The sequence below is a fragment of the Amphibalanus amphitrite genome, unplaced genomic scaffold (assembly GCF_019059575.1).
Source record: "Amphibalanus amphitrite isolate SeventyFive unplaced genomic scaffold, NRLGWU_Aamphi_draft 000791F_arrow, whole genome shotgun sequence".
In the NCBI taxonomy this organism is placed as follows: Eukaryota; Metazoa; Arthropoda; class Thecostraca; order Balanomorpha; family Balanidae; genus Amphibalanus; species Amphibalanus amphitrite.
In genome coordinates this window covers 138910-278594 of record NW_024882285.1, presented here as the reverse complement: position 1 = coordinate 278594, position 139685 = coordinate 138910, and the positions used below count along the sequence as shown (strand labels likewise).

The 139685-nt window shown below is 51.0% G+C and overlaps 10 protein-coding genes, 1 long non-coding RNA gene and 1 other non-coding gene across 17 annotated transcripts; 5 read left to right on the top strand and 7 right to left on the bottom strand.

Moving 5' to 3' along the window:
• The first annotated feature begins 9055 nt into the window (after window positions 1-9055).
• On the top strand, window positions 9056-9711 carry LOC122366224. The gene is made up of 2 exons (XR_006253855.1): window positions 9056-9203; window positions 9531-9711. It is a non-coding gene; the product is annotated as an uncharacterized LOC122366224 (long non-coding RNA).
• A 7616-nt stretch (window positions 9712-17327) lies between these two features.
• LOC122366223 (apolipoprotein D-like) lies at window positions 17328-30760 on the top strand. Its single transcript, XM_043338207.1, has 6 exons — window positions 17328-17482; window positions 19983-20116; window positions 21583-21674; window positions 24594-24689; window positions 28894-29024; window positions 29397-30760. The coding sequence occupies exons 1-6, from the start codon at window positions 17381-17383 to the stop codon at window positions 29523-29525; spliced, it is 684 nt and encodes a 227-aa protein (XP_043194142.1). The 5' UTR covers window positions 17328-17380; the 3' UTR covers window positions 29526-30760.
• Window positions 30761-31310: 550 nt separating this feature from the next.
• Window positions 31311-35082, bottom strand: LOC122366221 (C-factor-like). Its single transcript, XM_043338204.1, has 5 exons — window positions 34879-35082; window positions 34493-34544; window positions 32714-32901; window positions 32275-32433; window positions 31311-31942 (listed from the first exon to the last, which is right to left on the bottom strand). The coding sequence occupies exons 1-5, from the start codon at window positions 35011-35013 to the stop codon at window positions 31718-31720; spliced, it is 759 nt and encodes a 252-aa protein (XP_043194139.1). The 5' UTR covers window positions 35014-35082; the 3' UTR covers window positions 31311-31717.
• On the top strand, window positions 35071-39442 carry LOC122366222 (autophagy-related protein 101-like). Of its 2 annotated transcripts, none has more exons than XM_043338205.1 (6): window positions 35071-35228; window positions 35923-35987; window positions 36328-36489; window positions 36795-37008; window positions 38062-38228; window positions 39000-39442. In XM_043338205.1, the coding sequence occupies exons 2-6, from the start codon at window positions 35958-35960 to the stop codon at window positions 39081-39083; spliced, it is 657 nt and encodes a 218-aa protein (XP_043194140.1). In that variant the 5' UTR covers window positions 35071-35228; window positions 35923-35957; the 3' UTR covers window positions 39084-39442. The 2 variants fall into 2 exon arrangements, with proteins under 2 accessions (XP_043194140.1, XP_043194141.1); XM_043338206.1 differs by lacking the exon at window positions 35071-35228 and adding an exon at window positions 35255-35432.
• A 583-nt stretch (window positions 39443-40025) lies between these two features.
• On the top strand, window positions 40026-46419 carry LOC122366217 (large subunit GTPase 1 homolog). The gene is made up of 10 exons (XM_043338198.1): window positions 40026-40074; window positions 40561-40748; window positions 42497-42619; window positions 42861-42985; window positions 43229-43402; window positions 43728-44406; window positions 44646-44913; window positions 45181-45383; window positions 45558-45682; window positions 45938-46419. The coding sequence occupies exons 2-10, from the start codon at window positions 40656-40658 to the stop codon at window positions 46059-46061; spliced, it is 1914 nt and encodes a 637-aa protein (XP_043194133.1). The 5' UTR covers window positions 40026-40074; window positions 40561-40655; the 3' UTR covers window positions 46062-46419.
• A 76-nt stretch (window positions 46420-46495) lies between these two features.
• LOC122366218 (zinc metalloproteinase nas-14-like) lies at window positions 46496-52038 on the bottom strand. 2 transcript variants are annotated; one of them, XM_043338199.1, is made up of 9 exons: window positions 51367-52038; window positions 51021-51099; window positions 50767-50798; window positions 50432-50540; window positions 49898-50143; window positions 49611-49710; window positions 49267-49394; window positions 48507-48998; window positions 46496-47771 (listed from the first exon to the last, which is right to left on the bottom strand). In XM_043338199.1, the coding sequence occupies exons 1-9, from the start codon at window positions 51682-51684 to the stop codon at window positions 47557-47559; spliced, it is 1719 nt and encodes a 572-aa protein (XP_043194134.1). In that variant the 5' UTR covers window positions 51685-52038; the 3' UTR covers window positions 46496-47556. The 2 variants fall into 2 exon arrangements, with proteins under 2 accessions (XP_043194134.1, XP_043194135.1); XM_043338200.1 differs by having other exon boundaries at window positions 51021-51189; window positions 51367-51987.
• A 733-nt stretch (window positions 52039-52771) lies between these two features.
• LOC122366216 (coiled-coil domain-containing protein 146-like) lies at window positions 52772-56623 on the bottom strand. The gene has a single exon (XM_043338197.1). The coding sequence runs from the start codon at window positions 56398-56400 to the stop codon at window positions 53104-53106; it is 3297 nt and encodes a 1098-aa protein (XP_043194132.1). The 5' UTR covers window positions 56401-56623; the 3' UTR covers window positions 52772-53103.
• A 338-nt stretch (window positions 56624-56961) lies between these two features.
• LOC122366220 (NAD-dependent protein deacylase-like) lies at window positions 56962-65519 on the bottom strand. 3 transcript variants are annotated; one of them, XM_043338202.1, is made up of 7 exons: window positions 65321-65519; window positions 60440-62770; window positions 59834-60009; window positions 58880-59094; window positions 58444-58586; window positions 57887-58037; window positions 56962-57343 (listed from the first exon to the last, which is right to left on the bottom strand). In XM_043338202.1, the coding sequence occupies exons 2-7, from the start codon at window positions 60576-60578 to the stop codon at window positions 57289-57291; spliced, it is 879 nt and encodes a 292-aa protein (XP_043194137.1). In that variant the 5' UTR covers window positions 60579-62770; window positions 65321-65519; the 3' UTR covers window positions 56962-57288. The 3 variants fall into 3 exon arrangements, with proteins under 3 accessions (XP_043194137.1, XP_043194138.1, XP_043194136.1); XM_043338203.1 differs by having other exon boundaries at window positions 59834-60046; window positions 60440-60600; XM_043338201.1 differs by having other exon boundaries at window positions 60440-60600.
• Window positions 62074-62682, bottom strand: LOC122366212 (pleckstrin homology domain-containing family J member 1-like). Its single transcript, XM_043338191.1, has one exon. The coding sequence runs from the start codon at window positions 62680-62682 to the stop codon at window positions 62074-62076; it is 609 nt and encodes a 202-aa protein (XP_043194126.1).
• Window positions 65520-65978: 459 nt separating the features above from the next.
• LOC122366207 (tudor domain-containing 6-like) lies at window positions 65979-85467 on the bottom strand. Of its 2 annotated transcripts, none has more exons than XM_043338184.1 (25): window positions 85442-85467; window positions 82686-82860; window positions 82051-82230; window positions 81645-81773; window positions 81191-81361; window positions 80670-80888; window positions 79818-79952; window positions 79116-79328; window positions 78279-78668; window positions 77832-77975; window positions 77299-77568; window positions 76493-76714; window positions 75794-75914; window positions 75285-75485; window positions 74715-75031; window positions 74223-74381; window positions 73702-73905; window positions 72446-73446; window positions 72141-72231; window positions 71717-71855; window positions 71192-71361; window positions 70861-71010; window positions 70469-70585; window positions 69821-70219; window positions 65979-69398 (listed from the first exon to the last, which is right to left on the bottom strand). In XM_043338184.1, exons 2-25 carry the CDS (start codon window positions 82821-82823, stop codon window positions 66294-66296), a joined length of 8385 nt encoding a protein of 2794 aa, XP_043194119.1. In that variant the 5' UTR covers window positions 82824-82860; window positions 85442-85467; the 3' UTR covers window positions 65979-66293. The 2 variants fall into 2 exon arrangements, with proteins under 2 accessions (XP_043194119.1, XP_043194118.1); XM_043338183.1 differs by having other exon boundaries at window positions 85419-85461.
• Window positions 85468-106252: 20785 nt separating this feature from the next.
• On the top strand, window positions 106253-128539 carry LOC122366230 (protein gooseberry-like). Its single transcript, XM_043338225.1, has 7 exons — window positions 106253-106397; window positions 110686-110999; window positions 113693-113801; window positions 122602-122770; window positions 124189-124385; window positions 127334-127508; window positions 127805-128539. Exons 1-7 carry the CDS (start codon window positions 106358-106360, stop codon window positions 127908-127910), a joined length of 1110 nt encoding a protein of 369 aa, XP_043194160.1. The 5' UTR covers window positions 106253-106357; the 3' UTR covers window positions 127911-128539.
• Window positions 128540-132299: 3760 nt separating this feature from the next.
• On the bottom strand, window positions 132300-132371 carry Trnam-cau. Its single transcript has one exon. It is a non-coding gene; the product is annotated as a tRNA-Met (tRNA).
• Window positions 132372-139685: the final 7314 nt, after the last annotated feature.

The following is a 139685-nucleotide window of genomic DNA, read 5'->3' as shown; positions in this document are numbered from 1 at the left end:
AGCCGTTTCGAGCAGCTAGGTAGGTATAGGCGGTGCAAGCATTAGCGGATTCAGAGAGCCGAACGGTAGAAGGCACTGATGACAGTCCGATAAAATATGTAAATGTTCTGTTACTGTTAATTTTTAGGTGAATCTAGGGCTGCTATTTTTCTGTGAGGAAAACGGCATAGGTACTGCAGGAAGCCGGACGCCCAGAGGACGTTTGCATGAAAATCCTTGCTGGATCCATCAGTGCCGTGCAGTTTAAAGGAAAAGGGCCACCTTCGTGAAATATGAAGATATCGTTATTTTTCATTTTGACATTATTATTTTTCATTTTCTTTTTAAAACTGGTGCCAGAAGTGCACAATTCGCTAAAAAGTATTTAAAACTATTTAACATATTGGTACTATGTTGATACTCTCTACGGCACCTACTGTATGATGGCATAGCGATGACGTCACACTCAAGCCAATCAGCGTTCAGAAGACAGACTCGTCGGATTGTGTCAGATAAGCTGATTGGTTAAAGCTGTGCTGGTTGGAGCTGATTGGTAAAAAACCAAAGCCTCGCCGCGGGTGGCTGTATTGTCGGATAAGAACGCATTCCTGGGATAAGGACGCATTCCTGGCGTATTTTCTTTTAAAATTGCCGATAACTACGAATGGAGGCCGAAATCGGCCGTAAGGAGGTAAACAGAAAGGTTTTCGGACACGGGCTACAAGATGGCTATCTCAGTTTCAATCCCCATGTTAAAGGTGGCCCTTTTCCTTTAACTATTCGGGACGGATCCAGAGAGTGCACCTCTTTTGCTCAGCAAGCGACGGCAGGCAGGGCATGTCTACTTTGCCGGCGACCCCTCCATTACCTATGGGGCATGGGTGCAAGGCCCTATTGGTAAGTCAATGGGAGCAAAGCTGCGCCTTTTCTGACGGACTTTATGCTCAAGCTCAATACTCCAAACACCCCACAACAGGGTAACTACCAGGGCATATTTTAAGGATTTTTTACTGCGTCCCAAAGGTGGCATAGGGCACATGCTTCGATCGGAAAGGGCACATACCTTATCCACCTGCATCTCTGTATCTGCTTACTACCTATATCGACCAGTTACTGCAGCCGTTTTGGAGCGGCTCACGGCCGATAACACACCGGGCGTGCGCTAGCCGCCGGTGCTAAGCGCTAACCACTGAGTGCGCGTGGCCGACTGCCGCCCCGATGGCGCTGGCCCCCGACACCGGCGCGGCGCTGCTGACCCATGGAGGGGGGAGGGGGGCTGATAATTAGTTGAGCCGGAATTGGGATAGAAGCCGGTATGGGATTGGGATAGAAGCTCAGCGAGACTAAGGGATTGTGTGGTGCCTTCGGTACGCCCCTCAAAATCACCCGCGTAGGGCCCTCAGGGCCGCCGGTTATGAAGCCTTTGGAGGCACTGGTGTGGGCCCTCACAGGTACCGGTCTGATGCTCTCAGAGGCATTGGTGCGGGCCCCCAGAGGTGCCGCTGTGGGCCCTCAGAGGCGCCGGTGAGGGTCCTGGACCACAGTTGCCGTTGTGGGCCCTCAGAGACACTGCAGTGTTGGGTTGTCACAGTCCGGTGTGGGACCCTTAGAGCTGCTGGCTCGAGCCCTTTACAGGCCGACAGGGGCTCTCAGAGACCGACAAGGGGCTCTCAAGAGGTCTGCGGTGCCTTCGGGAGCCCTGTGGAGTCCTTAGAGACCAGCAAGGTACACTCAGACGCCAGTGGGGCCCTCAGAGTCGTCGGTGTGGGGCCCTCAAAAGTCGACGGTGAGTGGCCATCCGATGCGGCTCCGGCGTTGAGCCCCCAGAGCCGCCGATATATGGCCTTAAGAAGTACTGGTTTCGGGACCTCATTCAGGGGTGCCGGTTGCACTCAGAGGTGGCAGTGTTGGGCCCTCAGCTAGGCACCGGTGTGGGGCATTCACAGCCGCCGGTGAGGGCCCTCGCAGGCGCCGTTGTGGGGGCCTTCAACCACTGGTTTAGGGGGTCATCGCAGGCTTATGTGGAACCCTTAGAGCTGCTGGTCCCTGTAGGCCGGTAAGGGCCCTCAGAGGCCGGCAAGTAGCCCTCAGAGGTCGCCAATAGGCCCTGAGAAGCCGGCACAGGGCACTCAAAGGCTGACAAGGGACACTAAAAAGCCGGTGTGGGGCTCTTATGGAGTCTGTTGCGTAGTAAAAGACCGAGGCATGCTTATTGTTATTGCTTGCACTTTTCCGCTGAAACCGTGACATTTCAGTGTGGGACGCAGTGGTCCAAATTTCGCGAGTGCTACGTCCCAAAGGCAGGGGGCTGCGTCCCAAAATGGGACGCAGTCAGTATGTTAAAATATGCCCTGGTAACTACTACTGAATGCCCTATAATTACGAAAATTGCACCCGTGACCTTTGAATCTTTGATCCTTGAAGTCCTCTGCGGTGATTAGGTTCAGGTCACCAGCATTTTTTTTCGACAATAACTTTCGATACACATGCTGTATATATGTAGTCACGTGACATTATCCAAACAGAAAAAGTCACTTTTTACAAATCAATATGCGGTACGACCGTCGACCGATCAATTCGCGCAAGTGTGACGCGTCACATCGAGTGAAGCACGCAACGGCAAGCGAGTGAGCAGGCAGCCAGGTGAAACTGAACCCAACTATTTTATTACTTTCCCCATCAGCCTCATGAAGAGGTTGGTGGGTTCTTTTATGTCGAAGGCTGACATTATCTGCTCTCTTAAACGCCTGAAGGCCCGCCAGGACAATAGGAGCCAGGACTCGCTTTTCCCGGCGGCGGGGCGCCGAGGGTTCAGAGGCCGAGCCCACTGGAGGGAGGCCGTTCTGCCTGGCTACCTCTGTAAGTACAAACGCTGCATTGGGCTCCCCGCCAGCGAAAATCACGGGCGCTGTGGGAGCACCTAAACCTATGGCAATAACTACCTATCATCAACGGCATCAAATCATTCTTTTGCATAAACATGGCAATAAGTAGGTACCTATCTCTTCATTTTCCTTCATACAGTAAGCTACCGACCTTTGTGAGCACGACTTGGACCTGTTTTCTTTTGCTGATTTTCCGCTAAATAGGTAGGTATGAATTGTAGGCATTAGGTATTATCTGATATTTATCCCGTAACGGAGAAAGAGACTGAGAAAAGCGCTAGCAGGTAAAGGTAGGTACCCCAGCCCTCCCTCTCTCTCTCTCTCTCTCTCTCTCTCTCTCTCTCTCTCTCTCTCTCTCTCTCTCTCTCTCTCTTTCTCACCGGCCGTAACCACGCTTGGAAAGCCTGCATTCCTCTATCGAATGAAAAAGTTGCCATCCTCATGAAGCGTGTGAGACGCGGGAGAGAAACTCTCGACGAGCGGCGTGTTTTATGCGGTAGCCGGAACTTGATGGACGAGCCGATGGATCAGGCGTCCCAACAGTCTCGTGCGAGACACGACAGCGGGACAGGCACCCGCCGCACGCTAGCCGTGGAGACGGATGACCGGCAGTTTCGGGCGGCCATGTGAGGTCACAGAGCCACCAGAGACGATCCGCCTCCCCGTGTGGCCCACATTCTCCTCAGAATGTTTGAGCAGTCCAGAGGAATGGAGGAATGTGGACGGATGAGCCAGCTACCGCCGTGCCTTGATGGAAATAGTAAGCACTTTTGTTATCAAATGGCATAGCATTTGCTTTCCTTTTCAGCGTCATAGTCATTCTGGCTAGGCTGCTCCCGTACCTTATCGAAACGATTGTCTCGCACGACAGCTGACCTGGCTCTGATCTGCCGGGGAGCGTCTCGGTTAGATCCGACGCGCCCGTTTTGATCGCGAGGCACCCGGACCCCCGCGTCGGGCGTCGCCGCGCCCCTCCCTCCGCGCCAGTCCGGTGAAGATTCGCCGTGCACCTCGGTCCCGTTAGATATTAGCAGCTAGCGGCGGGCGGAGCTGCGTGGCGCCGGCAGGACGCGCCGTCCTGGTGCCCTCCATAGCCGCCGGCCGGGCTCGGCACCAGCCGCTCACCAGTGGGTCAGTGGTGACCGGCGCGCAGCTCGGCCGCCGCCGGAGCCGACGTTTTTGTTGGTGTTTACACGGTCTTCTCACTGAACCGCTCTGCAGGCTGCGTTTAGACCGGACCGCGCGCCGGCGTGCTGCCCCGAATGGCCCGAGAGCCGGGTCGGCGTAATGGCTTTCCGACAGGTCATCTGTCATATTTACAGAGGAAAATGAACAGTGATTATGGCGTGCTGTGGCGCCCGGCAAACGAGCCACCTTAAACGACAGAATTGTAATTGGAAAGCTTTGCGGCGACATGGCAAGACATTCGTTTTTGAGACATCTGTTTGGGACGACACAAATAATTACTACAAGAAAGCTCTCGGCGAAGGTGCGCGCTCATAAATGAACGCCTGAGGGTGACCCTTGAAAGGAATGTGTACCGGCAAGCAACGAACATTCCAACGTGAGACTGGGGCAAGTAGGTCATCTCTTGAACGGTGGCGCCGAAGGCACTTCTAATCCATATAGGTTGACAATGGCCAAAATGCCGCATACATATGATAGGTATGCCGTATGAGTTCATTATTTATCGCATACCTACGTTAGACAGCACATGCTTTCCACGGTGTGCATTTATTTCTTTTTTATGTTAGATGATATAGCTATTTACTCCCACATATTCTACAATTCAACAATGCATTTTGCACATAAACGGCCTGAGAATGAGCCATCACCACCGATGAAGCAGTCTGTCTGTGAGTAATGGTACGAAGGAGGGGGGGGGGGGGGGGGGGGGGTAACAGGACACCTCCTATGAAACGTTTATATTCATTCGAATATACTTTTGGGAAGCTTTATGCACATGCTCGTATAACAGCTTCATTCTGATTTCCCGGAGCAAATAAATCGAACTACGCATTACGCAATAGTAGCGTATAAAACCGCTCGCTCGACCTCAAGTCTCTGCATTCTGCCAGTGCGCTCCTTATCGAATGCATTCACCCCACTGTGAGTGTGTCCTCCTTTACGGCTGTTTTCCACTGGCAGTTTCTTGGGGCGTTTTTCTTACGGATGTCTCTCGCACGGTTTCACACATCCCACGCCGTATCGGCGGCGCTGCGCTCGGCCTCGGAGACGGTCTGCCGGGGTCGGGGCCCTGGTGGGGATGGGAGTCGTCTTCCATCGGGTCAGTGCAGCTATCACTAATAACTAAGAAGATCGCATGGAATCTTGGAACGTAGAGTCACAGCGACAGTACCGCACTTAGCCCAAAATGCTAATTTTGACTTAGGTCCGTCGTTTTATGACTGCTAAGAGACCAAATTTATCTGCTCGGCGGAGATGGTTTACAGGGCTTGTAAGTTGTAACTGAGAAGTGAGAAATGACTTCACACATTCCACATTGCTCAGTGCTCATTGTCCTTTTGCCTAGGCTTCTGGATCTTTGCCCATTTGCTCCGTGCTCCCAATAATTCTTCTTTAGTTCCCATGTCGGGCTTTCTCAGAAATGCAACGCTGATCTAATGTTATAACAAACCGACAGGCAAAACAGTACCTACACCAGTTTCGTCGGAGTGGGAAACTAGCAAAATATCTCATGTGTTGCGTTACAAAGTTGTCCCACGGGAGCCAACAGGGCCACCCGATGCTGTCTGTCTAGCCGGTAAAAACTTCCCTGGGTTCCCACTCGGTGTGATATGAAAATGCCTATTCTATCCGTCCACCAAACAGTCCGGGACTCCCCAGTTCACCAGTTCCGTGTCCGTATTAAAGTCGCCGCACGGCCGCGACGAATCCGGCGCCGGGCCAGAGAGGTATAAATCACATGGCGTTTTAGAGCCACAATGGCCGGGATGACGGATCGACGTGTTGGCATGTGGCCGAATTCCCCAGCTGCGACTCACTGGCCGACTGCAGGCCGCGGTCCGAGCTCCCATAGCACGGCCAGCTGTTTACAAACCCGGCTCGGTAAATCAGCTCGCCTTGCGGCTAAGTTCAGCTCAACTTATTTTTCGATGTTTGTATGAACCTCCCTCCTTGCTCACTTGGCTCACAGTTTGACATAAGTAAGTTCGGCTAGCTCCGTAAGCTCGTTAGTCGCTAGCTCGGCCAGCGCGGTTCGGTCGGCTCGGTTCGATTGCCACTCGGTTCGGTCAGCTCGGTTCGGTCTAGCTCGGTTCGACTCGGTTCGATCAGTTCGGTTCAGTCGGCTCGGTTCAGCCAGCCCGTTTCGGTCGGCTCGATGCGTCTCGGCGGTGCTCTGAGGCCGCGGCTGGCCGGCTCGGCGGCGACCAAAGGCCGTCACAATCGGCCGGCGCGTGTCTCAATTACGTCCCATTGTCCACCGGTGGGAAAGTCATCGTGTGGCACACTTATATACTGCGCTGGTATGGAGCGGCTCTATGGGCGAGTAAAACGGCGGCAACGAATATAGGACAACGGGGGATCTGTGATGTTCTGAATGACATGGAAAACGGCTGTCGGCTGGTGAGGTTATCTAACATATCCACACCTAAGCATAAATACAAGCACTCGCATATCGACTCACTTTGTTAGCCATGCATGTCCAAAGAAGCCATAACCATATATATACGGCTACTTACGCATCAGTAGGTATCGGTTGAATAGATTTACATCTACCCTAAGAATGGGTTCGTTATGTAGGAAGATGAGAATCAATGTTGCTGATATAGGTAAAACATGCAATGCATGAAGCCTTATAACAATGGGTTTTTTACTTCAAAGCAATGAACCAATCAACCCTGGCCGTTTCACTTTCAGTTAGCTGTCGTTTTAATGAGGGCCCAAATAAGCACCGATAATTCCATTAAGCTTTACTCTTAACCCGCGCGGGGCTGGGGTCTCCAGCCGAACGCGCGGGGCTGGGGGGGGGGGGTAAATTTTACCCCCCCTGTTATCTCCCGAACTAATGGTCCGATTTGGAAAATTCAAACGCCAATCGAAAGCTCTCATCACGAACTACTAAAAACATGTACTTAATTTAAAGTTTGAGGTCAAGGTCAAGGTCAGGTCAAGGGTACAAATTGCAAGTTTCTACAGTATCGGCCTTGCACCGTAGTTGCCGAAGAATGGAGTCATGGACTGAGACTGATCGCCCAAAACGTGTTCTTAGGCTACCAAGACAATATTCGTTGCATACAATATCATTCAGAGGTCAAGGTCAAGGTCAGGTCAGGTCAGGTCAGGTCACCAAAAAACAAAATATAGAAAAGGGCATGTGCGACACATGTTTTATGGGTAATTTTACTCATAGAATTCAATAAGCACACTCAATAAGTGATATGGACCACCTCTGGATGAATTTCAGGTCGAGGTCAGGTCAAGGTCAGGTCAAGTGAGGTCAAATTTTGAAGTTGGTTGTTAAGGCCTAAAAAGGTGTCTATCTGATGCAGTTTTTCACGGCGAATCGAATGGTGTTATTTTTGTTTCCGTACGAGGTCTAGAACTTCCAAAAAAGTCATTTTTCAAAAAATTTGTGTGTCGTGACGTCATAAAATTTTGAATAACTCCCACATTTTTGAACCGATTCTTCTAAAATTTGGTATGTAGGTGTACATAGACCACTTCTCTGACATATATTCCGGTTTTTTTCGATAGACTCAAAATTTTGGATTTTATAATGATTTTTCCAAAAAAGTCAGTTTTTTGGAAAAATTTAGGCCAAAATCCAAAATTTTCAAAAAACCGAGATAGCCATTTGATAGACAAAGTAAAATTACGTATAACCTTTTTTGTTACGTCTTGATTCCTTTAAAAATGAAGATGTTAGCGGCGTTTGAACTTTTGCCGTTTTTGAGGCGAAAATGGCGAACATGACGTCACTAAAACGTCAATTTCTCAAAAATTTTCCGACGGATTTCGCTCAAATTTTCAGGGAACGTGTCAAATTGATGTAAGAAAAGGTACTGAAAGTTTGGCGGCGCTGCGCGCCGCCGTTTTTGAGATATCGCAAAAATTCGCGAGGGGGGGTAAAATTTACCCCCCCCCAGCCCCGCGCGGGTTAACAGCAAAATATGATGACTTTCGAAATTCGTCAATACATCCAGCAAGTCAAGACGGTTGCGTCATTTTACTGTGTATGTAACATCTCAGCACAAAGTCTTCTCAAAGAGGGTGTATTAATAGTTCAATGGCGTATTAGAGACGGGGACACCTTTCACCTCACATTGTATGTAGTTAGGCTACTCGTTTTTACTGCCTCAGCCGAGAGACAGGAATCTGAGGGGTTCGGGGGTCTAATGTGATTGTAGGTATACCTACGTGTGTCTAGTGACGAGACGGTTTCTCATTTACAACGTCATTGTCCCACCGTTTCGTCATGGGAAAGCGGAGGATGGTAAATCAGTTGAGTGCCATGAGTTCACTGGACGAACTGAGCTTGTTGATTAGGTACCAATTAACCAATGAAAGCCGCCGCGAATCAAAAGCGAATGCACTATGTATAGAAAAGACGAAAACAGGAGATGAACCAAATACATTAAAATTCGTAGGTAAAATTTATTGACAACACGTTATGATCATCTTTAGGCGCTATTTATTCGTAGGGAAAATAGTAATCACTGGCAAAAAAGTTTCCCTGAATTTATTTGCCAACTGTGCTGTGATGTTCGTACACACTACACAGCTAATGCGATCGAGTTAAGTATACCATTTGTCATATTGAAACTAACATTTATGTACCTTTCTATCAAATTCTTCACCGCGCCAGTTCGGGAGATTCAGAGACGGGGGAAGGGACCGATGGTATCGATCGCTGATCACCGGCATCCACCAACGCTACCGCCAGGAGCTGGGGCGGACCGCCACCCAGTCTCCAAACTGTTTACCAACGGAAACCTGCTTAGTGCCGAAAGCGAGCTATGCTGACGATGCAAGGCATGCAAACGGACTGTGTGTTGTAAAAATCAAAGAGGCACCTTAGGCACGTATCTCAGCTGACGAGATCAGCCGGCATTCAAATTCACCGCAAAAACGCGCTTGTTTGTCTTAGCTGCGCCATAGTTGCGTTCGATGCTCGTAACAGGGCGTTGGCTGCTTTCGTGTTCCTGCCCCCAGGCCTGATATTCGGCCTTGGCCGCTTCAAACGAAGTGTGTGGTGTGGGGGTCTGCTTTCACTCGGCGTCCAGTGTGCTTTGGGGACGCCCGCCACGTGGGTTCAGTGAGGTGAGGCACTAACTACGAGTGGGCTGATAATGCAAACAAGCTCATCACTCGTTGGTAAGTATAATGTTATGCATGGCGTCAGGAATTGTTTTGTGATTTTTTAAATCAACATCAGTTAGACGGACCAACTTTGATCATTTATGAAGCAAAACAAAAACGGCACAGCTCCTCATACAACGAAATACTATATCAAAACTGTATTGGCATTATGGCAGGAGAGACAAAAACAATGCTACATATGTAATGTGATGTCGCTGTAGCACGAGGGTGAAGCTTAAAACATGTGTTATTTGCCCTCGGCTTTGTCATTTCCATGTGTCACGCTTGAAGCAGTACATGGAATGATGGGAAAACGTCTCATTTCTCGTTGATTTTTTTCAGATAAGGCCACCGCCAAGGCAGCCAAAGCCCTCTGGCCAAAGCAGCACCCTTCCAGAGATGGAGAGTGGTGAGGATCAGACGACAGGAGACATTTCTCCCGATGCTCAAGAAGAAAATCTCGCAGAAAGTCTTGGCCGCCGAGACATGGGACAGCGCCCTCGCTCTACCATGGCGCACAGAAGACGTGGCGGAGGATTCAAAAAGCACTGCGCCGTACACACAGGAGGCAGGGAGGATGAGGCTACAGACAAGAAAACACACCATCCTGACGGTGAAATGCCTTCAGTAGAGGCTGTTGGCGAACAAAAGAAGGCCCCCGCCACAAACCCGTGACACGCTCATAACACTCGACCGATGTTTAAATATACGCACGAACGGATATGTCGCAGTGTGCATTTGCTGTCTCGCTGCTTACCAAGATCTCGTCGTGTCTGAGTCATTGAAATGACCTGCTCATCGTGTACAGCTGCCTCATTTGATCCGAAATAAACGTATTCTTGGTGTGTTTGGATAGGCTTCACAATACAGCCATGATACAGCTAACAACATGTGTGTACTGCAATGTGCGTAGCGTGTCGTACCGCACTAAAAATGTCATTAGCGCGCAATATAACTGGCTTCCTTTAATGAATACAAAACTAAAAAGTGTCTTTTGATGTATCACGCTGCTTTTATAAGGGACTTTACTTTTAGGTATAGCCAAACGAAAAACTACTGCAAACACAGTTTTATTTAACTGTGGATAAGTGGTGTTCGTATATTTTTTCGCTGACAACTGTAGCTCATCCCTAAGAAAGCCCGACACTGCAACCGTCTTAAACGCAGTTCACACATGACCGTCAGTCTGTCGGTGTCGGGCCCGTCACCGTCGACCTGACGGCCTGCAGCCCGTCAAACGAAAGTTGAGATTTGGTAGCTCCCATTGGCTGCCATATGTTGTGACAGAAATGGCGCACCATTTTCGAGATGGACGCAGATGGGGGAAGGGGATGGGGGAGGGTAGAGGCCAAGGGTAGAGGCCGAGAAGTTAAAAATATTCTTTGAATTACAGAAATAAAATGCCACGCTTTTACATTTTTATGTCAAACAATGCTGCAATTTTATTTTGATGAAAGACACATCGGTTCGCTGACTCAAATTAGGGAGCGAATCTCAAGATATCGTGCCGTACCTAATAAACACTTTCATCTCAACAAATGGATGGATTCATGGAAAATGATATAAATTATCTTAGAAATGCATTTAAGCTTCATGCTGCATGATAACGTTCCTTTTCCTCTTCCTCCAACACGCAGACATTCAAACCGACGGGCCCGTCACCGTCAAAAGTTGAACATTGCTGAACTTTCCAAAGCGACGGCCGTCAGGTCCGGCGCCGGCACAGTCAGCTGTTGCCGGCCGTCAAACGCTGCCGGTTCACACATGCCCGTCGACCTGACGGCCGTCGCTCCGTCGGTTTCGGCCGTTTTGACGGTGTCGGGCCCGTCACCGGCAGACCTTACGGGCAAGTGTGAACTGCGTTTTAGAAATAAAAATTATTGCAGCTGCCAGCTCACAATTTACTTGTGCTATCCGCGTCATGATACTGAGTATCATCAGATCCCTCGATTGATCACATCTGGAATCGTTGGCGCTGTGCGTTGTGTGACGCACCGCGATTTCACCGTCACGCTTCAGCGCCACCCGAACCCCAGTTCCATCTCCGTGCGTCACCACAGCGGCACAGCAGAAGATTGTCACAGGACGGCGTGACCCGGTATCACCCATTCTCAGGAGCACGGCCTCAGAAGGCAGATCTATAAATGAATTCCAACATATTAATCCAACATATGGTTACTTGTAGTCAAATGCTGAGAGATATTCAACTCCATGGTAACCGATACCATAAGCCAGCTTGGCTGAGCTTTGCCCGGTCTTATGCCTGTCGTGGGTGCGTGCTGGAAAGGCCGGGGATTCCACACTCACAGCTCTGGACGCCCACCACGGACCGCGGAGGAGGGCAGGAGTCGCAGCTCGCCCAGCGCAAGTCACGGAGAAACGAGCACGGGGGAGGCTCGGCCGAGGGCGTCTTCTCGACGACTGAGGAAGCTGGAACACTCGGTCGTTTAGGGAGAGCTACTGACCGTCACAGCTTATTGATTTGGGCTGGTGCGAGCGAGCCAATGCTGCAAAAGTCATAAATCTCATTGAGCTTGGGCTAATCATTAGAAATTGCCACGTTTTTCGCCGACACCCTGCATTTTATGTATCAGCATCAGCAGCTTCGTCACTTTCTCATCACTCATCACTTTCAAGGTAAATTATAAGGGAACTCGTTTACAGTTTATTCCACGACTGTGATACACGGACACAGTCCGACTGCCGACACTCCGCCGTTCTTGGAGCGTCTCTCGGTGCCGCGGCGGTGAAACCCCGCCGGCCCGGACGCGGCGCAATGCTCTGATTGTGGCGCAGCGTCGCGCCGCCACCGCCGCACTCGGTCCTCCGACGCCGTCACGCCGAGTCGCGCGCGGCCGTGACGCCAGCCGATGGTGTCGTCTTTCACCGCTGTCTAACTAATTACGTTTTCTTCCGTAAACGTAATTGGACGAGTTAATTTTCGATCGTTATCATTGTATGACAAAATAGCTAGTGACGTATTTGATTTCATTCTCACTTTCCAGTTCAAGTTTGATACATTCTCTTTATCAGGAGCTAGCTGTGTGTAAAAAACGGTGGCGGTCCAAACATTGGATGAAACCTGGAACGTTAACATATTTTAGGAACGAATACACTACGCACGAATGTAACTGAGGTTAATCACTTTCTCGGAAAACTTACCCTAGCAATGACATTGCCGTCACGAACTGACAATGTACGCAAACAAATGGCCTCAGCAGGTCGCCGCGTGCCACTTCGGAGATGTGGCACACTCAACCCTACCCTGTACAACTAATTAGCTGAGGTCCGGCTAGTCACGTGCAACCTGGTCACGTGCAAAACAATTGAAACCATCAATGCCCATGAAAAGGACTCAGCGTGCGTGCAATCTGCCCGTAAGTCACACACGTGTGTTATTTTCAGCAATTACGCGACAATTACCTGCCAATGGAACATGTTGAACCCACCACCCGCTACGTTTCTTATTATAGGTACCAGTCCCGTGAATAAAACACATTAAAGCTACAGCACACTGACAGCTGATGCCCGGCTCTGTTGATGAACGAAACATATTAGGTATATTTTACTGCATTTTACATAGTAAGGGAATTTGCATTCATAGTTGTTTCAGTTCGCAAGTAACATCCGACATCGGGAAGCATGCATGCACGCAATCACCGTTCTAATCGTCAAAATTATAAACGCATGTACCTCATTACCATTTTCAATTATAGCGCCTACGTCACAGCAATCAACAGCACAATGCAATGACTAATGAGCAGCGCATCATGCACCGTTGGCCTCACTGACCTACGGCCCACCTTCTACAGTCAATCCTCTGCACGCTATTTAACCGGCCGCAGTCCATCCCGCCGGAATCACCTACTGACCTGGCGGGGCGGAGGGCGGGGGGGGGGAAGGTCATCTGATCACCGGCATCCCTCTGCATCGGTCGCCGCCCGGCGCCATCCACGACCCTGCAGAGTAGCATGGATGCGGTCATGCAGACAGCATGCGTAATGAGATGCCGCCCGAGTGTCAAGCTTTTCTCCTGCCAGACTCATCTCCAGAAGGTGAGCGATCGGATCGGAATACTCGTAGAGAGCTGGCCAATCGCGAAAAGTGACATCCCGTCGGCGTGGATGTTGACGCATACGATCGCCTCACTGAGTTTGCTGAAAGCTGCCGCGATACGCACGCAACTTTCTGTTGACAGAGCGGCGGGGATGGATCGAAACGAGCGGACGCTTGGAGATGGAGGAGCCGATGACGTGGCAACTCAGCTGAGGTGTAGCCAGGTGAGCAGTTGCCGCTTACTTTTGGCCTCTCGTGATGTTGTTAGAAAATTTATCCTTGTTTATTCGTCTGTCTGAGGTCGGAAATGTTATCCACTGACAACTATGTTGTTTACGAATTATGTTAATGGCGCTAAAACAAAACTCCGCAGATGTTTCAGTTGCTTGATTACTTAGCGACCTCGCCAACATTTTACCTACCTAGTACCTACCTACGTGCCACGGTAAAATATCGAAATGCTCTCGCATCGAATCAGTGAAACTATGTCAGATTTTCCTTTACAGCAGAGATCAGGGTCTGGCCCTTGTATGTTGTCTGGTATTAGCACTAAGAACAAAAGGTTTTGATAAATAGTCCAGATGTCCATCATTACGCACCGAACTGATGAACCAAATTCGCCACTAATACACCGGCGAAGTAGGCGGGCACTTCGAGTCACACAATAGACGGAGCCATTCGTCTGACACAAATGTTCTCCAGCATCACCATATCAATGCCGTTCTCACAAAGATAACAGATGATGCGGAGTGAAAGATTACTCTGACAAGAAGTTGGCCGAGTAGTAAGAATGAAACTGGAGCAGCCATGTTTTTCGTCGATATGCCTGAACGGGCGTGTTTTCACCGATTCGATGTGACAGTCTTGGAAAGGGGGGGATAGGGCGTGACTTATTACTGGTACCGGACCAGCCTCTAGAACAATGGTAAGGCCACGCGTTTGTTTGGGATATTGTCTTGTCAGTTTTCTACTTTCGTTAAGCAGGCAATGAACATTAGACCCTGTGGACTGTGTATACGAGTATGCTCCAGCAGTTATAAGCCTATACAGCCAATTATCTAACTTTACCAATACGGATGTGAGTGTAACCTAGCACTCATTGATGAATTATCCACGAGGCTAGAGCCAAAGCTGAACTAAAAGCAATTCACATGTTTCTAAAAGGCCCGACCTCATAAATAATGCCATTATAAGGTCTGACCTCATTAAGTTGTCAGCTGCCCTTGCATTCCTTCACCAATCCAAGACATGACCTAATCTCCCTCCTAGCAATTAGCACTAATCGAACCGAAGCACTCGCAGGCTCCAACCGGCGTCGTATCGGCGCATCAGTCCTCTGTAAGCCGACACCGCTGTCGTGGCACCGTTGGACGCGGTCGGCGGTCATGACACGGCAGATATCGGTGCGGTACGGGCTAGGTCAAACGGTCGCGCGCGCCGCCGGCCGACGACGGCGCAGCTCTGCCGAGAGGCCCCGTGCAGAGGACGGTCCAGCCGGGTCACTGACCCGACCGGACGCAGCACGGCTGTGCAAATAATTACCGAGAAGGCCGTGGCGTTGTAAGCCGTGGAGCTACCAACGGTTGGACGGCTTCTTTATTTCTTAAGGCCGAGTAAAACAAGAACGTTCTTGCTCATTGGTTTACTGTTAGTGAACCAGTCAGTGCATCAGGCTCAAGGACTAAGCTGATGCTTTTTTTAGCCAAATGACCTGAGGCTGCAGCCCATCTAACCGACCGCCAGTCAAAGAGGTCACACACTTTCTGCGCCTGCCGCTACTCCAGCGTGCCGACTGCGGTCCGTGAGCCTGCAATCTGCCGTGATCGGGCGGGCGTGCGACTCCGCCGGGGGGCCTCAAACCACCCCAGCCCGCCGAGCTGCGGCGGCACGTTTGAACACGGCGGCGGCACGTGCAGCTGGCTCGATGGGACCGCAGAGGCGGCTCCGACACGACCGCACGTGCTCGTGGCGGTCGGAACGGCGGCCACAACACCACCGCACGGCACGCTTTTCGAGCAGTATGCATCAAACCCGACACGGCTACACACTTTCCCGCGACGGGCGGCCGCTCGGGGCGGGAAGGCGGACGCGCCGGCGGAAGTCGAAGGGACGCCGTTGCGCCGGCGCTGGGAGCTCCTGCAGCGGGGCGAGGAGGGACGCGGCCCAGCCCGCTAATTTCCGCGGCCGACGGACGGTGGTGTCATTAGCGGCCCGTGCCGGCACTGGTGTCAGCCATCGCGCCGGCGTGACCATGGCCTAATGATCGCCTTCCGAGCGGTGTAGGGAGCACCGGCCGGCCGACAACGAAAGTCGGACACGACGCCACCAAAAAACGGCCAAAGTGGAGACGCCGGGCTCGCAACCGACCGGCAGACACGGTTAGGGCCTTCAATAAACCACCTCGGCCGCCCGTGGCTGGTTTCTAGGCGCCTAATAGCTGGTGCGAGGCACTTTGGGCTCGTCAAGAGATGACCCGATGACTTACAGCGATGCAGCGCCGGAGAGGAAGGCTGACATGATGCCTATTCGTGTTAGGGAAAGAAGGTAGGAACCTTACTTACAAGCATACCACAGCAGCAGAATTGTGCCAACAGGAGAGAAGCAAGATAGGTGAGTGCAGGGGCGGATCCAGAAAATCTCCAAGGGAGGGGCCATTAGAAACCAGGAGGCCCCCCCCCCCCATAATCCCACCTGTTGGAGGCCCCATCTTCCCACTTGTTGGGCCCCCCCCCAAAAAAACTGCGTCTATTGAGCTTATCTAGCTGTTCAGGCAACATCTCAACATCTGTGCAGGCTTGGAGGCCCTCTGTGCAGGTTAGGAGGCCCTGTAAAAGTGGTCATCTCTGTGAGTATAAGAGACCTCCAAGTTATGAAAAGCTTTACCAATCTTCTAACAAAGAAGTCTTCTCAGCTAGTCTTCTAAGAAATAACTAAGTGGGTAGGTTAAAAAAAAAAACTCATCGGATTTCGGCCACTTTATTTTCAGGAGGCCCCCTTTTCAGCTTTTTAACTATTTAACTTTTTATTTTATTTTTGAAAAAAATCGGCCAAGGGGGGGGCCATGGCCCCCATGGCCCCCCCTTGTATCCGCGCCTGGGTGAGTGTAGGGGTTAGCTGGAGATGTCACCGATGCCTGAATGATATAGGAGCCTGACATACGAATACCGTTACTGAGTCCTTGGCCATCAATTTGAGCTTAGTGTAAGTAAATGTTTATTAATCAATATGTATAGGTGCTTAGCGTTTCTGTCGCAGAAATAACTCGATATCAGATGGGTCACATGCAGTTAGCTATAACAATAATGGGAAACTACTGTACCTATACCTATTATTAAAGGCGCAATAAATATTGAGCGAAAGAATGAGATACTTGATAGTCGAATATGACGAAAATAACCCTGAATAGCCACGCCTGCCTAAATACCGTCGTCTGATGCTGAAGGCTAACGGACTTGCTTTACACAACGGCAGAGCTTTAGACTCAAGGGAGGGGCATCTAGGGAAATGTCCTCACTCCTCAGCTGTTAAGTTGTCCATCTTCACCCATTCCGTCACCTCCATCACCCCGAAATGATATTTAGCAATGCTGTCGATTACCTATATGGCTTGATCATTATAACGCTAACGGCAACATGTAATTGAATAGCATTACCATTCTCTACAATACGAAAATGTCATGATAAAATGTGAACGCGTAGGATGCCAACCAATCTTCAACGAACTGCCAGTGTTATAAACAGATAACGAGGAATGGTTATCTGGAAAAAAGCTTGAGTGTCATTATTCCATCGAATGAAGCATACCAAAGCGCACATAAACAAATATCTGAAATAGCTGCGACATACTGACCCCGGCAGAGACAGACGACAGTAGCCTCCCCTGACCAATCGGAATTCCTCGGAATTCCACTCCGTCCAACTCACTGTCTCCTTCGGGGGGGAAGCGGGCTCTCTCTCTCTCCCTCTCTCTCCTCCCTGCGTGGCGGCGCTATCCTCCCCCGGCGGTCGCCGGGCCGTCGGTGGTTCACTCAATATACCCTGGTCGGTGGCGGCCGTCGACGGCGCGCGGGGCGGCACCAGTCGTCGGCCGGCAGTCCTCCGGAGCACACGTGCCATCTCCTCCGCCACACCGCCGCCATGCGTGCCGTCTGTCTACTGGGAGTGCTGCTGGTGATGGCGGCAGGAGCGTCGGGCCGCTGCCGCCGCTTCCCCGCCATCGAGACATTCGATATCGACTCGGTGAGTACCGACATTTGGTGAATAGGTACAGAACAGATGGGACCGATATTGGGTGTGGATGCATGGCTGGCATTGGATGCAGAGGTAGGCCTACGACTGACAGCGAGTGCAGAAGGCAGAAGCAGGACTGCGTCGTTTCGATTACGCAAAAATATTAGGCACATTATTTGTTTACGACGTTCCAAACATTGGTTCTCGTAGGTTTACCTCCACATGACGCCGAAACCGAGACAGGAAAGGCCGATAAGGGCTGACAACTCTGAACTCCTATTATTGAACTGATGAAGCCTGAGCCAGTGTTGATACAGGTTGAATAACAACCTAAGGCCGCTTCATTGTCTATGATTTTCGAAATTTTAATAAAAAACACCAAATGTACAAACTCGTTTGTTAGGAAACTTGTAACAAAGCACGGCCCAAATCTGCAAAGGCGAACTTGCAGCACTTGTTAGAATATGCAAATTCATTCTGGGAACTCACGGCTATCAACGATTTCGTTCTTTTCCCCTATATCACAATTTTGACTTTTCAAACGCGACTAACCGCTGCCGATGAGACCAGTCTGATGGAGGACTTCCCATCAATCAGTTGTGCGGCTCTCGAGATCGCCATGCAAGTAAACCACCGTTTATGATCACTGATCTATGTATATGTTTATGTTTATGAAGTAATCATTTCTTTATAAGTACAAAAACGTTCCTTGTTCAAAACTGCGTAGACCAGAAATTTCAAGCAAACTCACTTAGTTTTTCTTGTGCGTATAATAGCAGGCTTTTCTTCCCTATCTCTCAACGAGCAGATAACAGCGGAAACACATGGGCTTTCATCCGAAATGCTGCTCTGCTGGACAGCGCTTATTTGATTAATTTGAAAGCCAAAATGCTGCTGTGGTGGACAGTCCATACTTGAAAACAATGCAGCTCAGTCGCGCATTTAGTTGTGCGATTATCGCTCCTCGATCCTCGAGCCTCGAACCTCGTTCCTCAAAACTCACAAGTTTTGAGACTGTTCTAGTTACTTCTACCTACACTTTACAGTCTTGTTTGACTGATACTACGAATCAGTTGGCGATGACCCTAAGCTTCGGTGTTCCTGTTGTGTGCGCTGATGCAGTCACTTGGACGGACCGGTGCTAGCTTATTGTGTTTTATTGCAGTCGCCTGGCGTGAGTTACACTTGTGTGCGCTATTGTAGCTACCGAAAGGATTGGTACTATAATAGTGCTGTGCTTTGTTATAGTCACCAGTATGAGCATCTGCAATCACACTATCAGGTGTAAGTGGCATGTGTTTTGTTGCAGTTACTATGCAACACCTACCGTTGTGTCGCTGCTGCAGTTACCAGGGCCAGTGCTAGTGCTAGGTGTTATGTTGTAGTCACCAACAAGAAGCAGTTTGGACACTGTTGTGTGTGCAGCTGTAGTCAGTCGCCAATGTTGTGTTTGACGATTGTCACTATAGCGGGCGGCAGATATTTGGGGACAAAAATGATCCAGCGAACGTCTTTTTCGTCCAATAACATTGAGGTTCAATTATAAACGGTCAACACATAATTCAGCATGAACAACATTCTAACATGATGGTTTACCTACATTACCTTTTTTGTATGCGACTACAGTCGTTAATATAGTGTGCTTGACTGTTGTCACTAATGTTTACTGTTGGGTTTCATATAATGGTCCCAGCGCGCAAAAAACTGTTCAAGACAGTGATTTGTTACCTGCGTTTTAAGCGCAACGGCTGCTTCTCAGAGAAGAATCTTAGGAGAGTTAAAGGAAAAGTGCATAATCACAACCAGAATTGACTCACGGAAAGTACTCCAAAGCTTTCCGATGTAAATCTCTAGTCATCGTTGGAGAGATGGCGTTGAGTAATGGGAGGACAGAACTGCGTTCAAACGCATCTCCTGTGCCATCGCTGGAGAGCAAAAGTGACAGGGACGGACAGAAGTGATCTGTGCAGGATGGGAGAAAACGACCGACGGACAAGAGATAGAGAAAGGAAGGGAGAGAGAGAGAGAGAGAGAGAGAGAGAGAGAGAGAGAGAGAGAGAGAGAGAGAGAGAGAGAGAGAGAGAGAGAGAGAGAGAGAGAGAGAGAGAGAGAGAGAGAGAGAGAGAGGAGAGAGAGAGGGGGGAGGCGGTGAGATCCGAAAGGTGTCGAGATTCAGGAGTATCCGACGAGCACTAAGTGCTCGCCGTGACGAGAGGTTCCCGCCTCCCCCGCACGAAGCGTGACGGTTGGTTTCTCACGCTACCGGCGCCGCTGGGGGTGTGTACTATACTACGCTATCTCCAACAGAAACTGCTCAGCCGTGACGCGGAGGGACACTAATCGTAACTCGTGAGCTGCCATTAACAAAACATAGGGCTATCGGTGAATAGGCTACAACGGTTGACGAAAGAATGCCCGAAATTCGCACGCCCGAGCGAGCTTGCTGGTCCCTAACTTCCATGACCCTCTTTGTCTGCTCGTTTTTACATTTTACGTTTTCCCATTTTAGTACCTGGGCCGGTGGTACCTGCAGTACATCTACACCAACGAGGCAACAGTACCGCTGTCACAGTGCTGGAGCTGGCTCTACTTCAAGGACCGAAACGACAAGCTCAGGATCCAGACCAGCTACGTCAACAGCCTGTGAGTAGCGATAGGGAGTGAGCAGTGCAATTACAGATCGGTATTGAGCTTGAGAAAGGGCACCCAATGGCCGTTTCTTTATAAGGCGATATCTTCCAAACAGCATTGTTGCAAAAGATCAGCGACCAAAAGTCATTGGAAATCACAAAGTTTATAAACACTATGCTACGCTCAGTTCAAATAGTTACTGAGTTATCCTACCCAAAATGCGATGTCGTTGGCACGCGAATCTCCGCTCGCCCGTCCCGTGCGTCTTTCTGCCCGTACCGTCTGTCACCAAATCGATGTACTGTCACCAAATCGAGAGCTCAGCTACCCTTATCAGTCGCGGACTCACGAGATGAATGCGCGTCCGGCCCCGGACGAGGGACAATGCCTGGTGAACGCGAACAATGTTCTGAATACGGCGGCTGAGTGCCGGGGTGGCGCGTGAGGGGCTTCTCAAATACCGACTGTGTCTATGGGTTTTATCCGAACACCGACAAAGTGGCCGTGACAGAGGGAGCTATACGGTGACCCGTATCGCACAAGCTGGCACTTATTTATTGTTAGCATCGTAAGGGCAAGGCCAAAGTGAAGAGAAGTATGTATATTATATATTATATCAGTTTAGACCATCCAGTCTTTAGGCTCCAAATTAAAAGCAGTCATTTGTTCCACACGTTTGCCCCAGCTCTGCGCGTGGTCGGAAACAATAAAGAACACAACCCCAGAAACAGTCGTCGTCTAAATTTCGTTTTGTTCTCCAGCGCTCTCCTTAACCTCACCCGCGGCCGACACTGGCGGTTTCCGTGGATCACCCCCGACCCATTACCCTTTTGGGCGGCGGCCTTTGTCCTGACGCCGACCCGCTTTCCCGCCGGAAGCGAGGCGCAGAGGCTGGCGCGCGGTCACGGCCCGAGAGACCCATGCCGTGCGGCTCGGGACACAAGTGTGCTCTCCTACTCAAAAACCACCGCCGGCAGGCGCCAGTCGCGTGAGCTGCATCCCGGCCAGGCTAGAGAGTGTGCCAGAGAGCAGAAACAGTGCCGCCCTGTGTGTAAAACGCGGAGGAAAACACCGGCTTCCAGGTCAAGTGGCTGTTTTGGTATCCGGGAGGCAAACGAGATCACAGATGTTCGAACCGCGATGCAGACCAGAGCATTCCACCTCGAGTGATAAAAACCCATACCCAGCTGTTGCGAACATAAACGGTTGGAGCCTGCATGGTTTCGGATATTCAATCGAACACGTGCCCTCTTTGTGAACAAAATCAAAATTTGACACGAGCTGTAATACATAAATCAATCATTTCGATGAAAATAGTCAGCATTCGTATTTTATTTCATTTTACGTAATCGTAGAATAGGTGTTTTCAACTTTCCAATCAAACCTGGCTGTGCGCTACCGCATCGGTCTTGGGATGGCACCTCCGGAACTGCTGCCCTGCGACAAAACGCCAGACTGAATGCACGTCTCCGTTTCAGAACCAACCGAGTCACCAACTACCAGAACCGTCTCTGGATGAAGAATCCTTCGGAGCCATCCATCATGCGCTACAAGCAAAACTACTTCCTCTGTGAGTATTTAGTCACGTGAGAGGCTTGGGACTCGGAGATCAGTACAAAGCCACGTTCGTCGTTTAATCAGCAATGGCAGATAAACACGCCCAGTAGAAGTGCGGCCGTGTTTTACAAATGTAATTGTCAGATTTTCAACTAACCCTTCCGCATCACGCCTCATCATCATCTCATCCCATTACATCATCTCACCACATTAATCCATCACAATCAACACCCGGGGCCGGTATTTCCCACCGCGCCCCGCCGCGGGTCACACCCCCCGCGGGGCCCTGCCGTCGGGAGCCGGGAGGGTGCGCTGGCCGGGCTCCCCGCGGGTCGCCGCGCCGGCCGGGCCCTTTCACCGGCCGCTGCCGGTCGTGCTCCAATAAAGGCGGCGGTGATGAGCCGCCGTGGCCGGGCGGGGCGGCACGCACCGTCTACCGTGACACGGCCTCCGACCGGCGCCGGGGCGCCTCCCGCGGCTCCACTTCTCCACGGATTTTCACTTTTCGAGCTCGACAAAGAGCTCAATCGGCTTTCGGGTGGCAGGCATGACAATGAGCACTCGAACGCCTTCTGAGAGAAAGCGCCGGGGACTGTATGGCTTCATTCGTCATAGGAGTTATTCCTCACACAGAGGTCCTCCATGACGTTATAATTGGATCAACTGGTAAGATTCGGGTCACAGCCTCTGTCGTTTTCCGGTTATTGTTACCGAACGGACACAGTGTGATCGTCCAGTCAGGCAGGTAGCCACGCTGAGCTCAGAAGGCGACCGAAATAATTCACTATCAACAAAAAGCTGAGGCATGTAATCCGAGGCTTGGCCAGAGGCATCCCCAATCCAGCACACAGTTTCAAACTCTTAATGTCACATAGAACAGTGCAAATAGTAACCTCAATGACCTTACATATGTCAGGTCATTCCGCACGGGCGATTCCAGGTGCACCCGACCAGGAAGGTCGGTCACATCGAGACCAAGACTGCGGATGTGCCGTGACGCGCTTACCCGTGACACCGTCACCTCCTAACGACATCACGCCGACACCCGCATGACACGGCGTCACTCACGGGGACAGACGCCGCGTCATCTCTGAACCCATTTGTCATCGTACGCCCCACCTCGTCATCGCTCAGTCTCCATTCTAGTGGCGTGGCTGCTCACTTGTCTGATCTCTCCCTCGTTATCTCCCTGAGCACGATCATCTCACGAAGCTCTCGTTTCCGTCACAAACACCCACATTCCTTCCACGTTCTCTTGCCATGTCAGGGCGTCATAATAAAGATGGTAAGATAGATGTCTCGAAAAGCGGAGACAGAAAGTGCTAATAATAGACGGCCATCATTACATTGGCTGGAGATTTGAATCGTGAGAGGTAATGCACCCGGAAGACAATCATTTTTCAAATAACATTGCAATCACATAACGAACAGCTCATCAGACATTCATTTATCTGCATTCCAATTGTAGGCATAATGTATTTATGATGCATTTTAAATGAATGAAATGCCTTTAGGAGTTAGTCTGACCTTCATCCGGTACCCAACGGCTCCCGAAGTCATTTTTAATCAGCAGCTATCACTTGACCTGACAGATACGTGCAGGCTAGCCATTACATGCTTCAACCTAAGACCGCACCGGTCACCGCTAATATGTCCATAAAGCAGAGTTTTATGCGCTCTCAGGTGACCGAATTTCCTCCACCCTCCACATTCATCGACAACTACACACTCGTACACGAATATACAAAGGTGGGGCACAATCCCAGCCTCTCGTTCGCGCGAGTGGATTTGCATAACCGGAGCTGATGGCGACCGCCGAGGTCACGCTCTGGCTGCGTCCCGCTATACCGGCCCGTCCCGAGTGCTGTACCATTGTTCGGCGGGGCGGGCCGACGACAGAGCGCGCTAACTTGACACGCGAGCCAGCGCGGCTCCGTCTGGGGTGTCGGCGCCGCCACCCGCCGACACACATGGTAGGACGAGCGCCGACAGTCGCGACCCGGATCTGAGGCCGGTGACGGAGGAAAATTCACGCAGCGGCGAATCGGTCAAACGTGATGAGACGAGCTGGGAAGGCGTGGACAATCTCTGTCTCACGGATGATATGAACAGGCGGGATGGCGGATTCACGTCATAGACGTCATTCACGGCAGATTCGCATGACTGCCTTTGTTTCGACTCCAATGTCGCATATTGGTAGACGTTGCAGCGGTCCGAATGTTCTAATATGAGACACGAATTACCTAATGAAAAGAAGTCGAACGCCACACTATGACAAGCAGCAAGGGTAACAAAGCGATACAAGAGATCCTAACGGAGCACCTATTAAACGCACCCTGTATTTTGCCACTCTGTAACGAAATGACGTCCATCAACTTGCTCCTCCTGTCTTCATTAACATATCTTCCAGCACTTTCCGCCCGCCTCGCCCCGATTAAACATGTGAGACGTGACTGAATTGCAAGGAACACAATCGTCCGACGCTGCGTTCCAGCGGTGTTCGTACAGGTGTTTCAAAATTCAGGTCAGGGAACAAACTCCTACTCATTCTGTGGCGGTAGTAGAATTTGCCACATCATGAACCGCACCCAGATCCGCGGCGCTACCACAGTATCCAGTAGGCCAATGATGCGCAACAGAACTGAAGAAATGTGCTTATCATTCTTGCATACGGCCTCACACTATTAATTACCAATAAATAAGGACCTGTAAATTGTAATTTCGAATGCAATGATGCCTCAGCATAGCAGTGACGGAAGCGATATATCCTACCATTGAACGAACGCTATCTTGTTCGTTCAATGCAGCCCAAACCGTCGTAACCATATCTTGATTGTAACCATGTCCCATGAGATGCATACCTCAGCACATCCCACATCCATAACCACACCCTCGGGATGTCTATCTAATCACATCGTGCCCCTGTCGTCAGATAACCGGAACGAGGACTACCAGGTAATCGCCACCGACTACGCCAACTTCACCATCGAGTACCAGTGCTCGGGCAGCAACGTGCTCAACCGGAGAGGTAAGAACGCCGTCATAGGGTCGTCAACATCGCCAGTACCATAGCAAGAAAGCACTCCACCGTATAGTGAAATGGAATCAATGCAGTTGCGTTTACCCACGATAAAAAATCCAAAACTGGTAAAAATCCAATGCATAGAATGTTCAATGTTGGCGCTATTATTGTGCGCGATAACGCAGTCCTCCAGCAACTGGTGATGCTGCCCCTTGCGTCGTTGCAGTTTCCCCATCACCCAGCGCTACCGCTCCCAATGTCGTCGTGATCTCTTATCCCTAGTGTTACCCTTAATGCGTCGTTGCAGTCTCAAATACGTCCTTGCGTCGATGCAGTCATCCATTTTGGCATTACCGCAGTATGCGCATCTGCAGTCTCCACCAGTTTGGTGTTCCTGCTGTGCGCAAGACTGCCCCTTTAACATTTGGTGCTACCGCTCTGTGCGCGCCTGCAGTCTCCCACAGTTAAGTGTTACCGCCTTGTGCGAGCCTGCAGTCTCCCAGCGTTCGGTGTTATCGTCCTGTGCGCGCCTGCAGTCTCCCAGCGTTTGGTGCTACTGCTCCATGCGCGGTTACAGTCTCCGCCACTTCGGTGATTCAGCTTTCGCTCCTTCACTCAAAGTTCAAACTCACATGTCTTCCATTACATTCCATGAGACCCTTGTATGTATGTATTACATCAACAGACACTCCACACATGGTTGTGGCTATTCTGTGCCTTAAGTTAGATAGATAAAACAAAGTGTCAATGAGGTGGGAGGGATGTCACGCAACATGTACACAGCATACATACACGCACACCGCTCATGCACACACGGTCGTAAAAGCTACTGCAGTACCAGCGACTTGGCAGCGCGCTTAAAAGCAGACGGGCCCAGAGCTCGGGTCTCGATTGGTAGGCGGTTGAGAAGCGTCACAGCTCGGTAACTAAAAGATCGCTGTCCGGTCACGGTTCGGAAAGCCGGCGGCCGAAGACGCCCGTCCTGTCTAGTTGGCCGGTCACAATTGCGCGCGTCGGAAAAGCACTGGAAGAGTGAGGCCAGTTCGGACGGCTCTCCACTGACAAGTATCTTGTGAGCTGCAGTCAAGGTATACAAATCATGCATTTGCCGCGGCACCATAAAACACAACTGATTTCGCGCTCGAGAGATGTGATCAAATTTCCTAAGACCGGTCACTACACGCGCTGCAAAATTGACAACCTTGAGCATCCGAGCATCGTTCGCCGCGGATCCGTTCCCGTAAACTGAGATGCAGTAAGATACTCGCGAAAGCACCAAACTCTGAACTATTGAGAGCAGAGCCCTCTGCGGGAGGAAATGTCTCAGGTGACGGAGACCGATCAGGATGCCGATGCACTTGTGAACGATATCGGTCACGTGTGCTTCCCAAGTCAGATGTTTGTCAAAAATAACGCCGAGATTTTTAGCAGTGCGGCTCTCCTGAACGGTCTCCCCACCGATCCGTACGCTGACAGGAGGGAGGTGCCGGGTGTTCTGTCTGGTACCAAGGAGAAGGAGTTCAGTTTTGGAAGCGTTGAGTTTCAGACCATGAGCATGGAACCATGAAGACAGGGATGCAAGGATGGTCTCCATGCGTTGGATGAGGGATGGGAGATTGGATTTGACGTCGGATATTAGGATTTGGGTATCGTCAGCGTACTGGATCACATGGGCGTCCGGCGCGTGCAGACTGAGGTCATTAGCGAAGATGGTGAACAGGAGAGGACCGAGGACGGATCCCTGGAACACTCCCATGGTGTTAGGAAGGGGCTTTGAAACCACTCTACGACCGGAAGGACTGGAGATAGAGACTGACTGAGAATGACCGGAAAGGTAAGCGGAAAACCAAGTGGGATCTATGTTGTACAGTTCTAGCTTGGAAAGGAGTAGATGATGTGGGATGACATCAAAACATTTGCTAAGGTCCAGGAGACATAGGAGTGAGATATGAACATGATCCATGTTGGAAAGGATACGGTTTGTGACAGATAGTAGAGCGGTTTCAGTGGAATGACGAGGACGGAAGCCGTGCTGGGATGAGGATAGGAGGTGATTGTGAGACATGTAGGCAAGCAGCTGGCTCTGCACCACACGCTCAACAATCTTGGCCATGACAGGTACAATGGAAATAGGACGGTAATTGGAGGTCATGGCAGGATCACCGGATTTGAAAATAGGGAACACCAGGGAGTGTTTCCAGGTTTGGGGGAAGTCACAGGAGGTAAGGCATGTGTTGATAATGTGGAGAAGGATGGGACTTATGGCGTCAAAACAGAGGAGTAGGATGCGGATGCAGATGCCATCAGACCCACACGCACCGGAGCGCCTCATGGAGAACATAACCTCCCGCAAGCCGGCAAGGGTCGTGCCCGCCACCCGAAACCCACACGCACCCACGCGGGGCAGACGGCACGGGACATCAGGCGGCGGACCGAGGCCAGCCAGGCTAGCGGCTACACGTGGTCCCACACTCACAAAATGCTCGTTCATCTCGTCCGGTGTAGCGGCGGGGAGGTTGCGCGCGCCGTCCCTCTTCCCTGTCAGAATGGGTCGGATACTGCGGTACAGGGAGCCGCTCCCTCGAGTACGCAGACTCTCCTCGATACCCGCACAGCAGTCACGACGGATGGCTGACCTGACCTGCCTATCCAGATCGCGGAAGGCCGGCGATTTGCCCTCGCGACGCAACACTCCCCGCCGCTGTGCCATCAGGTCGAGGGTGGCACGGGTCACAGGTGGCGCGTTCGGGTTCCTGATAGTAATACATTTGATTGGAGCATGCTTGTCAATGATCGGAACTAAAACGGAAAGAAAATGAGACCACTTATCACACACGGGAACGGAATTAAAAACCCTAGACCAGTCAGCGAAGTTCAAGTCATGCAACAAACGCGTACGGTCGACATCCTTCAATTTGCGAGTGGGGACACGACAGGGCTTTGGACGACATCTCGTAAACTTTAAAAGTGATCGGACAAAACAATGAGGACTAAAAGCGCATCTAAAAACTCCTATTTTCTTAACACCGTCGCCCGCATTGGAAATCACAACGTCGAGCAAAGAACCTGATGAGAATGTGGGTTGTGAGACGAATTGAAACAGATGAAAAGCTTCAAGCATGTCAGCCAGGCGAGCTCGGCCGGCGTTAGTCATAGAGTCAAGCATATTGCAATTGAGGTCACCCATGATAAAAACAGGTCCCTCGTATTGCAATAAAACACGTTGGTACTGAGTTTCAAGTGCACCAATGTCCGCGCTGAGTGCCGCCGCGGTCCGGCGTGGAGGCCGGTACACGGCGGCCAGGGTAAACGGTGGACCGACAGGCGGCCTCACCCGAAGCCAGAGGCTCTCCAGCTGACAGGCGGCACACTCCGGCTCCGGCTGGGCGACAACGGAGCAGCTGTAGTTGTCGCGACACAGGATAGCCACCCCGCCAAAGCCAGAGCCGCCAGGCCGGTCCGCGCGGTGGAGCGTGAACCCAGGGAAGGTCACGAGCCGTGTCGGGGTGGAGCGCTTCAGCCACGTTCCGATCAGACCCTTGGATGATCGGACTCTATTACAGGACGTGCCGGTGCTTTATGAATGAATCCTTTTACGTAACGCCTCTTTCCGAATACCTGAGCTGCCTTCAGCCCCACGGCACACATTTCCGGACCACCACTCCGACTAGCCCAACTAGCGTTGTTTGGGTACGGAAAGCAGGACGCCGTCAGTCACAACGACCACAAACGGACACACCGTGACGGCCCGTGACGCGTGACGCCGGCTCCGTGACGACCGCCGGCTGATATGCGTCAATTCCCGTCCTAATGTTCACTGGGAACTGGACAATAGCGGCGAGTAGCTAGAAAACGCGGCGGCGTCAGGACACGCTCGGGTGTCACTGGGACGCGTTTGTATATCAATATAGCACAGTGACCCACCTGGCCGAGCGGCCTGCCGTCGTGGGAGCGACGACATTGTATAACGCCCCCAGGGCGTGTAACCGATGAGCTTCGTGGAAACCACGGGAAGTGACGTACCAGTTCACAACCCAGCGGACCGGAACACGTAGTAGCAAAACGGAACTTTGTGGCGGCAAGAGGTTCTCATGCATTATACAACGAACGTGAAGACAACCTCATTCACCCTCGCTCGGGAGGATAAACCATTCTCAAAGCCCCTCCAATAATACATAACACTCCTCCCCGCCCTCCCTCTCTCCGACAGAGGCCGTCTGGCTGATGACCCGGGAGCAGTATCCGCACCCGTTCGTACTGGAGCGCGCCTTCGCGGCCATGATTCAGCTGCGACTCAACGATGTGGACATGGAGCGGGCCTACCAGAGCTGCACCGTCAGGGTAGGTGTCGCAGCGAGCGGCCTCCTTCCTACATCGAGTGTCCGGAGTGGAGGGACGGCGGCAGTGCCGAGTCACCCACTGTTCGGCTGGAATCTAGCGCGGGTGGAGGGAAGGTGAAGATGGGGAGTGGACGGGATGCTTTTCTGACAGGGCGTCACCGAACGGTGAAACGCTGTCAGCTCTAATGCCACTTTCTAGCGCTATTGTGGAGTTGAAGTTATTTGACACCCGGGAATCAGGTGTTGTATGGGACCATTAGCACTGCGCAGAAAGCGCTCAGAGATTCCTAAAAGCACATTGTCTAGCATGCGCATCACCGATAACAGCCTGTTCGTGTTCACTAACATCGTTGCTCGGTGTTCGCGTTCACAGGAGACCAATCGGAGGAGCGACGCGCCACGGACGTTCGCTGATTGGCTGACGGGCGGAATGACATCACGGATCCAGCGGCGTGTTCAGGGCAAGACTCTGAGCGGGTTCATCAACTGGCTCGGTCTCTGAGATCGAACCGACCCCAGCAGGAAGCCTGAGAGCGGTCGTCGGAAACAGTACTGAGGTGGCTCAACGTAGCGAGAGGCTATTCAGCAGCTCTGGGGTGTTCAAAGTGAAGGACTGAGGTGGATTGGACACTCTCTCGCTGATAGTGGCGGAGTATTAGCCGCTGAGACGGCCCGGGGCGAGGCGTGTCGCCCGATCACCAGTGTATTGTTATTGTTATTGAGCGATGTGTTGTGAGAGCGCGATCTGTTAGTGTGTGGCTTCTTCCTTACAGTTGAAGGTACGGCCAAATCGCATCACTACGAACATTCATTACAAATGGAACTATAGGGAACCCAGCTAGCTGATCAGTCTCTATCACTGTCCAGAATAGAGAGCCCTCTTCGATGAAACACGCTACGCAAAACAGCAGCGCGACCCTTTGCAAAACATTCTAATTTCTAATACAATTCACACCTGACGGAACCCCACAGTAAGATCAACATCCAACACAAAATAGGCAGTCGGCATTGGTACCTGACAATCCTCATTATGACTCCCAGTTCCCCCGACGAAAGCCGAGAGAACCAGCCACCGAACCCTTCTGCTCCCAGCGCGCCAGGAAAGACAGACAGTCCGTAACGCCTCTAACAGGTCCCGTTCCGTCCAAACACGCGAGCCGTCCGGGTAGAGGTGTTTCACCTCCATCCATGTCGAGACGATCAACGAAAAAAGCTTGCAGAGAGCAGGCATCGCTCGCAGCGGAACAATCTCGTGAGAACGGGCGGAAGAGGCGCACAGTAAAGAAACGGGCGCTCATACCGTGTGGCCGATCGCGTGTAAGGACTGATGTATGAGTGATTGGGATAATTTGTACCTGTTGTGAACCCTGCATTGTTACGGTCGTTAGAATAACTGTATTAATAATTGTTACTTTGTTAAGTTTGCTGTTGCTGATGTTGTTAAGTGGCTTTTTATCAAGCCAAAACAGTTTTGTTGTCGAGTAGGATTTACGTTGTTGACTAGTTTTAAGGAGTTTTCGCGGCGGCTTTAGGCACGACAGTGAATCGATCCATTTGAGCTCCTCAGTGTTTACGCATCATCACACCGACTCCGTTATGCGAGGTACAATGAAGGAACCGGAAAGGTATTAACATTCAGGTCTGTATTAGTCTGCTAATAAACATCGCTCCCCCAGTGTGCGCTGCCCAGTTCCGGATTCCCATTCCCGACTGTTGTAATATACGTGCTATGATCAATTCGGTCTTTGCAACATCGGGCTGATGCTTCCACCATTTATCGCAGTAAAATAAGATTCATGACATTTTTTCGAACATGAGATAGCATACGGTGCCTGATGACTTTGGTTTCAAGTTCGTAGCATCCTTTTTACGTTTGAAATTTATGTTAAGCCAAAATACATATAAAAAACTTCGTTCGAAACCGACATCTTAACGATTTGACTAAACGATAGCAACGGAAATATTAATTTCTGTTAGTTCAGGTGGATAGCCGGTATGGCTCCCAAATGAATTTCCTAGAGTCTAGCACCCACTAGAAGCACCTCAATCACGCGTGGATAGTCTTAGAAAAGCTCGTCTTCCAACTGGCAGGCACCGTATCGACCTGGCTGTTAGAAGTCAGAGGCCGGTGTCTAACTCTACCGCATAGCGGTATGCCGGAGTCCAACGTTGTTGATACCAATAATTCACTCACATTATTACCCTACCGTCGCTGCAAATTCTAAGTAAACATGAAGATGAAAAATATTGGGTAAGGACTAAGGAGGATGCATACTTTCAATACCAATTTTAATACGAAACATATTTATTTTAGTTCACGTACGACACATGAGTGAAATGTTTGAAAGCATGGAGACGATTTCGTTGATATTTGAAGGGCAATAGAATTAGAGACTCTGAAAACAGTGCACAAAACATACTAGAAAGTCAAAATATGCTTCACGTCTATCCCAGTAAGCTCAGCAATAGAATAAAATATTTCGATTCTTTCTTAACGTAACATAAAACAACGGACTAAAGGACATCACACAACTAATCGGTTTCGTACAAATGTTTCCGACCTGAGCTTCAGACCTTAACATTTGCCCTGCTCACTGGCACCTCTCAGACTTCTCAGAGTGAACCAGGACCGGCCATTGGGGTCGGGGCCGTGGAGGTATATGAAATAGGGGTATTCTTCTCCCGGCGCGCACCTCACCAAGGAAGCGGCTCGCCCAAGTTGTCCATGTAGGTGGACGTATGCTCGGGACCCAGTTTGGACAGGGTGCTGACGATACGGCGCGCGCTCTCCTCCGGCGATATCTTGCCGTTGGGCCCGCCCATGCGCGTCTGTACCCAGCCGGGGTCGACGCTGACCACCAGGATACGCTCGGGTCGCAGGTCGATCCCCAGTGAGCGCGTTACTGCGTTCTGCGCCGCCTGGCGGACGGAACACCAATCACACCGCTAGCAGCTACAACTACGCGGGCAGGCGAATGCGGATGAAACTAGCGGCAAGCTAAGAAACTAGCCTTGTACATTGTCACCAGTGTGTAGATCATTATCAAGTTTGTCTACTTACCAGATCGTTTCCATTACGTCCAATCTGTTCACATCGCGTCGATTAAGATTTGAGACTAGCTTCCAGAAAAATGCATGAATGCGAAAACATTTCTCAATACTATAGCACTGAACATGAGGCCATGCATTGAAAAAAACGAGTCTTATAAAAACCCGACAGCGCCCACACCCTCTCCCCCTGAGCAGCTCACCTTGCTGGCGCGGTAGGCGTAGAACTTGCCCATGCCATTGTCGGCGATCGACCCCATCCTGGAGTTGATGTTGACCACCGCGGCGCGCTTCCAGCACATGATCTCCCCGCTCAGGTCCGGGTTGGCGTGTGACCCCGCCCGCAGCAGCGGCAGGAACGCCTGATGGGGTCGGGGAGGTCAGATGCGCGCACGCCACGGGAGATTGGATGCAGGTGGATGCCAAAAAGTCATTAAGAGTCATTGTCTTTAGGCCACAAAAGCAGTGCCAGGCCCTTTTTCCTCGCGCTTATTGCATACCGATACGCATAAAACAATCATCGGTTTCCTAAGAAAGCTTCCAAAAGACAAAACTGGAGCAGTATCTAACTACAAGCATGATTTAATTTAACATCGCCCGTAAACCATGACCAGTAGCTGCAGCTGAGTTACATTCACTAACCTTTGTGAGCATGATTGGCGCGATGCAGTTGACGTCATACATGTGCCTCATCTGTTCCGAGGTGAGCTCGTGCAGCGGCTGGTTGTTGGCAAAGCCGGCATTGTTGATGAGCAAGTTCAGGCCGTCACCCTTGACCACCTGTTCCACCTGTTTTACCAGGCGCGGGTAGCTCGCCTCGTCGGTCACATCTGTGGTAAGGAATACGGGACGTCAGGTCAGGTGGTAGGGGGTAGAGTACGTACGTCAGGTCCGGTCAAACGTCACCATCGTGCCCACAATCCATCGAGAGACGCTTCAGTATAAGTTCGATGTTTTCACCTACCATAAAGGCGTGAATATCGGTGTCGTGCGGTGAGAAGCTAAAAGAAACGTTTTCTTCAGAATATATAGAAAACGTCATGACTTTTTGTCATTCATATTGACACAGGGTGAACAAGTTGTGACCAGTCATAAGGATCACAAAAAGAAATGCACTGGTTAATAGTTATTGTCTTGAGACACTATGGCACTTCATTTGGGCTCTACCATTCATGAAACAGAGTTGATGGTACCCAATTTTTTTTCTGTGATACTTAGCTTACATTGCATCAAAAATAGTTAGTTTTTAGCATACTTGATCTTAAATGCCAAATTGACCTTTTGGCACTAATTTTCAGGCACCTACTGTCAGGTTCCTGACCCATGATGCCATGTGTGAACTTCTGCACAGTTCAATATGTTGCACCTTTGGATTAATCCAAAGGTGCAACATATTGAACTGTGCAGAACAATTGTTCTCATCTCATGGTACCTACCAGATACCTAAAGCAGAAAAAAAGAAATTTGATGGTACAAGCAAACTCAATAGCCCTCGCCCCTCACAATATGCATACTTCAGTTTTTTTCCAACTGAGGCCATACAAGTTCTGAGTCTCTACAGGATGGGCATGAGCCTCATAGTGGCACTAGAGGGCATCGCTTCAAAATCCATGTAACACGAGCGGTCTCAGATGTGCGCAAGCGATGTTTTTCACACAGAAGCGTAGCCCTCTGGAACGGACTGCCTGATAATGTAGTAGCCGCAGGAAGCCTGAGCACCTTCAAAACTGCATTGTCTCGAGCGATACATGATGACCTGTACAAGTTTGCTGAGTGAGTTCCAACTCACTCAACTCACTTCAACGACTTGTTAAAAGCATTTATTATCAGGAAATCAGTGATTGTTCTACACAGACATGTTACCAGTGGACACATCAAATCCAGTTAAACCACAGCGACAGACGACGGGCAATGTTTGTTGGTGAACTGGCGTGTCCTTTGATCATGGGTTCCCATCATGTCTACTACCATATCCTTATGGCTGCTAGGCAAGGAGAACCCTACCAGGTGAGAGAACCAGGTGAGAGCAAGGCATGAGGCTATATGGATGCTTGTCAAATCTTGCGTAACAAGTGACAATACCACAGAGTTCATTTGAGAACATTAAATCAATTTTTTTATCAATGACTACCTACCAAACTGCATAAGGGAGTAGAAATGACATCATTTCTGAAGTGTTTTTGATGTGAGTAGAGTATGGAGTAGACAGTGGTATGGAGTAGAAATGAATCAAGGAAAGGTATCATTTACCTCAGAATGAGCTGCAGATTCAAATGAACTACTAATACATGTGTGGAAACCAAAGCACTGACATTGACCAACTTGGATCTGGCCTTGCCCTGGGTTGAACATTGAATGCAAATGTCCAAACAAATCAAATAGCCCTATTTACCAATCTGATCTACCATCATAGGTACTGACCAAGCTCTAAGATATGGAGGTTGTCATGTTTTTCCTTGATGTCATCAAGATCCTGTAAAGAAAAAGAAAGAAATGCACCATCAACAGACAACAAAACATAGGTAGATTAAAGCAAATTTAGTTAGATAGTCCCCACTGTTCACCTGTTACATCAAATTCATTTAACTTCAAACTGGACTGAGTTCAACACAATATCCAAACTTTCTCGTAACCATGGATGAAGTCATAACATTGCCCGATTTTTGGTGATATTTCTACTACAAGTTCTACTGGATAGTTGATTTTCTGACTCATACAGAATTAGTGGGGCATAATCCCTCCTAAATAAAGCATCTGGGAAGTCCCTATTAATGAAAAATATGAAAACAATTTATAAAAAGTCTCACCTTACAATCACCGGTATTTCTGCAAGTGGCAAATACATGCTTGGCTTGATCAGTTCCAGATTGAGATACCAGGCGTCTCGTTAGCTCCAAGCCAATACCACGATTGGCTCCAGTCACTAAGACCGAGAATGCCATTTAAATATATAATTTAACTTATTTGCTTTGAAATTCAACAGGACCTCTCCCGTCCACTTCCTTTCGCCGCCACGTAATTGAGATGACTGTGGATATTAGCTGGTAAAAATAAAAGTGCATAACTCTCTGTTCATATACAGTTCGCTATTCCTGCTGACCTCATATTTTCGACATCTGTCAACCTTCAAGAGCAGCCTCTATTGCAGCTTCTAATAGTAATGGCATCTGTTTTTGAACAGAAGTATTTCAATTCGTATTTGACCTTGGAGGCAGGATAATTTTTATTTACCCTACGGATTGTTGGCCTCTTGGCCACAAACAAATAAAAATTGAAAAAGAGAATCAGTGTTGTTAGGGATACTGTTGGGGCATTCATTTCAGCGGATACATTTTTGGTATCCATGCTTGATGGTTTTGCAGTAAGTCAAAGTAGCAAAACAATGCTGTAGGCAAGGCTGTAGGTAATAAGAACAGTAGGTACAGTGGCAAAGCATACCAATACACCTACGTCAATCGCTGACGCTGTTTTCAAGTTATTTCAATTTTCATTTTGATTTGTGATGCAATCATTCATCATTCCAATGTTTCTGTCTTGTTTCGTTGTTTTATGTTTTGTCATATGTACTGACCAGGACAATGTGTGCTTTGCACTCAGTGCATGCTTGATGCATAAGCGCAAGGCAAAGGCGAATTTGCTGAGGGCTTTTGCATCATGCATTGTGCAATGCCTTGCTGTGTGCTGTCTGTGTTCACTGATGTAGTGTTGGACCTGCCTGCTGGTCCCAAGAATAATGTTTGCACAGTGCCACGTTACAGCCTCAGCATGGAACTTGGGTGGCACAACAAAGACTTAGCATGAAAAATGGCAGTATCTGCTTTTTTCTTTAACAGAGCCCTTTTTTGTTTCAGGTAACCTGAATGGGTGCTGGTTATACCCTAACAAAATGAATGCCCGCACACAAGTCTTTGAATTTGTAAGTTTGCATATTTGTGTCTGAAACCATAGTGTACCTAATGGTAATGTCTCAGAATGATGCAGGAGAACAATTCTCCTAAACTTTCTCAAGCTATTTCTTCCTGTGGCTGCTATGGCCCATTCACTTTCCTTCCCCCTTTATATTACTCAAAATAGCCATAAGTATTTCCTGACTTATCACCAACGGATTCTAATATCACATTGTTTATATTGATAAATATTACTAGAATGTGGAGCAATGTTCCATTTTTGAAACATTTATCTTTTTCCTTTTTCCATTCCATGCTGTTTACCCTGTAAGATTCTGCCTCAGCTGACAGCCGGTCATTGCCTTACAGTCATGCGAGGCATGCATGGTGAGTGACATCGTGGGCAGCGTGTTCAGCACAGTGCTGTTCCACCGGACGCTGGGCAAGTTCAGCTGCCACAAGCACAACCTGTACTCGCTCGGCTCAGTCGGCTTCCAGGATGTTGACCTGCCTGTTCTGGAGGTCACCCATGTGAGTCGTATATAAAAGATGCCTACCTACCTACATAAGTTGCATGTAAGTATCTACTTTCATTGATTGCCAAAATAGCTGTCTGAAACATGAATCAGCTACCTACTATTGAGGTGTAATTTATTTACTTGTAAGGACAGCCTAAAATTATCATGACAATTCATGTTCAGTCCCCTTTTCACTCTTCTGTTTGGATTAACCTTGCATCATCATCATCAGTTGAATCCCTAGCTGCCTGAATAAGCTGTACCAGACCAGGGTTCTCCTCAGTCCATCCCGTCGTAACGCCCGTCGCCGGACCGCAGGTGCGCTGCTCCTCACCGAGCATGCAGCGCGTGCTGGAGCAGGAGGTGTCCCAGTTCAGCAGCATGATGGCGGCCGCCGAGCGGCCCCACCAGGGCCAGATCTCGCTCGAGTTCTACCAGAAGAAGAAGGCCAAGTGGCCGTTCGCCACCGAGTGCATGCCATGGGAGGTGTGGACGCTGCGCATGGAGACGGTCGATCTGGAGAACGAAAGAGGTCAGTTCCGTTGTTGTAGCGAGCATTTTAGCAAGTGTCGTAATTAGACCGCTCGTGTCTGTGGATAGTGGGCTGCATATAACAAAGGCTGGAATACCTATATTTTACCAATATAATACCAATAGGATCCAACAAACGACTCGGGAGCAAGCTGCAGCTGTTCTATGGGACACATTACCATTTACCATCATGCACTCTTAGCGTCATTCAAGCTTGGTAAAACATCGACCTTCCTTCATTGCGTTGAACAATATGTAGCTTGGTAGAACATCGACTTTTCTTTCAGTGCGTCGATAAATCTGAAAGCTGACTTTCCCGTGTTATGTCCCGTGTTTGTCAGGAGTGGGCCGCTTGCTGTTTCGTTTGTTCTTATCGAGAAAAACAGCGATAGAGGGGACAAATAGGACGCTTTGTCACTTGCCATTGTGGGCCCTTATCTGCGACGGCATGCTGACTAAGCATGTTTGAACGGAATGTTTGAAGTGCAAAGTTGAACTTGAACCAGGGTTTGAAGTAAGCTTAGCGTATTTTTGTCTTAATATCTCATCCTGTTGCAGCGGCAAAATCTCCGTGTATTTATTTACGCTATCTCGCGAGCTTATATCTGCGAGGCGCGTTTAACAACCACGTTGGTATGGTTTGGTACAGGTTTCGAAACGCCGAGTTTGTTTGCATTGATATTCGGAAGATGCTCTGTCGATATACGACGCTGATTGTAGAGTTTAGCCGATGTCTGCTCATGCTGTGTGACGTAAAGTAAAAATGCGTGTAATGCACGGCATCGTAAAGTGAATCGTTTCACTGTTGTGTCATGTTTGTTGGTGTACTTCTAACAGCGGTAAATCTTTTATGTCCATTGATTTCTTTTCTCCATTGTAAAGACTTGCAAATTGCATTATACCGAAGACCGAAGTCAAGTTTTCGGCAATGGTCTGAGTAAAATGTACGCATGGAGCGGGGAACGTGCAATGACACTGTCCGACTTATGTCATGCTGGGTGTGAAGCGCTCCGACAATAGCGTCTGACCCTCATCCCCTCTCCCTCCTCCACAGAGCGGAAGGTGTTCCGGGAGAAGGTGGTGGACGTACTGACGGAGAAGCTGCGCCACGTGGTGCAGGCCATGAACCGGCAGCAGTACCTGCCGCACACGCCGCCGCAGGCCGAGCTCGACCTCGTCTTCGATACCTCCTTCCCGGACGTACAGCCCTACCTCTTCAAGGTCTGTGCCGGCGGCTCTCCGGGGCTGCGAGGTCGTATTTTTGGTCTATGGAAGGAACATGAATATTGGGGGATTACCAACAATATGAGGTTATATGAAGTTTTATTGAAATTCAATGATTGGCTTTAATTTGCCGTGATAGCTCAAACTCAAACGCGGGTGTTCTGGGATGCCGACGAATTCCGTTGTGTGCTACATCTGCATGGAAATTACGAACTTGTTTTTCGTTAAAAATTGCTCTTGCCTCCCGTCTAGCATTTGTATATGTCCTGCTTGTTTGGTATTCGCTGCAACACCGGTCGATACATAAGTCGCATATACATGTATATGCGACTTTGCCTTCTACGATGTTATGACACGTCAGCACCTCGCATTACCAATGCTTGGTTTGGACCTGAGCCCGACCTTTGCGACCAGCGAGGCGCAATTTCATCATAGCGTTGAAGGATTCAACATGGGTTTATTTATAGGATGGCTACCGTGCCGAGCTGTTGCGTTACACTGTTTTGCTTTTATTACGGCAATGTGGCTGCGACAACCGCCATCAACGTTCAGCATAAAAATATGCATTTGTTTTCTTTCGTTTTACCGGCTTGGAGTGGTTTAGTGTACCGGGCCCTCCGTATTGTGGCCTATCCCACCCGGCTAGCAGCATAATATCACGGTAACTATAAGTAGGTACATAATACGATCACATTTTTAACCATAATAATGTCTTATATGCCGCAAAGCTCCGTTTCCTGATCTCACCGTGCGTTTTTCTGTCCGCAGGTTGACTACCAGACGAGCGGCGTCACCAACCCCTCGGTGGGCACCGCCGTCAAGAAGCTGCTCAAGGACACACTGGCCATGTGACCCGACGGCCGCCTAGGAACCGATCCACAGACAGACGGACGGGCCATAACGGCGACCGTGCTTAGGTCGGACCGGGCCGGCGCAGACAGAGGCCGCGATGGGCCGCTACAGAGCGGATACTGCCGACAGAAACACACCGAGAAAGAGACCGAGGGGTTCAGGAGCTGATCTCCGCGGCGAGGACCGCTCGCAGCTTTAGCGGCCGGCCGGTAATGGACTGCCGGCCGCCGCACGCCCCCGCCCCACGAGTATTTATTCGGTACCACTAGAGACGGGTGCCACTGCAACTCGCCGCGTGCCGGCAACGACAGAGTATGTGTGCGAGTGCATAGGCTTTGCAATACATTTTTATTTATACTGATTCTGTCTGCTCGCCTCGAGCTGTGCTACGTGATGCTGAATCTTAGAGAGGACGGCGGGATTAGGAATGGAGAACATGGGTGGTGGCGAGCGCGAGGATGAAACGATCACTGAGCTCGAAAGTCAGCGTCAAGTTGCAATGCCTTAACCGTTATTATAGCTGCAAAAGGAATAGACTCCCATCCGGCTTGCGCGGTAAATAGAGATAAGGATAGTACTAGCATACACTTGCAGGAGAGATGATAATCTGTGATAAGTTTTTATAACAGTTTGAAAATAGTGGCGCTGATCGACCAGCAAAACATGAGCAACGTTTGCAGTTCTGACGCTAATAAGACATTTATAGGCCAGAGGAGAAATGTTCAAAAATGTGTGTCTTGCAGTCGCGTTCGCATGAGGTGTCTGAGATGAAATTCTATTGAAAACATAAATTATTCAAACCATATATTTTTTTGTGTATCTTGTGTAATAAACAATCATCTTTTGAACGATTTCAGCCTTGATTTGTCCAAATTTGCTAAGAATTCCAAGTAATGCCAGCCAGTTGCCATGGAAACTATAACTTTTATTTTTGCTTTCATCCATTACTTTGAGCTGCAGAACACGATGTGACATGGATGCAAGCACGTGTGGAATTGATACAATTATGGGCCTGTTCCAGCGCCTCCAGAAGAAATTCTTGACTGGAGGCTCTACCAGAGGTTTTACTGGAGGCGCTGGAACGCAATCTGGAGATTTCTGGAGATTGGCGTCATAGATACCAAAAGAATGACGATTGTTCTCTCTTGAAACGCAAAATTTGTTTTCAATTTTAGTTAAAAAGATAAATAAAATTATAGCAATGTAATTTTCTTTACATTCAAGCTGTAAAATAATCAGTCAAATGTCCTTTGTTTACATTCGTGATTGTCACATGTGCACCATAATTGTAGACCAGAGCCTCCAGAGAAATTTGGACCTCTCAACTCTCTGGAGGCTACTGGAGGTTTCTGGAGCTTTGGCGAGAGCTTTCTGGAGCTTTCTGGAGGCGCTGGAACGCTCTCTGGAGTATTCTAGAGCTTTCTGGAGCTTTCTGGAGGTTTCTGGAGGCGCTGGAACAGGCCCTATATACACTGTGGGAATTGGACTGTATACCTTTTGGAGTGCTTATGCAACAAATATATCCTAAATTCAAGTGTTTTGGTTAAAATCAGAGTTATTTACTTGTCAGCTATGCCTCCTAAGAAGCCAAATCTGGGGAAATCATTGGTCAAGGACCGATTCAAGGGAAAACGGAAGAGGCGAGTTGGTGGTGACGAATCCTCTGTGAGTACAAACTTCATTTTATCGTCAATCTAAAGCTTATCATCATTATTACAAGGCTTGTATGTTAACTGGATGTGTGATAATTTTGACATATTTTTCACGTTTATTTGCCTGAGGGATTGCATGTTTTTGTTAATGACACTATGACAATAACAAAGCTACGGGACAGCTACGTCGGTCCCAAAGGTCAGTCGGTAGAGTGTTGGACTCAGCTTGGTGAGAGCACGCGTTCACTGTTATAACAGTCTGGGTTTGAAGCGCGGTGGACGCTTAAAGGGACACTCCCACAGTCCCACCTTAACATTAGTTTTGAGTTGAGATAGCCAAATTGGTGGCCATGGCCTGCAAATACCGGTTTGGGCACTCACAACATCGAAAAATGCTTTAATTCGAAGATATGGAATTTCAAACTTGCAGTTTTCGGATTCTAAGGGGCTAATGCATTGGAATGCCCCCTTAGAATTTGTGACGTCAGCGGAGATCTAACGATTTTTAAATCTTAGACTAAAACCATCGTTAACACGTGGTGGTATACGCTGCTTTGCGCGCAACGTCTGCCGCACTTTAAGGCTGCCAAATTATTGCTTCCAAATAAAGTCGCTAGTAACAGGGGAGATCCCAAAAAGTAAACAAAAGTAAAAGCCTAATATCTTGAAAACCAGTGAATATTTTTCGGTGAAATTTGCTAGATATTCGTTTTCGCTCTTTCTGAACCAAGGGACATTACTTTCATGCCAATTCATTAACTTTTTTGAAGGTGGGAGGGTCCCTTTAACGTTATGGGCCTCCTGACAGGTGTGGTTGCGGTTGGTGGCAGGCCGTGGCAAGGCGGAGTCAGTGAGGGGACCGGCCGTGCATGGCGATGTGCACACATTAAACTTTGGACTCCAAATTCTGCCGTAGAACCAGAATGGAGTGACCACAGGAAAGAGGGCAGGGCCGATGCAACAAGCTTCACTTAGCGGGGGCTCTGTCCTTGTGAATCCTTCCATTCTAAAGAATCGGACTAAATTTATTTTTTAAATGGGCAATAGCAATCAGATCTGCACATGCTTTAATGCTTTTTTTTCAATTTTCTTTTGAGCAGTGACATACTTAGAGACACTTATCAGCAAGTTGGAGCTGGGCATGTTATGAAACCAATATTTTATGGAGTAGGGACAGTAAGAAAAAATGTTACTTTGTGATGCCACTGATGCCGCTGTAGCCCTTGAGCAAAGACCTCAACAAACATTGTTGCCCTCAGACTTGGGCAATAAATCATGTTTTGGTCCTCACCCTTGGGCTCAGCTCAGGTTACAGTGATGTCACATCGGGCAATAATTCTACTATTGCCTGCACCCGATGCAGTATTTGTATATTTTCTACTAATAAATTGAAACTTGGACTAGCTTCATCATATAATATTGTTAACTGCACTAGCATGATAAGAAAACCATTCCTTATAATTGTTACTTTCTTGCAATCTTTCCTCTGTTTGTGCTCATTCAAAACATGAGTTTCATGCCTGTCCTCTGCATAAAATCTTACAGAAGCTCATGGCAAGCTCCTTATTGGAGAAGCATTTTTGGCACCTGTGATATGATTTTGCCTATGTTCCATGGCAGTCACTCAGATCCAGGTTACCTGTTGTTGAGCATTTTCCTGTGGTCGGTAGCAGTGGCAAGAGTGTCTAATTTCAATTGTGTCATGCAGCTGGCAGCATGCTTTTGTCTGGTGTTATTGTTGCTGACTCAGTTTTGTTTCAGCGTCATACCACCGAGGTGGGTGACGGCTATGACTGGAACAAGATAAACCTGCGCTCTGTGACAGAGGAGACCTCTATCGACGAGTTCCTCAACACTGCCCAGCTGGCAGGCACCGAGTTTGTGGTAAGCTGGTCAAAACTACTGCAGCTGGCATGGGAATGCTGGATCAATTAGGCAGCTGCTAGGGCTTGTTTGGCTATGGTCGTCTGCAATTGTTCCATCTAAATATGGATGAAGTCTAAGTAGCTAACTAAACATCAAATTTTTACGTTACAATTTTTTAGAGATTCACCTCCCAAATTGCATGGCGAGATAAAAGAGCATCTCAAACAGCATGTCTAAAAATAAATGTGTCTTTTTTCAGGCGGAGAAACTGAATATCACGTTCGTCAACCCGAAAGGTCAGATTGGCATTCCCTCGGCGGAGGAGCTGCACAAGATCAAAGAGTTGCAGCGGGAAAACATCGCCCTCTTGCAGATCCCCAGACGGTGAGCAGCTAAACCATACATATGTATCTGGTGATTCAAGGTTAAAAGCAACCCTTGCGCAGAAGCAATAGCTCAAACAAAGCAATATGATCAGCTACTGATTGTCAGAACATCGTTTGCAATCATTCTGACTGACGGTATTTGACAAGCATCTCTCAGCGATAAGGAAGGGACGATTGACCCGTGCCATAGCTGTATCCCCTACAGAATCAGCCACTTATGCTGAGCTCCCCTCACTTTCAGACCGGCCTGGGACGAGACCACGTCTGCGGCCGAGCTGCACGCTGCCGAAGAGCTGGCCTTTCTCGAGTGGCGTCGGCAGCTGGCGCAGCTTCAGGAGGCGCGCGACCTCACCCTCACCCCCTACGAGAGGAATCTCGAGTTCTGGAGGCAGCTGTGGCGTGTTGTTGAGCGAAGGTGAGGGTGGCGGGGCGAGGGGGGATTGTCGGGCCGGTGTCGCACGGTAGACGAATGGAGATGAGTCTTTGGAATTGGCGGATAGTTATGTAAGAATGGTGATAATCATAAGATCTCTTTCTCAGCCAGAACCGGAATCTACTCGAACAAATAGGCGTAGTCTTTTTTTATTATATTTGTCTTTTATTGCGTTAATAAATTCTTACGTTGCTCACATTCACGTCATACTTTGCGATGAAGACCCCTTGTACTCGCTTTTGACGTATGACATTTGCAACTGAGACAACCTCTGATGTTCTGACACTTCCCTCTCCGCCTTTGGCAGTGACGTGGTGGTTCAGATCCTGGACGCGCGGAACCCGCTGCTGTACCGCTGCGAGGACCTGGAGCGCTACGTGCGCGAGGTGGACCCGGAGAAGGACAACCTGCTGCTCATCAACAAGTCAGACCTGCTGACCGCGGAACAGCGCGCAGCGTGGGCCGATTACTTCAACGAGACGGGAATCAAGGCGGCCTTCTTCTCAGCGCTGAACGAGGCGGACGCGCCGCCTGCCACCATAGCAGAGGAGCCGGAGGAACCGACAGAGGATTCTGAGGGAGAGGGTGAGAGCTCTGAGAAGGAGGAGGCAGAGTCAGACAGTGGGGAGGAGGGCAGTGTCAGTGAGGGCCGCGCGGACGGCCCGCCGCCTCTCTCGGCCTGGCCGGCCGCCAGCGATCAGTCCGAGTCGACTGATGTGGCTGAGGACGCCTCAGAGCCCACCGGAGACGGCACGGATGACGGGGGAGGCGGCGGGGGAGGGTTCACCAGTCCCCGCCTCCTGCCGCGGGAGGAGCTCATCGCTCTGCTGAAGACGGTGCACGCCGGCCGCCGGCGCACGGAGGGGGTGGCCACCATCGGATTTGTCGGCTACCCGAACGTCGGCAAGAGCTCCACCATCAACGCGCTGCTACAGGCGAAGAAGGTGTCCGTTTCGGCCACGCCCGGAAAGACTAAACATTTCCAGGTGAGCGGAAATTACGGGTGGGAGTCGGCAGGGAGTTAGATGTGGGGATCGAATGTCCGCAATGCAAAGCTTCTTTATGCGATGTTTTAAATGCAACACAATTCTAGGATATGTGGTGGCCTTCCATTTTGCTTATTTTTATTTTTAATGGTTCATTGTAACTTTATGTTCATTCCTACTCTCATTGTTCGTGGATGACGCCTTTCTTACAACTGACCCTACTCTCCTGTTCGTTGCAGACGCTGCACATTGACTCGGAGCTGATCCTGTGCGACTGCCCGGGCCTGGTGATGCCGTCGTTCCTCTCCACCAAAGCCGAGATGGTGGTGTGGGGCGTGCTGCCCATCGACCAGATGCGCGACCACGTGCCGCCCGTGAACCTGGTGGCGCACCTGATACCGCGCCCGGTGCTCGAGAGGACGTACGGCCTGATGCTGCCGCTGCCGCGCGAGGGGGAGCAGCCCGACCGACCCCCCACGGCTGAGGAGCTGCTCAACGCCTACGGATGTGAGCGAATGATGGCAAAGTGTGGGAAATGTGAGAGTTTTAAAGGAAGAGGGCAGAGTTGGGGTAAATGTGGCTATTTGGGGTGGTCGAGGTCTGAGAGACAGCGAAATTTAGGTTCGAGATGAACAAGAGGTTTGCAATACGCTGCTACGCTAGATCAATTTTCTTGAGTCTTCGTTACCCCTTACGGTGCCAGACAGCTGCGGGCTGTTAGGAATTGAGATGCGGGCAATTACTTGATTTGAACTGTGCGTGTGATGTTCGCAGACATGCGGGGTTTCATGACCGCCCGCGGCCTTCCGGACAACCCTCGCTCGGCGCGAGTCATTCTCAAGGACTTTGTTCGCGGCAAACTGCTGTACTGCCTAGCGCCGCCGGGCCGTGACCAGGAGCAGTTCAACAAGTGGCCGCTAGAGGCGCCACGGGAGCGCGCCGCCGGCCAGAGACCGCCCCAGGAGAAAATGGTGAAGGTGAGCTTGCGGAAGCGACAGTGGGAGGAGCTAGTGTAGCTTGGGCTGGGTGATGGCCTTGATTTGCCGTAATCGGTTGTTGAAATGGCCGTGATTGTATGGATGCACGCGGCTGTCGTCCGATCTCTATTCAGTCGCTGCAGGTCTGGTTCACCAGATTTCCTTCCTTTCCAGCCGAATAAGCCGACAGCCGACGCTGTGGACAGCAGCTTCTTCAGCGCGGTGCAGAGCAAGGCGCACAGCCGGGACCACCTGGGAGTGCAGCGGGTCGACGGGCGCGCGTCGGCCGTCCCCGTCAGGTGAGGCCTTCCGTGGGATTAAATGGGATTTGCAAGCGAGCTGGTGTGTGGAGTGAGCGTTTGCAGCTCGGAATGTCATATTATGCCAGCATGAATAAAATGCTCTGAAGAAGACGCAGCTGACTTGATTAAAGATAACCCGATAGGTAAGGTGAGGATAGCCCCGTAATCAGATTCAGTCTTAGGTAAGCTGAGTTTTGGCGTCTGTAATGCCATGACTGGTATCCTAACAGCCGCGTTTGTGTGTGATTCCAGTGACGAGCCGGTATCAGAGAGCGCCTCCACCACCTCCACCACCAAACCATGGCGGGTAAAGGGGGGCAAACGGCCCAAGAAAGGTAAACTGCGCCGCGTCTACCGCCATCTGGACGACGTATGACAGACTTGTCTTTGACCATCCGGCCGCTAGGTGGCCAGTCGACCCCCTATCAGACGTTGGACTATGGGATTGTGGAGCTGCGGGGCAAACACGTGCAGAGTGAACCACTGGGGCTGAACAGAGGAGCTCGGGTCGGGGAATCGCGGGGTGTCTCGTTTTGGCTCCCTCCCATGTGCTGGAGCCCCATGGACTGACGAATAACTCTGCCCTATGACAGATGGCATTTCTGTTTGGAGTGCACTTGGCCTACAGACTGCTGTAGGGCTTGGCAAGGATCCTTTGGAGGCCTAAGCCAACTGTGATGTGTCTTATTTTGTTAGATTTATGAGGATCCATAATATATACCACATAATTTGTTGTTATTGTGTAAAAGAAAATAATCGTCGATTAGACATAGGTAAAGATGATTTCAGTTTCGGTTCCAAAACAAAGCAAAAATGGCCGTTCTATTTCCTAAGAAAAAAAAAACACCCGCTCACACAAGCGCACACACAGACAAAAGGATGCACAGCTCAGAGCGACCCGATTTCACAGCTTGAAATGTCATCCCTTACAGGAATATTTTATCTATGTCAGCTCCGCACGGTTCCAACATTTGTGCAACAGTGCCGGCAGTAGTGTGCGTGGACCCCACAGGCATCTTCACACTACCTACTCCGAGCAAATACCGTTGACGCGAGCATTTCGGTCTTGTTGCGCAGCGTTTTTCCCCCGTCTTTCACGCCATGGGCAGCGGTCATCGGCTTCAGCGTTCATGGGACACGCTGTCACTGACCGAAAAGCCAATAAACATGAACAGGGACTCGTAATGTATGCACCTTCCAGGTCAGATAACGGATTTTTCCTCTTTAGACGCAGGAATGAGTAGAAAACATCAACAGGTCGCTTGACGGTAGATGTCGCTTGACAGTAGAAGAGGAAACATGCTCGAGCTTCGAATGCGCCATCCGCTAAAGGCTCTGCGTTTGTCACTGGGTCAGCAAGGCTTTATAAAAAGCTTACGGTTATTATGCGTTAACGGTTATTTGGGCTTAGCCTCGAAATATCATTATTGGATCGCACTTTTGTATTTGTGGTCCTACTCCTCGACGTCAATTCTCTGCCATGACAACGCATTACTATTGAAATGAAGCCTGAAGGGAAGCATTTATTTTTACACTTTAACAAAAAAAGTCTCATACAGAGCTTGTCTGGAAAAAAATTGTTTTTTTTTTTTGAAAAATATCTCCAAGTATTCCAGCGTATGCGATGCTGCAGAGATGTACAGACCGCAAGGAAAGCGCGCCGCCAGAGATAAGCGCTTTGCCTGGCTCAGCGAATTATCTGATTGGCCAGACTTCCACCCCGGGACCAGCCTGTGATTGGCTGATAGAGCACGTGACTGGCCGCCATAGGTCAGCTGACGAAGTCGGGGTGGCGGCGGCAGTCGATGACGGACAGACCTGCCGGATTTTCAAAATCGTATCTTTGGGCGCAGTTCGCCAGCGCGTTTCCGTTAGCTGTACTTGCACTGCTCTGAGTCGGGTACATGATGTTGGGGACACTCAGACTCCTGGTCGGGCGTGCCGCACGGCACGTGCCACTCGTGGTCGCACGTGCTCTCTTCAGCAGAGAACACTAGTGGCAGCGGGCAGCAGCATACGTAGTCGCGGCCGCCGCTGCACTTGTAGAACTTGTGACAGTCGTCCGGATAGGCCAGCATCTGGCCGTCTGACGATACAGGTCACAGGGTCAGTGGGCACGAGGTCAAGTGTAAAAACTCAGAGATTCTGATATGAACTAATGTGTGTGATAATTTCAATGGTACTTTCCGAGCCCGGAACTTTGAAAGTTCGTGGTGATTGTAATCAATGTCGACACTAGCGGGGTTTGATACAGTTAATCGCTGAAACGATACAGCTAATAGCCCAAATCGGTCGATAAAGCGATAGATATGAAAGTACATGGTGAGATCATGCAAGCCTATTATCGTTTGATTGTAGTTACACCTCTGATAAACTGGTGATGTCGTAATTGGACCTCTATCGAGTTTCACCTTGATAATCTTTGACCGCATTTCTTCAGTGCATCGCTGCTACAACTTGATTTCTTACATTACTACACCTTTTCCCCTTCAACTTGAAAAAGTTGGAGTTCAATTTGAAAAAGATGTTATTCAATTTGAATTGCATCTTTCTCCAATTGAAGTGCATCATTTCAGGTTAAACTCCAACTTTTCAAACTGAAGAAAAAAGGTCATTCATTATATCATTTTATCATATCACTATCACCGATTTGGGGTCATATCATTTTAAGTTCACTGGTGTTAACGTAAGGTTCTGTGTGTCGCTGGGATAGAGGGAGGGGGCACTCCTGGTCACCTGTTCATGGGTGGCGGTGTAGAAAAAAAGGTGCAGTACTGTCCCGTGCAATGCGGCTGTAGGCCCATTCGCAATGAGCCCTTACCTGGCTGGTCCTTGCAGACGACTCTGGGCGGCAGATAGGTAGTAGTTTGTTCCGTTGTTGAAAAGACCGTAGTCGGCCGTTCCGTCGTCGGAAAGACCGTAGTGGTTTGTTCCGTTGTTGAAAGGGCCGTGGTAGTTCTTTCCGTCGTTGGAAGGACCGTGGTAGTTCTTTCCGTTGTTGGAAGGACCGTGGTAGTTCGTTCCGTTGTTGGAAGGACCGTGGTAGTGTCTTCCGTTGTTGGAAGGACCGTGGTAGTTTGTTCCGTTGTTGGAAGGACCGTGGTAGTTCGTTCCGTTGTTGGAAGGACCGTAGTCGACTGTTCCGTGGTCGACAGTTCTGTTGTTGGAAGGACCGTGGTAGTTCTTTCTGTTGTTGTCACTGGCTCGGCTGTTGTTGGCTGATAAGTGGTGGTTTCATCCGGGACGGGACAGCCGTACTTGGCTCGGATTCTCTGAATGTCTTGGGTAGATAGCCTCTGTTTGAAGCCTATATCTGAAATGGTTTGACGTAATGCACCTTCAGCTTGAAGAGAAAGATGTGAGGGAACAAACACGTTTCGTCGGGTTATGCCTGAGCGATTCGAGACAATAGACCGGCTAAAAGCCAAATCGGAAGCCCTTGTCCTTGGCTATCCGTGAACTCATATGTAAAAGCAAAGACATTTGATGCTCGTGTCACAACTGATACCCGTTCTCTTTGTTCCAAACTTTGTCCCACGCCCCACCCTGACCCGTACCTTTACCCCAGCTCCCTCACTGACCTGTTTCGTTGGTGGGGGAGCGCGGCCGCAGCGTGTCCTGACCGCGCTCCCGGGCCCACGTGTTGAGCGATATGTGTGTCACGCTGGTCAGGTCGTACGGGTCCGTCTGCACAAACTCCGTCTCGTTTCTGGGAGAGCGAGAAATAGAAGTGAGTTTCGGGAATATATTTATCGCAATGATACTTTTGCATGCATTCGGGAACCTGCATGCAAACTTTAGCACGAACGGCTATGTAGTTGGCAAAGAATGGACCTGACATTGATATGAAGTCCACTGATGCGCTGCAGTATCCTGATGACTCGATTCTGGCATATACCATGAACAAAGTTTTATTGCCGCTCACCGGTATTCGTCGAAGAAACATTCCAGGCCCTCCTGCACGTTATCCCACAGGACCTCGATGTCCGCGTCTCGCCCTGGTCGGCTGTGCTCGTGCCAAAAACCTGGACAAAGTCATAGAGGTTGGGGTTCGGTAACGCGCCCTAAAGCCCCAATAAACAAACAAACAAGGGGTTCAGTAATCACTCGTACATAATTATGAAAATCTACACCATTTCTCTGTTATTCGGCTTCGGTAATACCGATCTCATTTAATGTAGTGTTCAGTAGTCCCCTCGCATCCGCCCGTACCTAGAGCGTGCATGAGCAGGTGTTTGGCGTTTCCGACGTTGTTGCCTTTGATGCCGATGTTGAGGCTCTGGTTGCCGCCGCGCCTGCCGATGCTGCTGAAGCAGCACGAGTTGGTGAGCTGGTCGGTGATGAAGAGGAAGTCCTCGGAGAGCCCCGGAGACCAGGGCTCGAACCGGATGCACGGTCCGGCCGCTGTGGCCGTGCGCGATTCTATATCAGCGATGGAGATGTTGAGAATGAGTAGCACTGTGAAGAGAGGGGTCAGCTGTTGTGATTTCAGAGGTAGCCGGCCTCTAGGCCGGTCGCCGGGTAGTATGGTGTCGCTTGTATGTGCATTTGGTGGCTACATTGCCTCTGAGCGGAGCAGGAACGGAATACTGTCTACCACAGCAAGCATAGGTGAATATCTTCGATGGGGACTTGGGACCATTATTCGGTCAATTTTTATTCCTATGAATATTTTTAGTTCTGCGGACCCACTGGGTTACAGTGGACACTCGACATTGTCATTATTCCTGCAGAGTCTGCTCGTACCGTTACTATCGTACACAGACGTGGTGTAGTAGACGACTCCGTCGGGCCACAGCTGGACTGCCGGCTCCATGGGGCCCGGCCCGCGCTCCGGGTCCGCCCACGGCTCCATCTGTACGGAGAAAAAAGGGGGAATACGGGATGTGAGTGTTGACTGCCAGCTGTCGTACTGAAGTCAGTGTCGTCCCTTGCCCCCCCCCCCCTCCCCCCTCGTTTCCCTCTGATCACTCTTGAACGATCACCTCCCAGGGCATTGTGCGTTTAAAAATGTAGCATCAAATGATTGTGAAAGGTTAGCACGGATGCAACTGAGTTGTGTGTGTTTGATTATCACTCACCCCATCTAGAAAGATGTCTCCCTCGTAGAACGCTGCAAAGAAAGGGCTGCAGTGTTAGCATGCGCATGTGCATTGTGTAATGTGCATGTGCGAGATCAATGGCTTACATTGAGAATGGTGTCTCATAACGACAATAATTATAAGTTAAGTGTATTCGCTTGTATATTTTAGTGCGCAAACTGTTTGTATTCGCTTTTCAATAACTGCTCCGTCGATGATGTCGCTTTTTTCGCCATATTCCTGTGGTAACTTACGGTCACATCGAGCGTAGGTGGGAATGGGATAGATGTAGCCAGCGCCCCGTTCTTCAGATTCACTCCAGAGCACTTGCGACTGCAACGACGGCACGAGGCGGCATCGGTCATCTTGCGGTGCTCAGTGTTCACTTCGTCATTGGCACTGATACACTTGGTCATCGTATATCTGCTTTGTATAATTGATCATGGAAAATAAGGAGCGACGTGGTAATGTTTCTGTAGACATAACTGCATAAACACGCACAGCTGAGCTCCAGCGTTTTTTTTCCGTTTCAGGGAACCCGACCAAATCTGACATTCCCACAAAGTGTGAATATGGGTGATGCAAAAAATACCGACCTACCCGGTCCAGCAGCGAGTTGAGGTCGGCCGAGGCGTCGTAGGGGCAGGGCGCGGCGCGGACGGCGACCGCTGCCACTGCGATCGCCGCCACCGCCAGCGGCGCGCGGGCCGGGGAGCCACTCGGGGGCACCATGACACCGCCTCGGGGCCGGACCGGCGGCTGACTGGCGAGCGCCGCTGACCCGCCGCCAGCTCCCCTGGGGCGACAAGAGCACGCCCCGCCCTCGTGGCGCTGACCCCGATAACAGGCCCGGTCCATCGGCAGCCGCCCAGCGCCGGATGCAGGTGCTAAAACACCACAGCGCGACGGCGAATTCATTGAACTGAGGCGCTCATAAGCTTCAGAGGAACAAGGACAAGCTGCTCATACATATCGAAACTTCGATGGAAATGTCCCATCCTGTTTCTAAATATACCTACCATTGTGACTTATCAACTGTCGCAGGTATGATGCGGAATTGACGCAAGACTTGGCGCCCTGCAATGAGGCGCTCACAAACTTCAGAGGAAAAAGACAAGCTGCTCATACATATCGAAACTTCTATGGAAATGGTCCATTCTGTTTCTATATATGACTGGCGGCGTAGCCTTTCTGTTTGCCGGTCCCGTAGCTCAGTCGGTAGAGCGTTGGACTCCGCGTGGTGAGAGCACACGTTCCCGGTTACAACAGTCCGGGTTCGAAGCGCGACGGGCGCTTGGCGTTTATGGGCCTCCTGACAGGTGTGGTTGCGGTTGGTGGCGGACCGTAGCCAGGCGAAGTCAGTGAGGGGATCGGCCGTGCGCGGCTATGTGCGCAGTGCGCACGTTAAACTTTGGACTCTAAATTCTGCCATAGAACCGGAATTGCGCGATCGGAGGGTGGAGGGCAGGATCAGCGCAACAAGCTTCGCTTAGCGGGAGCTCTGTCCTTGTGAATCCTTCCAATCAAAAGGTTCGGACCAAATTTATAAAAAAAATATTGTGACTTATCAACTGTCACATGTATGATGCGGAATTGACGCAAGACTTAGCGTCCGTTCCGGGCTCCTGTTGCCAACCACACTCCTTTGACTTCGTCACCACGCGAGACGCCCACCCGGATCCCGAGTCTCGAGCCAGCTGCGGTCTGCGTCACGGAGATGGAATCCTCCCACGCGGCTGGTGCCGGTTTCATGCCGGGGACTGGGCCCGGCTGTCGGTAAAACATGTGTCACGGCCGCCGACAGATCACAGAGTTCCGACAACAGTCGGCCGGCCGAGCGGCTGCCAAAGTCCGCCGAGTGCAGCCCCCGAGGCAAAGTCCTCTGTTGCCAAACAGATGGGGCGTTTGGCAATTGCCAGTGACGTCACGTGGGAAGGTACGGAGTCCGCATGCTGGCGTAGACCATGACGAATTCAGTTGTTAGGTAACGCAAGAAAGAGTCCGGTTGTGTGTTGCGTGTGATCTTTATGCTTGTACGCGCTTTTCTTTTACCTGCCCATTGACATGCCATATCCTGGGCTCTGACCAGGGAACACAAACGCAATATGGAGCTGAAGATGTGGCGAGGCTGATATTTTACCCCAATCATGCTGACTTTAGGTACTCATGACCTCAAACAATGCGGTCGTCTCCTTTGCATTTCCTGTCTTCTCGGTACCGCGTGCTCTGTTGATATTCCCACCCCGCTCGTATGTTCTACTCGTATGAGCACCACTGAGCCTGCAGCCCACCATGCCAGGTATTCTACCTTCTAGCATTTGCCCCCTCCGAGCTCGGCTACTGTTTCTGTCCGCGACTTGCCATCTTCTGCATTCTCATGAAGCTGCTGCCCTTGGCCTGCGGTTTGAACGGACTGAAGGCTCCGTACGGTCGCGGCAGCGGCAGGCTGCTCTCTGCCTCGGGCAGGTACTGGGTGGGCCGCGGAGTCGGTCCCGGCGGCGGCGGCAGTGGCTGGGCCGTCGGCGGTGGCCGGACGCCGGGCGCCTGCCTCCCTCCGAGCGCCTGCTCAGGTGGCAGACCGGCGGCCACCCTGCGGCGCGCTTCCTCCAGCTGCGCCTCCAGTCGGGCGCGCTCCTCACACAGCCGGCGCGCCTCCGTCTTGGCGACGCTGGCCTCGGCGGCGCTGGCCATCAGCCGGCGACTGTTGGCCTTGACGGCGCGCCGGCCGGCGCTGGCCCGCTTCACCATCCGCTCGCAGTCGGCGCGGTTGGTGTCGATCTCGTGGCGGGCGCGGTCGGCGAGCCGGCCCACCTGGGCGGCGATCATCTGTCTCTCGAGCAGGCGCAGCTCGGCGCCGTACAGCTGCAGCTCGATGCGCCGCAGGTGGCGCGGCACGTCGCCGTCGCCGGCGGCCGGCGCCGGCAGCAGGCGGCAGTCCCGGCGCGCCGGCGTCTCCAGGTGCGCCGTGGCCGTCACGGTGCGCGAGTTGAGCTGACGCAGCTGACAGCGCGTGTCGGCCAGCTGGGCGCTCATGGCCTGCATCTCGCGCTCCTGCGCACCCAGACACTGGATGTGGTGCCGCTCGGTGCGGATGATCTTGTTCAGCTCGACCATGTCTTTTTCGGCCGTATCGAGCCGCGCGTAACCTCGCTCCACGAACAGCTGCTGGAGCGCGATCTTCTCCTGGAAGGCGCACACCTCCTCGTCGCGCTCGACGAGCAGCAGACCTCGCTCGTTGCGGTCCACCACCTGGCGTTTGTACTCCTCCAGGTCGGACATGATGCTCTCTTTGATGGTGTTGAGCGACATCTGACAGCAGCCGATCATCATGTCCAGCTGGTCGGCGTGCGCCTCCAGCTCCTTCATCGCGTCCTTCTCCTGGTTCATCGTGCTCTGGATCATCGTCTTGTCCAGGATTGTCTTGATGGTGGTCTGGCGTGTTACGTCATGCTGTCGCTCCAGCTCCAGCTTCCTGCTCAGCATCGTGTCCTGCTGCGACCGCAGGATCTCTGTCTTCTTCATCAACTCGTCGCAGTTGGTCAACGAGATATTCAGCTGTGCCGACATCTCATCTCGTTCTTTCTTGGCCAGCTCGTAGCGCTCCGCCAGCTGTTTGGTCTGTTTCTCAGTTTCCTCGCACTTTTTGCGGAACTTGGCCACCACCGTGAACCGGTTGCGCATCTCGTCCTCGTTTCGTTCCACCTCGCCGCTCAGCTTTCTGAAGACGCGCGCGTTCGTGTCACGCTGGCGAATCAGGTTGTTATATTCGCGGCCGAGCGCCTCCAGTGTCTTGGTGAGCGTCTCCTGAGTGCGCAGTAGCGTGCCGCGCTCCTTGGCCAGTTTGTCGATGCTCTGCTGCTCGTTAAGTGTCAGCGAGTTGAGGACGTTCGTCTCGCGGTGCGCTGCGTCCACATCACGCTGCAGGGCGTACCTCTGGGCGGGTATCTCGGCGGTGGCGCGCGTCTGCAGCTGCATCTCGCGCTGCAGCTTCTCCACCTCACTGCGCTCGACGCCCATCTGAGAGCGCTGCACGCGCAGCGACTCCTCTGCGCTGCGCAGGTCTCGCTCCACCCGCTCCACGGCTTTGTGTGCGTCGCGGAGCGCGTTGTTCTGCTGACGCATCTCTGAAGCGAGCATGGCCAGCCGGCTGTCGGTGCGGTTCTTCTCCTCCATCAGAAGGGCCGCCCGCTCCCGGCACCGCTCCGTGTCGCGCGTCAGCGCCGTGCACTCCTTGCTCTTGGCGTCAAGCAGCTTGTACTCGCGGTCCATCACCTTGATGAGCTCGTTGCGCTCGTTGTCCACCTTTTGTGCGGCGTCCGTTGTTTCCTTCAGCTGGCCGATGATGGTGGACACGGTCTGGCTGAGTGAGTCACTCTGTTTGCGCAGTTTGGCCGTGTGTTTCTCCTCGCGATCGGCGTCGCGACTCACAAGCACCATCTTGGGCAGCAGCTCCTCCTTCTCCTCCTGCAGCGCCTGCAGCTTCTCCTCCAGCTTGGCGATCTTGGTCTCCCGCTGCGGGATCGTCCGCTCGCGCGTGTTAATGTCCTCCAAGAGGTTGCGTACTTCCTGTTTGCGAACGCGTATCTCCACCCCTAGCTCTCGGATGTCCTTCTCCAGCATGGCCGGGCTGTTTAGGTAGATCTTGGAACTGGACAGGTTCGTGGAATCGACTCTCTCTTGGAGGTTTTGTCGTTCTTCCTCCATGTGACGTGTCTTGAACTGGATCTGGTAGATAGAGTTCTCCAGCGTCTTACGCTGCTGAGTGAAAGAGGCCAGATACCGTTTCAGCTCGTCGACGTTCTTCCCCTCGAGATCGGCCATAGTCTGAATGTCAGAGATGTCGTCGGCGTTATCACGTTGCTCATTGCCTGCCTCCTCTCTCGCCTTCGCCTTCAGCTCCTTGAGGAACGCGTTCGTCTCCAGAATGTCCTCCCGCAGGCCAGCGCGGTTCTGAATGCACGACCAGAACATGGACTGTAGATATTTGTGCTTTCGCTGCAGGTCCTTATACTGCACCTCGTTGATTTTGCCGCTGGTGAAGAGGTCGTCGAGCACCTTGAGTCCGTCGGCCGGGTCCACGATGTCCGAGTCGAGCGGCTCGAGCAGCTCATGCACCTCGCTGTCGCGCCGGACGGTGCTCAGCGTGTCGCCGTCGAGGTCGGCCTCGGTCAGCGGCGCGTCCCAGCTGTCGTCGCTGGCCGCCTCCTGCGGCGTCAGCGAGTCGGACGAGTGGGAGCCGACCGTGGTGTGTTCGGTGGGGTCAGCTGCCTCTGACGGCCCGGGGGTCGGCGCTGAGGTCGGGTCAGGAGTCGGTTCACCAGCCGCCTCTTCAGTCAGCTCGGCAGCGGCCGGCGGATCCTCTCCAGTCACCTCGCCGCCCTGAGCTGCTCCACCTCCACCCTCAGCTGCTGTGGGTGCCACGTCATTGTCAGTCCCCGCCGCCGGCTGGTCTGTGGCTCCGCCCGGCGCCGCGCCGCTGGTCTCCTCGGCGGGAGACCTGACGGTGGCTGCCGGGCTGACCGAGGCGGGTCCCGGGCTGGCAGAGACGCGTCCAGAGTCCGAGCTGTCGGCGGACAGCGGCGACAGACTGGACAGAGCAGTGTCCGAGTTGGACGCCGGGTCGCTGTCCGACATGGTGTGCAGAAGGGGCGCAGATGGAGGCTACCAATGGCCGCAGAATGCGATCATACAAGGCTACTGAATATTCTCTGGCGATTTTGGATGCTTGATGGAATATTATTAATTCGTACGTACACCACCAAATCTCCCATTCAGGCCGAAGAATTACCTGTCAAACAAAATAAGACAATAGCTACTCCCCAAGCGCTTCTACGTAACACACAATTTTTGGCATTTGATAACCATAAGCGATGTAAAGGAAAGGCAATTCTCGTGCCATACAACTTAATCCGATTCCTCGTGAAACCGAATTACGGTCAAACGTTCCCATCGCTGATGGTTTACTGGATTTGGTATATATAGAGCCTTGGATTTGCTTATGCAAGATTCTCAAGCTGATGAACACAATTTTGTTCTTGTAGATCCTTTATGGTTTGTGCTCTACGTGAAGCTGCGACTGGTGGGACCAACAACCAAGGCCGCTATGTAATGGATGATAGGAAAGAGACACCAATAGCGGCTAAGCTTCGAGGATTACTACACATCTCGTTCCTAGAATTGAGTTTGACAATGCACCCGACTTCCTGGCAATATATTTATCACGCTGCCATCACCGTAATACCCGCTATAAAGCTCCAATCGCCGAACATAAAGACATAAAATACACAGCAATGCTATCGTCAAATGCTGCACGATTACACTTCAAAATACGCTGTTTCAGTCGATACAAGTTCAAAATAAAATCTTGTTCTACAAAATCTTGCTCACCTATGGAGTACAGCTGTATCATACTAGCCATTAATTAGATCCACACAAGCACACAGCTCTAACAAAGCTTTATCACATTAGCTGTATGTCGCCAGCCCAAGAGAGGCTCAAAGGATATAAGAGCCCGACGTCTCCTCATGGCGCCAGTGCCTCCGGCAAGATCTCGCCACAGGGACCCGTAAAATGGAACCTGCAAACGGTAGAAACACGCTGTCAAAAACATTGAATGATGCATAGACCCCTTTAAACAAGGGGTCTGTTTAAAGGGGTCTGTGAATGATGCAAACCGTCAGTTACGGGGTCGCCACAAAGTGGAGCTTCTCTGCATAAATAGTGCATCGTCAAGATCCTATTGAAGCACTCCGTTGTAGTGCAGCACCACACGATTCTATACGGTCTAGTCTGAGGAGTTTTGTCGCGCCAGATGGCACCACTGGATTCTCCAGGCACCGCGAGACTTCAAGACGACCGATCGGCTCTACCCGTCGGGCACTTTCTCAGCCATACATAAAATATTGACCTTTTCAGCGGCTGTTGTGAGACCAAGTTACTACAAACTTTGCAAGTCCTAGCTTGTAGCAGGCGCTCCAATCTGGGAAGACGCTTCCAAATTTCTTAAATCAAGGCGACCGTTACACTTCGCAACTCACACCGCCGCCGATCCCTCTAAACAGTTTAATTATCATTATCATCTCCGTGACTCACACTTACTCGAGCTCACACACAAACTCACCCGAACTCTGCGGTTTTCGGCGTGGGCTCCAGGTTGAACTCTGCCACGGGCACGCCTCGCTCTGCCACGCTGGGCGCGAACATGGCCGCTGGGTAGACGACGGACGAGGTGCCCACCACCAGACACAGGTCACACGCCTCCAGCTCAGCTTCTGCAGGGGAGACACAAACATTGAGATTACTACATGAGAGCTCGGCTTCTGCGGACACGAACATACAGGGCTATGAATACGCAGAGCTTGGCTTCTGTAGACACGACTAGCGGGGAATGAGTACACTAAACATCGGGAATGTTGCACCGAAATAGTGTGACAGGCAATTACGCGTGATACCGCAACATTGCACGTTACACCGAAAACGGCACGATAAAATGTAATGAGGTGACTAAGTGACACAGACAGATAAGATGAAAGCTGGGGAGTTAATCAGTGGCAGGTTATTTATGTAAGTACTAAAATGATTTCAATTCGGCTGATAGTAAACGTACCGAGGAACACATTGCAAATGACGACAGATCCGTGCCGTCCCTGAGCATTCATCCACCCCGTCCCTACTCACCGGCCTGACCGAGCACCTCTGCGTCGAGGTTCTCCCCGAACCAGACGACGTGGGGCCGCAGCAGGCCGCCGCAGCCGGGCTGACGGCAGCGCGGCAGGTCCTTCACAGGGATGTGCGCGCTCGGAGTGCTCGGGTCCGGCGCGCTGCCGGGGACAAAATGACGTCAACAAAAGCGCAGGTGTGTACTAGCTGAGAAGTGCGGGCATTCACGCTTATTGATGCGATAATTCAGACTCTAACTCTCACAAGCAGCGTGAATTGCAGAAGAACAGAACAGAAGCTGAGAAGTGAGAACCTAATGAAAGCAGTGCCGCAATCATTGTCTTTGGAAAGGTATCCACAAAGAACCTTTTTCTTCCTGAGAAATAAGACCCAACCGATGTCAGATCAGCCATTGATCACCCGCTGTATCTCTCACCCTCTCTAAGCCACTTACCCAGTACCGGCCAGCGCCGGACAGATGGGGTCATCCCTGTTCTCCTCGACATGCCGGCAGCGCGTGCAGCGTGTTTTGAACAGCGTGCCGTGCAGCTCGAGCACGTCCTGAGATCCGGCGCGCTGGTGCAGACCGTCAATGTTCTGTGTGATGACGCGACACCGGCGGCCGGCCGCCGTCCAACGCTGCTGTAGCGACGCGATCGCCTCGTGCGCCTGGGAACGGTCAAACGAACTCAATGAAGGGAGAGGTCGCTGCTGGTGCACGTGTGGTATCATCATATTTAACACGTGTTATCGTCAATGGAACATCTTGTCGATATTATTCACCGGGAGGCGGGCACAAAATTCGATTACGTGACGGTAGACCATCGCCTGAGTTTATGTGGACACAAAATGACTTCGACTTTCGGCACACTCCAAAGTCCGACTGATGTCGCAAACAGTTGATTTCCTGATGAGGCAGGAAGTACCAGGCAACGCAGGCGCCATAGTTCCATTGACTCGAATCGATGAGCCGCGGGCGATAGAGTGGGCGGCCGAGACGGATATCCGGACACATGCTGAAACTCCTACACACGCTCACGTGCTGTGACAGGGACCAAAGGTTATGCGGTAGCGTGGTGAATCAGATGTGTTTCCGTCGTAACAGGGACGACCCCGACCCGTGCCGGGAAGTGTGGTAAAGTTCCGTCCGCCCACCTATCTTGCCACACACCCTTCATTGGAAGTTAGCGAGGAATGTAATTGGGTTTGTATCGCATACTTCGCGACTTTCTGTGAGCTCAAAGGTCGCAGAATGTCGGAAAAGATCAACACGGCCATTCTTGGGGAAGTCATTGGGGAAGTCATTCTGCTACTAACGCATTTTGATGTTTTGAATGCATGTTACAAAGCAAGGTGCGATAATATGGAGCTCCGGAACCAGTTCAGAATCCTGAGCCGCTGTGCCTACCTTGTTGGGCTGCTTGGAGGCCATGTTGTGGCGCCGGTAGTGGTAGAATTCCCAGACGAGCGAGGGCTGCTCGCGGAACGCGCCCGGCGTGGCCAGGTTCTGCGCCTGGTACCGCCGCCACCAGCCACCAGCGCCGCGGAACGTGGGCACGCCGGACTCTGCCGACACGCCCGCGCCTGAAGACGCGGTCAGCGGGAGGTCACCAGAGGTCACCTGGAGGTCACCAGAGGTCACTTAGGGGGAATCGAGTAGACAGAGGTATCTGAGGTGATAAATGGCAAGATGAAAACAGTGCTGTATCACAAGATGTATAACGATCACAAAGGTAGTTACTATAGGTACTCTGGTAAAACCTACAGCCAGCAGCGGCGAAACACCTTCTGGGCCTATGGGGGCACTGCCGACTAAAACACCTATGAGGGCCCTAAGGGGGGGTGGGGGGCACTGCCGACTTTTGGTCCCATTCTTCATGCAACGCCCATTGGGCTAATGTTAAAATGCCAAAATCAAAGGGGGGCACGGTGCCCCGGTGCCCTCCCCGTTCCGCCGCCTATGCCTACATACAGCATCTTTTGGGCAGAGATTAGAGGCGTACGCAGTACGCACCTGTGAGCACCACCACATGTTTGGCCGAGGCCAGTGTCTCCCTGAAGGCGGCCATGTTGGAGCTGGGTCTGGGCGCGGCCATCTTGGAGGCCCCGGCGAGGAGCAGCGGCGGACAGAGGCGGCGGGCGGCGAACAGCATCGACTGCGGCTGCGACACGAGTCTGTGGGACGGAGGGGGTGCGACAGGCTGCCACCCAGCTGACGGGCGGCGTGTCGGACACTGGGCACTGACAGGCAGACAATACCTATTACAAACAACAATAGAAACCAAGATTGAGAGGCTCTGCCTGCTGTGGGCTTTGCAGAAGTTTGAGCGTTAAGTGCAAAGCATTAACGAGCATGTGAGATGGGTGTCTGTGATGAGGTCACCCGTGAACAGATAGTGGACATCTTCAGCATCCAGCGGGCAGCGATAGTTATTCAATGACGTACGCCATTCAATTACGCCTAGATTCGTTCGAGCAAGCAAAACACGCTCCCGTTTGTGCATCACTAGCGAGGTCATAAACAAACCCTGCAACAGGCAAAACAGTTTGCAATTGAACCATAAATATATATTCCCCGTAACATTTCTAAATGCATCTTTACAGACAACGGGTAGATACAGATACTTTCCTCTTGACAACACGAGACAGTATTATGGGGCTTCCGGCTATAATCAACCAAATAAATAATTGCAATTCAAATCTCATCTAAACGTAGCCCTTCTCCGCCGGACAACTGTTACACGCACCAGAATCGAACGGATGGCAAATATAATAGTTCAACAGCCGAGACGTCATATTGAGAACGCCCCCGTTCGCCCCTTACTTGGGCGCATGTATGCAGGTAGCGTAGTTGTCACCCTGCCGGCGCCTTTGTACCAGAATGGCACATTGATGGATAAATTATGTTGAACTCGACCAGGCACAACACTCACTTTCAGCATGCATACGGTTAAAATGAGCGAGCCAGGACATGCAGCTTATGGCTTCAAGGTCCATTTCAAGATGTCCGAACAAAAGAACGTAACACAAGGAAACGCCCTAACGTAAATGTTCGCTTGCGGCTTATGGCTATTGCAAACGTCAATCCTAAAACGCAGCATCAATATTTTTCGCGACAAGCATTATCAGCTACAAGCACTTTTGCACTCGGCTTCCTTTAACACACTAGTGCAACCATCATGTAAACCAGTAGTTTGTCGTGCCGTGATGATCGTAAATTACACTATTGATTGCATAACATTAACAAGTGAGATATAATAACATAAGACAACAGATCCAGGCGCAGATCACTCACGTCTCACACCCAGTCCATTAAGAGTACCAGTTTGATTGCCTCGAAAACATTGAAGATGCAGCAAATAAATAACGCCTTTGCAGATCGTCCATAACGCAGATCTGCTAAATAGAAGCCTCACATTATGAATATTACGGAGTGGCAAGAGCGCTGAACAACATTTGTAGGATCACAGCGTAGCTGCCATGCCACTGATCACGGAGATGCGCCGTCATTTGTAGCCCCGCACGGATCTAAGCAGCCAGCGTTCGGCCTCACTCCACAGTCAGCTGTCACATCCACTGAGCACGCGCACCCAATCGTCCGCAGCCCAGCGCACTCCTCGCGGCATGCCCACCGGCCGGCCGACAGACTCAGTCCAGTAGGCTGCTGGTCTGCGCGCCGCCGTTCGGTATCAGATGACTGCGGAACGTGGCGTCTCGCGCGCTGACCTTCCCGCTGGCCCAGGAGCTGCGCGGCCGGCCCCCGCTACGATCCTCCTCCACACTGGTCACATTCTTGAGCGCGCGCGCGCCCGGGAACGGCCGCAGCGGGTCGCGCCCGGTCAGGTTGAGCAGCTTGCTGCGCAGCTCCTTGAGCTGTTTGCGTCTGCTCTCGTATGAGGCGGCTCGCAGCGCGGCCACCCACTGGTCGGCGGCGGCGGCGCTCACGCAGGCCATCAGGTGGCGTCGCTCGCGGTCGCTGTCGAACGTCAGGCTGAAGCAGAACGACATGCCCTCTGCAAACGGCTCTGGCTGCACGTGCACATTCTCCAGCACAAACAGGCCGGCCGGGCCGTCGGCCGACACGCCGCCGTACTCGTTTAGACGGTAGTAGAACAGCAGGTTGTGGCGCAGTTTGAACCAGCGCTCGCGCGTCCGCTCTTCGCGCAGACCGGAGCGGGGCGGTTTGTGGCTGAGCCGGCCCTCCAAGTCAGCACGTCCCTCGGCCACGGCAGCCATGTCCTTGGCGTTGGAGCGCATGGCAAGGAGGGAGAGGCGAGAATGGCTTGTCTCCAAGATGCAGTACAGATGGTGGAGAGCCCAGAACTAGAGACACCACTCCTTATTCCTGAAACACGGGACGCAACCATGAGCCGACCGCACACTAGCCTCAGGCCTGTACTCGTGAATGGTGAGTTTGTCTTGAATGAAAGTGTTGCCAAAAAGCTAGTATTTTTTTACCAAGCATTGAACAACATTCCATGAGCACATCTTTTAATTGTGCAAGTTAAACTTCCAAAATGACCAGCTACAGCTAGTGTGCGGTCAGTTTGACTCTGGTAGGTATCCTACCACTTCCAAGTTCAAATCCTTCAGTATTGTGATGTGATGTTTATGAATGCAAATAACAGTTAAAGGAGATATAGTTCACCACAATTATTAACTGAAGAATGATAATAATACAAATAGACAGCATTTAGTTCTGAATTTTTGTCTTATTGTGATCCTAATCACCCTGTGGATCACATACCTACACAGGTTAGCAACCTGTTTTGGGTGTGGGCCAGATATGAGATTTGGAGGCAGGCATGAGGCAGTGGGCTGGAGCATAGTATGGTTGCAATTTTCTAAAATCACAAGCAATATTTGGGAAATATGACAGCATTATTTATCCTTGCCGGCATGGGGGGGGGGGGGTGATGAATGATGCAACCCCCTAGTTTTTCCCGAATAACTCGGGTAAAAAGCGATTGATTGCGACAAAACTTTCAGTCCCCTAGCACTGATCAATTTTACACCTACCCTGAAATTTGTATGACCCTGACCCAAATGACCTTTGACCTACTTTCCAAGACCAAGACCCCGTCACTGTTCAATTTTTCGAGTTTTACATGTTTCTAGACTAGTTTTTGGAGCTCAGTAGGCGGAACTATGGTCAAGCGTACCCATTTTCGGGAACGCATTATCGTTCCCATGTTTGGGAACGATAAACCCAAATATGGGAACGCCATGTAGGCATTATTTAAAACAAGAAAAAGAACCGTTAAATGACGTCCAAAAAATATAAAACGATCGTGAACCGCCTGATATTTGTCTCAATATTGTTGGGAAAGAGTTTGATATTGTAAGGCCCATCGTAGTTTCAAATCATTCCCCTATTTCTAAAGCAGTCCATCATCCGGGCCACGAGCCCAAATTTGGGAACGCTCTCGTACACTGGCGCTGCAAGCGTTCCTTATTATGGGAACGGCGTACCCAAAATTGGGAACGCTTTCACCGACGCCTTTCAGGGGCTCTTTTCATTAACAAGCATCACGTCCAACGCCGCGAATTATTGTCAACGCAACAATCATCAGATGACCTTTCCGGCAAGACCGTCGCATGTTTCGCCCGGTCTTCTGCGCTTTTATTCCCGTCGATCTCGCAGCGGGCACGCCCCCCTCTGCAGGATTACGTAATTCACAACGCTCAGCGATGTTCAACAAGGTCTTCCATACCTATATCCACCGTCCGCGCCGAGGGCGGAGACATGTCAAGCACCTGTCTGTTTATCACCGATAGTTGACGAGCACAAGGAAGTATCCAAAAATGGGAACGCTGAATATGTTACACCCTCAAAACACCTAGTCCCAATGAAAATCTAGTTTTTTCCTTTCTTGATGAGTGTAAGTGGCAAAAGGCCTGGTAGGATGGGCACGAGGAATGATCGAAATCAGCATAAAAATTATAAATAAGCCACACAGAGCGACCTATATAAGAGAAATTCCCCCAAAACGATCACGCTTAGCAACACGGAAGACAAAAACCACGCTCATGACGCTCCTTATAAAACAACTCTAAACAGCTAGCATCCAAATAAAATATGTCTTTCTGGGATGATAAAATACAGCTGAATAATTTTAAACCACTGAAACTGAGTTTACAACAGTAGTTCGGTAAAATCACTGACGTTCCATGCGGTCGTGCGCCCCGACAACAAATGTCACCAATATTACCCCCGGACTGTCCGCGTGTTCGCTTGCATATGTCAGCATCTGGTGTCGCTAGTATGAAACTTCATAACCAGGCGAAAATTATTATACTTGACCTCAAAATGTAAAAAACGCTTAATTTTCCTTAAAATTGCAAGTTAAATGTAGTATAACCCATGTTTTCACCATTCCGTCATTTCAAAAAATCATTAAAAATATCATTCGACGGTCAATTTCCTTGTGCAACGGTCAGATTAAAGATAATTTTATAGAGACTTAGTAGATACTTAAATTAGCGTGCACTTTTTTGAGACGTGATGCACTAATGAGTTTTAGTGGGCGAACGGCCGAAAAATTACCTTCCGTTCCCATAAATGGGAACGCCCGTTCCCATATTTGGGAACTCCGTTCCCAAAAATGGGAACGTTCCTATATTTGGGTACTCATGACCATAGTTCCACCTACTGAGCTGAATTCGAATTTCGCAACCATTTAACCATTTCAATCATACTCAAAATGCCTTAGATGAAACTGACCACAAAAAGTCCCTGATCCACAGACTGAGACCCCGTTGTGAAATTATCAAATACGCAGATGGCGGGCGGCAGATCACAATCAAGATTCCAGGACATGCAACGATTAGGTGATACAAAATTTTGATGCAGACAGATGGCGAATGCAGGTGAGTCAGACATATCACACCTTACCTTGCAAATGACGAAAAGCACTTTCTTTCAAATGACACAGAGCGTTATTTCCGAGTTATGTCCTGTCTGTTTCTATTCAATTCCTCAGAAAATATTGTACAACTGGTTTGTCCTATCTGCGTCATTTATGAACCAAATTGATCTTGGAATAAAATACAGCAATTGGTCTTGCTTTAAATTACTGCAACTTTTAGAAACTACGCGCCAAAAGTCTTAGAAATCACAACACATAAAAATAACCTTACATTCTCAATAACGTTAACAATTATTGATGAATGCCGTGGTAGGCATGTTATAGGTAAACGAGCCGCTTTTCCCATATGTCAAATGCAAGGTCATCATTTATAATTCTGAAAACTGATGCTCGCTTGTCTTTCGTCATCTGCGGTACAGCAGACCCTAAAATGGTGCAGTCCAGTCCCAGCGACCCCAGAGACCCGCCGACCGCTACGATCGCGCATTATAATTCCAGCCAACACCTGAGTGACAACCTTCAGCCGCGGTAAACAACGACGAAGTAAACCCGAAATAGTTGCCCAAGCACAGTGAGACACCAAACCAAGGCCCATTGCCGGTGCCCTGTAGCCCTCAAACTGGCTTGAAATCCCTGCCTGATCTTCAAGGAGGCCTACTGCATGAACAGAAAAGAATCGATGACTCATCTGTTTAACCCTTTATTACAGAAAATACAATCACTTGCCATGACAAAGGTAGCATCAAATCACCACCGAACACTTCGCATCCCTGCCCGGATCAACCAGTTCATAGCGCCTCTCCAACGAGCAAAAGCATCTGGCGGGCAGCGTGGCTCACTGAGCCGATAGCACGACCAGTGACGCTGGCGGATAAGAGCTCAATAAAACGGATAAAAAGTGGATAACCATGGCCAATACGCCCCGCATCAAATTGCCCGGGCGGCTGGCAAAAGCGGCTAGGAAATGGACCACCAAAGCCTCGAAAAACAATCAGTCCGCTACGCAGCCGCCTGGGCATCCTCGTGGGCGTCCGGCGCCTCTTCGACAGCACTCGCCTTTTGGCCGACGCTCTGCGCCGCCGCCTCTGGCACATCGTCACCGTTCACGGGGCTCACGTGGCCGTTGCCCGGGGTATCCTCATCGACCTTCGAGGTGCTCTCCTCGGTCTCCGCAGCGTCGGCCGGCGCGGCAGAGTCCGAAGAGGAAGGTTTCTCAGCGACGGCCTCCTTGTCAGAATCAGCTGTCTTTTCCTCAGAGGCGCCGGCCGTCACTTCAGACTTCTGATCAGTCTTATCTTCTTCCAAATCACGTTGTGTTTCTTCCGATGAATCTGTCGCTTCTGAGGATTTACCCGTCTCGTGTGATTTCGACTCGTCTAGACCCTGTTTTGTTTCATCTGCGTTCTGCTCTGCTTGCTCGGTTTCGGTAGGTTCCTGAGAGCTGGGTTCAGTCGAGCCCTTAGTCTCACCCTCTTCATGCCGCTCCGTCAAAGACAGGTTATCCAGTTCCTCAGCAACTCTATCATCTGTCCCCTCCTTGTCCGTCGGTTTCTCTTCTTCATGCGCTTCTTGAACCGGCTTCTCTTTTTCAGACGCTTCTTCAGCTGGCTTCTCTTTTTCAGACGCTCCTTCAGCCGGCTTCTCTTTTTCAGACGCTTCTTCAAACGGCTTCGTCTCAGTCTCTCTTTCTACTGGCTTCTTCTCTTTAGTCACTTCTTCTGCTGGCTTGACCTGTACGCTCTCTGCGGCAAGCGACTCTGGTACCATCGCCACCCCACGCTCCTGCAGGGTCTGCGTGACACTGCGACCCTCCAGACAGAGCAGGGCAACCAGCGGCTCCCCATCGGCCTCCGCCACCAGACGCGCGTCGAACTCGTAATGGGCGGCGTCACAGAGCTCGGCCAGCGCCGCCGTCGCCTCCTGTCCCCAGTCGGCGCCGTCAGCGGGCCGCGCCGGCAGCCGACACCGCAGAGCCACGGCCGGCGTCCGACACACAGCCGGCGCCGCGGCGCGTACCTCAGTCGCTGCCGCCACCGAGCCGTAGTCCAACAACCGCACACGAACGTCTCCGGTCGGCGACACGGCCACGACGCGCGCCCGGTGCCAGCCCTCCTCCTCTGCCGAGCGGGCTACACACAGGTCACCACAGCAGGGGGCGGGGAGCGCCGGCGGGGGCTCAGTGGCGTCGTACAGCTCCGCCAGCTGGTCGGCCAGTTCGTCCAGCGCCGCCAGGTCACTCAGACGCTGCGCGAAGAAGCACGCCGGGGAGTCCACGTGCGAGACGAGTAGGCTCAGCGGCTCGGCGGGCGGCGGCGGCGCGGCCGGGAGCTGGGTGTCTTCGCGCGGCCGGCACAGGCCCGCCTCCACCAGCAGCTGAGCGGCGTCCCCAGCGGAGAGCGTCAGCCGGACCCGAGTGACGGCGCCCGCGGCCACCTCGCTGACAGTCACCGGCTCCTCCTCCGCTTCGGTCAGCTCCCGGAGCTTCTCAGTGGCCCCCTCCTCACAGACATCCACCGCCAGCTGGCAAGGACGCGCCTGGGGAGGCAGCGCCGCCAGCTCGGCACCGAGCTCCCGCACCTCGGCCACATCCACAGACTCTGAGTTTCCGTAGTCCACAAACAGCACCCGCGCCTGACCGTCCTCCACCGCCAGCACCCGGGCGCGGTACGGCGCTCCGTCCTCTGAGTAGGGTGCGGCTGCTAGCAGGCCTGGAGTGGCGGCCGACACGGGAGCCGCAGCAGGGAACTCACCCGCCAGCCTCTCCATAAGTTCGTCCAGCGGCCCGGTGTCGGCCGACTGCACATAGAACTCGAGCGGTGAGTTAACGTGCGACACGAACACAGCCTGGTCACCGGCGGGGGTGGTCGGGACCGGCGCCGCCTGGGACTCGGTCGTCTCGTCGGCCTGTGCCGCCGGCTCGCTCTCCGCTTCGGTGACATCAGTCTTCACGGCCTCTGCTGCAGGGGCCGCAGGCTCGGGCGCGGGCGGGGCGGGTGCGGGCTGTTCGGCCGCCTTCTGTGCGGCCGGCACCAGCACTGGTCGCTCCTCGACGTGCACCATGCCGAACCCGGCACCGACCATCTCAAACGCCACGTCCTGCTGGCCGTCAAAGAGGTTCACCAGCGCCGGGTCGCCGGCCTTCACCAGCTCCATGTTGAGAGTACGCTCCTCGGCGCCGCCGACACCGACCAGAGTCGAGAATTTGTCCACAGCGGCGTCTGACCACGGCTGCGGCTCCAGGGGCAGTGAGCAGCGCACGGCCAGGGGCGGCACGCCGGACAGATCCGGCGGGCACGACCACAGCTCGGCCGCTGGCACCGACTCCGTGTTACCGTAGTCAACAAACAGCACAGTCGCAGTGTCGCCGGTCACAGAGAGGACGCGCGCGCGGTATAGCGCCTCGTCCTCAGCGTAGCGCGCCACCAGCAGCTGGCCGGCGGCGGGCGCGGCGGCGGAGCTCAGCTGAGCTGCCTCCAGGCGCGCCATCAGGTCGTCCAGAGTGGCGGTGTCTGCGCTCAGCTGCACCCAGAAGTCGGTCGGACTGAGTGCGAACACCACGACCGCCTCCAGCAGCTGGCCGTTCTTGAGTCGGGCCGCGCCCACCGGGCCGGCCGGCTGGGCGGAGCTCTGGGCGGCGGTCTCCTGCACGGGAGCCGCCTCAGTCGTCACCTTCTCCGCCACAGCCGCGGGAGGCTCCTGCCCGGGCGGCAGGGCCCGTCCGGCCTTCACCAGCTCCCGTCCCACGTCTGTATCTCCGTCCAGCAGCCGCACCGTCCAGACGTCCTCAGCACCGCCCGCCTCCCTGCGGAGCGCCAGCGCCTTCTCCAGGGTACCGGCCAGCTGCTCGAACAGCTCCGTGTCCTCGTCCGTCCACTGCCCGGCGGCGGGCCGCTCCGGCAGGCGGCAGCGCTGCGCCAGCGGCGCCGGAGCCAGCAGGCCGGGCGTCAGCAGCTTCAGCTGGGCGCGGGGCGTCAGCTGGCAGTTGCCGTAGTCGATGAAGTGCAGCTGGCAGTCGGCGGCGCCGGGCTCGGCTGTCAGCAGACGGGCGCGGTAGAACACGCCGTCATCGGCAAACGGCGCCGCCACCAGATCACCGGTCTGCACCTGGGGGATGGAGGCGGGACGTCAGCAGTTTGCACATGGGGATGGATGGGGGGGGGGGGGGAGAGGGCGTCGGCGGTCTGTGCCTGGCGGATGGATGGGGGCGGGTCAGCGGTCTGCACGTGGGGGATGGGTGCGGGAGTCAGAGGTCTGACAGGGACACACAGCGGCATGTCCTACCCAGGCGTGATATCGACTGAGTATTTACCGCGATATTTAAAGCCGGGTTGCGAAGCATTTATCACCTTACAACAGAAGATGTTTTCCATCCCTCGTAAGCTTCAGTCCAAATCTTTAAAAAAGCAGTTGAAATTTTATTGAGTTTATCGTCATTTTGTCAACAAAAAGAACACCAATTTACCATACATCCCGCTTTTCACTGAGCGCCACCGCCACGTCCGATCCCGACCCACACGACCACTGACCTGTTTCACAGCCCTGTCCTGGGGTCCCAGCTGGCTGTACTCAGTCTCCAGCTGAGCCATCAGCTCGTCCAACTGCGCCGCTGGGCCGTCCGCCGCGTCCTGAACGTAAAACTCGTGCGGCGTCACCGCAAACGAGACGGTCACGCGAGTGAACGGTGCCGCAGTCTCTGTGGCTTCCTCAGCTGCAGGAGCCGCCTGGGCCGGAGCCGGAGCCACTGGAGCAGCCGCAGCAGGAGCCGGAGCGGGAGCAGAGGTAGGAGCAGCGGCCTTCTTAGCGGCCGGCTCGGGGGAGCGCGCCTGTCCGTCGCCGCCCAGCTCCAGGTTGATGTTGGTGCTGCCGCTGAGCAGGGTGACGATCAGAGAGCCGGGCAGCACACGGTCGACGAGAGCTGTCAGCTCCTGAGAAGAATGAGGGGTACGGTTAGAGAGCCGGGCAGCACACGGTCGACGAGAGCCGTCAGCTCCTGGAAAGGGGAAGACGTGAACAGGGGTCAATCTGTCGATCAGAGTCAGGGGACGTAAGTAGGTCCTTTCAGATCTTAGATATTTGAAAGCTAAGAGCTGAGCAGCCAGGTAGAGTAACGACAGCAACTGAATACTACACCATGGAAACACCAGCCTGATGGCAGCCACGTCAGGAGAACTCACCATTTGGTCGACCTTGGCGGCCAGCTGATCGCCGCAGTCGGCTGACACCAGTCCGGTCATACTGCACTGAATCGCCTGAGCGGGCAGGTCCACCAGCGACATGGGACACTCGACCAGCTGAAACATGGGGCAAGGGATGGGATGTCACGTCAGGCACCGCATTGGGGGGAAAGGGGAGCATTATACTTAACGACACCCATAGCCTGCATGCTGAGACCAGCCTGAGCACGTTATTAGCTGATCATATGCTAACACCAGCGCCGCCGGGAGACAAACGAATACCTACTACGTAGCAAGCAAACAAAACCAGCTCAGCCAATAACCCACATCCATCGTATTATCACAACCAACCTGCCCCCATATTATCTTCTACAGCTCCTCTCTCAACCTACCTCTGACACATTGACGCGCTCGGTGTTGCCGTAGTCGACAAAGAACACTGATGCCGTCTGTCCGTCGACGGCCGTGATGAGTCCGCGATAGTAGACACCCTCGAAGGGCGCCAGGCAGAGCTCCTCGGGGGCCACGTCCGGACACGGGACCTGTCGAGAATACAACGGTCAGCGGGAACCGACGTTGAGCTTCTTGAGAGGGAAATCTCGGGGGTGAGCGAAGATTAAAAGGTGCTCGCCAGGGGCAGGTGCCGTCGAGTCGAAAAAGGACGGACACGATCAATAACGTGACATGACAACCACCCCCCACCATCACTACGCAAGTACGCACCTTGCAGTCTGTGGTGGACGCCTCGATGTCGGTGGCCATCTGTTCGATCTCCGCCGTGTTCTCGCTGAGCTGGACGTACAGCCGGGACGGAGACAGGACGCAGGCCACGAACACCTCCACTCGCTCACCGGCCGAGAAGGGCCGCTCCAGCGGCGGGTACGGCCCGATACCTGCGTAACAGCGGAAAGAGGGGCGGGGGGATGAGACGTGTGGTGGCGTAGAAATGTTATGAGGAGCTGGAACAGGTAACCAGGGCGAGATACAGTACTGTTAGGCTTAGTTACAGTTCAGTTGAAAGCAGTTCCGAATCTACAATTAAGTGTAATTGTTTGCTTACAGGTAAGCCATAAAAAAACAATGTAAAATGTTATGCTTGGAAGTCAGGTACTGGTTACTCTGGTATGCGGCATGGATTGAGCACTGAGCAGCCAATGTTTTTCCTTCTAGAAACTTCTAGAAGTCGAAATGAACAAAATACTCAAAACAGTCAAAACCACCATGCTCCGTATCGCCTCCTCCACTGACCGCTCTGTTGCACGGGTCGCGCGGCGGCCGGCCGCTCCGCCAGTCCGTCGGCCACCAGCTGATCGGTGGCCCGCTGTCCAGAGGAGGTGAGTGCCACCTCAACTGACGACAGGTCGCCCTCAGCGCTCAGACACGTTACCTGGGGAGGGAGACGGGTGTCAGGCGGGCCGCCATCAGCGCAGTCGGGAGATGCGGCGAGAAACGGACGTGGGAAAGTAGGCAATCGTAATAGAAAGATGGTACACAGTGGCTGCGATGAAATATAGTTGCATGGCTCTCCAGTGGCTTTTGCTGTGTAATGCCCCACGGTTTTAACTTTTAACTGAAATATTGCTAGGCAGTAATTGGTGTCGAAGGCAGAATTTGGGAGAAATTCAAACACTACAAAGAGCTATGGTGGCCGCCACCGATCTCTGCATCTTACCTGCACTTCACCCTCGAAGTACTTTGCCAGCTCTTGCTCTGAAAGGACCTTCCATTTGCCGCCGGCCGGCTTCACGCCTCCAAATTGACACCTGACGGCGTAAAAGCAAACATTAGTTGAGGTATCCTAGCATTGACAGTTCCACGACGGGTTATCGACAGATTCCTTACATAATTGATGATACCCGGGTTTTACGTTTATCTCTTATTTGACTTGTGAGCCAACCATAATGTTATGCAAATCACATTGCAACTCCAGACCGTTATCAATACAACATTAAAGGCATGACAGACTGTCGGACTTACTTGTACGCCTGGCAGGGCAGTCGGCAGTACTCCTCCTTCAGCCGCTTCACCAGCTGTTTGTCGACAGTGGCCGAGTTGCCGTAGTCCACAAAGAACACGTCCAGCCCGGCAGGCGCGGCCCGCCTCACCACGGCGCGGTACCAGGCTCCGTCGGTGAACCGGGCCGCCACCGGCTTACCGACGGCCGGGTGCGTCTCGGCACCGTCCTGAGGCCGCCGCAGGCCGCCGTAGAACGTCTGCATCTCGGTCATCAGTGTGTTGAACGGCTCGGCACCGTCCAGCGGCTGCAGGTAGAACTCGTGCAGGCCGCAGACCCAGGTGGGAGCGGCGCGCAGCTCAGCGCCCGCCCGCAGAGCCGCCGGGGTCAGCCGGCAGCTGTGCTCGGGGATGGAGACGGAAGGCGCGGGCGGCTGGCGCCCGCCGCCCGGACGGCCGCCCACATCACCCCCGCCGCCGCGGATCGGGCGGCCGCCGCCGGACGACCACGAATCGCCGCTGGCGTTCCGGTCCTGTCCTCTGGGCCGGCCCCCTCCGCCTCCACTGGACCAGTCGTCTCCAGTGGATCCATTTTGTCCGCCGCGCGTCCTGCCGCTGCCCGGCCAGTTGGAGCCGCCGCGGTCGGGCCGACCGCCCCCTCCCGAGGGCCGCGAGTCCGCCGCGAACGCGCTGGCTCCGTCCGGCGCCCCTCTGTCGCCGCGGTTATCGTGGCCGCCCCAGCTGCGCTCCTGGCTGGCACGGTCATCGTGCCCCTCCCAGCTCCTCTCACGGCCACCGCGGGCATCCCCGCCTCCTCCGCCGCCCCAGGAGTCTCTGGCCGCACCACCGCCTCCCCCGCCGCCCCAGGAGTCTCTGGCTGGGCCGCCGCCTCCTCCGCCGCTCCGCTGAGGGCGGGAGTACGACTCTGGCTGGTCCATCCTCATACGGCCGGAGAACGGGTCACTGGAGGACGCCGGGGGCGAGGTGGGGCCCGCGCCGGCCGGGCGGTCTCGCCAGTTGTGGTCCTGCGGTGGAGATACGGGTCAACAGCTGCAGAGAAACGATCAGGGGATCATGCTATGGTGTAAATATGTCGCGTCGAGTTCAAACGAGATGAGTAACAACGCTACCTTTACACGGGCAGCATAGACGAACGCATTTGAAGCAAATACCGAGCTACCACGAGTACAATTTTCAAAATCTGAACGATGATAGCATTCAGTACTCATTCACAGCATTCATGCGCCCCACACCATTTTCTGGCTGTCGGCCTCTCTCACCAGGTCGGCGCGCGGGGTAGGTTTCTTGGTGTAGTCTCCGCTCGTCTGTCGTGTTACGGGCGGCGCGGCGCTGGCCACCGGCTGGCCCAGCACCGGCTCCAGCAGCTCAGCCTTGGCTAAAGTGACGATGGCGGTGCCGGCCCGCAGCTCGTCGGAGCGAGCCAGGTACGGCACCTCCATCACCGCCGCGCGGAAACTCTCAATCTGAGGACAGGAACGCGCCGTGGCTTCACTTATAACGGAACAGGGACTGTCACAAATGGAAGAAAAGGCGCCGCTCCGTCAGACGGAAGACGTCCCTTGCCATCGTTACTCATCTCGCATATTCAATTCAGGCAACTCGAGTCCTCTGTTCTGACATGTCATGGTTATTTTAATAAGTATTTATCGTTCCGTAACTTATAACCCTCGCTAACCTTCTTTCAAGCTTTTAAGGTGACCGGCTGACCATTGATAACTGACATCCACAGTTATCCAGCACCAGACTGCAGCCGATCACTGCGCCCCCGCTGTTCACCTACCTCCTGTTCGGACCAGTTGGTTCGCCCGGAGCGTCCCACGTCTGAGGAACAGCAGCGGATCGCCTGGCCGGCTAGCGCCGCGTGCTCCGGTCGCAGCGGGCGCACCTCAGCCAGAGACACCGAGCGTGTGTCGCCGTAGTCGACGAAAAACACCGTCACCTGAAGTGAACAAAAGGGCGGTGAGATGGGGAAGTTAGTGGTGAGTCCTGAGACAGTGTCTAGGTTGGAATAAAAGGATAGAAGGGTTGACTAGATACCATGACAGCACACGTTAGGAAGAACAGAAAATCTTACGACCATGTAGCAATTCAGCCCGCCCTAGACCACGATACCCTATATATTTACGCTCAGAGACCTATCACCGCGAGTTTATAGCTTGATGTCGTCAGTCCACTTCACCAATCCATCTAGTCAAAGGAAGTCAATCATTTATTCTATCAACTCTATTCAAGTTTCAACCCTACTCCCCCAAGTCCCGTCCTCCCTCCTCACCTTCCCGGCGGCGGCCTCCAGCACCCGCCCGCGGTACCACACTCCGTCGTCCGGGTAGAGAGCGGCCACCGTCTGTCCGACGGCCGGCGGCGCGGTCGGCGGCGGCTGGCTCGCGTACGCCGCCACCTGCTCCTGAATGGCGTCCACGGCGGGGAACTGCTCCTTCATCTGGACGTAGAACTCGGCCGGCGTGACGACGTGTACCACCTCGACCTCCTTGTAGACGCCGACGGGCAGCTGCTGCTGCGGCAGCTGCGGCGGGCCGGACACCGAGCCGACGCCCGCAGGACGGGAGGACGACGGCGGCGTGCCGCTCTCTGCGGGAGGCGAGCCAGTGACGTACAGATCATATTTATGGAGATGTGATCCTTCTAAATAATCGACCAGATTTTACAACAAAAAGTTATCAAGAGGCCCGAATCGGAGGTGAGAAACCCTTTATCTCTACCTACGAATCGCAAGATTGTTTTAACTGTCACACTTTTTCATTGCCTTGGACGATGCTGCTGTTATCGAATACGCCCGGTGAGCCTCGCTCCCCGTCCATCCTCCACACACCCCATAACTCACCGGGCACCTCGCGGAGGCCGGCCGGCACCAGTTTCTCCATGATGGGTCGGTTGGTGGGGCTGGAGGAGACCAGCGCCACCTCGTACACCTCAGTCCCGGGCCGGCACGCGCGCAGCACCACGTCTACCGTCTGATTCAGCACGGCGGCGCGGAACGCGTCAGCAGACACGGCGCCGGCGCCCTGCAGGTAGCACGAGATGCCTGGGGGATGGAGGAAGAATGGGGTCAATTAATACGGATACTTTCACAGCGGTCTGGAAAAGGGGGCATCCAGACTGAATGACAGGGAACCAGTTATAGCTGTGAAAAGACAGCGTGAAAGACAGGGAAGACAAACTCGAAATACATCCTGGGTCCTGGGAATTATTGGAACGCTGCGTAAGACAATGTCATCAGCTAGACAACGAAGTACTGAAGTGTATGTGGGTGATACAACCACCAAGACGTGGCAGGTGAAAATAACGAGTCACAGGTACCCCGGGTAGGTCTTATGCTCAAACCACGCTTACCGAGCTGCGGCAGCTGTGTGAACTCTGCCGCCAGCGGGAAGACGTTGGACACGCTCGTCTCCTCTCTATCGCCGTAGTCGATGAAAAACACAGTCACCTGGGTACCCTGACGGCCGATTACCTGGAAAACACACACACTGGAGCGTTAAGCACACAGATCAATCAGAAGTACCTCGATCACTCAACGAAGAGACCAAACACAGCCGATGTAAGCTAGTCAGTACTGAAGTGAGAAACTGTACCTGAGGAGGCTCCGCTATACCGGAGCGACGAGAGTACACTGTGGGGCAGCCGCGAATACTGACACCACGCAGCTGTCAATACTGACACCACGCAGCTGTCGGGCGGCCTGGCCGGTCCCTCCGCTAACGATCAGGCTATTTCGGGAGACATGCGAGCAGACCCGCAGCCCTCCCTACCGTGTTATGTTATCGGCGTGTGCGAGAGAAGGAATGCCACTCTCGATACCAGCACTTCCGGCATCGGAAAACTCGGCGCATAAGACGGAAAGAACTCATAATCTCGGTGTTCCTACGACGTGCTGTTTGACCTCAAAGAAGCAAGCAGCCTCTAAGACAGGCGTCTGATTTACGCTGTGCAACTGCATATCACCAGCAAAATATGTAAATTTCCGAACTCTTTCTTCCCACGCCCTTCCTTCAATCCTTCCCCCGTTCCTTCCCAGGCCTCGCTCCCCACCTTGGCGCGGAACACTGCCTCGTGCACTGAGGAGAAGGCGGCGCAGTAGGTTCCAATGGGCGCGCTGCTCAGCGGCTGGTTGCCGCCCGCCGAGTAGCGGGTCTGCATGGCCTCCTCCATGGCTGCCAGCGAGTCGGCGTCCAGCTTGGCCAGCTGACCGAACCAGCTGGACGGCGACTCGACATGCATGACGACCAGCTGCTCCGCGCGGCCCACCTCCACCTGATGAGATACAGGGGAGCCGCAAAGGTCAGCGCCCAGCGGGAAGAAGTCACATTAACTAGGAGAGAAGTGTCGTGGTAAAAATTCACAGCATGCTTGTAAAGGGACGTACGCACTCAGCAATTCCGTCAGGTCGGTCGGGAGATGCGTTGAATGATCACTAACATTTCAGATGCGTCCCCGGCCATGCCATTATCGGTTAACTGCTTGCTTGTATGAAAGAACACGTTCATATCATAAAACCATCAGTATCTTCACAATCAGTGTCGGGATGAGTGATGGGGCTTAGCACTAGTCAAACAAAGCTGCCCCTGAGTTCAGTGATAGTAAGGTAAAGCAGTGATAACAAATCGTCAAAAGCATCTTTTGTAATCACAAGTCCCACGTCTGTCACGAAACCCCGCTTCATCCAAGATTTAGTCATATGCCAGTGTCAGAATGGAAAATAAAGACGAAATCAATAAATAACGGACCAAACCAAACAGCCCAGGTAAGAAAAACTACAGATCTTCAAACACAGAATGCTACATAAATGCCGGTGTAACTAGACCCGAGTAATCTCTGCGCGATATCGCGTCACCCACCGGCGGTTTGGCCACGCTCACGGCCGGCGGTCCGCGGATCAGCTGGCCCTGGACGGGCTCCTGGCTCGCCGCCGCCACCGTCTCGCGCACTGCCGCGTTGATGTCGAGCGGCGGCCGTCGGCGGGGGTCGGTCAGACGCACGACGCGCCGGTCCGTCTGCTGAACGACGGTACAGAGCAGCGGCCCGCCGGCCGTCACCGACTGCAGGAAGCGCACGTGCTCGGCCGAGCCGTGGGTGCTCTCCAGACCCTCCAGGCAGCAGTGGAACGCCTGCGGTGGAGGGAGGGGTGGCGGCGGTCGGCGGAGGGGGGGGGGGACAAAACATGGCAAAATTGTCTTCGTCAAATTAATTTTCCTACCAAAAAAAAACTCACAATAATCTTCAACAAAAAGGGCTAAAAATGATATATTGCCATATCGTCATTGCAAAGTTCCGAGAGAAACATGACCACCGCAATCTCCTGACTTTATTCTGGAATCAGCCTTTAAGACATCTCATGACGCGTCAGAGCCTCCAAGCGTCCCGTACTGACCTGGGGCGGCAGGGTGGCGAACCTCTGCTCCAGCGCCAGTACCGACTGAAGCGGCACCAGCTCCGACGAGCCGATGTCGATGTACTGCACCTTGATGTCCCGGCGACCCAGGCTCACCACCTTGGCGCGCTGGTACGACCCGTCCTGGTGGCGGGACGGTATGAGAATCAGCAGGGAGCGAGCGGATTAGCAGGAAACGGCGTCACATGAGGAACGCTACACATGATGATTTTCTACGGACTGAGAAATGAGAACTCCTTTCAACGAGCACACACATTCCCTTGATTAATCTATGAGAATACTCTCGGGTGCATATACGTCGACACATGTGCACAAAGTACTTCAAGATTTATATCGAAGATACATCATCAAAGGACGATAAGAACGATTTAATGAGGATCGACCAACGTCCAACAGCGCCCCCACTTTCCCCCACCATTCACCTACCTTCAGTATGGCGCAGAGTTTGCCCACTCTGATGTTGGATGCCGGCAGCTGCTGACCGCTCACCGACAGCGTCTCACTCAGCTGGGAGAGCAGCTGCTGCAGCTGGCCGGCAGACGCCGCCAGCCGCACGTACAGGTTGTTAACGGCTCCGACCTCCACGACCAGCACCTCAGTGACGCTGCCGGGCACCAGGGGCGGCCCGGACGGAGCGGCGGCGGCGGCGGCGGCGGGGGAGACAGCCGGGGACGGGTACCGCAGCGCCCCGGCGCCGGCCGCCACCGGTACCGAGGTGGGCGCACCGCCGCGCGCCGCGCCGGCCGCCGAGTACGCGCCCCGCTGCAGCAGCAGCTCCAGGATACTCTGGTCTCGGTCGAACAGGTCCACTTGGTTCTGAAATGACACGGAAGTGGCGAGTGTTAATATGAAACCTTCTGGATGGCCCTATACAGTTCGGATTAGCGTCACCATTACGTCAAAGCAGTGACAGTTGATAGGATAGAGCATGGCTAGAATCATTTTCCACATGACGACGATGCAGTACATTTACTGACTCTAAATGTCAGTATCTCACAGGAAAACCCAACCTCTACAAAGCGTTGTCTGAAACGACGCGATTCATCTCCCGTTTCCTCGCCGTGGTCGTGCGGTTAGTGGCAGTTCACCGCTTATCAGACTCTCATCCTGCACACATTTTCCCGTCAAAAACCACCATCACCTCAACGCTGCAACGCCTGAACCGCACGCTACTTCTCATCCCCTTCCTCTTCCTCTAAAGCGCACATCCCCTCCTCATCCCCCGTCACTCTCTCCTCACCTCCTCTCTCCCCTGTTTCTCACCGGCTGGTCCTTGCCGCGATATTTGCAGGTCAGCAGTTTGCCGTCCGTCAGCTCCCGGAACACGTGCGCGGCCGCCGGCGCAGCGTTGAGCCCCTCCAGACCGGCCAGCGACACGCGGCTCGCCTGTATCCACGGGCCGACAAACTGGCGAGGCATGGCACGCAGCTCACCCACCGCCTTCGTCTCATCGTGACCGAAATCGGCCCAGTATACCTGCAAAATGGAGATGAAGGGAGAGGGTTTTTATAATTCCTTGTGTATGGAAACATTCATAAGCATTGATAGATTCATAAAGGGAGGGGGACGATGTATCAGGGACAGGCCCGGCGGTATCAACGAGCAATTTCCGATTCAGCTGTGCCAATTGACGTGTGATAGCATATCTCACGAACAACATGATAACACATAAGCCAGCAACAAGAGCACAGGCTTTCCTCTAACTAGTCAACGTGTACATTGTAGAGAGCAGTGTAAGTGCCAGCACAAACATAGCACGGTTCACTGTTCAGAAAACGTTCTCAATAAAATTCCAAAATTGACATGCGCTACGCCAAGGTCCTTGCTACGCATCTTACAGACTCATTACTGGTCAATGTCGAACAGTTGTCTGCTTTTCACTACAATAAACAAATAAACGAATACTTAAGACACCCAAATTGTGTATAAAGCATCCAGTGATTCTACCCGATCCCAAATTCCTACCTTGACCAGTCCGCCGTCCACCTGTGTGAGGACGCCGCGGAGGAACTGTCCGTCTCGGGAGGCCGAGGCTCCCAGACAGACGGCGCCCGGCTCCAGGAGCGGCACCGGCGCCGGAGGGCTGGTGCGGCAGTACGCCTGAAACGGGGGGGGGGGGGGGTACAATTATAATGGAATGGCAGCAACGGCATCGTGAGCTGCGACGAATAAATATCACGACAAGCGGGCTCTATGACATCACGGTTATCAATAGCGACGCCGCAATGCAATAATACAGCGATAAACTGACAGCCCGCTGAAGTGGTGGATACGACGTCCGTGGTAGAAAAGTGGATACCGTATTGACGGAATACGTTCTGTACTGGCATGATGTGATTGATAACGATGCAACACATTGATTAGAGGCTACGGTCTCAGGGTGTGTCTGGGGGACAGGATAGAGAGGAGGGTGGCACTGAGGCGTCAGACAACCACACTCGTAGCTGATAGGCCGGGGTGGTCCCACCGATAAGTCAACTCCTTGTCGGCGCTTTGCAGCACTCTGGAGGGTGAAGCGCCACTCTCGAATGACAGTGACATCGCTCAAAGATCGCACTCACGATAAATGTCGATCCCAATGAAGGGTTCATACAATGCCCTCTTACACAATCGTGAGTACAATCGTATAAATGCACTTATCCGGATTGGTCTTATCCTTCACAGCAGGAATGTGTGGTAAGATATATCATATCCTCCGTAAGACCTCTCACCTCCCCTTCGCTCTCGCCTCTCTCTCTCTCTCTCTCTCTCTCTCTCTCTCTCTCTCTCTCTCTCTCTCTCTCTTTCTCTCTCTCTCTCTCTCCCCGCATTGCTCACCTGAATATCGGCCATCAGCTGGGTGAGCGTGGAGCCCTGCTGGTGGTTCTGAATGGCGAATTTGGCCGGGCCGTTACTGTAGTGGCACACGGTCACCAGCAGCTCGGAGCCGGGCTGTGCCGGCGCCGTGGTCATCTCCTTCACTCGGACGGCGAACTCTGGTTGCTGCGGCGGCGTGGCCGAGGGCGGAGGGTGGGCCGCGGCGCCGTACCCGCCCGTCTGAGCCGCACAGGGGCCAGGGGTCATCGTTAGGAACACAGCCTGGGTAGTCGTGTGCTTGTAATCATATTAAACGAATATCCCGTTCGATGCCGAGCAATACGATATACAGCAACGAGTTTGTTAATTGGGATTTAGGGCGCGCCGACTTCTAAGACCATTTTGCGCCCATATATATATCGCAACGAAAAATACATTATCCACCGCATAAAGCCGGTAAGAAGGTTTAGCTGTGAGCCATGATGAACTGTCACATCACACCTCACATTGACACATACCGCTAACCCATTTTCCGTGCTAACCTGAAATCCGGGCGGCACGGCGCCCGTCTGCGCCGGCCGGCCCAGTCCGATGACCACCAGCTGGGAGGCCAGCGCCGCGCCGTCCGAGGTGTACACACGCACGTGCAGCGGCCCCTCGGGCCCGTCCTGGCGCACCAGCTGGCCGCGCACCATTTGGAACAGCAGTTTCGACTGATGGGCGTACAGAGACACGGACAGAGTCAGAACAGAGTAGTGGTTAGGATGCATAGCTAGCTCAGCAGGGCGTCATGGACAAAGACTTAGAAATGAATAAAAGTTTTCACCATTAAAACACATTCGCATCTTACGTTACACAGCTACTTCGTCGTTCGCTAACCAATCTTGGAAAGCGGAAGTCCGACTTTCGGTCCGTTTATCACCGAGTTCACCATCCCTGGCAGGACAGCTCCATCCATCCCCTGACTCACCACACTCACAGTAATTCGCTGCTCACCTCTGCGAAGCTGATGGCGGCGTCCGACCACAAGGCCAGGGCGGGCACCACGTCTGCCAGCACACACTCGACCGCCAGCGGCGGCTGCGCCAGGATCGAGGCAGCCACCGGGTTCTTACTGGTACATATCTGCCGCATGGGATCGAGCAAACTCAGGTCAGCGAAGGCATGGTAGACATTGAAGGACGAGAGTGTAAGGCTTCAGCGAATGCAGCGGATGTTGCAATATTAACGCATCAGCACTTCAAAGTCAGCAATTCAACTCACGCGTTTTACAAGCAGCTGTCACGCCACATTTTATAAGCTACCTACGGATATTGGCCACATCCAATTCGGACCGATATCCGAGCTCGATCCCCACACTATCCCCGCACAGCCCTCTGCGCAGGCTGCTCTCCAGCCTCACCTGTGAGTGGTGGACCACCTCGTTGGTGCCGTAGTCGATGAACTGGATGGCCACCGTGCCGTACTCGATGCTCTGGATGTTGTTGACGCGGGCCCGGTGCCATTTGGCCGCGGCGCCGCTCAGTGACTTCACCAGCACCTGTTCTCCGGGCTTCAGCTCGTACGGAGAGCTCAGAGTGCTCTGTGTGGGGCGCAACAGGTCAGAACAGATCCTTTGGCCTCCTCCGGGGGGGGGGGGGGGGGGGACGTGTGACCATTAGTTTTTTAATGAGAAAACTAAAACATGTAGTATTGTGGACTTGCGAAGCTTAGCATAGCTTACCATACATCAATTTTGCAGTTATGTAAACAAAAATAGACCCAAGGTTAAGTCAGGTCAATAGGTCAAGTTACTCAATCATGATTCATGCAAAAAAAAACTTATGATCCAGACATTCCTATTCTTATCTCTTAGGAGCTTGAAACTTGGTGCATTATGTGAGGGTGTCAGTGCCAACAATTTATACCTGTGGCCTGGGATCAGGTTAGATTTGTAGCCTCACCATTATAAAGCAAAGATAATTCGCTGGGGGAGCCCAGAGGCCAGAGCAAAGGTAGAATGCCATCCATGGCTGATTAAAAACCATTCAGACTTACCATGTCAAACTGGTTTTGGTTGGCATTGATCACGGCATCCAGAGCAGCATACTTTTCAGTGTGCAGTTGGGCATAGAACTTGATGTGGGGTCCTGAGCTGGTGACCGAGGTCACAAACATGTTGAGCTCACCCGCCATGGCTGGTTGACAGCCCTCAGCAGGGTGCAGCCTCAATCTGATGAGAAGACAACATGACCATCATCATTCATTCAATCATTCAACATTCATTCATTCATTCATTCATTCATTTATTGACCGTGGGTTAGGGTGGCACTTAATTTCGACTTTTTTAATTTCGACCGGGACGGGTTGCCATATTGTTCTACCTCACGAAAAAATGATCTGTATGAAATTTTATCAAAAAATATTTATATTTAGAGGTAGCTCAATGGGGTCATACTTGGCACATATTGACAAAACGTATATTGTGAACGGGGATTCAGATGTGTGTCGCGCCTTTCCAAGCATTGTCATATTTGAGCTGTAACACGTTTACATGAATGATTGATGCCTTCCTATTTGTTTCATAACCACAGTGTGTCTCGCCGCAAACGCGCTATGACGCAATGCGTGATTCAACCAATGACCGTTCAGCGTAGTTTAGCTTATTTTGTTCGGTGACGGTAGCCCGCTGCCAGGCGCGTAACTTCAGCTCTTCTCCGTAGTACGATGGTTGGGAAGGGTCACGAGACTGCTAGCACTTACCGGGGTTACATGAGCAAATAAATGCGTATCAAGAATGTTTTCTCTTCGCTGAGTATTGTGATCCGTTTGTAATACGCATTTACTCTGCTCATGTATTCCCGGTTACTGATGCGCAGGGGGACACTGCCAGTGTACAGCCACAGGGCAGGTCTCCGTGTCTTCGTGATGTCAGGGAGAGGACGTGCACGTGAAAAAGATAAGCTGTGTTTTGCTAAGCCATTTCAGAACATTTTTCGCTAGCCAGGCTCAAATTGCCAGGACGCAACAAACGCTGTTCTAGAATCCCTCGATGAGTGAGAGTTGAAGGATTGAGTGAAAGCGTTCAGTTTTGACACAAGTGCATCGAACACCAGCCTCAATGCAGGAGCCTGCACGATCATCGAGCAGCGGCTCGAGCAGGGCTTGCTCCATCTGACTTGCCACGACATTTACGAGTTTGTTCAAAGGCACTTTCAGCCTGCCTCGGCTCGTCCAGCGGCCCGGACGTTGTTTTGTTTAAGCGTTTCCATAAAAAGTGGGCGTCTAGATGCAACGAAGCCATAAACCTTCAAAAACTGTGACATGTCCCACCTCCACAACCCGCGTGATGCTCTTGCACAGTTCGGTCGTATATCCTTGACCGCCAGCATTCACGCGACAACCGTGAGATGCTGGAGCTGGCCATCACTGTCCTCGGTGGTACACCTCTACTATAGCTTCAGTGTCTAGCAAGTCCACGGAAGACTTCGTCATATCACAACTGGCTTCACAAGCTTCTTCAGCATCCTCGGTATGGACACCGATTTCCTCTTGAAAGATTCGATTCTTTGGGAGGTCAACCATTCTACAACGCCGCCATGCGCTACATGAGGTCTCTTCACGCCTCAATGACTTCGCGGAACGAGGCATTTTGTTGTGGCCAGGAAATCGATCTGACCCCCACGAAGGATAAAGACTAACAGCTAACATGTAGGTCGTCGAGGAGCAAAGAAGCAAGCATTCTGACATACGCAAGACGATCGTAATTTCTAAGTAAGCAAGACTAGCCGACGAATAATGTGTACAAGAGTTGGCTGATTACGGATGATACCGCTTTCTCTTTTCATTGAGTTATGCAGTAAGTTATGCATACCTTCAAAAGAATTATGTACCTCATATGTACCTGTATATCTGAGATTGAGGTGCTGAAACGTTTCGATAAAGTCTTGGCAACGTCCAATGTCATTGTGAACATAAGAAATACATGTGGAAATTAAAATTTCGGTAAAGCTGTGTTTTTCACGAAAATGTGAACTTTGACCTGGTTGAGGTACCTCTAAATAAACATATTTTCCAAAAATATTTTACACACAACGTTTTCTCGGGTGGTAGAACAGATTGGCTGCCCGTCCCGTTGAAAATTCTCAAAACGAAATTTTAGCCCCGTTTTAGTGCCACCCTACCGTGGGTATGGGTCAAACAGCGTGAAGTGAAGTCAGCAGGGAACATACAAACACTAATGATCAGTCATGCTTGATATCAGTCATACTTATATCAATTTCACACATAATACTACTCGCATGTTTACCCTATTATTGGCATGGGAGCATTTTCATCCACCCCTGACCCCTCAGGTTTTTGGTAATATCTCTGAAATAGCTGGAGCTATGATTCTGAAATTTTCTGGCTTTTCCTCAAACTTAACTGGGCACATTCTCTTAAATTTTTGAGCTGATAACTTTAACAGGAGCGGTTCCAGGGCATCAGAAATCGGGACGTTCGATCCAAGGCTTGGTTTTACAATTAATATTTTTATTCCTGCTTTTGGTTTAATTCAAATATAAAAGGTATAAGAATCAGTAATGCACCGACCATTTGTTTTAATTGTGAAAAAGTCAACGGCAATAAAAGTAGATAAAATGAAACGCCCTCTCTCTTTCTCTCTGTTAACATTGCTTATAACTCAGAATAACTGCATTTATGCATTTTCTTGAGCAAATGTTTCTCAAACTTAGAAAGGCTAAGTAACCTAATTTACAAAACGCGATTCACCGATGGAAAAATACACACAAAAATGTCAAAGCAATAAAAACCCGGCGCGTGTGGCGACCACAAGAACACCGACGAGGGACGCGGTGCGTCCTAAATGTCAACACTTTCGCCTCATGCATAATTTTATATTTGTAGAGACAAATGACGTCATAAATAAAGTGAAAAATTTTAAAGCGCAAAATAGAAAAATAAGAATTAAAGTGATTTAGCAATGATATACGGTTTTTAAAGCTTATAATATGAACGCACAAAATTCTATTTCATTGCGGGAATGTTTATTACAACAAAAGGCGCCCGAATCGGACATAGCTTCGAGTTGCTTTCTAGCAAGTGGAGAAATTTGACTGTTTCACGCATAGTTTCACGAGGATGTGAGGACACCTAGTGGAGATTTTAGAAAGCTGTATGGTTATAGATGACGCTTTCATCAGTTTACTCCCCAGCATGGTGCGTGGAGCGAGGGTTACGGACCAAAGTTCGTATCGCTAATGTTCGTATGTCAAATCTACGTCAGCAAATGTACGTAGGACAAAAGTACGTATAGCTAATGTATGTAGGGTATAAAGTACGTACGGACAAAAGTACGTAGGCATAGCAAATGTACAGTGTGTCTAAAAAGAATGTACCGTCGCCACTACGTGGCGCTGGTGTCGCGAGCCGGTAGTTGGCTGAATCCGCACCAGACCACACATTCCCAAGCGCTAGGTGACAGCTGCGCAGCGGCCGGTAGTAGCGTAAGCCCGAACCTTCGTGACACGACCCCGGGGGGGGGGGGATGGAGGGGAGCGGGCGGGGCAGCGCGTGTAGGGAGGGGTGCTCCGGCAAGCTGGCAGTTGTCGCGGCCAAAGGTCAAGGGGTCACACACCAAGCGAACGGACGCTGATGTGGGTTCGTGGGGATCATGAACTTTTGTGTGGTAGGTGCGTCTTGCGATGCACGGGTGATACGCCAGGTCTAAGCCAAAGGATTCAGGCCTTCAGGGGAGAGCTGAAGAAAAACATCTGGTGAACTACGGCGAATAATGGTGCTGAAAAATGGAAAGTATGGGTCAATGCAAGCCTTCATGACTATAAACAACTTTTCTGAGGATGCAAAGGCCAGCATTGAATAACGATATCCGGATCGAAATTAGCAATGATTTATAATTAAATGCCGAACTAATAGCGCTGCAAAACCCTCCTAGTAAATTGTCAAGTCGGATTATACCCACTTGAATTAACCCAGCTAACAGGAAACGTTTCCACAACGTTGTCACAACGTCGTGTTTCGGTAAGTTGCGAAATTACGTTTTAATTACGTTGTAGCAACGTTCTGAACGTTGTGAAGCCATGGTTTGGTCCGAAAGTCGTGGTAAAACGTCGTGACAACGTTTTATTGGTACGTTGCAGCAACCGCGCACTTGCAGCATTATATTTTGATAATGCATGGTGACATATATGGCCATATAATGCATTTCCTTTGACTTTCAAATTTCAATGCGAATATTCAGTTTTCATCGTTAAATTTGACATATTTTAACACTTGGACTGTTCACGTTGTCAGCTGGTGGTCGCCAACACGTTGTTAAAACGGTTTTTCACAGCCTTGACATTATAGGCACTGAATAATTAGCGGTGTTTTTACAAGTAAATTCTGATACCTTTCTCTATCTCTCTCTAATATATATATATATATATATATATATATATATATATATATATATATATATATATATATATATATATATATATATATATATATATATATATATATATATATATATATATATATATATATATATATATATATATATATATATATATATATATAACATGTGTAAATTGCAAAGCGTCATTGGCATGTTTTGCAACATTACAGGCGGAGCTAGAGGCTTGCAACTATCCCTCTGTAAACGCGGCTGTTATCCGCGGCTGCCAGCAAGCCACGCGGGCCGCCACTCAGGCGAACGGTGGCTCGCGCCCTGACCTCGCCTGAGGGGCCGTGACGTCAGTCACCGGCCGGCGTTCAGAGCCAGCCGGCCGAGCCGCAGTCTACGCGGCGCGAGCGAGCAGTGAGGGCCGGCGGCGGGCGCGACTGAGATAGCTGGAAGGAAGATGGAAGATAGCGCCAGTTGTCTGCGCTTGATGCGATTGTTGCTTTGACTGGTAAGTCAAAGTACCATTTACGAGTAGCATTTGCAAGATTGTGCCTTGTAATATTGTGCGGTCTAGGCTATAGTTCATTGTAGCTCTAGCCGCTAAGGTGTTGACATGTTTGATCTAGCCTGTCGCACTGTTACGGAAAGTGGTGCAGGTATTTTTGTGATTTTTTCATGAATTGAATGTCTGATTTTCCCTCATGTCTTCCCGCAGACGTCCTGCAACTCGTCAGCGCGCCTTGTGGCAGGCCTACTGTCGGCAATGCGGTAGCGAAGTGGCTGTCCGGAAGCTGCGACCGGAACGGGGGGTGCGCAGACCGTCTAGTCAGGCACTGCCAGCTGCCTAGGGACATCGAGGCCGCAAATGAGCCGGTGCCTAACGGTCCGCCGAGTGATCCTCCCAGCGAGGGTTAGTGAAGAAGTGAACTTCCACCAGTTCTGGCGTGCTAGCGGCTAGCGCCAGAGCCGATAGAACCCAATTCCGTCCCACGCCCCCATGGGGGCGCCCCTGGGCCCCATGCCCCATCACCGATGCCGCCGCCGTCGTTTTTTTTTTTTTTGTTGTTGTAAATTGACCTGTATGATGTATTGAAATATACACTTCTTACATGCCTTTTTTTACAAGTCTAGAGAACGGGAAGAGAGCGTCGGAAACACATTCTGAGTATGTTGCGAACACGTTGAGAGGGCGTTGCGAAAATGTTTAGGACGTCAACTCAGGGTCGCAGGGACGGCAATACGAAGTAGCGACAACGTGGTGCGCACGTGATAAAAACGTCGCAGAGACGTTGCCAAAGCGTTCTATACTCCTTGTAGTCACGTTGCGGAAACATGGTGACAACGTTCCAGAAACACTGTTGGTACGTTACAGAAAACATTTCATAACGTTGGCGGGACGTTGTAAGAACAGTTTTGGGACGTCACGGCCACGTTACAGAAACGTTGCGATGACATTCAAATGCATGGTCGGATGACGTTCTCACGCCGTTGTCTGGAGTCTACAAAATTACGTTGTCACAACGATAAATCGGGACGTTGTGGTAACCATTTGACAACGTTTAAACGACGTTGTAACAACGGCAAATTGTTAGCTGGGAAACTATCCTAAATAAAATTATTAATTAACTTTCTAACACTGACGTTCTTTATCATACGATAAGTATGGGCATAGTGTAATAAATAACAAGTGAAGACACTTCACCAATATATAATGCAAACTCATGTAACAACTTTTCTTCAGCTGGAAGTGGGCTATGTAGCTACTCACGCTGCAGTATGACGTAATAAAACGTCATAAAACGTCACTCCCTAAATCATTGAACGTTATCCTCAGCCTACATCATCGTCTTCCATGCCCCGTCATGATGGATTTTTTAATTGACTTAGACATGAAAACCCACGTTTTTTATTCCACTAAATGAAGGTAAATGATCCCAGTCTCTTACAGAATGCCTTTGTACACACAAAATCAGAGGACATCGATGTGCCACAGCCCGATGAAAGTCCTACTCGATCTAACTGCGCTCTAACATGCTGAACATCGTATCAGCATTCACTCTTATTCCGTAACGTTACTCTCGAGAACCCACTGTTTTTATTGCATGTATGGTCGCTTACTGAATGCATTGTGACAGAACCGGTATGAAAATATTCAAAATCAGAGGACATCATAACACCACCGGCTCCTAAAAAGTGTAGGGTATTTTGACAACGTCTCTAAAACATAACCCATTTTGATCGGTCCTATGAATGACTTAGACTCGAGAACCCATGTTTTTTATTGCATTTAATGAAAGAAAATAATCGTATTTTCTTATAAAATGCGAGAAAATATTCCAAATCAGAGGACATCGAAGTGCCACAGCCCGATGAAAGTCCTACTCGATCTATCTGCGCTCCAACATGCTGAACATCGTATCAGCATTCACTCTATTCCGTAACTTTACTCTCGAGAACCCACTGTTTTTATTGCATGTATGATCGCTAACTGAATGCAATTTGACAGAACCGGTATGAAAATATTCAAAAACAGAGGACATCATAAGACCACCGGCTCCTAAAAAGTGTAGGGTATTTTGACAACGTCTCTAAAACATGACCCATTTTGATCGGTCCTATGAATGACTTAGACTCGAGAACCCATGTTTTTTATTGCATTTAATGAAAGAAAATAATCGTATTTTCTTATAGAATGCGTGAAAATATTCAAAATCAGAGGACATCGATGTGCCACAGCCCGATGAAAGTCCTACTCGATCTATCTGCGCTCCAACATGCTGAACATCGTATCAGCATTCACTCTATTCCGTAACTTTACTCTCGAGAACCCACTGTTTTTATTGCATGTATGATCGCTAACTGAATGCAATGTGACAGAACCGGTATGAAAATATTCAAAAATAGAGGACACCATAACAGTACCAGCCCCTAAAAGTGTAGAGTATTTAAACAAAGTCTGTATTATACGAGTCATTTTGATCGGTCTTTTCCTTCACTTTGACTTGAGAACCTATGCTTTTTATTGCGCAAAATGAATGAGAGTCATCGCATGTTCATTGTTCCTATTGAATGCATTATAATATGCAAAATCAGGGGACATCGATGCGTTTCAGCCCGGTGAAATGCCCAGTTGATGAATAGCTGTTTGGCCCATTTTGACACTGCGTCGGCATTTACACAGCTTCCGAACGATATGCCTGATAAGAGAACATGAATTCTTAGGTATTGCGAGCTGTGGGGCCTGTCCCTGTGTTCATACGCTATACCCATTCTGGCATAAAGAAGACATTCTTAGCTTGTAAAGATGTGTAGTAAAAATAGGTTTTTGGTCTTCTCATTTTGTTTATGTGATATTTCATTTCAAGTTGCGTGTAGAGGGATTTATTTTCAGTGCTTTGTAGAAAATAAGGGTGAATTAGCTGTTAAAACCAACACTTATATAACTACAAGCTTGGATAGTAGTTTCTTGGGTTAGAAGTTTTCACTACAGGGATGAAACTTTTGCACTACAATGACGAAAACGTCATCAATCGTCATCAGATATCGTTGATTTTCTGAGAGAGCACTTCCGGCAGAAGAAAACGCATTACACAAAATAATCGAAGTGTCTTCACTTGTTATTTATTACACTATGGTATGGGGTTAACCAAGATTCAGCATCTTCCGCGTTCAAACAATCACCTGTAAGGCATAGAACATTAATGGCCAGGTATAAACATGGTCGGGATTTGATTAACCGGATTATAAGTCGATTTTTTTTTAGTCGGGATTTGATAAGTCGGATTTTTTACGCCAACCGCATTTTTAAGTCAAGTCAGGTCACTGATCTATGACGTCATAAATGAGCAGTCCTAAAATGAACTGTGTGAAACTGTCCTAAACTGTCCTAAAATGAACATTTTAGGACTGTGCTAAAATGTTCAAAACTTAGCAACACCCTCAGTGCAGAGCTTTCATAGGGAGATGAAACTTACAGGATCTTATAGTATGATCGAGAGGTCTCACAACTTGTATAAATGTAGGTATATCTAGGATTTTCTGAAGGGTCGCCTGAGATCAGGTCAGTCTCTCACCATTAAAAGTCAGAGGAATATGGAAATCGCTAGTTTGGTCCGGAAATGATATACAACTATCTCAAATTCTCAAGCACACGGAATCGTGATTTCATGCGCTCCTTGCAAGGTCTGATGCTTCAATTTTGCTTTGTTGATCTTGCGTGACGTCATTTATCACGTGACTAAGGCTATCAGTTTTTCGTCAATAACTCCCGATCAACTAAAGCTACCGAGTCGATAAAGCCACTAATGGACATGAAAAGACCTGCCGAATCGATTGATATGCAATATGACCTCCTTTGACCAGCTTCGTGACCTGACGGGCTGTGACCTGACCTTGACCCGAGGTTAACACCTTAACTCTCGCCCGTATTGGTGTTTTTCCAGCCTCAAACGTATAAGGGTCCGTTGGACCCCCCCCCTTGCCGTTTCGCCCCTGATCGAGCTAGAGCTTCGCGGAAAAAACGAGCGTGTTGGCCGTGACGAGAGGAAGTCGATGATACCCAATTTTAAGGTTCTAGGTCATCGGTTGACTTTCCAGGTCAGGTCAATGACCCAAAAGTCGGGGAAATCGGGACCTGTTAGAAAGTCGTAAAGCGTGGCTGCTATGGGGTTTTCGGGGTGCTGATCACGAATATCATGTTAGTTTTGATCGCAGATGATGTCTTCATGCATTTAGGCCAGGTCGGGTCAGGTCAGGTCAGGTCAACCAGTAAGGGTATTCGTAGTAGGTGGCAACCGCCTCTGACAGCTTCGCAACATGTTACGAGGGCACCAAAACTACTTCGTAAATGTTCATATGGCTGCTAAATTCGAATTCAGCTCCTAAAACTGTCCTAGAAACATGTAAAACTCGAAAAAGTGAGCCGAGGTCATCAAAGGTCAATGACCTGACCTGACTTTCCGGTGACCTTGACACCCACCCTAATGCATGGAAGCAAGATCATATCCCATGTTTGAACGCTTAAAACCACGAAAAGACTGCAAACGCGCCGCTAATGCGAGCCGACATACGCCGAATCGCGATTCCGGCCAAACATGGTCTCGAAAAGTAGGTCGCAGGTCAAAGGTCATTAAGGTCAGGGTCATGACAATTTCAGGGTGGGTGTAAAATTGATTAACGCGAGGGTACTTAAAGTTTCGTCGCGATCGGCCGCTTTTTACGCGAGTTATTCGCGAAAAAAAACGAGGGAGGGGGTCCGTTCGACCCCCCCTCTATACGGGCGAGGGTTAAGTTGATCTCACCCGAAGAAAAAGTATACCATTCGACACGCCTGAGCTAGACAAACACGATGCTGCTAAAATCGCGGATCTGCGATCATTTTTAGCGAAGTTATTTACCAAAAACCGAACCTGTGCCTTGGGCCACTTGACCTGACCTCCGAAGTCATCGGCTGACCACGGTCCTTAAATCGGAGACCAATCGCTGTATTTCGTAACGACGCACACGATCGTTTCTTTCGTGAGGCTCTATCGAACTTTGTGGATGTGCAATGAAACCTATACCAATTTGTTCAAAAATGATCATACTACATTGCTGTGGTCTTTGTTTTCCAACACAATTGCTATTTCATGGCGAAAACTCAGCTTAAACACGAACTTCGGAATCGTTTGGACCGAACTCGTCCCCCGCACTCTTCGACAACGTATCTTTGATCCACGAAAACAATCACAATTTGAGGAGGAATTCCACATTTATATACATCAAACGATAGCTCTGGGTCTGCAGAACACACATAACTACATGAAAATGGCGAACTCTTACTTGGTTATGATGTATTGGCACGGCAAAGATTTAAAGACGAAAATATAATTTCACATAATTGATGTCACACACAAATAGACTTTTAAAAAAAGTACCGCGGAGTACCGTTTCGAAAATCTCGCTACATGTCAATGATTCATTGCACTACAAGATCCAACAGTCATTTTTTGCGACTTTTTGCGACTTTGGATGTAGCAGCCAAACATCAACCCGCGCCGGACCGGTGCTCGGCGTCAAACGCGCCGGGCCGGGAGATGTTGATTGAACACCCCCCCCCCCTTCTAACTCGGCTCTTGGGCCATATAGCGACACGTAGTAAGTGGCATTCGAAAGAGCGCCCGAAATTCCAGATGGACTAATTAGTCATTTCTAGGTCAGGTCAAAGGTCACGTCACCAGAGGTCATCAAAGGTAAAATGTTGCATATATCAACATTTCTCGAAAACCGGCCCTTACCTCGGGGACCAATAGAGCTACATCGTCGCGGAAAAGTGCATTCAATTGCTCTTTTAGCGGTCTTTCTGAAATAAGCCCTCACATTTGGCTTAACCCGCGCGGGGCTGGGGGGGGGTAAATTTTACCCCCCCTCGCGAATTTTTGCGATATCTCAAAAACGGCGGCGCGCAGCGCCGCCAAACTTTCAGTACCTTTTCTTACATCAATTTGACACCTTCCCTGAAAATTTGAGCGAAATCCGTCGGAAAATTTTTGAGAAATTGACGTTTTAGTGACGTCATGTTCGCCATTTTCGCCTCAAAAACGGCAAAAGTTCAAACGCCGCTAACATCTTCATTTTTAAAGGAATCAAGACGTAACAAAAAAGGTTATACGTAATTTTACTTTGTCTATCAAATGGCTATCTCGGTTTTTTGAAAATTTTGGATTTTGGCCTAAATTTTTTCAAAAAACTGATTTTTTGGGGAAAATCATTATAAAATCCAAAATTTTGAGTCTATCGAAAAAACCGGAATATATGTCAGAGAAGTGGTCTATGTGCACCTATATACCAAATTTTAGAAGAATCGGTTCAAAAATGTGGGAGTTATTCAAAATTTTATGACGTCACGACACACAAAATTTTTGAAAAATGACTTTTTTGGAAGTTCTAGACCTCGTACGGAAACAAAAATAGCACCATTCGATTCGCCGTGAAAAACTGCATCAGATAGACACCTTTTTAGGCCTTAACAACCAACTTCAAAATTTGACCTCACTTGACCTGACCTTGACCTGACCTTGACCTGAAATTCATCCAGAGGTGGTCCATATCACTTATTGAGTGTGCCTATTGAATTCTATGAGTAAAATGACCCATAAAACATGTGTCGCACATGCCCTTTTCTATATTTTGTTTTTTGGTGACCTGACCTGACCTGACCTGACCTTGACCTTGACCTCTGAATGATATTGTATGCAACTAATATTGTCTTGGTAGCCTAAGAACACGTTTTGGGCGATCAGTCTCAGTCCATGACTCCATCCTTCGGCAACTACGGTGCAAGGCCGATACTGTAGAAACTTGCAATTTGTACCCTTGACCTGACCTTGACCTTGACCTCAAACTTTAAATTAAGTACATGTTTTTAGTAGTTCGTGATGAGAGCTTTCGATTGGCGTTTGAATTTTCCAAATCGGACCATTAGTTCGGGAGATAACAGGGGGGGTAAAATTTACCCCCCCCCAGCCCCGCGCGTTCGGCTGGGGACCCCAGCCCCGCGCGGGTTAACCCTCGCCCCTAGTGGTGTTTTTCCAGCCGCGAACGTATAGAAGGGGTCCGTTGGACCCCCCCCCGCCGTTTCGCCCCTGACCGAGCTAGAGCTTCGCGGAAAAGACGAGCGCGTTGCCCGTGACAAGAGGAAGCTGATGATACCCAATTGTAAGGTCCTAGGTCATCGGTTGACCTTCCAGGTCAGGTCAATGACCCAAAAGTCGGGAAAATCGGGACCTGTTAGAACGTCGTAAAGGGTGGCTGCTATGGGTTTTTTGGGTGCTGATCACGAATATAATGTTATTTACGATCATAGATGATGTCTTCATACATTTAGGCCAGGTCGGATCAGGTCAGGTCAGGTCAACCAGTAAGGGTTTTGCCGGGTATCTGCAGTAGGTGGCAACCGCCTCTGACAGCTTTGTAACATGTTACGAAGGCACCAAACCTACATAGTAAATGTTCAAATGGTTGCTAGATTCGAATTCAGCTCCAAAAACTAGCCTAGAAACATGTAAAACACGAAAAAGTGAACCAAGGTCATTAAAGGTCAATGACCTTACCTGACCTCCTGGTGACCTTGACACCCACCCTAATGCATGGGAGCAACATAATATCCCATGTTTGAACGCTTTAAACCAAGAAAAGACTGCAAACCCGCGGCTAATGCGAGCTGACATACGCTGAATCGCGATTCCGGTCAAACATGGTCTCGAAAGAAGGTCACAGGTCAAAGATCATTAAGGTCAGGGTCATCAAATTTTCAGGTTAACTGTAAAAGTAGTTATCGCGAGGGTACTGAAAGTTTCGTTGCGATCGGCCGCTTTTTACGCGAATTACTCGCGAAAAACCAAGGGTTCCGTTCGAAGATTCAGGCCCCGTCGCGCTAGAATGGCATATCGGCCCACTGTGCGCGAGGGTTTAAGTGACCAGTTGATAGCTTTACCGTAGTTTATGCTGTTCATCGGCAAATAGTTAATTATTCGACCAACTGCAGCGATGCATATCCTTTTTTGTGCATCACGAAGTCAACATCAAACATGCAACAAGAAATTCCAGTCGTAATATCGCCTCAAAATTTGTTGGGTGTGTCAATTCAAGCGAGCTGGTTAATTGCTGGTGCCGAATCTGTTCTTAAAAAGGCATCTGATTACATCTTCCATGATCGAACAGAATAATTATTTGGTTTCTTGTTTAAGTTTTATGTCACAAATTATGGAGGGCGGACAAAAAGATACTTTTGTTACCCTCCCCCACGAGTATGCCATGGGCGGATGCCCCCTGCCCCCTCCCCCAAATCCGCCGCCCCTGGCTCATACAATAAAATTTTCAAAATTATTCAGTGCAAAGAAGCCGCTGACCGACGCTCGGAACTGGCATATTGCTGCCAACAGGCGCCCAATCCTCTATGGCAGCTCAGTTGAGCGTGGGAGTCTCCAGCCGTCTGCGTGCTCCGGTAGCCATTCGGGACAAAAACGACGCGGTGTAAATCAGCGCCAGTGTGCGGCGCCGCCGGCCCGCCGCGGCGCTGCCGTCTCAGCCGCGCCATTAGCGCCGCGGCTCATCCGACTTTCATTATTCGTCTGATTTAGTTGGCCGGACTTCATTTGCCGGTCGGGACATACCGAGGCCGGGGACGGGCCGGGCGCAGGCCGGGGCGGGCCCGGGCCCTGCCGGCGCCGCCCGTTCAAAGGTGCCGATTTCAAAGGCACTCACGAGCGTCGTCAATGGACTCGTTTTGTCCGTGCCCGCGGACCGGTGACAATGAGCGGACGTCGAGGAAGAGCAGCTACAAATACGGCGGTACCGACACCCACGCATGTGTCCAGGGGTGGGGAGATACCAACACCCACAAATGTGTCCAATAATGGGGCAGTGGCACAGATGGATAGACGGGACAAACGCTCTCATCTCGTCTCGTCTCTCTCTCTCTCTCTCAGGGGTGTAGGATCGCAAAATAGGTTGGGGGGGCTGAACCCCGGACGCCGCGCCGGTGGGGCGGCGACGAAAGTTGCTGAGCGGGGGGGGGGGGCAGGAAAAACCAGCAGTGGAAAAGGTGTTGACCCGGGGGGGGGGGGGGCGTGGACCATGGTGGTGAAAAGCGGGTCTATGACTTGAGTGATATGACTTATTCTCTCCCCCTGGATCCAAGTTCAGGCTTATAAAATAAGGCGTAGGTATTTATATTCCGGCTCAACGTTTTGCAACCACATTTATGCAGTGTATGTTCCCGCTCTTTTCAAATGCAAAGTGATGCCACTAAAACGGTATATGTATGCTCTTCTTATACTTAAGGCTGATGAGAGATTTAATTTCTTGATTGATACAGTATTTAGATTCCTATCCCCTAGTTTGGCAAACTGTTTCAGGGGTTCCTTGGAGGTACCCCTGCAATTTCCTAAAATCTAGTACTCACTTTTCACCAATCACCCACTTCATTTCGAAAGGGTCAAGTTTTTGTGTAAAGATTGTAGACTGTTTAATGGCTCCCTTTTGGCTGTTTCAGGGACCTCCTCGACTACTTCTAGGGCCACGATAGCGGTATCGACAAAGTAGGCGGATCGTGATCGGTAAAACAGGACAGTCACAGAACAATTTCTGTTGTAGTATTTCGCAAAACCCCCGCATTCTGCATATCATTGGAAGCATAATTTTGTTTTTAAAGTTGCAGGTCGTGTAGCCACACGAATACTCCCAAAATGCACGAAACATTTGCAGGCACGTACCTAGGATTTGGCCAAGGGGGGGGGGCGGAGGATCCCGGGGGGGGGGGCTTCCTCTCCTCTCTACAGGGCGCTTCCTCTCTACAGAGGGCAAGGGAGGATCTAGGCGAACGTTTTTGTGGGGGGGGGGGGGGGTTACAGGTCGGCCGACATGACGGGTCTGAGGGATGAATTCTGACGACCGGGGGAGGGGAGCGAGTATGTCGAGATCAAAAGGCTTCGTCGTTTCTATAAGATGAAGCTTTATCGTTATAAGTCACTGGGCTCAGTAGTTTTATCCACCTATGCAAGTGCGTCGCCACGGATTTCTTACTTGGGGGGGGGGGGGGGGGGGGCGTGTCGACCGACTTAAAAACATAGAAGTTGATATTGTTACCGCACTTTTAGCCTAATGCATTAGTAGCATACAGTAGCGACAAGCGATCTCTCTTATTGACCTGTTAACGAACCGACGGCGCGAAGCACTGCGAAAATTTGCAAAAAAACGTTTTTTTTTAAAGAATGATGTTCCACTTTTCACAGGCAAATATTTGCCTGGAGTGGTAGGCTGTGCCGCATCACACGGGCTGAGTTCACAAATTATAACTTTGTCCTAATGCTCACAATCGACAGGCGCTTAATTGCGTGATAAACGGCACAACTAGCGCTCCAGTCAACTGATGCTTCTGAGGAGTGGAACATCATTCTGTAGTCGACTATACACTTAGGGAATTTTGATTCAATTTGACACGGTTGGTGTTATTACAGTCACGACCTTTCTTATTGATTGGTGTATGAATCGGAGGCGCGGAGCGCCGAGAAAATTTGCAAAAGCATTTGTCAAAACACTGCTCCAAATCACAAATTTTATAACTCTTTTAGTATGGTGGTACAAGCCGGAGTTCCTTCACACTCCATAGTACACATATGAATTCCGATTCAATTTGACACGGTTGGTTGGTGTAATTACAGTCACGATCTCGTATTGACCTGTACGTACACAAATTTGCAAAAAAAAATCAAAACACAGAGGGGCCTCCTCTCTAGAGAGGACCACCTCTCTACTGTGGGCCTCCTCTTTTCACAGGGCCTATCAACTACAGAAGGCCTCCTCTCTACAGAGGACTTCCTCTCTACTGAGGGTCTATCTCTTTCAGAGGGCACCCTTTCTTCAGAGGACCTCCTGTCTACAGAGGACCTCATCTCTGCAAAGGGCCTCCGGCCTCCTCTCTACTAAGGGAGTCCTCTCTACAGACGGCATCCTCTCTTCAGAGGGCCTCCTCTCTACAGCGGGCCTCCTCTCTTCAGAGGGCCTTCTGCTTTCAGGCGGTCTCCTTTCTACAGAGGGCCTCCTCTCTACACACTACACAGGGCCTTCTTTCTACAGATGGTCTCTTCTCTACAGAGGGCCTCCTTTCTACAGAGGGCCTCCTCTCTAAAGGGGCCGCCTCTCTACAGAGGGGCCTCCTCTCCTCTTACAGAGGGCCTCCTTTCTACTGAGGAGTCAGAGGGGCCCTAGCGGTCAGACACAGACACTAGCAGTTATTCACAGGAGGCTCCAGGAAGTAAGAAGGACCCTAGCTGTCAGGCTGGTCAGAGGCCCTGAATATCCTGACGTGATTTTTGGGATTCCCTTGAATTTATTTCGCCTCCGACGTGATTTTGGCCCCGTGGCCTTCGGCCCACGGGGGCCTCCTGAAAACCCCGAGGGGGGGGGGGGTACCCCGTCCATCTTGGGTACGTCCCTGAACAATTGTCCTCATCGTTCGTCCTACCGTCCGAGTTCCACCCACATGGCCTTGCACCCACCCCTAAACAAACGAAACGAAGCTGTTAAGTGTCGCGCCTTTGTTTTGTTGTGTTTTTCTGCTTTCTGCGCCGCTTTAGCGTTCGGTATCCGGAAAATATCGTTTGGATATTCTCGGCCGGAAAATTATTGGTGGGTGCCTATCTTCAACATGTCTCATTATCGCGATACCGAACGTAATCCCCGATAATTATCGCCGATGCCGGATAATTGTCCCTGATTATCCGGATGCCGAAGGCACGCAAGTAACATCCAAAGGTTTTGTGCTGTATCGTCAGCTGATGATGCCTGCGATGGCGTCAAATTCCGTAAAAAGGATTTGGCCTTCTTCTGAAGGCGAGACATAAGAGATATCTTAGAAAAAAAAAGATGAAAAACATTTAACCCGCGCACCGACGGGGGTCTGCGCCAACTTCGCACCGACGGGGGGGGGGGCGGATGACCGCCCCCCCCCTGAGATCTCGAGAACGAAGCAAGATAGCGACAAGCGGTAAACGGCATCGGATACGCACGGTCAAGATCTACAATTTTTACTAAGGTCATTTTCAGGTCAGGTCAAAGATGACGTCACAGGGGTCGAAAAAGTCAAAATGGCGGCGCTAGATATTGAGAGAGTTTTTCTCGAATAACTTTCGAACTAGTCAAGATAGGAACAAACTAAGGGCATCATCGTGATCCTCTCGTCAATCCGCATCGAATGATATATATGTTGACCTCGAAAGGTCAAGGTCAAAGGTTGACCTCAGGTCACGTGACCTCGAGGTCATCATGTATATCATTCGATGCGTCTTGACGAGCTGAACACAATGAGACCATCCACGCGGCTGTATCTTGTTCCTGTACGGAGTTATTGGCCAAAAACCTTTGGTGACCTTTGATGACGTCACATGACCTCAAAGCTGCCCAACAGCAAAACAGACCTCAAGGTAGTGAAGGTTGATCGTATATAAAGTCATGTATGGTATATGGGGCCATTCCGACCCGTTTTAGTGGTAAAAACAGGGAGTTGATTTTTCCCCCATTGACTTATAATGGGGAGGTCGCGAAATTGACCTGACCTTAGGTCACCGATATCAAAATTCCGAGATATACAAATTGTAGCTACTAATGACCTAATAACATCCTGCGACTTTCAAAGGTCTCCGACATCTACTGTAGCTCTGGCACGGTGACAAAGTTGCAAAAAAGTGACTTGAGGTTGGGTCATTCAAAGTGACCTGGTGACCTGACCTTAAAAGGTAGGAGGTTCAAACTTGCACACCATGTGTAAAATTGATGAGGGTATAGTCATACCAAATTTCGCGGCGCTACGCGCCGCGGTTTTCCCGCTATTCGCGAAAAACCTCAGGGGGGGCGGATATCCGCCCCCCCCCCGTCGGTGCGCGGGTTAAAAGTTAGTGAATGTGCAAATTTCTTTCACCAAATCCTTTTAAGATAATGCCAGTTTATTTTTATTCATTATGACGTTATCATGTTAAAGATTTGACATAATCATAAACATAATCAGCTGATGATATTTCACCGGCCTTGATTTCACCTCTATTTTACTATTTATAGTCTTGTTACAAAAACGGTGTGACAACGTTCGGGAGGTGAGATAACCGTTCTTGTAAAATACCGCAACGGCAACCGAAGTTGCTTGGTGACGCCTGCTGTCAGGGACCGCGGATTCAAATTCTCGTAGGGTGTGCAAGATGTAGCGATTGGGCCCCCCATCTCACGCCGGGCCCCTTCCTAAAAGTCAGCGCCGCCACTGCTCCGGAATAAGCCGGTTCTAAGGAAGCGGGGCGGGAAAACCTTCAAAATTGACTGTCGTTAGATGACTGAGTGAGCATCTTACGGCCAGGAGATGCATGAGCAGAGTAAATGCACATTGACATGCATACATGCAACGTGATCCAAATCGATCTCCGATTTTCCCAAGCAGGCCCCTAAAGGCTTACAGTGACCTTCAAGGGCCCCTACGGGCCTCAGAGAGCCCTTTGCACAGTTGATGTTGGCACACTTCTTTTTATCATGGATTACATGAATTAGTTTAAAAATAAAACACGGCCGGCGGGAAGTTTGGGCCCATCGATTTGGCCCCTATGACCTATGGGGGTCTGGCCTCCGGCCCCCTTAGCTTCCCCATTGCTCTACGGCCCACACGCTGGCTTTGGGGCCCCATAAAGGCCGCACGCCAGCTCCTGAGACCCAACGCCGGCAATTCTAAGGGTCACCGGCGCACCGCACACGGTCTTTGAAGGTCCCATAACGGCCTCTGGAATACCTCATGTACATAGAAATATGGATGCCCATTGCCCACGCCGTTTCTTGGGCTCCCACACCGGGCTCTTTGACACCGTTCGCCGGCTCCATGGGGTACCAACTACCATACCAAGCTAGCTCGCATGGAGGTCCTCCACCTTCTCTTGGCGCCCGAGTAGCCTCGATGCCTGAATAGGGCCCCGAGACATCGACCTTGGCCAAAAAGCGTTCGTGTAGGCCCTCAGAAACTGGTGTGAGCCCAGAGATTACTGTGTGGGCTACTCAGGCACTTCTGTCGGGTCATCATGCATCGATTGGGTCCGAGCTAGTGAGGGTTATCAGAAGCATCCTTTAGCCCTGCGACTTCAGAGGTTGGTGTGAGATCCTAAAAAAGAAAGTGAGGGCAATCCGAGGCTTGCAAAGGGCTTTTCCTCGGAGGTCGGCCTTGGCCGAACGGCGTTCCTCGGTGTAGGGCGCTGAGATTACTGAATGGGACTCTCGAGTATTGGCATGGGGCCCTCAACTATCAGCACGGAGTCCTCAGGAGCCGGTAAGGGTTCCTCTGCGGCATGCATAAGCCATCCGATCTCAGAGGCCGGTGTGAGATCCTAAACAAGAGCTGAGTGCACTTAAAAACCTGCGTAGGGCCCTCAGAGATCAGCTTTGACCAGACGGCGGTCGTGGACGCCCTTAGAAACTGACGTAGGGGCCGCCTCAGTCGGTCGGCCCTCTCACATCAGCCTGGGGATCTCAGGAATCGGCCTGGGGCCCTCAAGAGCCGGTTAGGGCCCTCGGAAAGTGGCATTATACCCTGAGATAGCTGTGTAAGGCCCTCAGGTAACGGCTTGGGGCCCTCGGGCATCGGCCTGCGCCCTCGGGCATTGGCCAGAGGTCCTTGGATATCGGTCTGGGGCCCCTCAAGAGCCGGTTAGGGCCCTCAGAAACTGGCGTGGATCCCTGAGCTAGCCATGTAGGTACTCAGACACCGGCGTGGGACCTTTAGACATCGACTTGGTGCCCTCGGGCATCGGCCTGGGCCCTCAAGAGCCGGTGGGAGCGCTAAAAATGGCGTGGGTGGGGTTCTGAGATAACCCCTGAGATAACACTAGAACCTGTTAACGCCTTCAGGCACCGGTGCGGGACCATCAGGCTCGCGCTGGGGCCCTCGAGAATCGGCTTGGGACACTCAAGCGCCAGGGCCGCATGGGCCCCCACAACGAACTGTGGGTGTGCAAAAATAGGTGTTTGCACACCCTCAGGATTTTCAGGGTGTGCAATTGCACACCCTGCCCCCCGGAATCCGCGGTCCCTGCCTGCTGTATTGGTGTAACATGCTGACCAATTGATTATTTCAGGCTTGCTAAAACCACAGTTGATTTTTATGTGTACTGTGCCCTCCTGGTTTTGTTTTGCTAGTATGTTCTTTCTAATGACTCGAAAGTCATTTTATAAATTAAATTTAGGTACTCCCTCCATTGTAATGCACATTTTCAAAGCCCCCAGATAGTTTTAAGGCCAAAATTGGGTAGGTTAGTCGTAAAGCAGAGAGGCGCTTTACCCAGACTCCAGAGATGCTTTCTAATCGGACCAAACCAAACCAAACCTAACCAAACCTGACCTAAACTCACCTACAACCTACAACCAAAAACATGCAACCTACAACCTAAAATCTACCACCTAAAACCTAAAACCTACACCCTACAGCCTAACCTACAGCGCATCTCCTTGGTTGCAAAAAGAAGTGTGACGCCTGCTTTACTACTACCCAAAATTGTAACTTTGCCAAGTTGAGCTTTCTTAATTTGTCCATATTTTATAATGTTGGGGGGGCTGCCTGGCAAGTTGGGGGGGGGGGCTGACCAGCAGGTTGGGGGGGGCTGAAGCCCCCCCAACTGTATAGGATCCTACGCCCCTGCTCTCTCTCTCTCTCTCTCTCTCTCTCTCTCTCTCTCTCTCTCTCTCTCTCTCTCTCTCTCTCTCTCTCTCTCTCTCTCTCTCTCTCTCTCTCTCTTCTTCTTCTTCTTTTTCTTCTTCTTCTCCATCGACTCCATCGACTATCGATAAGTTGCAATTTACAAGAAGGTAAGCAGGCTTCTAGTTAACTGGTCTATTCCTTTTTTGCATTTGCATACGATAAACACGTTTCCATAAAGATGTTGATAGTCGGCTGACATTCGCGTGGCACATCGATTAGAAGAATCACTGCGAAGCTCACCACCACAGTCAGCCATCAGCCCCACCGTCGCGCCGCGATTCTCCACCGTTCACCACGGCGCGGCGTGTCAAGTGGCGTTCATAAATCGGCCGCCGCGCCGTCTGTGAGCCGTGAGAGCGGCGATTACACGTGTGTGCGCGCCGCTCGTGTGGTCCACAGCCGCGAGAGAGCAGTCATTACCGCGATTACAGTGGTGACGCGCCGGCCCGGCCCGGCCGCCGGGGTGGCGGTATGTGCCGCTCCGCTGAGGTGGCGGCCCGCTCTCAGCGGCTCCGTCAGGTGGCCACTCTTTACCGGTCCGCCACAATAGCCAATGACAGCGAATACGGGTAATTTGCCTTTGCGGCCATCATTGCGTACTGTGGCGCTGTGAAAGCAGGCACGACAGTGGAAAATTTATCGCATTCTCGGCATTTTTGGGCCGGCGGCGCGGCGAGATCAAAGGGGCGGCGGAGGATAGCCGGGCAGGGCCGGGCGGGGCCGGGCGCAGGGGTCGGGGGTCGCCAAATGCACCCGTGTTACCCCCTTACCTGCCTAGTGCCTAACTCTGCTCGCCGCGATGGCTAACGCACTTAAGGTCACTTATCTACTGATACACACCTAACCAAACACCCACACCTTCCCAGGACGGCCGCCGCCCCACGACCGACGACCACCGGCGGCGTCTGTTCCGGACAGGTGTCGGGAGCGTCACCACCGCCGCTGCAGCGTCACCTCCACCCTCTCAGTGAGGCCGGATGTTTGGAGCCAGCAGCCACCGCCACCCACGGGTGCGCCGAGTGATCCCCACAATACACCCCCGGTGGCCCGCCGGACGCTCAAAGGGGTCGCCAAGTGTGAACACATGCTCGCCGGGGAGCGAACAAGGCGCGGCACTTTGAAGTCGCGCTCTGCTGAGAAGAGATGCCTGAAGAGGCACGGGACGGCCTCAATGTGACAACTCTTGACTTTTGGGGTCACATCGGGAGTTTTTGGGTTAAGTGCGATGTTTTTACAAAACTGATGGTCGCTGAGGCTAAATTTAAGGGTAGAACGAGTGATAAATGATCATCTAGTTTGATACTTTTACACATATGTGCGATTTTAGGAATGTAGCGCACGTTGATGCTATAGAATGAATTCGACTGTGGTCTGTGAATGTAGTTTTCTTCGACTAACGGCATAGGCGCGGGAGCCGGGGGGCAGTGGGGGCAGCTTGCCCCCCCAACTCTGGGGCCGTGGGGGCGGTGCCCCCACAGCTTTGAGACGGAATACCACACTTTTTTTGCAAATGTTTTCTTTTTTTGTTGAAAAAGCCGAGGGGTGAAAAATAAGTGGCCTAAAACCGGTGAGAAAACTAGATTTGGGGGTACCCTAGGTTGATCTCTATTATGGTGTGCCCCCCCCAATCGGAAAGTAGTTCCCGCGCCCCTGACTAACGGTCTTGGTAAGAACATAAAATAAATGAATCAGATTTCAATGTTCAGTTTAGGCAAAAACTATGATGGCTTGTTTCACTGTCGGTGTCGACTATTTTAGTCGGTCTCAGATCGTTTATATTATGTTATGCCCATTGGCTTACGATTGAATCGGCTGTTTTTCAGTCTGTTTTGAAGTGATCTATCTGATATGATCGAGAACGTAACATTTGTTAAGGCATTATGTTAGGGCTCACGTTGGGAATGGGGATCCAGGAAAGTGTATTGAAACGCTGAGGGAACATTCTTTCCCAAAACGCCTATTGATTTCTAAAAACTCATTGGATTTCGCTTGCTTAGGTTTTACAGTGCATTTTAAAAATCAGCTTTTCTATTTAAAGTGCTTCGCCTTTCGGTGTGCTTCCTATGCGGGCAAAGCTGCGATAATGTGTTAACTTTGGGCCTTGCGAGAGAAACGAATGCCCCGAAGCTGAAATGAGCACCAAAATGAAAGCTTCCACGGATAGGTTTAACTGATTACGTACGTACGTACGTTACGTACGTTAGGTACGTTATAATTTGCAAATGACTACAGAGCTTGGACATTTTAAAATTAAAGTGTGTAGGTATGTTCTGCATTTATTTAGGTGGATATATTGCATCCCGTCAATTAGTAGACCAATGTTTTATTAGAAACCTTCAGACACAAGAGGGAAAATAGCAGTTTTCCGTCACTCATTAACATTTATTTGATCGCTGACTAGCAGACTCCTCTCGTTCGCTGGAACTCCCCGCTGACCAGTTCCATTCAGAGCGGTGGTCTTCCCTGTTCTGCCCGGCCCCTCGCACTCCGCCCTGCACATGCCCGCGGCATATGCGCGGCCATGCAGGTGTGGCGGTTTCCCAGATCTGCTGGACCCCCCCCCCCCCCCCCCACCACCACCACCGCCCTCTTCCATCTCCGTTCTGTCGGTCCGCTGGTCCGCACCCGCCACGCGACCATGTCATTCCCAGCAAATGAATAGCTGACCGACGCCGACACGTCATAAATTCCGTATAAACTGCAAAATGCGACTCGACAATGGCGTTTAATTAGCCCTCGCGGCTCTGTAATGCCGTAAGGATTTATAATAAACAAGTTTTTGCTGCTGCAGCCGTGCGCCGGGCAGTGAGCGGGTTGGCCGTCTTTAGGCTCCGCCCCCGTTCGGTGAGAGGCGGGGCTGTGCCGACCGGCCGCCAATGAGCGGCTGGGACGGTCGGCAGGCTCCGCCCCCGGGTCTGCCATCAGCGCGGGGCGGGGCGGGAGCGGCGGCGGCGGCCTGAACAGCGCGTCAGGTGCAGTGACCAGGTGCGGGGCTGAGCGGCGCGTCGTGGCGCTCCGACACCGTGACAACCAGCGCCGGAGGAGCAGCGCGTCACGGCAGACATGGGGATCCCCTCGTTCTTCGCCGGCTACCCGTTCCAAGGTAAGAAAAATGGAGGACCGTGGGAAATGTGGGTGTGGCCGTGGGAAGTGACTGTTTATGGGATGATTGGCAGCAGCTGCTAGCCGGCATGTGTTGGTTGAGCTTGCTATTGAGGTGCTGTTAGACATTGCTCTTTGCTGTCTAGTCAGCCACCACAGAGAGTCGAATTATTATTAAATCACTGGACACTGGTTGCTGTGGAAAATGGAGCAAAGGGCTAGGTTAGGTGTGTTACGTGTGAGGGCTGAATGTTGGCTGTGGTTGAGTATTTCTGCACTCCTACGGTTCGTATCGTCATCAGGTTCTTTCTCCTGGCTAGTGGGACAGAGCTCATCATGTAACTGATAATCACAAATAGGCAATAGGCATGTGTACCTACTAGGTAAGTACGTAGTCCACTAGTGAAGGCTGACTGCGGACTTCAGCAACATAGCGTCTGGTGCTTGAATCCACACCTTGTTACCCCCGAAACCACGAACCGCTCAGTGGTCGGTAGATAAAACGTTATTCAGTGCCTACTTGGTCACTGGTCAGTGATCGTCACTGCCTGATCATCTTTTGCGCATTTACTGCTAATGAAATAATGTTAATTGGACGATTTGTTACATGTATACTGTAATGTGTAAAATATCCTATTCCCGTCTGATGAACAAAAAGCAGGAATGCTTTGCTTCAGTATAGGCATAGGTGTGCTGGTGGATCCCGAGGATTGCGAGAGAGATATTGTCAAAAATGTTCATTTCTCGACTCCGGCAAGTGACAAGGTTAGGCTTAGGTATGATATTATCGTCCAAAAACGATTCCAAAAGGTTTCCAAAGCTACCTCCATGACCCTTAACGAAATTTTACAGGCCGTCCGTATGTCACTCGAGGGCTTGTGCCGTGTGCCGGCGACAATGCCACCCCCCCTCACCCCTTCGACTAGAATCGTGCTTGATCACCTTTTACGCTTGAAGATCTGACGTCATAGTTTTTGTCGCTTCACAAAACGATGGTGAAGTGTCACGGGCCATAGAATGATGATACCTATCTTTATTCACATTTTGTAGTATTCGACGTAACTTTCAGAATAGTGTTGACTTGTTGAGTTCGTGGCTCAGTTCTATGTAGAGACCGCCGGTATGTATTTTCGGGATTTTAAACCTGATGTAACGTTTCAGCTGAGCCAATGAATAAGGCAAGACTCTTGCAACAGGAATGAATAAAAAGTCAAAAAGGAAAATCAAAAGTTAGATGTTATTCGCGGTTGGCCAGCGTTTCAGGTACCTATTGAGGCTTTATGTGCGCTTTTCACACGTAGGTATGTACTGCAAATAAAATACGCGTGAAATGGCTTCCCTCTCGCCTGTAGGCTTGGGAAGAGGCGATTCATTTCGGCAGACATTGACACGGGAGAACATGCTGGAGGTTTGACTGAGAGGACTGAATTGCTTAGCAATGGCTAAAAGCAGCACACAGACCAAAGTCTTGAATTACATGGACTTATTTGTGCAACAGAACAAGCCAGCTAGCAGTAGCGGCGGAACACCTTCAATTAAAGGGACCCTCCCACCTTAACATTAGATTTGAGTTGAGATAGCCAAAATGGGGTCCCTGGCTCACAATTACCGGTTTCGGCACTCACAACATCGAGAAATGCCTTAAATCGGAAATATTGAATTTCAAAATTGCAGCATTTTGATTCAGAGGGGCTAATGCTTAGGAATACCCCTCTGAATGTGTGACGTCAGCGCAAATATCTAACGATTTTAAAATGTTTGACTAAAACGTTTTGTAGCACGCGGTGGTATATGCTATTTGCGCGCAACATCTGCCGCAAACGCCGCACTTCTAAAATAAAGTCGCTAGAAACAGCGGAGATCCCAAAAAAGTAAACAAAAGTAAAAGTCTAATATCTTGAAAACCAGTGAATATTTTTCGGTGAAATTTGGTAGATATTCGTTTTCGCTCTTTCTGAACCGAGCGACATCACTTTCATGCCAATTCATAAACTTTTTTGAAGGTGGGAGGGTCCCTTTAAGGGGGGAGGCACTGCTGACTTTTGATCCCATTCTTTCCATGCAAGGCCCATAGGGCTAATGTTTAAATGCCAAAATCAAAGGGGGGCACGGTGCCCCGGTGCCCTCCCCGTTCCGCCGCCTATGCCAGCTAGTGGCTTTCATCAGCTTCCAACAAAGTAAAACTGTGCATGGCTTCAAAACGACATTCAACAACAGAAACTAGTAACGGTTTGCAATCAAATTAGCCCAATTTCTATTCTATTTTTTATTTGTCACCTTTTTCCTCCTGTTCCTTCTCATCTATCTTTGCTCTTCTATCCTCTCACCTTACTATTCTCTCCCCTCTCTATCTCTTTTCTCTTTTCTCTTATCTATCTCCTATCTTCTCTCTCTCTCTCTCTCTCTCTCTCTCTCTCTCTCTCTCTCTCTCCCTGCCGCCGCTTGCTCTCTCTATGTCCCCATCCCCGCTCAGTCTCCGGCCGCCCCGAGGGCCACTTTCGGGGCGGCATCGTGTAATTAAGAGCTGCGTAGGCGGCGCGAGATGCCCGCCCACGCGCGTCGCCCGCGCCACGGTTCCCACACCTGTCCCGATCCTCCCGATCACTGCCGAGCGAGCGAGCGGTCGAACGGGCGAGAGCGCGAGCGGGAGAGCGGCCGAGCGGTCGAGCGGTCGGTCTCACCCCGGTAATGGTCGCGCCACGCCGCCGCTTGTTTGTTGCCCGGTGAGAGTACAGGTCGACTACAAACCAGATCGCTCATCGTCGTGTGTGGCGGGGCGGGGCGGCGCGGGGTGGCGCGCAGAGCGACATTAGCGCACCTCGCGCGCGCGCGCGCCGGCCGACTTATTGACACTCGCGCGCCGGCACCCGGCCATCAGCTGACGATTAGTGGCGCGGCCCGCTCATCGCGGCGTGTAATGGCGCACCATCGGCCACCAAATGTATCTATTAGACGGCGGAATGTGTTTATTAGACGGGAATGTGCGCGCCGGAGGGTATCGGACCGCCCGGCCGCCCCGGCCGAGACCAGAGTGTCCGGCCGAGGTAGTACCGGCCGGGAGTGCGGTGCGGTCATAGCAGATGCGGTCTAAAGTTCTCCCCGCTCGCCAGCCCGAACAGGCTGAAGCCCGTCAGCATGGTCACTGAATGTCCACCGTTTAACCCTATTCCTGGCGGGGGGGGGGGCCTCAGGAGCCCCCCCCTGAGGTTTTTTGGTTATATCTCCCAAACGCGTTGAGCTAGGAAGCTCAAATTTTCTGACTTTTCCTAAAAGGCTTCTACGCAACATGTCTGAAAATTTTGAGTTGATCTGACCTCAGGTCAGGTCACCAGAGGCGGTTTGGTGACGCTACCTCAGAAAAGTTTGCAATCACGCCAGAGCTAGAGTTTTTGACCGATCAATTTCTTCTCTTCAGGGTTTAGTTAGGGTACCAGTATGTGCAATTTGTATATCTCGGAATTTTGATATCGGTGACCTAAGGTCAGGTCAATTTCGCGACCTCCCCATTATAAGTCAATGGGGGAAAAATCAACTCCCTGTTTTTACCACTAAAACGGGTCGGAATGGCCCCATATACCATACATGACTTCATATACGATCAACCTTCACTACCTTGAGGTCTGTTTTGCTGTTGGGCAGCTGTGAGGTCATGTGACGTCATCAAAGGTCACCAAAGGTTTTTGGCCAATAACTCCGTACAGGAACAAGATACAGACGCGTGGATGGTCTCATTGTGTTCAGCTCGTCAAGACGCATCGAATGATATACATGATGACCTCGAGGTCACGTGACCTGAGGTCAACCTTTGACCTTGACCTTTCGAGGTCAACATATATATCATTCGATGCGGATTGACGAGAGGATCACGATGATGCCCTTAGTTTGTTCCTATCTTGACTAATTCGAAAGTTATTCGAGAAAAACTCTCTCCATATCTAGTGCCGCCATTTTGACTTTTTCGACCCCTGTGACGTCATCTTTGACCTGACCTGAAAATGACCTTAGTAAAAATTGTAGATCTTGGCCGTGCGTATCCGATGCCGTTTACCGCTTGTCGCTATCTTGCTTCGTTCTCGAGATCTCAGGGGGGGGGCCGAATCGGCCCCCCCCCGCCAGTTTCTTGTCCCGGCGGAGCCCGCCAGGAATAGGGTTAAAGATCGATAGAAATGTAAATTAGGTACACCATTCAGCCCGAAAATCAAATGTCCGTTGCTACGAGGTCTAAATTTGTTCATTCTTTATTCAATCTCAGGTATGTTTTAACATTAATAATCGTTCATCTTTCCCAGGTCAGGGCCGGGTCAACCAGCTGGGCGGTGTGTTCATCAACGGCCGGCCTCTCTCCAACGACAAGCGACTGCAGATCATCCAGATGGCGGCGGCAGGAGTCCGCCCCTGTGTCATCTCCCGGTCCCTGCGCGTCAGCCACGGGTGCGTCTCGAAAATCCTGAACCGCTACCAGGAGACGGGCAGCATCCGGCCCGGCGTGATCGGCGGATCCAAGCCGCGCGTCGCCACGCCCGAGATCGAGAACAGCATAGCCCAGTACTTCAAAGAGAACCCGGGCATCTTCAGCTGGGAGATCCGTGATCGGCTCATCAAGGTAGGCTGGCTGCAATGGGTGTGTGTCTACACGGAGAGGGGGGGGGGAGAAAAGTGTTTCACAAAACTAACAAGACATGACTGCATTGCATAATTTATCATAGACTATGGGAAAATTAATGCTAGTAATCAGAAACAGAGATGGATATAATATCGGTGATTATTCCTCCCCACGTCGGATGGCTTTCTGATAATCATGTCAACACACCACCCCATTATACTGCAATAGCTCCATGCAGTTAGCGACTCGCATGCGTTGTCAAATTTGCATAAGCCCGTGTTCGGTTGTGATGTGCAAAAGCGGGCCACGGTTTCTCGGAATACTCTTGTCGAACGACCTTATAATGGCCGATAATGGGCATGTCGGACCATTACCACGAGTAAATGGTCTCTGTACAAATTATCCCTTCACCGACGCGGCCGCTCACCGATTAGTGGTAACCAGATGACGTGGTCAGTGCAGCCGTGCGCCGAAACTCTCGGAACACCCAGTTCTGACCGCGCACAGCATTCTCTGCGCGCCTGACGACTAACATCGGTACACGCGGCCCAAGCCACCGCACACTGGGCAGCGGCGGCGGCCGTCCCTCTCCCTCCCTTCTCCTCCCCGGCCCCGGAGCTCACTCGTGCAACACCAGTGGCTATTTCACATTACCAGCCGCCGGCTAATGGGCTGTTCAATAAATTCTGCCGTAATAAGAGAGCCGCGGCTTCTCAAGGCGGCCGTAAACGGAGCGCCGTCACGAAACACCCCGTCAGGAATAGGCCGATCGGCGAGTTTGTGCTGCCAGATAGGCGTGTTTGTGCTGCCAGATTGGTGCAAAATGCAGAATGGGATTACCCGCAACAGTTTTCTGCTTGAGTAAGCCTCCATGTCTGATCAAATGATGACTTAGTAAAACAGATATTTAATCTGCATATGTAACTACGCTGACAAAGCGATTACGTGATGAGGCTCCTGACCAGACATGTGGCGGTTGGTTTCCCATGATTGTTTCCGCCCGACAGGATAAAGTCATCACAGTGTAAGAGACTCCACCACGCCTATCACACGCGGTAAACACAGACTGATAAACACGTGTAACGGGGCCGAGAAGCCTTCCTGGCGTGTTCGGCCCCGATAATTACCGTCGCTCCTCCTGGGCTCTGCCGGGCGGCGGCGGCGGCGGCGGCCGCGTCGTGTGAGGGCGCCCCGCCGCCGGCCACCAATTTCACACGAGACCCGTGGGCCGGCGGCGCGGCGCCTTTGATGTCGGCCGCTCGGCGCGGTTTAATTCTGGCCAGCCGCACCGACAACTCATTAACAATGTCCTGCGTATGTCCGAGCCGGCTGACCAATCAGCTTACCCCTGTGTCGGCGACGGCGGCGACGCAATCAAAATTAAGGTATTACCCTAAGGTGGAGAGCCATTAGTAGGGTCTTTTGTTGGCGGCAATAGGAAGCCGCGGGGGTCGGCCGCTGGCCAGGAGATAGAGCGGAATGATGATCGGCTCACAGAGCCACCGATTCTCCGGAGATTTATATCTCTATTTCACAGCATTGTGGGTAAGAAGTGGGGAAGTAAGACGTTTTGTGACAAGAAACCACAGAATGTGCGACTTTTGAACTGGAGGCTGGGATATCAGCGCTTTCATTCTTTTCTTTTTTCTTCGACTAGGTACTTACATGAAGACGCGCTTCGTTTTCTTCAATAAACATAAAACAAGAACTACATAGATTATTTTATGCAGCAACTTCAACACTTTACAACTAATTCACCCGTACACACCTCGTAGTCTCGTGATGATCTGCTTGCAACTCACTGACCGGTCCTGCTCAATGCCTGTTCAGTGTTCAGTGCCTCCTCACTTCCTGCTCAATACCTCCTCAAATTTTCCTCAGTTCTTGCTCAGTACCTCCTCAGCTCCTGCTCAGTACTTGCTCAGTTCCCACTCAATGCCTGCTCAATACCCGCTCAATCCCTGCTCAGACAGTGCCTCATGATCTGCCCCATACCTGCTCAGTACCTCATGATCTGCTCGGTACCTGTGTGCCCGACCTGCCCGGCTGGGGGCTCGGCCGCGCTGTAATCAGCGGTGTCGCGCGGCGCGGCGCCGCTGTGCAGTCGCCCGCCCCCTGCTGCGGACACAGGTCGTTACCAGGGATCAGAGGATGCCGAGCGGTTCCGAGCGAGCCGCCGACCGCCCCCGCTGCGGTGAGGGCCAACCTCCCGGTACCACGGACAGCCGCCGGGAGCCACTCATTGTCCCGAGTCTGCTGTCCGCTGTCAGCTGACCACTCTGCCCAGATTAGTGAGTGATCAGTGTCGTGTCACTACGACCGATCGTCAGCGGGTCGTGTGATCAGTGACCCGTGACCACTGATCGTCATCCACATCCCTCAGCGCCCCCTCCTGTTCCTCGGTCCCCTTGAAGGGTTCCGTCCGCCCCAGCAGACGCTCGTTGACCCGTGGTCGATGCCTATCAGTCAGACGCGTGTCGCCGTGTAATGATGGCGGCTTCTGTATGTTTTTCACGGGGATTATCAGATATCTATGGGATGATCACACTGTCGGCACGAGTAAAGGAATGACACAGGCGGGAGGTAATGGAATGGGTTGGACGGTGCTTACACGGTCGGTTTTGATTAGTCCGGTCCAAACTCACCTGTTATCTTGGATACCATCAAGACACTGTACTGTGTTTGTGTTTCAGGACGGCCTTTGCGACAAGAACAGCGTGCCTTCAGTCAGCAGCATCACTCGGATCCTGAGAGGAGGCAAGCCCGACGACAAGAGCGACCACAGCATCACCGGCATCCTAGGTCAGTCAGTCGCGACCTCTCACACACTGTAAGCCGTGGTGTGTTACCAACAAGCCTGCTCCGATTGGCTTCAGCATCTCGGCACTGCACTCAGCGCATTTCGATTGTTTCCACTTGTATTTTCACTTGGCCTCGATATCACCTCCTTCATTTACAAAGAAGAAAGCTGTTGGAAATCAGAGAGGTGGCATAAGGTGTCCCCACAGTTGGCAACGCGGAGATGTAAATTGTGTGATATGGTCTTGTGCGTAAATGCAGTCTCCGCTCTCTTCTAGTGGCTGCGTTGCAGTCTCCACTTATCTTGAGTGAATCGGTTCGAGGAATGGTATCTTTGACATTTTTCTTATCTCTGCTTTGCTTACCTGTCCTCTCCACCCCTCTCTTCTCATCCCTGTCCCCTTCTCCTCTCTCCTCCCTCTCCTCTCTCCTCCATCTCCTCTCTCCTCCCTCTCCTCTCTCCTCTCTCCTCTCTTCTCCTCCATCTCCTCTCCCCTCTCCTCTCCTCTCCTCTTCGCTCTTCTCTCCTCTCTCCTCTCTCCTCTCTCCTCTCTCTCCTCTCTCCTCTCTCCTCTCTCCTCTCTCCTCTCTCCTCTCTCCTCTCTCCTCTCTCCTCTCTCCTCTCTCCTCTCTCCTCTCTCCTCTCTCCTCTCTCCTCTCTCCTCTCTCCTCTCTCCTCTCTCCTCTCTCCTCTCCTCGCCTCTCTTCCCTCTCTTCTTCTCTCCTCTCTTCCCTCTCCTCTCCTCTCCTCTCTTCCCTCTCCTCTCCTCTCCTCTCCTCTCCTCTCCTCTCCTCTCCTCTCCTCTCCTCTCCTCTCCTCTCCTCTCCTCTCCTCTCCTCTCCTCTCCTCTCCTCTCCTCTCCTCTCCTCTCCTCTCCTCTCCTCTCCTCTCCTCTCCTCTCCTCTCCTCTCCTCTCCTCTCCTCTCCTCTCCTCTCCTCTCCTCTCCTCTCCTCTCCTCTCCTCTCCTCTCCTCTCCTCTCCTCTCCTCTCCTCTCCTCTCCTCTCCTCTCCTCTCCTCTCCTCTCCTCTCCTCTCCTCTCTTCCCTCTCCTCTCCCCTTCTCCTCTCGTCTCGTCTCGTCTTCTCTTCTATCCTTCCCTCTCCTCCTCTCCTCCCCTCTCCTCTCGTCTCAGCGGCGGTCTCTTCAGTAGGTGTTGGTCGTGCCGCCGCCGGCGGAGACGCGGCCTGATCAAAGGGTGCCGGCTGCTTTTCCCAGGCCGGGCCCGCCAGCCACCGGCCCACGCCCCTCGCCCGCCCGACACCCACCCGACACCACCGGCTATGTCGGGAATGTCTAATGAAAAACTGACGCGCCTAATGGAATTTCTGACGGCCGGACGCTTTTGTGTGAGGCCGCTGACGAGGGGCGGGCCGGACAATGAAGAGGTGCCCCGGATGGTTTACCCGATTTGTAGGTAGTGATCACACAATAAGATCAGTTACAAGAGATATCAATGGCCTGTCTGAGCTCTCTTCCTAGGAGGTTATGTCAGATATAGATTCAAGGCATTTACTTCATAGTTACTTTGGCATCACCAGAGCACATGCAATATTGCAACATAGTAACGAATGCTGTAGTGTACTGAAGCCGTTAGTTTAGCCATGGATGAGATAATATTATCTCATCTCCTCTCATCTCATCTCCTCTCATCTCATCTCCTCTCATCTCATCTCCTCTTGAGATAATATTATCTCATCCCTGCTCAGTATTACCTCATCCATGCTTAAGCTTCATGGGTGTGCAAAGCAACTTTTCATTGGCGCATTTTTTCTACATGAACTACAGTACTCCTTCAGATAGATTACAAAGACTTCGCTCATTCACCCGATGGATTGTCAAAAGTACATTTTGATTTCGTGCCCGACGAATCCATAACAGTTAGACATTTAAGCCCGGTGTCCACGCTCGTCAAATCAGAGCGTCAAAACATGCCTGTTAATCTCATATTCGGGATATATTCCGCTGCCGTCTCGGCCTGCATTCCTGTGTGCGGTTTTTGCGCGCCGGAGCCGCCGCCCGTCGGCTGACCGTTCGAGGCGTCTGGATGACACTAAATGACGTGAGTCGCGCACCGCTGCGCTCTGATCTCACCGCCGCACTCTGCGCGCCGCCGGCTTACTGGCCGCACCGGCCAGCCCAGGCCAGCCGCAAAAACCGCGCCGCCATTCAGTGGCAGTCAGGGCCTGATCCGATCGCCGGCCGAGTTTTTGGGCGGCGGCTCCGGCGGCGGCGGTGGTGGGGTTTCAAAGCTGTCTCGACTTCAGCGAGATGAGGCGGGCTGCCGGATGGACTGCGTGGTCTGAGCCTGTTGACGGGCTCAGAATGCACTAAGCCGACGTTGATGAGAGCTTTGCGCTGCAGCAGCGGCGGCGGGCCAGTTGGGCCGGGTATACGGTGTCGGCCAGCGGCCGTGTTCTGTCTCGAGAGGGATTTGCGAGCCCCGGAGCTCTGGGTACGTATGGGAGCACAGTTGCTGAACTGTGACACCATCTGCATGCGCAGTCACATCTAAACTCATTGTTTGGGCTGGTATTGGGAGTTTCCGTGTCGGCAGCCACACCGTGACGGGCCTTTTAGCAGCCACCCACGTTCCACCGGCGACAGGTTGAGCGATGTGCTTGTGCGCGCGTCTCAGAGCCGTGTTCTGCACGGCTGCGCACGCGGCGTCACCCTGTGTGTTCCGGTACCGCACGGCCCACCGGGAGCTCACGGCGGGCGCCGCGGCGACCCACCGGCAGCACAAGGTGAAAACGACTCCCCAGCCGCGCGCGCGCCGAACAAAATACGGCGCCAACCCGCGGCGCGCGCCGCAAGGGCCACCTGTGCGCGCCGCGGCGCCGCCGCTTCGCCCCTAGCGCCGCGCAGTCAGTTACGACACCGCTACCAAGCGGAGCGCTCGACTTGTGCCGCCTCGACGGCCGCTAAATTATAGATGAGGCAATTTGTGAATTATTTCCTGCGATTTGTAAGCAGCTTAGGTGACGATTAGCATACGGGTTCAGTGTTGTTTTACATAATATCTGATGTAGGCGTCGCGCTCCCGCTGAGTAATCGCCTGTGAATGGTACACAGCGTTCCCGTGTCTGGTCGAAGGACGGGGCGCACGGCTGACCCCGTGACACACGTGCCACGTGATGTGCGCCGCGTGTTGCGTCATGTAAGTGCAGACGCTCCCAGGCGGGACTTTTAAAATGTGCGTCTGAATCACTCCCGCAAACTTTGTTTTGTGCATTTGGTTGAAGCAGAGTGTGTTCTATAGCAGCTATACAGCGTTAGTAAGCACTGACGGCTTGCGGGAGATTTGCAGACATTTCTGACGTTAAGACCAATCATCTGAGGTCTGGATGACGTTTAGACCCATTAGTTGACGTCTGGGTGATATCTGGAGCCACATTTGAAGCCCAACAGTGCACTGTGGCGTCCAGCACCATCAAAACAACCAGAGCGGTGTCAGCCACTCCCTCTCGATCCAGCCCCGCTGGGAAGCTCTCAGACCGCCTCTGGCTGTCCTGTGATGGACGGCGAAGGGCGCAGCTCCGCACGGAAGCTCCCCTCCCCCTCCCCCTCCCCCGGGACCCCCGTCGGCGTGGCGCCGTCGGAGCGGGCTGCTAATGCGTGTCTGCTGTCTGCCGGCTGTCTGCCGGCTGTCCGATGCCGTGTCGGGCAGTGACGGACGGCGCGGCCGACCGCCGGCTGTCTGGTGTTGACGCACTGGTCCGGACCCGGCAAACAGCGGAGCCGGCCCTGCAGCGGCGGCGGTGGCGGTGGGGGTGGTTGAGGGTAGATGCAGTGGTTGGTGGTGGTGGTGATGGTTGTGGTGGTGAAGGTAGTTACTTTATAATGGTGACTGTGAGCGTAGTGGGCCGGAACCACGGCTGGTTGATGGTCTATTGATGAAAGAGGCATGGCAGTAAAGAAAGATCGGTTGCCATGTAACAGCTGCTTTAATGAATGGGCTTAGAGCTCCTGTGCTACAGCACCCTGTTTCGACAGCCATAAGGAATTGGTGAAAGAATTCAGTGCTTGTTATAACTACAGTAACCGCTGTAGCAAACATCTGGCAAAGGAGCGTGACCTCATCTACCTATGACCGATTAATTTACAGAGCGCTAATATAACATCATTTACGGCGAGGTCACGGAAAATTTCAAGCTTTGTAAAACCATTTATTTATAGTCAGATCATTATTCATCACTGTGGTAAGGCATAAGCGAGCGTGAATGAATACGGCCGATCCCGTTATATTAAATCGCGGTAAATCTGTGCCCGTGGGCCAGACACCGTTTTCAGCGTGCGGACATGATAGGTAGGCTTAGCGGGGCCGCTGGTCCTTTGATGAGGGATTAGGGACCTCCCCTGGCGAGGTCCCAGACGGCGCTAGGGGACACGTGTCCCCACCGGGGCTCCTAATGTCCTTAATACTCCCCTGGGTTCGCTAATTCCCCCATCATTCAACAGAGGTAAGGAACGGCGCCTTTCTCGCTGTCCTCACACAAAACTAACCAGCCCCGCCACCCCGCGATAAACCCACTGATAGCGGATGTTCCGACTGATCAGTTTTGTCGTCCAACAGAGGTCAGTGGGCCCCTACCCCCACCCCCACCTCCACCCCCTCAGTGGAGACACGTGTTCGCAGACAGGTTACAAGAGTGCGAGCAAGCCGACCCGGCCTGAGGTACCCCTCCCCTCCCACCCACAAGCGCTGAGACCCGCGCTCGGCAAGCGATAGCACATCTGGGCCTGTATTTCAGCGGCTGGCGGGTCGCGCCGGGCGGCCAGGTCCGTCTGTCACTTTAGATGGGCGCCCCGCCGCGACCCAGCCCGGCATTCCGCGACTGCCAGCGGTCGAACCGCGCCCGACCGGCCCCTCGCGGCGCCCCACGGCCGGTCAGAGCTCAGCAATGCTGCAGAGAGTAGCGGGTCCGCACACGCAGAGACCATACGGGGAGGGATTGGGGCCTGCAACATGATGGTGTGCGTGTGATTACAGTGATAACGCACATGACAGGGTGTGCGCAATCACAACGGCAGGCATTTGTGCAAGATCAGCATGTCAACGATAGCATTTCAACAAATTAGTGACATCGAGCTTAATGTTAAAATAAATAGTAAAATGGGGGGCCAAGCATCCATGATACTTGGTCGTCTATGGATGATCTTCACCTCCCATAGACGGAGCTGGTCTCTGCACGCGTGAAGCGTGCTAACTGCTAAGGACTATTTAAAAATCAAAATAGATAACCTAATAAACACAAATGACACGTTGGCTCATGTCTGACGATATTAGGAGGTACTTACAAACAGATGATTCAGCTAAACTGGCTTCAATTTACTTTTGCAATGCAGCTCCGCCCAAAAATGATTGCAGCCCAGATCACCACTGAAGTTTTCTGGAGCGACACAATCGTTCATGCTCGTGATATACGGCATTCTCCATTCTCTTTTTTCACTGCTAATTAATAGGAACCGTGCTAGCATGTGAAGCAGCGATGCAAATGCTCAAAGTACATTCTCATTACAAGTGCAGCGTTGAGCTCGAGCTGAAGGACTGTATAAAGTCGCCTGCCTCCCCTCACCCCCAAAGTACCACTATGTAGGAAATGATACCTACTTACTATGGACGTCAAACCCCTTGAGGCCCTACTTTTTTGCGATAATTTTTAAATGCGTCAACTCTTGTTGACAATATTCTGGCAATGTGTGTTTCAGAACCTGCCTAAACTTTTATTACTAAGGTATTTTGACGCCAAATGATTATGAAAGGTACTTCTCATTCACTCGTAATGCTAAGGTAAATTCAGGCCCGGGCAGAGGCTTGCGCTCGGCCACACTCGAGCCCCGCCACCAGCGCCATCTGCTCTTAATGTCATCTACCAGCGCCCGCTTCCGCTACCAGCTACCGCCCACCATCAAGCCTGAATGGAGCGAGAGACGCGAGTGAGCGGTCGCCGGGCAAGGAGCGCCGGAGGGGTAGGGCGGAGCTTAGCGCTGACGTCATTACGTGGCTCCGCCCAATGAGCGCGTAGCCTCTACCCAAACAGCAATTTCGTTCCGTGAAAGTTAACATTACGAGTGAATGAGAAGTACCTTTCATAATCGTTTGGCGTCAAAATACCTTAGTAATAAAAGTTTCGGCAGGTTCTGAAACACACATTGCCAGAATATTGTCAACAAGAGTTGACGCATTTAAAAATTATCGCAAAAAAGTAGGGTCTCAAGGGGTTTGACGTCCATAGTAGGTCACCCAAAAAACATTGCGGTGCCGTCAGTGTCAGTTTTGGTAGGCAGAGCGTTGTAATGTATGGAACTTGGCATCTCTAACGTGCAGCACCGGTCTCTGTTGGGCGTGGCCGGGCGAGGTGGCTTGTTTTGTTTTGTTTTGTTGGGTTAGGCCCTTTCGGTCTGACAAGACCATTGCAGAGCCGGAAGGATGATAGGAATTAGGGGGAGACATTGGTCTGGGCAGGCACCCTAGTGAGTCGACGGGGCTGAGCCCGTCCAGAGGACAGACCACCCAGCCCCAAGGCACTCACTGCACCCGGCTACGGGGTGCGCTCCCTCAGGAGCAGCGGTGCCGCTCCAAGGGAGCAGCCCGCATGAGATAAAGTTGCCTGTCCAGCCCGGAGGGGGGTTGCGGCGTGGAGGAAAAGGATTTCAGTGTCCTGAGGATAGAAGCACGGAACGGTGGCGAGGTGGCCGCCTGAAATGAGCTTGATCCTACACGGGTCGGAGTGCCAGACGAGGAACGGAGACCACCCCCAGCCCCGATTGGTCACCGGTGGACAAAAAATATATTCCTGTCTGCAGGCCGGTTGATGGTATGCCGATGTCCTTTGCATATCATGTCCTCTTCCTCTTCCTATTATTTGTCTAGGTATGCTTTCTCTTCTTCCTCCTACTTTCCTTCCTTTTCCCCATCTTCTCCTTCCCTTCACCGGTCTCTTCCCTTCTCCTCCTCTACTACTCTTCTCCTCCTCTTGCCCTCCCTTGCTCCTCCCGCTCTTCCCCTTCCTCCCCTCCCCTCCTCCTGGCACCGCCACCTCGGCTGCCGCCGATGCCACCAATTATTAATCACCGGCGGGGCGGCCACACACCTCGCTCCATAGTCAAGCGGGGAGAGGAAGAGGGCTGAGCCATGGGCGGAGGTATGTCCCGGGGAGGGGCTGGCTGCCTGGGCTATAGGGGTGGAACGGGGAGGGTCTCAGAAGGACTGGGTCAGGGTGACTTGATGTCTTATCTGCAACATGTGAGTAACGAGACTTGATAGCTGACACAATGTGAAAGGCTGGTGAGTGAGATGAATAAATTTTATATGAATGGCGAATATAGGCCAGTGGCGAATATGGCTGATACTTGTGTGCTGCAGTTCTGAAGACCCAGATCCTAACCAAATATAAATGCCAGATTGAATACAACTTGGATCACTTCCATAAAACACAGTGTGAATAACTGTTTTCGCAAGCAGTTTCCTTGCAATTGAGGTGGATAATCTGCCGTCCAATTTGCAGTGCATTCACTCCGCTGAAAAACAAACTTGAGGGTTGGCGGTTGCCTCAGCGAAACATAATATTGTAAGCATTCCAGAGTGTAAAAGGACTTATGATATAACATTCTAAAGATGCTTTGTAACTCGGATTACTAAAAACGTTCCTAACACTGATGAATGGCTACAATATTCGGCCCACACAGGGCGGCAGCCCCTATCCACTGAGGCCCGCTCAGGTAGTGAAGCTCTTAGAGGACGGACTTCTGTCGAGTCACTGCACCAGGAGCTGGTCGGAAAAATCCCCACAAAGGCGGATTGGACACGGCTGATGGTGGTCGCTCGACCAGACCACACCGGGGAGCTCCCGGTTTTCTGAGCCGCTCTGTCCGCCGTGGATTTATTGCCGGGTTTTACAACACCTCTGCTGTCGGCGGGACATTCATGGTGCTGTACCTACCTACCGGCACCGGTACCCTTTCCCGCTACTCCACTTCCTCCGAGCAGTGTTCCCATTGTGTCTCGAGCCGGCCGCACTGCTCTCCTCTCGCCGCTCTGCGGAACCCACTGCTCACCATTGTCGACCACCTCACGTGATCCACCCACGAACACGGCCCGGGGGTCACGTGACCTGCCCCACGGCCAGCAGAGCGGACCACCGGCCGAGTCACGTGACCGGCCACGTGATCGGACCACCAGCGGCGGCACCCGTCGCCTAATCGCGCTCTAATTTCTCTAATACTAACGCCGACTGGGCATGCAAGCGTTTTTGCTGGTCTCCGGCTGTGATTGGTGGGGTGCCGGCCGGGGGCGGCGGACGGCCGGCCGAGGTCAGAGGTCACAGCTCAGGTCGCCGGGTCGTCTGCGTGCGAGTCGCTATTGGTCGAAGACGGACGCACAAAAAGTCTGATTGGCGGTTAGTGCGGCGTTAAAGCTTGGTCGCCTCTCCTATAATGGCCGCGCTGATTCGTCGGATTGTGGCCGTCTGTAAAATGGTGATGCCGAGAGAAAGGCCGCTGAAGGGTGCTGGTCCCGGGGAAAAACCACTGCCGGTCTGAGAAATACGAGCCATGAATGTCATTGCGGTAGTCGTTTTCTCAATTGCTCTACACGAACGCTCTTCAAACGACTCGCATCGCGACTTGTGCTATAAAATGTCCACAATCGGCCACCCAAACCCACTCTTCATTCTTGTTTGCTCTTCTTTTTCATAGCTTCACCCTCCCTCCCTCACACCCTTCTCACCTCTCTCTCTCTCTCTCTCTCTCTCTCTCTCTCTCTCTCTCTCTCTCTCTCACTCTCCTCTCTCTCTCCACAGGTGGTGAGAGCAGCGGCAGCGAGGACGACAGTGAGCCGGGCATCAAGCTGAACAGGAAGCAGCGCCGCTCGCGCACCACCTTCACCGCCGAGCAGCTGGAGGAACTGGAGAGGGCCTTCGACGTCACCCAGTATCCGGACGTCTACACGCGAGAGAAGCTCGCCATCAAGTAAGTCCTCTCTCAAATGGTCTTGATGGTACTGCTCAGTGCTCATTGATGAGGAGGCATTTTGTAGTTTGACATGTGAAAGGAAGTTAGAACAACTGGTGAATTTGAAATCGTCTAGCACGCAAACCAACAGTATAAGAGCTATTTGATTACTATTTGAGGAGGGTGCGTCTGTCCGTTACCGAGGTCCCGAATTGGTGGTGCTTTGCGTGGACTACAGGCCAGACCGTTGCACCTAGCCCGGTGAAATTTGCACAACTTATAGATCAAGGATGCGCGACGTGCCTTTGAGGGGTCTGGACTCGATTGGGTCGATAGTGAGCGCGTGGTGCGTGCCCAAAAAGTGCAAATTCGCGTCATAGACTTTACATGTATAAATCGGCGTGCGAAATCAGGCGAAAACGGCTAATTTTGGCCGACACGGGTCCAGTTCCCGTGCAATATCTTGGTGACCAGGGGTCCGACCGGCACGGGGAAAACAGCATCGTGTACAGAATTGAACGGGCTATTGAATGGTGTGCAATGCAGAGGATAGCACGCGCCACGTGCACCGGAGAGGGCACTTTTATTTGAAAAATTGCGGTTTTTGAGGGATTTCGGAATTAATTTTATTTTTAGGTGACCGTTAAATGGAGCGAGTTGAATCAACGCCTATTTGCAAGAGAAAGGTACCGCCTCTCCTGGGAAAATTGTGAATAGGTAATTGATCGACGCCAAGGTGGTACAAATCACGGGAGAAAATGGTGTTTGTCGATGATGTGCCACTTTATTATTCACACGGGTTTTGCTGTATAACCTGATACGTTTGGCAGTTGGAAATGGTACCGTTGGAAAGAGCATTCAATTCTGTCCAAGGCTCAATCTTCATTTTTACATTATAAGCAACACTATTCTTAAAAATGTAAATGTTCCAAACCATTACATTGTCATTTTTAGCGAAATTCATCGCTGGCCATCAAAAGACTTCACGCCAGTTTTCGAATCATTCTTAAGTGGAACGCATGATAATACGACACGGGCACCTCAATGCGATGTATCTTTTTTGTTTTGGCCGTCAAAAAGCATTCGAACGAAATGGATACCAACCAAATCGACACAGACCAACCCAATACGCACGGGTCACAAATAACCCTTCTTCGCGTTGCGGAGCACGCGGGTAACCCTAGTAAGAGCTATTTGAAGTTGAAATCGTCTAGCACGCAAACCACAACAGTATAAGTAGCTCTGTTATGTTTGATTTGAGGTTCTTGTTATAAAATACCGATCTTGTCAACGCAAATGTGTTCGGAACGTGTTACGACGCATGCCCTAGCGCCGCAGCACTCATGCATAAAGTGTGACGCTATCACAATGATTTTATTATAGGTATGGCCCTTTATTGGAATTCGCCTATAACACTGCAAATGCTCTGTTCTCAGGACCACGCTGACTGAGGCACGCGTTCAGGTGTGGTTCAGTAACCGACGGGCGCGGCTCCGGAAACAACTAAACGCCCAGCACCACGTGACCTCGAGCGGCGCGTCACCGGCCGGTCACGTGACGGCCGCGGGCCCGGCTGCCCCGTACGGCGCCGGCTGTCACCCGGCCGACGCCGGCGGCTCCAGCGTGCAATACGGTTAGTGCTAGACACGGGATCGGGTGCACGATCTTGGTCAGTATCAGACACGGACGGGGGGGGGGTACACGATATATTGATAAGTTTGCAAATATTACAGTTCAGTGTAGTATAATATGATGCCGTGCACTATATATATATAGACTTGTGCAAAGTGTTTTAGAAGATGCAGAAAATGTGAGCATTGAGCCGCGTGATCATAGAGGTAGGTGTGAATTGAATATGGTTAGTCATTTATTTACTAAGCATGGTCGTCAGGGGCCCGGGAACGATTTTCAAGTTGGGGGGGCGAGCCTAAAATGCCTGACATGATGCATATGAACCAGTGGCGTAGTTAGGGGTCTAAGGGGACACGTACCCCCCACCCCCACCCCCCACCCATCGGGTTGAAAGGGACCCTCGGGTCTGAGAGGACCTGCGGTGCCATTTGACCGCTGAGGGTTAACGGTGGCCATATTTCGACTCAGAATGGCCTCATAGGTCACGTTAGAGCACCTTATGGGCCCTAAATAACCACACTAAAATCTCAACAAGGGCCCCACGCCGGCTTCTGAGGGAATCTTGCAGATTTTAAGGGCCCCTCGGTGGTCTCCAAAGGCCCGTTACTGGCCTCTGAGAGTTCTTACCGGCCTATGAGGGGCCAGTTCTAGGGGCATTTCCCGCCTGTGATGGTCACACACTTATTTTTCCGAGGGTCCCATAACGGCAACTGTGGGGGCCCTCATCGGCGCCTATGAGGGCCCACACCGGTGTCTCTGAGCGTTTCACAACCCCAACTCTGAGTGCCTATACCAGTGCCTTTTAAAGCCCTATATCGGCGGCTCTGAGGACCCAACAGTCAACACCTGCGCATCTAAAGGCCACCCACTGGAAACTTTTGAGGGCCCCACACCGGTGACTCTGAGCCCTGAGGGCCCCACCGGCGTCTGACAGTACCATGCCGGTCTCTAAGGACCCCACAAGACTTCTTCTGCCGGCCTAAGGGCCCCGTGCCGGTCACTGAGAACCCCCTGTTGGTTTGTAGAGGGTTCGCGTCATCAGCTCTAAAGACCCCACACCCGTCTGTAACGGCTCCACACCAGCGTCTATGAGATCCCAGAGCAACGCCTGTAAGGACCCTCACCGGCGCCTCTGAGAGAATCACACTGGCACCTCTGTGCGCCCGAACCGGCACCTGCATGGTGGCCCATACCAATGCCTCTAAAGGCCCCTTACCGGCGGCTCTGAGGGCCCTATACGCCGGTGATTCTGAGGGTGCTACCGATAACCAAATGCATCAGACAAGCCCTTAGTGTCGCTGAGCTTTAATCCCATAGATACCGGCCTTCCGAGGGCGCCACGTCAGTGCACTCATTGCCCCACACCCCTCCCTCACACCCGGAGCGGGTAAACTGTGTTAAACCTATATTATAGCAACGATTTTACCACCGTTGTACGTTATATATTTCTCAAAGTTTTCTCAAAATGGTCTAGTATAAAATCTGGCCTGCCAAACTCATGGCCAAGGCCAGGCCCAAACCAAAGCGGGATGACAATAGCAGATGTTGTGAAATCGATACTGTATCAGCAGAAACCATTCAGATGGCTAGGAAAATGCCGTGTGATGATGTTTAGATGGAAAACAAGAAGGAAAGAAGTCCGGAAAAGGGAAGAAAGATCCTTTCACGCTGCCTCAATGTTGAGGGGGCGCCGCCCCCTCGGCTCTCAAGTTGGGGGGGGGGGGGGCAAGCGCCCCCGCTGCCCCCCCCCTGTTCCCGGGTCTATGATGGTCGTTTTCGCTCCTCTTGCCGTATTTTCAACAAAGTAAATTGCTTTTATCAAGATTTATTGAACCTTGCAATTCAAAGGAACCGTGAGTCTCATGAGTTCAAAGAAGCCGCCACTTGTCGCTCGAATCCCCTCAGGCGAGTCTACCATCCCATCATTACCGCGATCTGCTCTGTCATTCATTTCTTCAAAAATCCGCCGTCTTCCTGCGACGCCTCTGGCGGTATCAGCCCTGTTAGCGACCGTATCGCCACGCATGTCCCCTCTGCAATTAGTGTAATTTCCGGGCGGGCACCGCAAGGCGGCGGCCTTTCCAATTCTCGGTGCAACTCATAAAGTGTCGACACGTTTGTCGTAAATAACGAGTGCCGTGTCGGCCGGCGCCGTTAACTGAGCTGACAGTCGGCGAACGGCCGTAAACGGACTGACGGACCGACGGACGGATGGCGCCCTTCCGCGGAACTGGTGACTGGCGAGTGGTTTGTCCACAGTCTGTCCAGAACACGTCCGTACCCCGCAGACAGGCCTCCACAAACCATTCACAAATCTTCCATAGCTAGTCCACATCCGTTTGCGGACGCACTTTACACTGAGGCGTGAGCACTTGCTTGAAAGTGTGCTTTGGGTTTGGTTGGGATGGAGGGGGGAAGGGGTGTGCGATATCTGAAATAGTAGATACATCTTTAGAAGTAGCATCGCTGTTTCACGTAGATACGGAACGCGCCGCGGCGAGACGGTGCGGTGAGAGGCCTTTGGTGGTCAGCTGAGAGGCGGTGGAGCGGTTTTGTGCGCCGTCTGTCGTTCCGACGTTGTGTGGGCGTCAGTGAAAGTAAGAGGGCTGCCGCACTATGAATTTGAGAGACTATGGCGTCAGAGAGCTGGAACCTTAGCAGACATCTGACTGCTATTACTGCTTGTTAGAGAATGGACCTTATTCATAAACAAACCTTGATTCTTGCGAACGATAAAGAAGCCCGAAATCAAACCATATTGACATAAATTCGAAAAAATCACTCATTCAAATCATTCGAATCACTCGAAATTCGAAAGTATGCTGACCTAGCTAAGTACCAAGAACGCTATTGGCCTTATTTAATCCAAATATCCATGTTACTCTTATTATTTTGCCAGTATTTTGCTAACCAATTACAATACTGACGTCTGTTCTCTCCTGTCAACAGGTCAGCCGTGGACGGCCCAGCCGAGCTCCCTCGGTTACCAGGACTACCTGCAGGCGGCCTCCTCGTCACAGATGACGTCATCGGTGAACCAGTACACGGCCGGTATGACGTCATTCGCCGGCGGCGTGCACCCGACCTCCATGGCCACCTGGCCGGGCTTCACCACCGACAATAGGTGAGTGGCCACGATATTAGATGGAACTAGCAAATAGCTGGGTGGCCACTGGTCAGTGTGTGTGTGTGGGGGGGGGGGGGTTGAAATGGGGAGGGTCTAGTTAGTCGCTTGGAGCTTTCTTCCTTTAGTCGTTTTGAAGTTTTATACGTCGTAGCTAGTGGTTGATATTGCTCAAGTGCTGAGTGATTCTCATCACAATCACCAATAAATGCCAATTTCCTTAGAACCCCTTGAACCACTATATACAGCCTGAACCATAAGACGCCTCCTCTGACCTCCACTCTCCTCATTTTCAGTTTCTTCGGCGGCAGCACAGCGGCGATGGGCGGCTACCCGACCGGGTACGGGATGCAGGCGCACTTTCCCGACACCAAGCCGGCCGGCTTCCACCCGTACTCGTGATCGACAACAACAGCGATCGCCCGCTCCGGAACGGGGGCACAACGCATGTGTTCTTATACCACAGATTTAGTGTTAAAGTATGAGGACAGCACGGATTAACTGCAGGGGGTTGAGCCTAGGTGGAAGCGTGGCACGCTGACACATGTCTTCAGTCTGGGGTCACATGCATAGTTGCTCGACCCGCTGAGTCCCAAATGCGTGTGTGAAAACATGTCAAAGAAAGAGCTAGACGTCTAACTCTTTCTTCTCAAAGTTCACACCTCACCGTCTCGACGACAGCTCGTCTCGTGATAGCCATGCGTAACGGCGACAGTGCCAATGTTCAGTGCTACTAACATACAATAAATACTGGACAAGACGTTTACAAAATATCACGTTACGCGCTGTTACCCAGCTTGTGTTGACAATAATTGTGTCTCCATCGGTCATGCGTGGATAGATTACCTCATGCAGCGCGCTGCTCGGCTAAAATGCTATAGTTAGTTATGAAAGAGTCTTCCAAATTGGCCTTAATAGTGCATCATGGCACGAGGATTCCTCGTAACAATAGTTGATAGTTCTATCTAGGGCATGTGCCGCCTTCTCTTTCCGGCGTGCGGGATAGGATAGGACATTTCAGTTAGAATTGTGCGCTTCCTGCTTCCATTGTTTTACAAAATGTATTTATGCTATGTTCACCGTTTGCTTGTGCCAATTCTGTGCCATTACTTGCATGTGTGTGCGACTCGGGTGTAACATTTTTTTTTCAGTTCGTCTAGTGACATATTTTCTCGTGTATATGCTCTATAAATAGGTGTTGATGTTTTGCATAACTCGTATTATATATGTATTGTTTTTTCAGGTCTTACACAGCCGCCGTGTATGAGGCATGTGCCATTTCCTTCTAATATATCTATTGTAGACGGTTGAAGTGTGTTTAACTGAGCTTAAATGTTTCATGTGGTTATGATTTAGCGAGTGATGTGTTTATCAAGAGAAGCCAGTAATTTATGTAAAAACCTCATCCATTCACCGAAATGACATCCATCGTCATGCGGCACTAACCCTCGCCCGCACATGCCATTTTCCCATCCTAGAACGCACATGGGGGGGGGGGGGGTTGCCATCCTCCCGCGCCATTTCGTTCCTGTTGGAGATAGAGCTTAGCGGTAAAGACCAAAAAGATTCTTTGGGAAGAGACGAATCCAATGATACCCAGTTTTACCTTCTCAGGTCAGTCATTGACCTTCCAGGTCAGGTCAAACTAAAAAATGTTGCTGTTTTGGGTCACCGTTGGATATCAAGTGCGCTGCTTATCAAATACCGATGACGATGCTGTTTTCTGGTGCCAAGCCAGCTAGAACCTCTTTGTCACACTATCCGACCAGAATTTTGCTGCTGAGGTCATTTCAGGTCAAGTTAGGTCAAGGTCAATTATATGTGTTTGTATGTCTGTGTGTGTCTGTGTGTATACTGATGTGTGCACCGATTGTTTTTGGGTCCATATCACATGAAATCATGATCTGAGAAGCTTTTACCAAAAATGCAGTCAAAAAACTTCACAAAAAGTAAATTCAGCTTGCCTAAAACGCAATTATCTTAGATGACCTAGGTTGACCTTGACCCTGACCTTGACCCCTGTACATCGTCGAACAACATGTTCCATGATAGGTGGGAGGTAAGACTGGCAAAAAAGGCCGAAATCAGGGTGTCAAACGCACACAAGGCCCATGGCAAACGCAAGATGTTGAGAATTGGCCATTTGGGTCATGACATGACCTGAAAAACAAGGTAATATCTCCGAAACAAAAAATCACAGAAACTTGAAATTTTCAGTGGACATAAAGAAAGGATAGACGAGCAGCTATACGAAAAATCAGCCTTCTAGCTCTAGAAATGTTGAGTGCAGAGCAGAAAGACTGCCTGGGGGGGGGGGTGGCACCCCCCCCCCCCATGTGCGGGCGAGGGCTAATCATGTCTCAAATTCGGTCGTAAACGAAGAAAATCAGCGACAGTTTTTTTTTCGTCCAGCTCCATGCATCTGCAACCAAAGAACCAATTGCGATGGGAACAGCATCCACCGTCTGAAAACTGAGCAGGTAAAATAATTTTCCACTCGGTTCATTACATGAAGGTATCAGTAGGCAGTACCAACAATTCGCATCTACGTACTTACCTATATCTTGGATTTTTCATTTTTGTGATCTAGGGGCAGTTTTTATAATGACTTGGCTTGTGACCAAGTCATTATAAAAACGAGGAAACGCATAAATGCACACGAGCTTGAAAAAGAAAACACGTCAAAACCACCAGACCGCAATATATTTTCAGAATCATAGCATCTCTGTCAATATGTAATTGAATTGAGTGCAGCTAATGGCCAGCAAAAGGTCATGTCAGATCATAAAATGTCACCAGCAGTTTCTCGACCATAACCTTTGATGGAGATATGGTAAAACGATGAAAATACCTGGAAAGCGTTCATTTTATCGAGACTTGTACGCAGCATGGCATTTTCCGGTCAGGTCAGTCATGTCATGCAGTAGCGGCGGAACACCTTCAGTTGAGGGGGGGGGGGGAGTGCACTGCCGACTTTTGGTCCCATTCTTTCCATGCAACGCCCATAGGGCTTATGTTAAAATGCCAAAATCAAAGGGGGGCACGGTGCCCCGGTGCCCTCCCCGTTCCGCCGCCTATGATGTCATGACCTTGGCCTGAGGTTAACCTGCACCGGGCTGGGATGTGTTTGAACACCCCCTCCCCCCCTAACTCGGTTCCTGGGTCACGCAGCAATACGCGGTCAACAGCATTCGAAAGAGCGTCCAAAACCAGAACGAAATTACATCGGCCATTTTTTAGGAGTCAGGTCAAAGGTCAGGTCATCTGAGGTCATCAAAGGTAATATGTTGCCTGTTTCAGCATTTTTCGAAACACCGGCGGATAACTCTGGAACAAATAGAGCTACAGCGCCGCAGGAAAGCGCATTCCATAGCCCTTTTAACCCTATTAGTGGCAGAGGAAGGGTTTTTCATCAATCCCTCAGGTTTTTCAGGAATATCTCCGAAACGGCTAAAGCTAAGATGTTGATCTTCTCTGAATGTTCTTAAAACTAAGCTGGGAACATAAACATTCCCAGGAAATTTCAAGTTGCTAACTGTAACAAGGGCAGTTCCAGGGCATAGGAAATCGGGAGGTCCTATTCGTAAAGTGAGTCTTTTCGGTGAATACCCCGATGATGATGTAAAACTGCATGCACCAGTTTTGTGAACAGCGACTGAGATGTATCATGTGATAAGATACGCCCACTGCCCAGTGATTGTCCATCTTTTTTTATACCTACGTTTTTCCTATAACCGGAACCAGGCATCCAAAAAGGGGGGTGACATACAGTAGCGGCGGAACACCTTCGATTAAGGGGGGGGGGGCACTGCCAACTTTTGGTCCCATTCTTTCCATGCAACGCCCATAGGGCTAATGTTAAAATGCCAAAATCAAAGGGGGGCACGGTGCCCCGGTGCCTTCCCGTTCCGCCGCCTATGGTGGCATATCAATATGCACTGTGTCATTTGAAGAGCGGTTTGGTTACGGAGCGAGCGAAGCGAGCGAAGTCTTTCGTAGGTTAACGGAAATTCCTGAGTATGAGCGCCGGCCGGCCGTGGTCACGCTTTTGCAAAGCTTGCATCTCCGCAACCACTTGGCCGATTTACATGCGGTAATTTTTGGAGGGTAGTTTCACTCCTTCTACCAAGTATTGGACTATTCCCGATGCATGTGGGTGACCTCTTATGTGCCACGTGCAAAACGAAGAGGTGTCAGTTTTGTAACAATTGCAATATCTTGGTAACTACTGGGCCGATTGCGCTGAAAGTTGGCATGTAGCTAGGCACCCACTAAGCGATGCATATCCATGTGCCACATGGGGTGCTGCTGCACGTGCGCACGTGCAGGGGTCGATTCGAGATCTCGAGAACGGCCGAACCGATTGCGCTGAAATTTGGTAGGTATGTTGGTTAGGGACCGGTTAGTAGGGTGCCTTGCAAAAGTCAGTTGGGACCCATTCTGCACGTGCGCACGTGCAGGGTGCCGCTTTCAGATCTCGAGAACGGCTTGGCCGATTGCCCTCAAATTTGGCACATCGCTAGGAACCGGTTAGAAGGGTGCAGTGCACCTGTCATTTGGAGGTATGTACCCCCTCGCAATTTCGCGCGTGCAAGGCCCACCCTCTCGCTCACACCGTCGGTCGTTCCAACGAATCCTGGTCCCAACAGTCGTTTTTCTGTAAAACGGTGAAAATGGTGACTAAAAAGCGGTAACACTCTGCGCAGGCATTTTTTAGATATCTGCGAAACACCACAAGGGGGGGGGGGCATTCAAACACCCCGGTCAGGAGCGGGTTAACAAAACCACTCCTAGCAGAGCGTGGTTTCGATCCACGGACCTCTGGGTTATGGGCCCAGCACGCTTCCACTGCGCCACTCTGCTACAATACCCTTTGTCCCCTCCCGCTCTCCCCAAAAAGCGATAGTATAATCGGCAGTAAGCAAAAAGGCCTGAATGAAATATTTACTTGCGCTATGACGGGGCAGGGCTGTTGGATCGTGACCTTTATTGTAGCGACGAAGAGTTTGAATAGGTTGAAGGAACACGGAATACTTAAAATATCATGCAAAGGTTTTATGCATAGACAGGTATTTGTGCTTCAAAATTGCTAAAATCGTAATTTTGCATTTTGCAAAAATTAAACCAATGAGTCTGACCTGTTGATGCTGAGAGCACATTGGATTTGCTTTTCAGCTCAACTACCTTTACGAATCAACTTACATCCATATATGTAAGATCACCTTTTCCGATGAGTCCATGACCTTCATCCTAGGCCAAATTTTCAACTTCTTTAGATAGTTTTTCATGTAAAATTCAAGTTCATCCAAAACGTATTGGCGAAACACGATGCCGGTAAAATTTTTATTATCATGAATTTTGTTTTCATGCAGTTTGCTGTAGTAAATAGCCATTTCCATTTTACCAAGCATGTCATTTTTGACGGCACTCTTCTCTGAAATCCGTTTATTTTTTTAGTAAAATAGGTAATGACGCACAGATGTGTATTACCTACACGCATTAACTTGGAAAAGCGCTTCGAGTTTTTCATGGCATTTCAAGTATCTACTTACCTTCCGAGGTAGTGGCAAACAAAGTTGGTTTAGGTATTCATAAAGGCTGATTATGCTTAATTAGATATTCAACACTGCAATGTCAAGCCAATCTGGTCACAGCTGCTCCAGTGGTTAACACACATATCTTATTCATATATATTCAACTTAATTCATTCCATTTTTCCATAACAAAAGTCATCCAGTCACGGGGCAGCGTGAGCGTCAGCTAGTCACTCTCATCATTTGCATGACATCCCACTTCGGTGCCGTAGGATTATGCACACATGGTCCGTTTGGGTGCCATTTGCTACTGAACAGGCGTAGCAGCGCATGCCTGGCCTCTTTCTGTCAATCCCGATCAAATGGATAACGAGCTGCAGATATGGCAGAGCTAGACCTTCTGCGTGTGACAATGTGACACAGTTATAGGTACTTTGGGGTGCACATACAAATTACATGATGAGAGCAAATTTATCTCCACATTACTGCGCGGTTAACATTTGACAATCGTGGCTGAGTAAGAAGCACATGGGACCAAATAACCATGATGAGACGTTTTTTTTTCCCACATGCACTACAGCGGGGTTGTACATAATTGTAATCACTTAACAGCATGATAGGTACCTATAAGTGCCAGTGTTACTTAACATGCTTAGCAATACGCCCCTAGTCTTCTCCACCAAAACAGAACTCAGAAAGGTGTTAATATCAGACATGTGCTTGGATCCGAGAGCTGGATCTATGATCTCAGTGGATCTCTCGACAAAATAGAGGGGTTGGATCTATGATCCGAGTGGATCTCTCGACAAAATTCAGGGGTTGGATCTATGATCTGAATGGATCTCTCGACAAAATTTAGGGGTCAGATCTATGATCTCTGTGGATCCAGCGGGCTAAAATTTGTGGAGGACCTATATGATCTGTATGGATCTCACGACAACATGTAGCCAATGAAACCCTTATCCAACATATTTGTACACCTTACAGTGCAATACAATTGAGAATTATCACTTGTGGACATGGTTATTGGTTAAGACCACTTGTGATCATTAGGTATCATCATTAAATTTGAATTTAAATAAACAACATTTGTACTACATTTAAAATAAACCAAGAACATGCATATTGCTACTTTTTGTGACCAATTGTAACTTTTTCATGACAGCACTGATGGCAATCTTATCAACAAGCTACAGCCACTTTAATTCAAAGAACAAACAGTACAGACAGATGCAGTGGCAGCAGGGCACTGCAGATTTTCATTTTGGTCCCATTCTTTCTGCAACGCCAGTAGGGCTAATGCTAAAATGCCAAACTCTATGGGGGGCACTGTACCCTGGTGCTACACCCCCTCCCTGTTCTGCCGCCTATGGACAGATGTTAGGAAATCAAACCTGGAAGCCAAATAGGTCAGTTTTGTTAAAAATAATCCAGCAATCCACTTCTGCCAGGTATGAAATCCCAATCCAGAATGTTCATATGAGCTATTAGTATGTGCAACACAATTTCGATTTAGTAAGAATAGCAACCAACCTCTAATACTTTCCTAATAAAATTACAAGTTCAAAAATGGCATCAACTTCTTCAGATTACCTAGTTTTGGCCACTTTTGGCATCCTGCCAGGCGCCAGCTGCCACGTGTGGTGCCATGCTGTGCTTTTGTTATGAGAGAGCCTCCCAAAAAAAGACAAACGAAATTCACAGCTCACGTTTTGGTAATATGGTTTTATTACGTCATTATCGTTTGACCAATGAAAAATCTTAATTTGACCAAGACAGTAATGATTCCAAAAGATTCCCCGTAATAGGCCCTCTAAACTAATGACGTAAGATATTGTTATTCTTTTGAAAAGTGAATAAAATTAAGATGCAAGGCGCACACCGCTCAGGGCCATATAATACCGTTTCAGCTTACGTTTACGTCATTAAATTCAACGCTACAAAGATGATATTAACAAACGATTGTATCGTAAAATCATGTGAGGCAGAAAAAATGAAATTCTTAAAAAAAAAACTCCAGACTTTTGAATTTCCAGTTTGATTTTTTATTTATCTTCATTACACTCGAAGGTAAAACGCCTAGCCCATTTGTTATTTGAAATGACGTCACGAGTTCAATTTAGATACTGAATAATCATTTTACGGTAAATATCCAAGGCCATTACAATTGATATTTCGCTTCCCATCGCTTCCGCAGGCTGTTGAATATTTTTATACTTTTGTTTATATCTCAGTTTATTTTATCAAATATTTCTTTCAATAGATTGAAATACCTTTACCTAACCAAGCCACGTGTGTCAGTATCATCTTTTATTGTTTATCAATCAATTGTGGTAGCTGGAAACTGGAAAGCCTCATGGTTGTCTAATGTAAGATCAATGAGATTGTCTTATCAATATCATTATGTAGATTCTAACATGAATTGTGATGTGGTAGGTACCTAGTTATGTATTGTTCATTAGTCATTACTTTGACTTACCTCTATGTTAATTGTTAATGCAAACTTTTCTGTTGGTATGTGAACTGTGAACAATCTTCATGTCACTCAATTCTCTCAAGTTGTGACCGTCATGAGCCTCCTTTATTTTGTATTCTGTATAATGTAACTGGATGCCTTTACTAATATGGTCTTTGTATAAGATTGTTTGTTTCTAACCATACTTTGGTATTCATAACTTCTTATGAAAGAAAGTTGTTAACATTTTGAGCACCTATGTATGAGCTATGATCCCAATGGATCTCACGACAAAATTGGGGAGCCAGATCTATGATCCGAGTGGATCTAGCGACAAAATTGAAGGGTCAGTTCTATGATTCCAGTAGATCTCTCGACAAAATTGAGGGGTTGGATCTATGATCTGAATGGATCTCGGATCGGGATCCATGGGATCGGATCTCAGATCCATTTTTCCGGATCCAAGCACATGTCTGGTTAATATGCACAAACATGACACGCAGGCATCCCACTTCGGCCATCCCTCCGATGACTCGTGCCCTGTCTCACCCAGGGACCACCGCGGGTGGCACCGATCACCCATACCCTCCCCTACACACAGCCGTGCCGGCCGCCATCCCTCGTCATTCACGAGTCGCTGGTTATGGGCCGGGGGCGCCGGGGCGCCGGGGGAGGGGCGTGCAGCCGGTCCCCCTGTCGACCCCGCGGCAATGGCGGCGCACAAAGCTCGCCGGCGCCGCTTTCAGCTGGTGTGCGTGACCAATCAGGGCCAAAGCGGCGCGGCGCGGCGGCGGCGGCGCGCGCACGCTGCTCTGAGCAGCTCGCTCCCCTCCGAGGGAGCACTCTCGGCAAATGTGCCCGAACAGCGGGCGCATTTTTCATTGGGGTAAAGACTAGCTGATGGGCGTGAAAATTGTATGATATCAGAGCCGAGTTTGGCAGCATTTGGCAGCTGCCTGTGGGGCCTGCAGCCGGCGTTCCCGGAGCAGCTGGTGCGCCCAGTCTATGGGATAACAGCCGTCCGAGGGTCGTCCGCAGGGGTGAACACTCGGCGCCGGTCAGGAGGAGGTCGATATCATTCCAGCGCAGCCCGGCCGGTGCCGCGAACGTAGGCAAAATGAGCGATTAGATGAAAACGAGTATGCTCAAACATACAGAAGTCGTACGGTGGCTCTAGGACAGTGACATGCACCTCAGGAGATAGAGACGAGCTCGCTAACAAATGCTACTTTTGAATATAGTGGCTGGACATCAGGCCACAAAAGCATGCGGATTTGGTGTGCTCGTTGCTGTCTGCTGAACCGTTTTCTAATGAAATTGTCGTACAAAAAGAAATCAGCCACTGCTGTAAATGTCTTTTCGTGCGCCGTTATCGAACAAAAACCAAGAACAAAAGACAATGAACGCACCCAAAGCGTCAGCCGCGAGGTAAGTGACCTCCTATTCCACGGTTTGTTTCCGTCGGTATATCTGCGCTGCGTCGCGCCGCACCACGCCATAGCACGCCGTGCTTACGACGTCCTAATCACAGCTCGCGTCACATGCGACGCCGCCGCGCCATCCGCCGCAATGCGCCGCGCAGCGCGCCACAAAGGCCTCAGTGGAGCCGGCCCGTTTTTCGTGGTCCGTTTGAAGATGCGCTAATGGTGACAATGTGACAGCGGCTGTCCGGGAGGTTCATTACCGGTCACACAGGCGGCAGACCGAGACCGAGACCGAGACAGCAGTGGGCCGGGCGGGAGAGAGAGACACGGCCGGCGGAAGTCACGGAACTCACGGGACAGTTGAGCAAAGTCATGTAAGTCACGACTCACGAGACGCAAAGACACGAAACAGCTATACCCGTATGAACATAATTGATTGTGTGGATTGAGTCTGTGGAAAAGCAGGAAAAATATGTTACTGGTGGTGAAATTCGAACAGCTTGATAAAAATATTCAAATAAATTTCAGCGGCAAATACATAGAAAATAAGTCGAAAAGAACAGATTATCTGATTTAGGTGGGAGCAAAAACATTTTATTTTTACTTATCATATTCACGCTTGCTCATAGGTATACTTTATTCAACCAGGCTAAGTCATGTCAACCACGCTCAGCCTACATGTGATACTTTTAAGCGTAACCGTATGGATGTATAAATATACGTGATTTGTGACGGTTGCGCGGAACTACCCGTAACACTATACCGTGACCCGTGAGGCATCAGAAGCTCAAACAAGAATTATGGTTGACCGGTCTGCCGGGGGCAAGGGAAGAGCGATGCACTCATCTCGGGTGTCCTGCTGTCTTTCTAAAACCTTCATCAATAATCCATGATTTACACCGCACCCAACCGGAATCACTGCTAACTGTGACGAAAAATTTTATTACACGGCACTGATAAACAATAGTGGTGAAATGAAGCGATTTGTATCGTACGACAAGGTTCTGATAACAATTTACGAGCAGAGGTCGAATGTGCCTCCTTATCCGAGAGCTATAGGGGGAAACTTTTTGTGGCACAATAACTGCGGGATAGGTATTCATATATGACACTTCAATACGTGTCGGCAAGCTTCCAATGTCCGGAAATACAAGCCGGTTATCTTCAACAATGTCCCATCTATCATACTTTGATTTCCGTTAACCAAGATTAGACCCGGCAGCCGATATTCATGGGAAAGTCGTGCTAACGCCGCGATTTACACGCTCACCTCAGAACTCGTCATAGTCAATTAAATTTGTGCACGTGAAAATGTGTGTCAATTTTTCAGAAATGCTGCCGAGGAGCGCGTCGGCACGGCCGGTTTGTGATTTCCTCGGTACCGACCCCACTTTCGCCACGGCTCCCAACACTTATCACCTCCTAACAAGACTTAGATTAAAAATAATATACCATCCAGAGTAGAAAATTAACGCGTCGAATTTTAATTTCCCACCTCTAATTCTGTTTCGTCGGTCGGTTACGTCACGCGGCGGCGTCCAATCGGCGTGCGCCGCTGCCGCCGCTCAGCCGTCCGTTCATGGTGCATTCTGAACAATCGCCAATCAGTTTTCAGCGATTTGCACGCACGTCAGCCGGCGTCGGCGAGCAGCGGCGTCTGATTTATCTGGTGGCTATCCATCTGGCGGCTGGGAGCGCGGCCGATTCAGGTCGGCGCCGTGCCGAATCGCCTTCGGCCGAGAACATGTGTCGGGTGAGGCGGCGGCCCGGCTGCCGGCCACCCGAACTCTTTATATGGTGGCAGGAGCGAGATCACGGCACCAGCTGCCGCCACCGCCACAGCAACAGCAGCAGAAGCGAAAGCCACAGCAGCAGCAGAAGCGACAACCGGGAAACGCGGGACGGTTCTAGGAGGAGAGGTCGCCCTCAGACTCTCTGGCTGCTTTGGGCGAAGAGCGATTCACGGGGGTGGTCCGGCTAATTGTGGTAATGGCTTTAATGGGACTAATGGGGTAATGGTAGCGGTCGGCACGTGCGGATACTAATTGTACCTCCACACGGAAGCTGCCAAGCACAGACTGGACGGGACAGACGGCCGAGAAAGTGCCGAGTTTTTGGACACACAGGTGTGAGTTCTAAATGGCCTGGTATAATAAAATAAGATATGTGTAACCGTGCATTTCTATTCTTTTGCCCTGTTTGCCTTGGCATGAATTGCTGTCTTATTCAAGCGTTGTAACATTTAGGGACGACTTTTGACAAATAATGCGAGTTGTAAGTAAATGAGCCAAACGCGCAATGCCTTATTCATTGAGACAGCTGTATCGTTTTGTACGAGTAATGTGAATAAAAATGTAGAATCTATTTACGACCAGATTTGTGCTTGTAAGGATGTATAGAATATCTTCGTGCATTTCGTATCGATTTCCTCAAGTAGTTCAATGTTTTGTGTACATACTTAATGTGACATTTGGTAATTTCTATATCAGGAAATAAAACGCGACTCATAAAATGTTCATAAAGAACGTAGAACCATTCCAGCCTTACGGAGTTCTAAGCAGTGCACTATCTCCCCTCATCTGCCACCCTCCCCTCCTCTCCCTCCCTGGTCTGTGATTGCCGCGCTCCGGCGGCTGATTGCGTTCCAGACGAGATGATGCGCGGCGGCATCACGTGACACCGTTCTAATGACGCGCACTCCATCACGTGACAGGCGAGCTGATGGGCGGCGCGCCGGTGGACGCGACTCCAGGTGTCCGGGCGA

Bases quoted from the DNA above. Each gene is read 5' to 3' on its own strand.
- LOC122366223 (XM_043338207.1), top strand. From the start codon at position 17,381: ATGCGTGCCGTCTGTCTACTGGGAGTGCTGCTGGTGATGGCGGCAGGA. The intron at 21,675-24,593 runs GTGAGTATTTAG...CCCTGTCGTCAG, and splicing joins CAAGCAAAACTACTTCCTCT to ATAACCGGAACGAGGACTAC. The intron at 24,690-28,893 runs GTAAGAACGCCG...TCTCTCCGACAG, and splicing joins CAACGTGCTCAACCGGAGAG to AGGCCGTCTGGCTGATGACC.
- LOC122366221 (XM_043338204.1), bottom strand. From the start codon at position 35,013: ATGGCATTCTCGGTCTTAGTGACTGGAGCCAATCGTGGTATTGGCTTG. The intron at 34,545-34,878 runs GTGAGACTTTTT...TTTTCTTTACAG, and splicing joins GAAATACCGGTGATTGTAAG to GATCTTGATGACATCAAGGA. The intron at 32,902-34,492 runs GTCAGTACCTAT...TCCTTACCACAG, and splicing joins CCTCCATATCTTAGAGCTTG to ATGTGACCGACGAGGCGAGC.
- LOC122366222 (XM_043338205.1), top strand. From the start codon at position 35,958: ATGAATGCCCGCACACAAGTCTTTGAATTT. The intron at 37,009-38,061 runs GTCAGTTCCGTT...CCTCCTCCACAG, and splicing joins CGATCTGGAGAACGAAAGAG to AGCGGAAGGTGTTCCGGGAG. The intron at 38,229-38,999 runs GTCTGTGCCGGC...TTCTGTCCGCAG, and splicing joins TACAGCCCTACCTCTTCAAG to GTTGACTACCAGACGAGCGG.
- LOC122366217 (XM_043338198.1), top strand. From the start codon at position 40,656: ATGCCTCCTAAGAAGCCAAATCTGGGGAAATCATTGGTCAAGGACCGA. The intron at 45,384-45,557 runs GTGAGCTTGCGG...CTTCCTTTCCAG, and splicing joins CCCAGGAGAAAATGGTGAAG to CCGAATAAGCCGACAGCCGA. The intron at 45,683-45,937 runs GTGAGGCCTTCC...GTGTGATTCCAG, and splicing joins GCGTCGGCCGTCCCCGTCAG to TGACGAGCCGGTATCAGAGA.
- LOC122366218 (XM_043338199.1), bottom strand. From the start codon at position 51,684: ATGAATTCGCCGTCGCGCTGTGGTGTTTTAGCACCTGCATCCGGCGCT. The intron at 51,100-51,366 runs GTAGGTCGGTAT...CCGTCGTTGCAG, and splicing joins TCAACTCGCTGCTGGACCGG to TCGCAAGTGCTCTGGAGTGA. The intron at 48,999-49,266 runs GTCAGTGAGGGA...AAACCATTTCAG, and splicing joins CTCCCCCACCAACGAAACAG to ATATAGGCTTCAAACAGAGG.
- LOC122366216 (XM_043338197.1), bottom strand. From the start codon at position 56,400: ATGTCGGACAGCGACCCGGCGTCCAACTCGGACACTGCTCTGTCCAGT.
- LOC122366220 (XM_043338202.1), bottom strand. From the start codon at position 60,578: ATGCTGTTCGCCGCCCGCCGCCTCTGTCCGCCGCTGCTCCTCGCCGGG. The intron at 59,095-59,833 runs GTAGGCACAGCG...GACCGTTCCCAG, and splicing joins CCTCCAAGCAGCCCAACAAG to GCGCACGAGGCGATCGCGTC. The intron at 57,344-57,886 runs GTGAGTTTGTGT...TACCGTTTGCAG, and splicing joins CCGAAAACCGCAGAGTTCGG to GTTCCATTTTACGGGTCCCT.
- LOC122366212 (XM_043338191.1), bottom strand. From the start codon at position 62,682: ATGCGCTCCAACGCCAAGGACATGGCTGCCGTGGCCGAGGGACGTGCT.
- LOC122366207 (XM_043338184.1), bottom strand. From the start codon at position 82,823: ATGGCGGGTGAGCTCAACATGTTTGTGACCTCGGTCACCAGCTCAGGA. The intron at 71,856-72,140 runs GTAAGATGCAGA...CTCCCTCCCCAG, and splicing joins ACTTCGAGGGTGAAGTGCAG to GTAACGTGTCTGAGCGCTGA. The intron at 70,220-70,468 runs GTGAGTTCTCCT...CATTCTTCTCAG, and splicing joins CCGCCAAGGTCGACCAAATG to GAGCTGACAGCTCTCGTCGA.
- LOC122366230 (XM_043338225.1), top strand. From the start codon at position 106,358: ATGGGGATCCCCTCGTTCTTCGCCGGCTACCCGTTCCAAG. The intron at 111,000-113,692 runs GTAGGCTGGCTG...TTTGTGTTTCAG, and splicing joins TCCGTGATCGGCTCATCAAG to GACGGCCTTTGCGACAAGAA. The intron at 127,509-127,804 runs GTGAGTGGCCAC...CCTCATTTTCAG, and splicing joins GGCTTCACCACCGACAATAG to TTTCTTCGGCGGCAGCACAG.